The sequence below is a fragment of the Centropristis striata genome, chromosome 2, assembly GCF_030273125.1.
Source record: "Centropristis striata isolate RG_2023a ecotype Rhode Island chromosome 2, C.striata_1.0, whole genome shotgun sequence".
NCBI classification, from domain to species: Eukaryota; Metazoa; Chordata; class Actinopteri; order Perciformes; family Serranidae; genus Centropristis; species Centropristis striata.
In genome coordinates, this window is record NC_081518.1 from 16,448,857 (window position 1) to 16,554,360 (window position 105,504).

General features: G+C 38.1%; 3 protein-coding genes across 10 annotated transcripts; all 3 read right to left on the reverse strand.

The window, feature by feature from the left end:
• Positions 1-5,167: 5,167 nt before the first annotated feature.
• On the reverse strand, positions 5,168-75,594 carry celf1 (cugbp, Elav-like family member 1). 6 transcript variants are annotated; one of them, XM_059351274.1, is made up of 16 exons: positions 75,420-75,594; positions 67,213-67,297; positions 66,999-67,118; positions 58,392-58,579; positions 56,810-56,892; positions 40,106-40,154; positions 36,202-36,333; positions 34,264-34,343; positions 33,136-33,297; positions 32,933-32,999; positions 31,711-31,833; positions 28,313-28,426; positions 26,389-26,574; positions 17,197-17,340; positions 12,432-12,604; positions 5,168-5,706 (listed from the first exon to the last, which is right to left on the reverse strand). In XM_059351274.1, the coding sequence occupies exons 3-15, from the start codon at positions 67,100-67,102 to the stop codon at positions 12,477-12,479; spliced, it is 1,560 nt and encodes a 519-aa protein (XP_059207257.1). In that variant the 5' UTR covers positions 67,103-67,118; positions 67,213-67,297; positions 75,420-75,594; the 3' UTR covers positions 5,168-5,706; positions 12,432-12,476. The 6 variants fall into 6 exon arrangements, with proteins under 6 accessions (XP_059207257.1, XP_059207249.1, XP_059207241.1 ...); XM_059351266.1 differs by having other exon boundaries at positions 28,313-28,429; XM_059351258.1 differs by having other exon boundaries at positions 36,202-36,336.
• Positions 75,595-77,467: 1,873 nt separating this feature from the next.
• On the reverse strand, positions 77,468-85,440 carry mtfmt (mitochondrial methionyl-tRNA formyltransferase). Its single transcript, XM_059352833.1, has 9 exons — positions 85,102-85,440; positions 82,724-82,921; positions 82,087-82,209; positions 81,274-81,376; positions 81,109-81,184; positions 80,264-80,355; positions 79,329-79,407; positions 78,270-78,343; positions 77,468-77,747 (listed from the first exon to the last, which is right to left on the reverse strand). Exons 1-9 carry the CDS (start codon positions 85,311-85,313, stop codon positions 77,565-77,567), a joined length of 1,140 nt encoding a protein of 379 aa, XP_059208816.1. The 5' UTR covers positions 85,314-85,440; the 3' UTR covers positions 77,468-77,564.
• Positions 85,441-86,741: 1,301 nt separating this feature from the next.
• On the reverse strand, positions 86,742-101,305 carry c2h16orf87 (chromosome 2 C16orf87 homolog). 3 transcript variants are annotated; one of them, XM_059353822.1, is made up of 5 exons: positions 100,972-101,305; positions 94,000-94,084; positions 93,159-93,258; positions 90,278-90,457; positions 86,742-88,846 (listed from the first exon to the last, which is right to left on the reverse strand). In XM_059353822.1, exons 2-5 carry the CDS (start codon positions 94,003-94,005, stop codon positions 88,728-88,730), a joined length of 405 nt encoding a protein of 134 aa, XP_059209805.1. In that variant the 5' UTR covers positions 94,006-94,084; positions 100,972-101,305; the 3' UTR covers positions 86,742-88,727. The 3 variants fall into 3 exon arrangements, with proteins under 3 accessions (XP_059209805.1, XP_059209796.1, XP_059209788.1); XM_059353813.1 differs by having other exon boundaries at positions 94,000-94,087; XM_059353805.1 differs by lacking the exon at positions 94,000-94,084 and having other exon boundaries at positions 100,972-101,299.
• Positions 101,306-105,504: the final 4,199 nt, after the last annotated feature.

Below are 105,504 nucleotides of genomic sequence, written 5' to 3' on the forward strand. Positions count from 1 at the left end.
GCTTCATCGCCCTTTTCTTTCACTCTAAGATGATTTTCTGTTGCATCTCTTGAATAAAGAATAAATAAATAAAGAAGAGTCCTGACTTGAGCCCAGCCTGACACTTACAGGATAGTGATCACTACCAACTGTAAAATGCCTTACCACATTCCATGTATTTATACCTGCTATGGCACTAGATACAAAGGTCAGGTCAAGTACTGTTTCGGCATTTTGCCTTCTATTATATCATGTTCCTTACCCAGTATTAATACAGACTTAATTGTGATAATCTATAAATCATCTATACACATGTACATTCCACAACTGTGCATCTGTGCTATAATTTCCCCATAGTGAAACATTTGAATTTCTCTAGCTTCTAGCTTCCTTAACATCCTGTGGTATATCTTGTTTTGATTTCCCACATGGCTTATGGCTTCATGATCTGTGCTCACATGCATATTTTGGTGACTCATTCAAATCTGTATGAATGTTGAAACTCCTCCCTCTCTACCACATTCACTCTCTCTTCTAACTGCAGAATTCCCCTTTTTAATAATAAAGTATGTAAAGTATGTATACCTATCAATTGTTTTTGCATACAAATAAAAGCCATATCTGTACATAAGCACGATTCATGCATGAGGCCCATGTGGGAAACAGCAGTAGTTCTACAGATAAGTAATAAGGTGCATTCCACCTGCAACATCAGTACCTTGGGTATGCCTTGGGCCTTCAAAATAATTGCAGACAAGTATCAGATGTTAAAAACATAAAAACTGTTATGTTGCATTTACTCTGCCTTCAGGACAACATACTATAATGCATATGCATAGTGTATGATTCTAACTGTACATAATCAGTTCACTATAGTCATTTGGAACACTGTAAAATATTCTTTAATTGTTATTTCACAAATATTCACAAAAGTATTGGTGGTTCTCCAGTATAACTATGTTAATATTCAAAAACATAGTTACACATAATATGATTGTGTGAAGCTACAGCACGTCTGTAATAGTATTTTTCTATATGTGTGCACATCTATGTGTGTGCTGAGTTGTTTTTTCTTCACTTAACATTTATAATAATGGTTATTAATTATTCAGACAAACCAGAAAAAGCCTGGCTGGTTTGGTAAGTCCCCAGATCTCTGTTGTTCTCCTACTTCCAGGCGGCAGGTAAAGTCAACAACCAGCCTGACAGCTTCTACTGATACTGATGTAGTGTTACCACTGTGTGGTTATGCAATTGTAACAGCTGAATGCATGTTTTTTAAATTAAATGTTTTTTAAAAATGCCCCTCATCACTGAAACAGACAGATGATGGATTTGCTAGTTTTTTTTACTAACAATGCAATAAAAAAACATGTTAAAATGTTTCTCTAATCGTTTGCTGATGTATTCTCTTTGTTCTGCATCTTGTCTTGTCCATCCATCCATGTCCGCTTATCTGGGGCCGGGTCGCGGGGGCAGCAGGATAAGCAGGGCATTCCAGACTTCCCTCTCCCCAGCCACAACGTCCAGCTCCTCCTGGACCCCGAGGCGTTCCCAGACCAGACGAGAGAGATATAATCCCTCCACCATGTTCTGGGTCTTCCCCGGGGCCTCCTACCAGTTAGACGTGCCCAGAACACCTCTAACGGGAGGCGCCCGGGAGGATCCTTACCAGATGCCCAAACCACCTCAGCTGTCTCCTTCCGACATGAAGGAGCACCGGCTCTACTCGGAGCTCCCTCTGGATGTCTGAGCTCCTCACCCTATCTCTAAGGCTGAGCCCAGCCACCCTACGGAAGAAGCTCATTTCAGCCGCTTGTATCCGCGATCTCGGTCTTTCGGTCACAACCCAAAGCTGTGTGACTGCGTCCGTACCAAGATGTTAGCAGAAGCAGTTAAGAGTTTGACAGTTTGCATCAGATCAAAAATGTTTAGCAATTAACTAACTAGAAACCTGCATCTGTCTCAGATTACTGCATATTAAAATAAATAGCTGTATCTCTTAAAGGGTAATAGTAACTTGACTCTGACAATCTGACAATTGGCAACTACTAAGTAGCAAGGTTATTATAGTTAATGAAAACTAACGAAATAACCAAAACTAGAATTGAAAAAAACATTTTCGTTAACTGAAATAAAAATAAAAACCGGAGTTTAAAAAAAACAAAAAAACAATAACTAACTGAAACTGTATTGTATGGTTACACAACTAACTAACACTACATACATACTCTTCTTTAGACACTTTATTTTTATTGTATTTCATTGTATTTTTATATTTTATTGCTTGAAGTATGCCTAGGTTGTTCTTTTTATTTAATTGTGCTGTTATTGTCTCTGTGTGTAATGCTGCTGCTACGCTGTAATTTCCCAGCTTGGGATAAATAAAGTATATCTATCTATCTATCTATAACTAACTAAAATTACAGTGAAAATGTCCTTCGTTTTCGTCTTTGTCAACTTTTTTCATATGTAAACCTTTTTGGTTGATATGAATCTGGTTTTATGACTTAATAAACTTATTGGGGCTGAGATGGATAAGACAAAGGAAATAAAGGAAACATTTACCTTTTTGAATCTGGCACCCAACAAAAAACAAATTACAAAAAAACTAAAACTAACACTAAAACTAATAAAAAAAACTAAACTAAAACTAAGCATTTTCCAAAAAATAAAAACTCATTAAAACGAACTGAATTTGAAAACAAAAAATCACAAAAAAATGAAAACTAAAACTAATGAAAAATCCAAAACTATTATAACCTTGCTAAGTAGTTCCGGTTAAAATGTCTGTTCACTGTACTGATGATCCTAATGCACCGGCTGACAGTAACTATAGCAACAGGGACTATTGTAAGTCTTTTCAGTGTTGTCTTCAGAGTGTTGTCCTTCTCTGCCTCGTCCTCTGAACACAGCAGGATGGAGCCGTGAACACACACAAGGTCCCTCTGAACTTACTGGTACACACTTTTGATTGTGAAAACTTAAAATTTTGATTGTAAAAATGTATTTTTTGGCAAGTGGCCATGTGGGTTATTGTCATATTCAGTATGTGATCATGACTCAGCACAAATCACAAAGTTTGTCCACCTTCTCAGACTAACTTACTCCAGTAAGTAAGTTTGGGTCTTCAGAAATCTAAATTATATTCAAGAATGAGTAACTGCCCTACAAAGTCTAACTGCAGTAACTACACAAAAGGTAAAACTGAGGAAAACTGCTTTCAAGTTTTTTAACGTTTTTTAACTGGCCAGCCAAATGGGTTATAGGTAGATAAGTGATATGACACTTATTTCTACATGTATTGATGATGTCATTTTTATGCTCAAAAATCATTTTACAATCATTTTACATACAATTTAATTTTTGACCTTCGACCCCAAAAACGTAGTTACTGCATCACTGTAAAAGGTTTTAATAGTAATGCAGAAACAGAGTACAGTAACTATAATGTTGCTGTCTTCTTTCAGCTTTTATATTTTATTTTCAGTGAATAAACATTTTCAAATTGATTTTATTATAAGTGTGTTTAAAAGTGTTTAACAACTCTATTCAAAGATGTGCAAATTTTAGACTTAATATTATAAAGAAATGTTATATTTTAGTCTTAATATAACTTTATCTCACTTTTTTACTTCATCACTGTCTAGATAATAATTTCCCTTTCAAATAAACTTATAATCTATATTATTTTTATGTTTTAATTAGTATATATATCCAAAACAGACCATGGTAATTTTTCGATTTTGTGGTTTTTATATAATTATTTCTTTGAAATAAAGCAAAATTGAAATCTACAAATGTGTCACAAGATAAAACAGACATCAAGGAGTTAATTTTTAGTTAGAACTCAATTTTGACCAACAATGTAGTTACTGCAGTTAGACTTTGTAGGTCAGAGTAGACCACTTGTGTTTGACGCTGGTCTGTGAGCACTATATTGTTCCACATAAAACTAATTTGATGTGTAAACCAGTTGGACTAACTTTGAGCTTGAGTCAGTTGTTCAGTAAAACCTTCTGCACATGATGCCACCTGCCACGCCTGCAACATCTGCTTCTACAACTAACCTGAGCAGCAAAGCACTTTCAATAAATGGGGAAAATTCTGATTGTGCAAAATTTGGCACAAGTTTATTTATAATCAAAATTAACACAAACTAGATCACATTTTGCCAAGAATTTCAGTGCAGATATATAAAAACATTCATACTAAATACACTGTGACAAAAGTCTGTCCTCTGTGAATTGTGTCCGATTCTCCACACACAAAAAGAGCAGAACAGCATCATGTGCTTGAGGTGGCCAGTTGATAGGCTTAAAGTAAAAACTGGTTTTTACACTTACAATAAATGTTACCACCTCATGACATCACTATTGCACTGCAAAAAAGTTGTGTCTAAAAACAAGATAAAAACACTAAATCTGGGGGGAAATGATCTTGCTGCATGGACAGATAATTTACCTTGACAAGATTTCTTAACCCTTAACCCAAATTTCAACCCTAGAGAATTTTGGAGGATATTACTACAGCCAGAATGTGTAAAAAAAAAAAACACACGGACCCGGGGGAAGGGGGGTAATATTTTGAGATTTTTTTTTTACAAGATTAAAGTGGCAAATCTATGAGAAAAAAATGTTCAGATTTATGAGATTTAAAGTGGTGAATCTGCGAGAAAAATAATGCTTTCCCCCCACTTTTTTCTCGTAAATCTGTGACTTTTTTCTTGTAGATTTGCCACTTTAATCTAGAAATGTTTGCAACTTTTTTTCTCGAAATATTACCTCCCCCCCGCTGAAGTTACCAAATATGGTTCTTTGCCTGATAAAGGGTTAAATTAAGATTGTTAAATCTAGAAATAAGCATGTTGAACACTTAAAATAAGACATTTACTCTTAAAACAAGATAAACTATCTAACACTTCTAAATCTGAAGTTTTTTTTATCTTGGTGAAAAAAAAATTGTCAGGTCACTGCTCGGGCCAGTTCATCGCTGCTGGCAGCTTTAATTTATCATGTTTTAAGAGTTAATTTCTTATTTTAAGCATTCCAACATGCTTATTTCTAGATTTAATAATATTAATATAAGAAATCTTGTCAAGTGAAATTATCTGTCCATGCAGCAAGATCATTTCCCTCAGATTCAGTGTTTTTATCTTGTTTTTAGACACACCTTTTTTGCAGTGTGGACATTATGAGGGAAGTCCAGAGGATGGACCTTTTGCTAGCCTAGCATTAAATTACTAATATCTAACAACACGTAATCACTAACTCGGTTGTGTTTCTAATAGAGTACACACACTAGCACTCACACACAAAACCACCTAGAGACAGATTAGCTGCGATCACACAAAAAGAAACAGAACAAAAGAGGATGCAGGCACTTGGAGGACTGCTCCTCAACACAGGAGAAACAAAAACTAATGTTAGACATGTCTGATTTTGCAAAAAAATCTAGTGGTTATGTCATTCAGTTCTAAAAAAATAGATTTGTTTTGCTTGTAATTATTTTTAATGTATCTTTCAAACATGTTCAGGGGTAGTCCATCTAGTGTCCCTGTTGGAAGCACAGAGGACATATGGGAAACAACAAAACAAAATCTCCTGGTAATCAAAGCCAAACTCAAGGTCAATGGTGAAAGTGGAAGCATCAGAGAAGTGCAGAAGACAACGACTGGACGATGAACTGTGACGCCACATCAACATGCTAGGGCAAACAGGAAGAGATCTAGAAAAAACAAAACAAAAAGAAAAACACAACAGGGAGACAAACATAGGTTAAACCACAATGGAACACAGACAGGAGAAAGAAAAGTAATCAAGAATGATCATCTGTGTGGTGTTGATTACACTGTCCCACAAAGTCTAATTGCAGTATCTACGCAAAGGGTTAAACTGAGAAAAACTGCTTTTAAGTTTTGAACGTTTTTTAACTGGCCAGCCAAATGGGTTATAGGTGGGTAAGTGATATGACACTTATTTATACATGTTCTTCATGATGATTTATTTGACCTTTGACCCCAAAAAATGTAGTTACTGCACTCTGGTTTTGCTGTAAAAGGTTCTAATAGTAATGCAAAAACAGAGTGCAGTAACTACAATGTTGTTGTCTTCTTTCAGCGTTTATATTTTGTTTTTAGTGAATAAACATTTTCAAATGGGATTTGAAAAATATTTCTGCATTTTATGTAATGTTATGTAAAGTAATGTTATATTTTGGTCTTGATATAATTTTATCTTACTTTTTTACTTAATCACTATCTATATCAGTGATTCCCAACAGGGGGGGCCCGACCCCCCCAGGGGGGCGCCAAAGATCCACAGGGGGTCGCGAAGCCCTCTTGATTTTAAGGGATGTAATAAATCTAATGTGTTAAATAAAGATGACATACATGACTACATTAAACGTTTATTCATTTATTTAAATAGAAAAATCACTATAGAAAAGTTTAAAAATAAAGGCTATATTGCGAGAATAAGGACATGTGTAACATCCCTCCTGCAGTATACACAGGTAACCTCACCTAGCGGTAACCTCACCTAGCGGTAACCTCGCCTAGCGGTAACCTCACCTAGCGGTAACCTCACCTAGCGGTAACTTCGCCTAGCGGTAACTTCGCCTAGCGGTAACCTCGCCTAGCGGTAACCTCGCCTAGCGGTAACTTCACCTAGCGGTAACTTCACCTAGCGGTAACCTCACCTAGCGGTAACTTCACCTAGCGGTAACTTCACCTAGCGGTAACCTCACCTAGCGGTAACCTCACCTAGTGGTAACCTCACCTAACAACAGAAACACAGAGCTAATGGAAAAATGGCGAACGTCAGGGAGACGAAAATGTTGAATATCTCAAAAACAAAAAGAGAGGGTACCATGAAAGTCACATTGAGTTCAGCTTCATAGAAGCAATGGACAATGGGGGGGTCGCCAAAGTTTACAATGGTAAAAATGTGGGTCCCTCAAGAAAAAGGTTGGGAACCACTGATCAAGATACTTATTTCCCTACAAAAAAACGTCTTGTTTTCACTATTTAACACAATGAAGGAAGAAAAGGCCACACTAAGTGATCTGCTTTGGTTTTATGTTTAAATTTGTATATATATACTTACTGCTGTCTGCTTTGGTTTTGAGTTGGATTTTGTAGTGACTGCAATTTTTATATCATTATTTCTCTGAAAAAGTAAAGCTGAAGTTTAAAGTAAAATTGAAATCTTTGTCACAAGATAAAACCGACATCGAGGAGTTCATTTTTAGTTATAACTCAGGCTTTGTAGGGCAGTACAGTCTAAACACTTAACAGCCAGTGTTACACTAGGGTCACCATGCCAACCCCAGCACTGTATGTGCCTCTTGCTTTATATCTGGCCCATGTTAACAGCATAGAGCAGCCACACAGCTCGCCTAACAGCTCGACTGAGGTGCGGCGAGGCTGCGCGACAGCTGCAGCCAATGTAGAAATTAGCTTATTTTTCTCCTAGCTGTCACATACAGGGAGAGGGAGGCAGTGTGGCCCGGGCATCAGGGACAGAGTGAGGACAAGCCACATGCTACTAAGAACTTAGGTGAATGACGACAACAGCAACACACACTAAATAAGATGCCAGCACAGAATCAGCGACAACATGCAGATCACAGCAGGCCTCCAGAGTCCTGAACCAGCAGCTGGAGTCCAGCAGACATCTAACAGCTTCTCACATATGGAAGCTGGAGTTTGCTACTGGAATTATTTCTTCCTGTTTGTTCTATTCAATTATTATACAGTGTTAACTGACATTTAAAAATACAATTGAACACATAAAAAAGTAAAATGCTTCACCCAATATGCTGCTTCAGACAGTAATGATATTAATAAATAGTACTAGTAGTTTTATTTGATTATGTATTAACCCTTTGATGCAAAACATATAAACACCTTCTAATGCACAACATGGGTCAAAAATGACCTGCATTAATCTCCCATGTTCTTTCATGCTGCTGTGTGTTTGAATATCTTTTTTTTAAATTTTTATAACAGATCATTATATCCATTTTTCCTTTCATACTTTATGAAGATAAATAGTTTTTGTATTATTTCATCAAGTTTACACACATGGGTCAAAAATGACCTTGTGCACTAGAAGCATAGTGATACAAAAAGTGATTCACTAAATTAACAAATAGAGTATATGTGTAACTATGTTTGTCTTATTTTTAAGGTTTAACTTTAAAAGAGTTGTTAGAACCACCAGATTACATTGGAAAATCACATATTTCAACATTTGAGACTTATTAGAGCCACCAAATAATAATTTCCATTGAAAAAAACACCACTATTTAACAAAATAGGATAGTTAATATTTGTGTCAGGTTTTAAATTTGTGATTGGTGAATTGGTGACAACATATAAATACCTTCTAATGCACAATATGGGTAAAAAATGACCTTGTGCACTAGAAGTGTAGTGATAAAAAAGGGTTTTTATTCAAAAAGTAAATTTAAAAAAAGGATGTATGATGATCAAAAACAAGTTATTTGAGGAAAACCTGCAATACCGAATGATGAAACTAATTTATTGCAAAGATATAGAACATAAAAACATAGTCATTTTAGAGCCATGTTGTGCATCAAAGGGTTAACTGGCATTTAAATATACAATTAAACACATGAAAAAGTAAAATGCTTCACCCAACATGCTGCTTCAGACAGTAATGATATTACTAAGTAGTACTCATAGTTTTGTTTTATCTGATTTATATACATTATGTATTAAGCATCACAGCTTACCAATGTGCAAATATTGCTATTGTTTTTTATCTATTAATGTCATTTTTTTACCATGCCAGGCATTTTTTCTACTTATTTCTGTAAGATATGAAAATCTATTAGCAGACTCTCAAAGCAGAGTTGTCCCATCACCGTGATCATCATGACAGATTTTTAAGTTACATTACTGTTGTAGGTTCGTACAACAGAAATGCAACTTTGACAACGATTAATGCTTTAACTCTTTATGTACACTTTGATGGATTAAACCAGTTTAGAAAGTTCCTTTAGTTTGCATTTGTTTTTAATGTTATAAAGAAATGAATGGAAGCCAATGGCCTCCTAGAACATGGTAGTAAGGAAGGAAAGGGATGGGGCTGAAACTACAGCATTCACTGGAAAATGGTCAGTAAAAGTGTAACATTTTGATGATTTGAAATTAAGACATGTTACTTTTGTATTTCCATTTACAAATTGAGGTTTTTGCCTGCTCCATCTGACAATTCATATGCCGTCTGTTGTATGTCTGACATCTTCAATTTTACCCACAAATGAAAGGACAAGTCTGGTGGTATCGTCTGTACTGAATCTGACCAATGTACAGAGGCAAAACAACAATAACCTCAAGAAGCTTAGATGGAGGAAAAGACACAGTCAAATGACGCCATATTCTTGGGGTACAGCTGCACCTGCCAACAGGCTCAACAGGTGGCGCACAACCATGCAACACATTGGTTCTGTCAGGCCGAGCACAGCTGATGAGCACCTGGAAGAAACCATGCGTGTCTGCTGTAGCCCTCCAACAACACAGCTGCAGTTAAATGGCACATATGTTGTACCCCAAGTAGAGGTAGACCGATATATCGGCCGGCTGATATATATCGGCCAATATTTGCGTTTTTTACTGGTATCTGCCGCAGCCCATTTCACTGAGCCAACAGCAGGCAAGGCTCGGTGCAACATCTGCCATTCTCTGGTGAGCTGCTGCTGATACCAGAAAAAAGAAAAACACATCAAATATGTGAATCATCTGAGGCGCCACCACCTCCAGGCCAAAACAACATACACATTGTTTGCTATCCAACTGTTAATATGTTTTGTTTGTTTTGTTAATAAATGTTTCTGGGGCAGCTGTGGCTCAGTTGGTAGAGCGGGTTGCCCACCGATCAGAGGGTTGGTGGTTCGATCCCTGACCATGGCAGCCTACATGTCGAAGTATCCTTGAGCAAGATACTGAACCCAAAATTGCTCCCGATGCTGCGTTCATCGGTGTGAGAATGAATTCCCAATGGTGGCAGGTGGCACTGTTTAGGGTAGCCTCTGCCACCAGTATAAATGTGAGTGAACGGGTGAATGAGCGCAGTCTGTAGTGTAAATCGCTTTGAGTGGTCACAAAGTGGCTAGAAAAGCGCTATATAAGTGCAGGTCCATTCTTTTTTTTGTCTAAATTGAGACTTGTGGGGCATCCCGGTAGCTCACACTGGTAGAGCGCGTACTGAGTCATTAAGGCTGAGTCCTTGCTGCGGCGGACCCGGGTTCAAATCCGGCCTGAGGTCCCTTTGCCGCATGTCTTCCCCTCTGTCTCCCCCTTTCTATCTGTTACTTTGAATAAAGCATGAAAAATGCCACAAAAATAATCGTAAAAAAATAAATTGAGACTTGTGTAACATTTGTTATCATCGTGTCATTTTTATCATGTAAATAGAGGGAAAAAAGCCAATATCGGCTTCAAGAATCATATGACATCACTGACCCAGTGTCTTTTGCTCCTTCAACTGCCAACCCTGAAAGACCTGATCCCACTGCTAAATGCTTTGGTCCCAAGACACTTCTAGTGCTATATAGAACTGACTAAATGGACAGTGTTACACAAAACACAATCACACATGCTTTTACTGTGACTCTGGACTGTGATTTAATCTTTGGACTTACTTTTAATACTAGTTGTAGTATAAGAAATACGCCCAGGACTTCACCTGGCATTAATTTGTAGACAACACATAAGATGACTACTAATTCACATAGACAGACATAACCAGCCGACATGTTGAAATTGACTTTTAGAATAAACTATGCTCCCTGTGTTTTTGGAAAATGAGTGATTTATTCAGATGAAGGCATGTATGACAGAGAGAGGCTTCTATAAAGTCTGTCGTAACACAGATAGATCCTATACACACAGTACATGCCACACTGACACGTAGTTCACATCACCAAAAGGAAACAATGCAAAACAAGCAAGGAGAGGACACACACCAGGAGAGCAAATGGAGTTGTTGGACTTTACATTTGTCTTTCAAAATAATTTAAATTCAGACAAATAATTTAGGCAATAAATAATTCCCCAACACACAGGGGAAGTATAAAACCTTTATAAAAAATAGAAAAGGCATCATAGTTTAAATATACATCTCAACAATTGTCTTGTTTTCTAGTTCTATTAAAACAAAACAAACAAAAAAACAGGATTTCTTCCAAGCAACTAACAGTTTTGCCTTGAGCAGTCTGACATTTAAATTAATTCTCCAATCACAGAAGATATCCAGTGAGAGACACAGTGGTGTAGCCCTCTGTAGATGAGCTAGCTGCTAGCTAGCAGGACAGCAGCTGAGGGATGTTGATGAACTTTAATAAAACACTTGGATTGAAGGCAGAAAAAAAGCTAAAATCCTAAAATGTATTTATACAAAGCATTATATCTGCATCAGAAAGACTCTTGGATATTAAGATGAGTGGAACAAGCCTATTCAGTTTGGTTTTTATTGCCAAACTTCCCAGTTGCTAGTTACAGCTGAGAGTTAGGCATTACCACTTCAGCCTGACCTCTGTTACGTTGCTCAGGGTTCACAGGAGAAGCACCACCAAAACATGCCGTGTTTAGTCCTCTGGAACAGTCTATACTGGAATAAATTAGTGTCACTAAGCTCCAGATTAAGAAAAATACAGTTAATACAATGATCACACTGCTTGACAGAAGTATAATGTCAATATCATAAAGGAATCAATTTCTGCTAATGATTGTATGCAGCACAACCCATACAAAAATGTGTAGCCATCTACCTGAGGCCACTGGATTGTAGGCCATGCAACAGCTGCAACACATACACACATCACACACATCACACTTATCACACACCTCACGCAGGTTTCAGTGGAGCTCCTCCTTATGAACAACGCAAGCTTCTGTACCTTACCTTGCCTTGCGACTAATTCCGATGTAATCACATGCAAGCACCCCATTTGGTTTATGAAAATGCAAAAGAAAACCTAGAAGTGATTTCTGTTTCCTAATCAAAATGTCCAGCTGCTGCCTGAGTTCATGAGCTTTAGGCTGAGTGTAGCTGGTGAAGGGGAAGGGGAACAAAACATAAAAACAGATGTATTTGGCACCTATCTGACTTGGCTGTCAATGTGCAACACATCCTAACAATCAACTCATATCTGTATTATGTACCACAGCAAACTGATAACATTTCAACTTAAATGAAAATACACCTGTTTCTCTTATTTGTTAAAAGGAAATCAAAGTGCATAAACCACAACATTACACAGGAAGAATCCAGTCTAGCCTGAACACTCTTGCATGTCGCTTCATATGACTGGTTGCTTGGACATGTTATCATGACCAGGAGAGGCAGCGCAGCAGACATCACCCTGTAATGCATAGACATGTTTCTGAGTGGACCAGTGTCGGTTATTCATACTTAACTTACCATAACACCACCCTGCCTAACTAAGTCTGCAGTGCCTCAGCACCTTCAATAAGGCTTGCTGTCATTCTTTGAACGCTTCAGCTGCACCTTCAGCCTCTTCATACCGATCTGGAAACCATTCATGGATTGGATGGCTGCCTGTGATGACACAGGGTTGTCATAGCTCACAAAGCCTGAAGGAGAAATACAAACATTTAGAAAGGCAATGTAAAATGTTCAATGTATAGTAAGTGATAGGGGACAAAATCTGCAGTCACACCCTGTTCGGTGCCGATGGAACCAGAAGTTCTGAACAACTAAAATCTAAGTATCAGCTTCCTTGAATAGCAGCCATTTAGAAAAGAAGGGCTGGACATTTTTAAGCTGTTAAGAATAAGAATAATAATTTCTCCAAGAATGTTTTTTTCATCTGTGAAAATGCAAGAAAGACAGGTGAAATTCTTTATTTTATAATAATTAAAGAGGGAACAAAGACACTCCCCCTCAAGCTAAAAAGTAAAAATAACAATCAGATGAGCTATTCTGTCCTTTTAAACATAAAAGGGTAAAATGCTATTTAATTTGTAACTACGGCAACCACAGATGAAGTCATGGGTAGGATGTAGCGCGTGGGAGGATAACGTTATTCCCACTGCTTTTTTTCCCACCCATCCGGTGGCCCGACCGACCAGAGGGAGCAACCAAGATCACTGCATGTTTTTGTGAGAGGTCCCTGTAAGGGGAACCTCGGGGACAAGGGGAGAACATGCAAACTCCACACAGAAAGGCCCTTTTTGCTGACCCTAACCAGCCCCACGGTGTTGGAGACATGGAGGTGGGGACACGCCTCCAATGCCCACAGCGTCGCTGGCGGGAATCGAACACAGGACCTTCTTGCTGTGAGGCGAAGAAGGTCAGGAACAACAGAAAAACGAAAAAAAGACCCTCTCAGCCTAACATGTGGTTCCATGGCTATCTTTGATCCAGTGTTTGTAGTTCTACTTACTATACAAGTTCTGTGTCAATGGGGGAGAGGTGATGGGAGCAGATGAGGACACTGGAGGGGCAATTCCCACAGGACTTTAAGGATGCCATAATAGTGCCCTTGTACAAGCAGAAAGGAGACTACGCCCAATGTGACAATTACAGAGGAATATCCCTGTTGTCAATCACTGGGAAGATATGGTCTTGCATAATAATAAAAAAAATGGGTTGTTGAGCAGCATCACCAAATACTCTGAATGTCAGTGCAGTTTTAGACCAGGCAGAGGCACTGTGGACATATGCAGGGCTTGAAGCAGAAAAAAATCCTGTGCCTGAATTTTTTTTATGCATGGGGGGGACTCAAACTGTGGTAGGGGCAGGGGCGAAAAAATAAAAAGGGCCCATTCTGCACGACATGGGGCCCCACAAGCACGCAAAAAGCTCTGATGCATCATGTATGATGAAATATTAGCATTAAGTCAAAATGAGATCCAAATCAAAGTAATTAAAGATATGGTACTGAACCAAATCATCTAGGGGGGTCAGGGGGCATGCCCCCCCGTTAGAAAATTTGTACATTTTTAAGTAAAATGCATCTATTTTGTGCACTTTGAGAGCTAAATGAGAGCAAACATCTCACATAACATTTTTCACAGTTCGGTGATACCGTATTATAGAATCCTGAGAGGGCACATCATCATAATTTATTGTATAAAGGGGCACCGTAGAGGGCAAGTTTTTTCATGTGTAAAGGGAAGCCAATAAGGCACTTTTCTCTCATTTTCACCACTCTAGAGGGCACCAAACAGGAAAAAGGGCACTAGAAGGGCACTCATTAAGACATGTTATTGAATTTTCTTGCGCTAGAGGGATCATCATCATAATTTATTGTATGAAGGGGCACCCTAGAGGGCACCAAATCATTTTTTGCATGTGTAAAGGGCAGCCAATAAGGCACTTCCTCTTGTGTTCACCACTCTAGAGGCACTTTAGCGTGCTTTTTCAACCATGGAGGCATGGTCCCTCAATCAGTCCACACGCATTTACCCCCGATGGCATAACATATTCTTTCTATAAGGATAGATGGTCAGATCACAGATCTTCCACGTTGGAGAAGCAAAGTAAGCTGTTTGTTGTTGTTGTTTACCTTATACACCGTTTATCACGGAATCTCGCGGTCTCCCGTATGGTCAGGATTATCGCGTGTTCTCGTTATCTCGCGTGTACACGGCTGGCTCGCTACGCTGCCGTTACGCGCCCGGTGGGAACTGACGCCGGGCAGAGGACGGAGCAAACCCGCGGCGGAGCCATTCCGCGCCCTGTGGAAATGTGGGAGAGCGCACGCACGGACCGTATAGCCGTGTTTCGACTACCACCGGGAAAGTCTCATGCCACACCCTCTCAAATGTCCGCTCACTCTGCGTGTCTCCACAACAAGTTAGCCCCCAGAGCGATTTAGAGACTCTGGAGGTGACGTATGGTTTTCGCCGTCGTTAACTGTGCACAGCAAATGATCATAAACAAAACAGCATGGATAATTATTATGCACACAGTCTCCGCTGATCATAAACATGGTGATCGTGAATTAACGGTACGTGCTAACTGCGCACAGAGTGTCTGGTGCTTGTTGTAAACAAACAGATCGCTGTTTCTCCTGCAGCAGCACATACACACTGTACTGCTACAGAGCTAACTGCCGCTAACGGCGGCTCTTCTTCACAAACCGGCCTCCGGCTCGTTAGCGGGCCGTTAAAAAGAGTAAGAAGGAGTCGCTGGATTTGTCTCCAGTCACTTTCTTGAGAAATAGTACTGACGTGGGTCTAAAGCACGCTCGCCGATGAGCCGCCTTCTTCTTCTCCAGCAGGCTATACGCTGTCCACCGTAATGCTGCCCTCCCCGGTCATACCCAGATCTAACTATAAATCCTGAGCCGGATTTCCGGCACCGTGCCGGAGGTCTTCAAGCCCTGCATATGTCTTCCATACGACGGCTACACGATAATGCAGAGAATGGAACACGGACTTGTACACGGTTTATATCGGTCTAACAAAACCCTCGACTGTCAGTAGAAATAGCCTTTGGAATATACTATCCAAGGGTGGCTGTCCAGTGACGATAGAAGGGAATGATGGCCCAAGTGTGTGGCAATTCTGCAATGTCTGAACCATTTCCGATGTCTAACGGCACAAAACAGGGTTGTGTCATGGGCCCACTGTTGTTTTCTGTAGTCTTTTCAATGATGCTTCACAATGCATTCCATGACAGCACCCAGGGCATCCTGATCCACGTTTGGATCGAAGCCTGTTCAAACTCCAACATCTTAAAGTTTTAACACAGGTCTCTGAACTTTGTGTACATGAACTTTTGTTCGCTGACATTTGCGCGCTTGTAGCATTACGCCCAGAGCATTAAGGACAGGTTTGCAACCACAGCCAAGTGCTTGACTTAACTATTAGTCGCAAGAAGACAGAAGTCATGCTGCAGCCAAGGCCTGCCTCAATCAGGAAATTCTAAATTAAAAAGACAGTTTGCAGAATCAAACCGTTAAATTATAGCCATTTGGATTAACCACTGTGGCTATCAAAAGGTCATCACTTAAAGTGGTCAACAAGTTCTACCTAGGAAACCAGGTGGCTCACTGTCACAGAATAATATGATTGATGATGAAGTTTCAGCTAGAATGGAAAGGGTGAGTGCTGTCTTTGGTAGGCTAACAGAACAACTGTGGGTTGTATGCGGCATTACACTCTCAACAAAGAACCATGTTTATCGTACTGTAGTGCTTACCTCCCTGCTCTATGACAATGAGTCCTGGACTCCATAAGGGCTGTTTCCACTACCGGGCAATACCCAGAATGAGGCGGGTCTCACTCGCCTAAACGCCCCGAATTTGAATACGAGAAGTCCGGAGCCGGCTTTTGTCGGGACTTTTTTAGTCCCTGTAGAAGAGCAGGGTCTTTTTTCTCCCCTGAAAACAGCCTGGTTACTGATTGGATAGAGCGCTAAGCGGAATGTGACGTAGTACTCTACACGACAACAACACACACCATTTGTAAAAACCAGCGAAGCAGTGTTCCCAACTTAGCGACTTTGTTGCTAAATTTAGCGACTTTTCAGACTCCCTTAGTAACTATTTTTCAAGAAAGCCACTGGAGACAAATCCAGCGTCTCCTCTTCTTAACGAGCTGCAGTTAACTACAGTTAGCTCTGTAGCAGTACAGTGTGTACGTGCTGCTGCTGCAGGAGGTGTTCACTTAGCGATCTCTGTTTGTTTACAACAAGCACTGGACACGCTTTGCACAGTTAGCGATGCCGGTTAATTCACAATGAGCGTGTACCATAGAAGCACCCGTCCTCGTGAGCGGGCGGCTCGGGTTCGAATCCGACTCGGAGCCCATTACCGCATGTCTTCCCCTCTGTCTCCCCCCTTCACTCTATCTCTCACTATCAATAAAGCCTTGAAAATGGCCAAAAAATATCTTTAAAAAAAATAGAAACCAAAACTAGGCTTAAAATTGTGACATTTCTGTCAAAATTGCTTGAGTCCACGCAATAAAAACATTGCCAATAAAACATGTTTGGAATAACTAGATCTTGATCTAGATATTCTGCGCTCCTCAGTGCAACTGAGAAGCCATGACTGAATGATAGAAAGAGCAAAGAACAGCCCAAAACTACTTGGGGTTAACATATATAATTACAGACATAAGCAATAATTTCAATACAATGCTGCAAGATTACTGAGGACTGATTGAAATAATTGATTTAACGTCTTATACACAGTTTTTTTGCATGAACTTACCAAAACACTTGCTGAGGTTTGTCTGTTTGTCAATGAAGACTTTAGCAGAAATGACATTTCCAAAGGGCATGAACATCTGGAGCAGGTCCTGGTCTCCAAATTCCTGGGGCAGGTGGTAAATGAACAAGTTGGCACCTTCTGGACCTGCCAATCAAATAGTCTGTTTTACCAAACATACAAACATTAAAGACAGTGTTGTTGTTGATCCTTTTTTTAACAAATGACCCAATAAATCTATTTAATTATAATTCTAAAACTAATTAATAGTCATTAATTTGTCCCATCTCCCAGGGCTAATGAGGTAGGAAAAAATGAATGTGGAAATCCATGTCAATATTAATAAACTGAGGAAATTATTAGGGTACCAACATGAAAGTGCCAGCGGCCCAATGGTTCAATGTAACAAAAGTGATCTGCTTACGTGTCAAAATGCTAAATGAATAGTCAGGTTTTAATAGCATTTCTGTGGCAAGGGCCCACAAAACTGTCACCATTCATTCAGATGGTGGCATGTAGGGGGTGGCACACCATGGTGCATAGCAATACTGTGCAGAACACAGCAGGCTATGGTTATTCTGCACACTTCTTCAGGTGCCACCTGCCACCGGCTATTTTGTATATCATTAACGCTCCACAACTGGGTAAGTGGAAATCAGTTTTTGACTCAGGTCTAGGATCAGCACCAGCTTGATCTAACTGCATGGGCAGTTCTTGTTCTCAATCTCCCATCAGAGCTTGCCTAGGGTTGACCATATTTCCACGCCACAGATGCCTGATTCTCTTGGCACAGCTGCATGTTGTTGCTTCATTCACTATCACGATGTGAAAAAAATGTACAATATATTATTGAATATTATATTTGTTTTACATAAAACCCTTACCCAGCACTTAAAATGAGTAAATGGACTGGAAGACACTACATCTGATATTTTCTGTAGTGATCCCAATTAGAGGTAGACAGATACATCGGCCGGCCAATATATTGGGCCGATATTTGCGTTTTTTTCTTGTATCTGCATCGGCCGATACGTGCGTGCGTTCGCCGATCAATTAGTCCATTTTACTGAGCCAACACCAGGCAAGGCTCGGTGCAACATCTGCCATTCTCTGGTGAGCTGTTGCTGATACCGGAAAAAAGAAAAACACTTTAAATATGTGGATCATCTGAGGCGCCACCACCTCCAGGCCTAGAACGACATACACATTGTTTGCTATCACTCTGTTAATATGTTTTGTTTGTTTTGTTAATAATTGTATTTTTTTTTTGTTCGGCCAATCAGCACCCGCGTTTTCTTTTGTAACATTTGTTGCCACCCAGTTGCCACTCGCCACGAAACGAAAGAAAGAAGTTAGACTGACTTGACCATGGATGAGGCTGGAACGGAATGGAAGTGCTGATTGTCCGAAGAGGCGTGTGTAGCCCCAATACACCTATTAAACAAAGCTAATTAAATCATTTAAATAAAGGTATTACTCTGTTATAATAAAGGTCTTCTGCAGTTGAGGTAGTTATGCAAAATACACCTTTTTATGGCTTTGAGCAGGTTTGACAAGCAAGTCCCTGGGTACAGAAGGTTTATCTGCGGGCGCTCTTAGCCTAGTCTGGATCCCAGTTTACCAACTTCACCTCTGCTTATCTAACATTGCTGACTGTGACTACTCCCTGCCTGCTGTTGTTGTCTGTATCTAGTAATTTTCGCCAGGAAGAAGCTGAACAGTCTGACTAAGTGTTGTAACAGTCTCTTAAAAGCAGCATCTCAATTTGTGTGGGACTTAATATGAGAAGTACCTGTAAAAAGCTGTAAACTTTTGAATTGCTAACAGTGTTGCTTTTTCCCTTTACAGGGCAGACTGGGTGCTGTCAGGGACTCACTACTGCCTCCCAAGGCACACCTGGTATTACAAAGAAAGGACAGGCTGGGGCTAGCTGGTTAACATGCTAAATTCAGTAGATATCTCTGCACCACACTAGATGTATTGCGAGAGTGTATATATAAAATAAACACTCTCTGTTGATAATGTTAGTTCATTTAGAATGCTTTAAATTCAACCTGGTCCACCATTCTAACTATGAAAATGTAATCCTTTACTACAGGTAGTAAATAGCAACACGATACATTTCTCTGGTTCACAGTCAAACTTTATTACAGTATTAAAAGATGGCAATATGAGTTATACAGTATTCTCTACAGTGTTATTATGAAAGGATAATAAACATGTAACCTGCATCTTTGACAAATATTTCACAGCATAAATATGGCAATAATTTAAAAAAAAGATGAAAACAAAAAACAACTAGTGATTTTCTGTAATTCTACAGTTATTCTAATATTATTGGTTGATTTTGGATATAGAGCAGGTGTGGTTTGAGCAGGTAGGATCAGACTTGGAGCGGGCGGCATTAGCTTATTAGTAACTATTAGTGGCACCTGTTTAGCCTGAACAGACACCAGAGGCAAGACATTTTGGAGACAAAAAACTGAGAAAGTAGTTGTCACACACCAGTTTGAAATGTATTTGCATGATTTTAACTTCACATCCACATAGAAGAAAAGGCTGGCCCACTGAGCAAATGGAAGTGCACCCAAGATGATCTGAGAGAGCTGGTCAATGGAAGCCAGAACATTGAGTCACTGGGCACACACACACACACACACACACACTAGATAGGAAAGGTTAGACTCAAGTTTAGGCCAATTATTTAATTATAATGCAACTATAATGCAACAATAAGAAAAGGTGCTAGGTTGCGGGCTTGCTCGCCTTAGCTCTTAGGATTTACCATGATTTCTGGGGGTTATCCAAGGTCCTATGTTCCCCATTTTTCCCAAAAAGGGTCCTATGTTCCCTTGTAGCAATACATACTGGGGAGAAAAGATTGATAGACTCTCAGCATGGCCAGCAAGCCTACCGTTGCATGCACAGCAGCTACTTTCTGCTTACTTTGCAGTTCATTGTTTGACTTTTTAAATAGGGTCAGGGTTAGGGTTAGGACTATTTGCCATGAAATTTGGTCGTAATGGTGGAAAAAGTAACAGACCGGGGAACATAGGACCCTTTTTGGGAAAAGTGGGGAAAAAGGGTCCTATGTTCCCCAGTCTCATACAAAGAGGGGAACATAGGACCCGGGGAACATAGACACGCTCCCGATTCCAGTTAGCAAAGCAGCATGACACTTCCCCTGTGGAACATGGACACAGTACTGTCCAGATATTTTATTTAGGTAGCAGCTTTCTAACTACATAAGCAAGTTACTTTGTAGGATCAGTTACTGCAGAGAGGGTGTCAAAGTGCTGTTGTGTAGGACACTGAACCAAGTGCTTCTGATGCACAAGTTAGCATAGCAGCCTCTGTTATCAGTGTATAAGTATGGGATTGTTGGCATGTGTTGCAAAGTGCTTTTGTAGACTAGAGAAGCACTCCATAATTTAGTCCATTTCCCAGTTAAGTGTCAGTGGCCTGCGGTGGTGTAAGACGGTTACAACAGGCCACAGTGCATGCTATAATGATGGTTCCTGGATGCCTGCATGCTCGTAGCTACATATGAAGCACATGCATGCCTGCACACGCACACACCATCACACATGGGCTGGTGTCAGTTTATTAAAAAAGCTTTGTTACCTTCTCCCTGTTCTTTTTTGTATTGTCTTTTCTTACTGCTATTTTTATGTTTAAAAGACATGACTACTTTCTTGGCTCAACTTGTTGGTCTTTACAGATTTTGGGCCAAAAGTAGCTACTGTATACCATATCTAAGTGTGTATCATGATCAAAGAGATATACCCAGCAATCATCATTGCATATCTGTATAAATCACCAGGACGATGCAGCGATTAGGTCAGGGTTGTAGAGCTGTGTATCTTAAACTGTCCATTTCTGTGACATAATGTTGTGAACTTTAAAAAAATGCACAAACCAACGTTGAAATAATAGGAAGACTAGCACTGTGCCGCAGTGCCTGATTTGATGCAGCCTGTAAGAGCGAACAGACAAGGTTGATCGTTACAAAGTGTGTTTATTTTAACTTCACTTAAACTGATATAGGTTATTAGGCTCCAGGCCTAGTACAAAGCTCAAGGCTCTGGGATTTAACACCTAACAGTGCATATATATCCTTAAATTACTAACAGGTGATTCCACCCTCATCCTTAACCCCCAGAGCTCCATTCTGGCCCCCTGCTGTACTTCCTGCACACCCACAACTGTGTAGCCACTTTTGACTCCAACGCCATTATCAGATTTACGCCAGTACCCCCTGAGCAATGACAATCTCATCTGATCTTGGAAGCAAAGCAAGGTCGGCCCAGTCTGTACTTGGATGGGAGATGACATGTGAATACCAGGTTATTAAACTGACGGTAAGAGTGTACATATGCAAAGACATTGTCAAACTTGGTAGTTTTCTCTGGACCCCTGCCAAATCCGACCAGTGCTGGCATGTTTAACCGCATGTCATTATTTCAGCTCTGGCTGTCAAGGTGGTGTCCCAATAATGTCCCAACAATGTGGCTTTGTAGATAACTGAAGGACTTTCTGGGGAAAACCTGGTCTGATTAGAAGACTCTGATGGCATTCCTCCGACTTTGGATAGGGCCACTCTTATATCTAGAAATCTGACCAAGTCAAAACTTCTGATGGCTACTTCCAGCAGGATAATGTGCTCTGTCACAAAGCTCAAATCATCTCAAACTGGTTTCTTGCACATTACAATGACTTCACTGTACTCCAATGGCCTCCACAGTCACCACATCTTTATCCAATAGACCTTTGGGATGTAGTGGCATCATAAAATCTGCAGCACCTGCGTGATGCTATCATGTCAATATGGACCAAAATCTCTAACGATTGTTTCCAGCACCTTGTTGGATCTATGCCACGCAGAATTATGGCAGTTCTGAAGAAAAAAGAGGGCACTAGCAAGGTGTACCTAATGTGGTGGTTGGTCAATGTATATAGAAGTTTTACACTTAGTTAGCACTTTTTTCCACAAAAGGCTACATAAATAGGTTGAGTGTTGCTCAGTTGATGAGCGGAGGTTGATGGTTCGATCCCTGACCATGGCAGCCTACAGTAGTAGTATCCTTGAGCAAGATACTGAACCCCAGATTGCTCCCGATGCTGTGTTCATCGGTGTGACAATGAATTCCCAATGGTGGCAGGTGGCACCGTTTAGGGTAGCCTCTGCCACCAGTATGAATGTGTGTGTGAAAGGGTGAATGAGTGCAGTTTGTAGTGTAAAGCGCTTTGAGTGGTCGCAAAGCGACTAGAAAATCGCAATATAAGTGCATGTCCATTTACCATTTACCATCCAAATAAAATTGAATTTAGTTTGATTTGAAGGTTTGCTGATGACATTGCTACGGTGGGCCTGATCACAGATTATAATGAAAAGGTACCTACCTAAGTAGAAGTAGGAGACCTGTTCTGATAGTGTCAGGACAACAACCTAATCCTGAATGACAGCAAGACAAAGAAGCTGACAGTGGCCTTTGGAAAGAAGCAGCGAAAGAACTATGCCCCTCCTAGTATCAGTGGGTCCACGGTGATAAAAGCACAAAAGAGACTGTTTTAACTTAGACAGCAGAAATTCTGGGAATTTCCCTATGTTCCCGGGGACGTATGTTCTATTTTAAGAAAAACGGTCCTATGTTCCCCGTTTTTCCCAAAAGGGTCCTATGTTCCCCTGTAGCAATACATACCAGGGAGCATATGACCCTTTTTCTGAAAAAGGGTCATATACTCTCCACTGTTGCGGGGTTAGGGTTGGCGTTAGGGTTAGGGTTGGCGTTGGGGTTAGGGTTGGCATTAGGATTAGCTCGAGACCTGCAGGTTTGCCACCCCTGACCTAATCTTTCCTCGTTTAGGTCTATTTGCATATGTGCGTCAAACAGCCCATAGGCTTACAAACGCCTATTTGCCATGGAATTTGGCAGTAATGGTGGAAAAAGTAACAGACCGGGGAACATAGGACCCTTTTCGGGAAAAGCGGGGAAAAAGGGTCCTATGTTCCCCAGTCTCATACAAAGAGGGGAACATAGGACCCGGGGAACATAGACACGCTCCCTTTCCTAAAATGCTGTGCATTTCTATTACCAAAAAGAATTGCAAGGGCAGTGTTGGGACAATGTATAAACACGACAGAATGGATTAAATTCAGAATTCAGAGTGTATATCTATAAAGACTAGTGGGCAGGCCAGTTTCAATCGGTTTTCGATGGATAATTTTTTCACAAAGGATTAATTATCACATTCTGTTTTATTTATGTTTTAGGCAACATTTTTGGAATTCGGGTTGTACAACTGCCTTTTCTCCCTGTTGAAGGAGAAAGAAAGAAGGTATGAGATACACCAGGCTAGCATTGAGAGGCTTATTAAGAACTTCTACCCTCAGGCAATTAGGATCCTAAATGAGGGCAATGCCTAAGACTGTTTTTTATTTTTTTATTTTTGCTTTACATTTATGGGGTTTATTCAGAAAATGATATGTATTTAGATGTACGGGATGCATGGGATTATTCATCAAAAAAACACTCATTCTTGATTATGAAGCAGGCAATTTGCTCGAACAGCTGGATTTCTAAGGCAAGTTTACATTTCTCAAGCTCAAGCTTCTCCTGTTCAATCTATAACTTCTCCATTTCCATTTTCACTCTCATAATTTCTTCCTCCAGCAGCACAGATTGGAGGTCCTGATCTCTTGCCCTTTGAACAGGTATGTTGCTGCTGTTTGCAGTGCAGTTGCTGTGTTTTCATGAGTAGTCCACAGCGATGAAGGCAGGTAGGGATCCTCTGCAAGAGATGCAGCTTTGTTAAAATAAAACTTGATTCATAAATGTGTGTACTCTTTACACAGGTTTATTACAATGACTATTTATCACTATTTCAAGAGGCCATGTTACCTTTATGACTGGTGTTTGTTGACTTGCATTAGATGTGGAAGAAAAACCTTTTCCAGCTTCAACTTGCTTTCTTTCCGTTAGGTCTACATAGCTGGCACTAGGTCCTAGCCCGTTGAAAGCTAGGGAGGCGTCTCCAACACATCCATGATGATAGTGCTGTGGAGTGAGATTGTGGGGGTCCCTTACCCATTAGGGAGTTCTTGAGCAGGCTAGAGGGGGAGGGATGCCTTCAACAGATAGGCGCTATTCAGGCGTGATTCTGATGGCAGATATTATTGGGAAAAATAATGTTTCTTTGGAACATTATAGCGTGTGAACATACATAAACCTGGAAATTAGCATTATATATACACTGTAAAAAAAACTGTTATTTTTACGGTTAAAAAACCAGCAGCTGTGGTTGCCAGAACTTTAGAGTAATAAATACGGTAGAACTTTTTTTAATATTACGGTAAAAAGATATTGGCACTGTTGATTTTACATTTAAGATTGCCATTTTATTCCATTTTTTACTGTATAAATAAAAGTTTTTCCATCAAAAGAAACGCTGTTTTTCCATATAATTGACAAGAAAATACTTTATAAATGCCACATAAATTAAAGATTTTACCATTAAATATTAGAACGTAGTTTTGGCTGATACATACATTTAGAGTGTTTCATTGTTACTGAAACTGAATAAACTCATTTATCATTTTACAGTCTTTTATTGTCATGGTTGAGCAGTTTTTCACCATAAAATCTACAGACATTTTTTACAGTGTATATGTTAAAAGTTTCTTGCGTGTGTTTTTTTCCCTTTTTGCTGTGGTGGCAAATATTTTGTCATGGAGAAACACTGCTGGCTCATAGGGAAACTCTTTTTTCACTGACCAATGTAACTCGCAATTTCCCTATCTCATCTTGGCATCAGGTCCGATCACAGTATTTTTTTCAGCTACTGGGTCACATTGTCTCTGTCACACAGGGGTTTTTGCCCACCAAGCTTGAATGCACATGTAAGTAGTCCAGTCGCTGCCGCTCGACTCTCCTCTTGTGTGTGTGTGTGTGTGTGTAAGAGCAGGTGCTGCCACAGGCAATAAAGGACAGCAAAACATATAATGAGACTATTCATGTTATTTCCTTAATTCATCTGCCTGAGGACCTAAGGCTCGCTGAATCAGTGAATTCTTTTCAGTCACTTCTCAAAACACATTTTTATAGACTTGCATTCATGTGATGTTGGTCTTTGTAACTTGTGTGGTATGTATGTGTATATATATATATATATATATATATATTTATGTGTGTGTATGTATATGTATGTATGTGTATATTTATATATATATATATATATATATGTATATATGTATGTATGTGTGTATATGTATAAATGTGTGTATGTATGTGTGTATATATATATATATGTGTGTGTGTGTGTGTGTATATTTATATATATATTTTTTTTTTCATTATTGGTTTCTTATTTTTGAGTTTTATCCATGCTTGTTCTGTCAAAGCACTTTGTGAATGCTGTTTATAAAGGTGCTATATAAATAAAGGTATTATTATTATTTATTTTTTTTTTTGCTTAGGTCACACAATTGATTATGTGTGCATGGTCTGTCTTACTGAATTTCCACAATCATATTTTGCCCACCACACGACCCCTGGGGTTCTATAGAGTATCATATGACATAAATTAAAATGAGTATGAGTATGACAGTAGAGCATACAGGAGGGCTAGCATTAGCACTTAAAAAGACAAGCCTCCTGTGAGGGACTTGAGCTGGTTTTAAAGTGGGGTTGACATCATGTCAGAGTGAAGGTTGTGACGTCTTACCGGTGCTGCGACTGTCCCTGGCTGATGCAGCAGATTTAAAACAAGAGGTGATGTCAACACACAAGCACACACACATCTCTACCAACCTGCCCACAACAATCTGAAGTCAAGTTAGGATTCAAGCATTAAGTACGCTTGCACCCAGTTGTCACTGTTAACTTGCTTTCTTTTCTGCAAAGTCTATGGCAACCTATTGAAAAGGTCAGTTTATATTTAAAAAAAGGCAAGTAAGGAAAAGTGTTTTACCCTACAACTGACATTTTAGCTTGCAGCTCTGGATGTTTTAGTTTTTAGTTTTGTCAATTTCACTCCAGAACTGAACCGAACTCAAACATTTTGAAGCATGCTCATGCAGTGGTAATACAGTAAACAGCCCCCAGCCCCCTCTGTTTTCTTTACAGCCCTCTCCTTTTACTGTACTGTTTGTCCCTTTCTTATCCCTTTTTTATGACCTCAGCCCACAGAACCCACCTTCCTTCTGGCTGCCTGCGGCTGAGACACTCTGCTGGGACAGTAGGCTCTGGTTGTAGAGGCTGGGCAGGGCGGCAGCAGCATACTGCTGGATGCCTGAGTAGGCTTGGCTCAGTGCTTCCATGGTGTTCCCTGAACCATTAGACAGGCCTCCGGAGCCAAGGCTGCCATTCAGTGCTGCCATACCTACATCACAGTTACAAAATCCAATCATTCCAACTGGCGCTGAGCTCAACGCAATAATAATCTAAAAATACTGTCACTAAAAAGAGTCATTGTCAGTGTCACGGTTTATTTAAACTATTAATAAAGTTTATTAATAATAATTAAAGCACTTTATTGAATACTCAGAGATGTTTTACATGACCAGTAATGTGAAAAAACTGAACTGCTGAACAAAATACTGCAGACCTCTCATGTTAGACAGAAAATACAAAGTCACAGGGATTTGTTTCCAATACATCAAGTGCTCTCTCTGAGTATTCATTAATAAACAGTTTCTGATACTTAGTATCAGAGACTTGGAGGTCAAATTGAATTCAGTTGATGCAGTGATATTCACCTTATATCAGAGTACTGGCCAACTTAACTTCTCTTACAACTCTCCTGCTATAAGTACACAATTTTAAACACCTGGATGACATTTGAGTGAGGCTTAATTTTTGCCTTCATACTGGTAGACTGTATGATTTCTCACTATTCTGCCCTACAAAGTCTCACCGCAGTAACTACACAAAAGGTAAAACTGAGAAAAACTGTTTTAAAGTTTTTTTAACTGGCCAGCCAAATTGGTTATATGTAGATAAGTGACATGACACTTATTTCTACATGTATTGATGATGTAATTTTTATGCAAAAAAATTATGATAATTTATTTGACCTTTGACCCCAAAAACGTAGCTACTGCACTCTGGTTTTGCTGTAAAAGCTTCTAATAGTAATGCAAAAACAGAGAACAGTAACTACAATATTGTTGTCTTCTTTCAGCTTTTATATTTTGTAAATAATATAATAAACATTTTCAAATTGATTTTGTTATCAGTGTATTTAAAAGTGTTTAACAATTCTATTCAAAGATCCACATATTTTAGACTTAATATTATAAAGTAATGTTATATTTTAGTCTTAATATCATTTTATCTCACTTTTTTACTTCATCACTATCTAGACCATGGGTCTCAAACTTGCGGGCCAATTGCGGCCTTCGTGACGTTTAATGTGAGTTTTATATGAATGGCACTTTACCGTGTTGTGTGTGGAAGGTTCCTTTAATTACTTGTTTTGGTAATTTTGTGTCTTTTTTAAATAATTTTTTGTCTTTTTTGGTCATTTTGTGTCTTCTTTAAGTAATTTTGTGTATTTTTTTTGGTCATGTTGTGTCTTTTTTCTGTCATTTTCTGTCTTTTTTGGTCATTTTGATACTGCCTCCAGCGGCCCCCAGGTAATTTGAGTTTGAGACCCCTGATCTAGATAATAATTTCCCTTTAAAAATAAACTTATAATTTCTATTATCATATGTTTAAATTAGTATATATATATATATATATATATATATATATATATATATATATATATATATAGACAGTGGTAAGTGCAATTACAGCTTTGGTTTTGAGTTGGATTTTGTGGTTTTTATATAACTATTTCTCTAAAATAATTTAAACTTTGTCACAAGATAAAACAGGCATCAAGGAGTTCATTTTTAGTTATAACTCAATTTTGACCAAAAATGTAGTCACTGCAGTTAGGCTTTGTAGGTCAGTATTGTATTGGCAGCATAAAACTAAGTGGTAATTACAGGCAGCTAACATCAACACACTTTCACATTACATTGTCTGCTCTGTAAATAAAAAAAGAGAAAGACTTACATCAAGCTCAATCTAATCAGTGTAAATGGGGATGGGGTTCAGCTTAATGTTAGTACCTGCCAGGGAGCCCATGTTGAGGCTGGCTCCAGCACCAGCAGCCAGAGACTGCAGGGCTCCCAAAGAAGCCATGGGGTTCACTGATGAGTTGCTGCTGGAAGTCGGGGAGGAGCCTGCTTGGAGAACATTTACTGTTAATATTGTAATAAATACAAAAGCAATCTGACAGTAGTAGTGGTTGGAAAATTAATGTTTGATAAGAAATTGTTGTTGATTATTGGCAGATATATATATATATTAGGGTTGTCACAATACTAAAATTTTCAACCCGATACCGATACTCAGGAAAATATTCGATACTCGATACCATTTTCGATACCGCAAGGATAAAAACAAAGAGCCCAAAATTTAACAGAAAAATTTGTATTAACAAGAAAAATGCAACATATAAAAATTAACAGAACCACAGGTTAAATATTTATAATAAAAAAACAGTTGTGCAAAAAGAAACTGCAACTATGATAACAAGCTTCAGGTTTGAGGTAGTGCAAAAAATAAATAAATACAATAAACAATAACAATTAGAACAATATTTTGAGGTTGTATGGTTTAGCTGCTTAATAAGTTGTTGGATCGATACTTTTAAAAATGAGTATTGTATTCGGATACTACGTTTTAGTATCGATACTTTTTTTAGTATTGATACTTTTGACAACCCTAATATATACATATCAATATACAGTCATGGAAAAAAATATTACACCACCCTAGTTTTCTTCAATTTCTTGTTTATGTTAATGCCTGGTACAACTAAACATTTGTTTGGACAAATATAATGATAACAACAACAATAGCTGATAAGAGTTTAATTTAAGAGCTGATATCTAGACATTTTCCATGGTTTTCTGCATAATAATTTTGGTTATTATCAAGAAAACCATGGAAATGTCTAGATATCAGCTCTTAAATTAAACTCTTATCAGCTGATATCTATCCATGTTTTTCTTGATGATGATTTTGGTTAGGTTGGCTAGGTTTTTGTGGACTCACATGGATGTCATCATACCATTAATGTCTACTTAACTGCAAACCCAATTCAAAATCCAACCATTTGCTTAATCATATTTGACATACACTCACTGGCACCTTTATTAGGTACACCTGTTCAACTGCTGGTTAACGCAAATCTAATCTAATAAGCCAATCACATGGCAGCAACTCAATGCATTTAGGCATGGAGACATGGTGAAAAAGAGCTGCTGAAGTTCAAAGTCAGCATCAGAACGGGGATGAAAGGTGATTTGAGTGACTTTAAACGTGGCATGGTTGTTGGTCTGAGTATTTTACAAACTGCTGATCTAACAACCATCTCTAGGGTTTACAGAGGATGATCCCAAAAAGAGAAAATATCCAGTGAGCGGCAGCTCTCTGGGCCAAAATGATAATTGAAAACTGTAAAAAGACAATATATGTAATTCACTAAAATCATAACCTTTATTGTAAATATATAATCATTCTGATTCTGTCATATTTTGCGCTTCATTCAGTGGGAGAGTCTGGACTGCAGCCAGTCAGTCTGCACCAAGGTTATTAAAGTTAACGAAAACTAACGAAATAACGAAAACTAGAATTGAAAAAACAATATTGTAAACTGAAATAAAAATCAAAACAAGATATTTTATAAAAACTATAACTAACTGAAACTGTATTTTGTGGTTACAAAACTGACTAAAACTAAGTAAAATTATAGTGAAAATGTCCTTCGTTTTCGTCTTTGTCAACTTTTTTCATCCGTAAACCTTTTTGGTTGATATGAAACCTATTTCATCTATCTGGTTTTATGACTTAATAAACTTATTGGGGCTGAGATGGATAAGACAAAGGAAATAAAGGCAACATTTATTGTGACCTTATTGAATCTGGCACCCAACAAATAGCCCATTACAAAAAACTAAAACTAACACTAAAACTAATAAAAACTAAACTAAAACTAAGAATTTTCAAAAAATAAAAGCTAATTAAAACTATCAAACTCACTCTACAACTAAAACTAATGAAAAATCCAAAACTATTATAACCTTGGTCTGCACTCTTTTCTTCAAAGCCATGCAGTTGAAACAAATGCAGATGTGGCTTGGCATTTTCTTGCTGAAAAAGACAGGGATGTCACTTGAAAAGATGCTGTTTCAGATGGCAGCATAAGTTGCCCCAATACCTGTACCTCCTTTTGCATGAATCGTGCCTCTCACCTGCTGTATACCATGCCACAAAAAAAAAAATCCTACTCCATCAAAGATGCTGACCTGTGAACTTTATGCTGGTAACAATCTGGACAGTCCTTTTACTCGTCAGCACACAAGGTCCATAATTTCCATAAACAGGTCAGAAATGTGGAACCCTCAGACCACAGCACACTTTTCAGTCATACTGTACCATATGTAGATGCAGCAACAAACCATGTTTTCAGCGGTTTTCCAAAGTGTTCCTAAGCCCATACAGTAATGTCATTTATATCATCATGTGGGCTGTCAATGGGTTTTTAATGCAGAGCTACTTGAGAGGTTGAAGAACACGGACCTCGCCCCAAACTTGTTTGTGAACAACTGAGCCTTTCAAGGATGCTACTTTCAAACCTAATCAAAATACGATCACCTGTTACAATTTGACTTGTTTACACTGCAAAAAAAGGTGTGTCTAAAAACAAGATAAAAACATTAAATCTGAGGGAAAAATTAATTAATTAAATTATTCCAAAATTAATAAAGGAAAACATAAAAAATAGTATGTATGATGATCAAAAACAAACTAATTGAGGAAAACCTGGAATACTGAATGACGAAAATAATTTATTGCAAAGACATAGAACATAAAAACTCTGTCGGGTCACTTTAGACCCATGTTGTGCATCAAAGAATTAATTAAGATTGTTAAATCTAGAAATAAGCATGTTGTACGCTTAAAATAAGATAAATAAATTATTACTTACTTCTAAATCTAAGAGTTAATTTCTTATTTTAAGTGTACAACATGCTTATTTCTAGATTTAATAATCTTAATTTAAGTAATCTTGTCAAGTGAAATTATCTGTCCATGCAGCAAGATCATTTCCCTCAGATTTAATGTTTTTATCTTGTTTTTAGACACACCTTTTTTTGCAGTGTACCTGTGGAATGTGGAATTAGTCATTTGTTGCCCCTGTCCAAACTTTTTTTTTAATTTGTTGCTGGTATCAAATTCAGAATAAGCACATATTTACAAAAATCTATGAAGTTGATAAGGTCAAACATGAAATATATTGTCTTCATACAGTTTTCAAATGAACATATGTCAAATAGGATTATCACATTATCACATTGTGTTATTTAGGTTTTACACAGCATCGCAGCATTTTTGTAATGGGGGTTTTATCCCGCTTACTTGACTATTAAACAGTACTGTAGTTGTATATTTCTTTTACCTGAGCTTGTTAGAGCACTTAGTGGACTACTAGATGTTGTCATTGCGCTGGAGCCTGTGGGCGTGGCCTGTGTGGCAGTTGCTGCTGCTGCTAAAGCAGCCAGGTTCTGCATGGCATTAAGACCTAGCAGACACACACATAGTTAAGTTCAATACTCAATGTGCCTCTTGCTTTGATGACTATAGTATGTGTAAAACAGTATATATGGACATGTTCTCTTGTGGAGTTTGCTGGCTATGTGGGTTTATGGCTGGGCATTGAAAACATCCAGAGGAACGACGAACCTCTTACAAACCAAGAAACAACAACTGAGATTATTATTCAACCAACAACACATATCCACATACCAAGCTTATTATAGTTAACGAAAAAACTGACAATAACGAAAATTAGAATGGAAAAAACACTTTCGTTAACTGAAATAAAAACGAGAGTTTAAAAAAAAAGCGATTACTAACTGAAACTGTATTTTGTGGTTACAAGCAGCAGAGACACAAAATAATACAACTCAGAAGCTTTACTAAGAAAGTAAGGTTTACTGATTTTCTATGTGTTTTCCTACTCTCACCCAGTTGCCAACATAGCATGTCACAAACAAGGTTATTATAGTTAATGAAAACTAGAATTGAAAAAAACATTTTCGTTAACTGAAATAAAAATAAAAATGAGAGTTTTTAAAAAAACGATAACTAACTGAAACTGTATTGTGTGGTTACACATCTAACTAAAACTAACTAAAATTATAGTGAAAATGTCCTTCGTTTTAGTCGTTGTCAACTTTTTTCATACGTAAACCTTTTTGGTTGATATGAAATCTATTTCATCTCTCTGGTTTTATGACTTAATAAACTTATTGGGGCTGAGATGGATCAGACAAAGGAAAAAAAGGCAACTTTTATTTACTTTTTTGAATCCCGCACCCTACAAAAAAACTAAAACTAACACTAAACATAATAAAAACTAAACTAAAACTAAGCATTTCCAAAAAATAAAAACTAATTAAAACTAGCAAACTCACTCTAAAAACTAATTAAAACTAGCAAACACACTCTAAAAACTCATTAAAACTAACTGAATTTGAAAAAAAAAAATCACAACGAAATTAAAACTAAAACTAATGAAAAATCCAAAAGTATTATAACCTCGCCACATACTCATGTCTTACATGACTGCATGATAATTCATTGTGGACTGTGGGTTAAGGCATGTGTTTGGGCGTTACCTGAAACATGGTGCAGGTTAAGTGCATTCCCCGTAGAGGCTGTTTGCTGCAGCAACTGTAAGTAGAGCTAAAGAAGAGATGAGACACACCAATGCTAAGGTTGAAGTGACAGGGAAGTTTAACCGTGGGAAATTGCTTTATCACCAGGCTTATCATTACATTTTGCATGAACACATTAAGAGGCCCTATAAACACACACTCACTGCTAGGTACTGTGGCCCCAGGCTGTTGAGACCAGTGAGATTTCCCCACATGGAAGCAGCACTGAGTTGCTGCATCTGCTGCTGCAGCTGTTGGGCCATGCGCTTTTGCTCCTTGTCCTTCTGAGTGTCTGCAAACTTCACCACGATGGGTGATGAACAGCCCTAAACACAGACAAAGGAAATGCTTTGTACTCTGACAGTTTGATGTACTGATATAAATACTGAAATACCAAGAAGTGTAATGAGAAATCAGAAATACTGATACATCATTAACTTGGAAATTAAGAGCAGGTCAAATAATTGAGACTTTTTTAAAAAGCTCTGTTGCTTTAAATATTTTTTCTGTGCAATTTATAACACAGCCCTACAAAATCTAACTGCAGTCTAACTGAGAAAAACTGCTTTAAAGTTTTTTAACGTGTTTTAACTGGCCAGCCAAATGGGTTACATGTAGGTAAGTGATACAACACTTATTTCTACATGTATTGATGATGTCATTTATATGCTAAAAGTCATGGTAATTTATTTGACCTTTGACCCCAAAAATGTAGTTACTGCATTGCTGTAAAAGGTTCTAATAGTGATGATAAACAGTGCAGTAACTACAATAATGTTGTCTTCTTTAAGCTTTTATATTTTGTTTTCAGTGAATAAACATTTTCAAATGTACTTTGTTATCAGTGTATTTAAAAGTGTTTAACAACTCTATTCAAAGATTTGCATATTTTAGACTTAATATTATCAAGAAATGTTATATTTTAGTTTTAATATCATTTATCTCACCTTTTTACTTCATCACTATCTAAATAAAAAATTGCCTTTCAAATAAACTTATAATTTCTATTATTTTTATGTTTAAACTAGTAAATATATCCAAAGCAGACTATGGTAAGAACAATTACTGCTTGGTTTTGAGTTGGATTTTATGGTTTTTATATAAATATTTATCTGAAATAAAGGAAAATTGAAATCTAAAACTTTGTCACAAGATAAAACAGACATCAAGGAGTTAATTTGTAGTTATAACTCAATTTTGACCAAAAATGTAGTTACTGCAGTTAGACTTTGTAGGGCAGAACTATAATGCACCAACTTTGAAATCAATTTTAGTGTGAAGTTGAATTTCACCTCCATGGTCTGGGATTGGTGCATGGACTTGATGGCTGACTGGGCCATTTGTCTCGCTGTGAATGTCACAAATGCACAACCTGAAAGAGAGAAAAGCAATGCATCATGACTTCACTTCAACTCTTTCCATTGTGTATCTGCTTGCAACTCATGACACACATGAATGCGGACAATGGGCACAATCATACAGAGAGAAAGGAATGTGGATTTGTTTGTTTTTTTGTCACTGTTATGTCTATTCATACCACCCCTAGTGGGTCACTTTAATATAAATTAATAAATCATTTGTCATATTTGCTGAAACGGTTACTATATTGTGACAGCAGAACATGAGATAGATAATCTCAGAAAAAAATAATTTTCCTCTGTCTCCTCCTTGTGCTCCTAATGGCATTTGCAAGAATCCATCGCACCTGAACGAAAACAACCAATCAGAGAGGCGGTGTCTTGCAACTGTCAATCATGCCAATGACTGCAATTTCCTTCTATTTGTCAGAAACATATTTTTAATGCACTTTTCGGCTGTAAAATGAGAAAGGTTGTGACTAGGCTGCCATTTTGAAAACAACTTTCTTAGAAGAAGGGAGGGAAGAGCTGCAGCAGGTCTCCCTCAACTTCAGTGGGTTTTTTTCTGCCTACTTCGGCTTTAGATAGCAGCTTTTTTCAGTGAATTGTGTTAGAATAATCTGTGATTCTGTCTCTGTGGATGGGGGTCACTGTCTGATTGACGTAGGTCACTATCTATGAGTGTGTAATTCACTAACTGTGTGTGTAACCTCTCACTGTGCATTTATAGATTAATCATGCAAGATGTTTTGATTCAACAATCATGTGCAAACATTTTTTTTAAACTATGATTACTCTAAATACATCCAACATTAGTACATTTTTCATCCATCTGCTTAACTTTCTCTGTCCTACTTAGAGTAAGATTCTATTATCACAAAAAGATTTATTTTATGTTTTATTTTTTATATGGACGTTGCAAAATCTGTCTCCAATAATATCTCTGCAAGTCATATCAAGGCAGGAGTTTGTGTTTTGAAAGTTTTGTTAACAGGTCAGGTCACGGACAGTCTTCTCTGCTTGGTGACATGACGTGTCCACAATAATGATTAAACTGACAAATCAGCGGAAGGAGCCGACTTCTGGAAGAGATCTACCTACATTCCTAGTAAAACTTTGTTAGGATATAAAAAAGGGTTCAAGGGAAAGTGGCTTGTTCCAGACCTCATGAACTGATCTGCCTTTTTGTGTAATCAGGGACCTGTGGATTGAACCCAGAGACTCTGTAACTGCACATTTCTTGATTTATTGTAATAAAATGAAGTTAAACTGAGAACTGGGACGTCTCCTGCTCATCATTCCCCATCAAACGACCGGCGCAGAGAAATAGGTGAGGATTTAGTGTTGGAGTCAGATAATTTCATTTTAAAGGTTTCCTCAATGCATTTCTTAACACTTGACAGAATGCCACTGATGGTGATCTTTCACTTACTGGATCTATATTTTGAACCCAAAGGAAACAAAAACAAACCATAAAATCTGATTTTGAAAATAACGTATTACTTTCAAAACACAATCATGCTCAGTGAAGAATTTTAAATGTTGCAAATATAACATATTAAAGGGAAAAGTGAGAAAAACATCTAGTTGTATATTTTATACTAAATATATTTGACCTCATTGACAGTTTTACTTTTTTTTTTGCTTGGTTTTTACGTTTAAGTCATGAAGAATTAATACACCGGCACTTTCCAGAGAGTTAACATAGACATGCTGACACCAGAGTCACTTTATTTAGGTACCTTTGTCTCCAAATGCACTTGTATTTACATGATTTTAATAATTTTTCTTTATCTATGTATCAGTGTTGCTGTTCTTGTTCTGTTTGTATGTTTCCGCGAGTGTCTGTGTAAAGAAGAGAATCTGCCTTACCACGGCTCAGTCCGTCAGGGCCTCGAAGTATCCGGCACTCTTCTATCTGTCCATATGGTGAGAACATCAGTCGGATGTCATTCTCATTACACTTCTTGGAGATCATTCCAATAAACAGCTTCCTGTCCTCCACTGCTGTATGCAACAGAACAAAATATCAAACACACCTGTTCTGTGTCAAGGTAAACGGTGCAATGTAACATTCAACATGTGTTTTTATTAGGGCCGGGACTAGATTAAAAAAATGAATCTAATTAATAAGAGGCTTTGTAATTAATTAATCACATATAAATATTTGACCTGAGAACAGTGAGAAGTAATTTTTTTCACATGGATCTTTAGTATACCATTGAATAATGACTGAATACATAAGCTTAAGCAACAAAAATATTGTTTATTTTTGTTCAAGTCCAACAGACCAGTGCAGTTTTTGCCATTAAGTGTAGCAATAGCATATTTAGAAATATAGTACATTTCAGAAATTCAGGTTTTTTAAGTAAAACACAATCCACGCTAGCTATCACACTAGCCGCTAGCTGCTATATGTTTTGCATTGAGGTGATACGCGTTAAAGTCCCTGCCCTAATTTTTTATCACTCTATTGCACTTTATCTCATCAAAGTGACATAAATGAAGTCCAGAACAATATCTTCTGAGCTCTGTGCAGCTTAAAGAATACATTCAACATTTTTCAGGTCTGTAAAGAACAATATTCAGGTGCCCATGTAAACATTGAAACAGGTTTTGCTTGATGAAGTTTTTCCTCCTGTACTGCCCATTAACAGATGCCTGTAACTGATGCAGGACAAAAGCAACACTTCTCCTTTGCAAACTGCAGTTGGTAGGATTTACGCAGGGCTTTGGACTAGGACAGGGGTCGGCAACCTGAGGCTCCGGAGCCACATGTGGCTCTTCAGGTCATCTGCAGTGGCTCCCTGTTGCTTCGACAAGAAAAATGATAAGGAATTTGTCTACAATCAACCCTTTATCGGGTGAAGAACTATATTTGGTAACTTCAGTGGATATCAAAATGGATTTCTTCCAGCTAATTAGCAAAGATCAGGCTACGTAACAGACAGTGACACCATGACCTTTGACCAATGAGTATGATAATAATATAATAATATTAACTTTATTGACCTTGACCTCTAATGTAAAAATACAAATTTTTGAAAAAAATCTGCAAGAAACAGTCGTACAAACTTCAGTGACTTGTACGAGGAGAACTTCACTATGAAGGCATATTAGGGACAAGTATGAATAAAAAAATTAGTACTATTTAGAGAAAAAAGTTGCAAATTTATTAGATTAAAGTGGCAATTCTACAAGAAAAAAAGTCGCAGATTTAAGAGATTTAAAGTAGCAAATCTGTACGAAAAAGTAGCAGATTTACGAGAAAAAGTGGAAAAAAGCTACTTTTTTTCTTGCAGATTCACCACTTTAAATCTCATAAATCTGCGAATTTTTTCTTGTAGATTTGCCACTTTAATCTCGTAAACTTTTTTCTCAAAATATGACACCTCTCCACCGTTCCGGATGTTTTCTTACACATTCCACATTCTGAAAGTATGTAATATCCTCCAATATTCTCTAGAGTTGAAATTTGGAATTTGCAAGTATTTCAATCAGTGCCCTATTAAGGGTTAAACCCATTTAAGGTGGGAAAGCATTACCGCATTTCTACCATTAAAACCGGGGGCGTTGTTGCATTATTCTACCATTAAGGCCGGGAAAGCGGGAAAGTCGTTTTGTAGTATTTGTAGTTTTTTCCACCTATTTTCGGCCAATGAAATGCATCAGAATACATGTGGGAGTGTCGCAATGCAACAAAATTATTATTTTTTTAACTTTATTGAAGGTTTGGACAAATAAACTCAACTTCTCATGAAAGACACAGGTATAAGCTCTCAAATACTTTTTGAATTTCATTTCTATCTGCTACAGAGGCTGAAAAATCTATTATTTAGTAGGAAGCGTTGACACTTCTGTTGAATTTCCAGAAAAACTTCAGGTTTTAGGGTTATTTTAAAATCACCCAGAGGTTTTACAGGCATTTTTTCCAGGAGTGTTAGGCCCAAATGGGTTAAGACCACAGAGCTCGTTAAGAAGAGTAAGAACGAGTCTCCAAAAGTCTCCAGTAACACCAGGAAAAGTCGCTAGATTTGATGCTAGTCAATTCGTTGAAAAATAGTCGCTAGGGGGGTCTGAAAAGTCGCTAAATCTAGCGATAAGTTGGCAACACTGCCGCTCACTGCCCTAAGGAGCTACGATGTTACATTGACGTTACGTTGACATTACGTTGACGTTACGTTGATGTTACGTTGACGTTACGTTGACGTTATGTTGACGTTACGTTGACGTTATGTTGACGTTATGTTGATGTTACGTTGATGTTACATTGACGTTACGTTGACGTTACGTTGATGTCACGTTGACGTTATGTTGATGTTGTGTTGACGTTACGTTGGCGTTGCATTGGCGTTGAGTTGGCATTACGTTGGCGTTACGCTGATGTTATGTTGCCGTTACATTGATGTTAGGTTGGCGTTGGCGCTACGTTGGTGTTTGTTGATGTTATGTTGGCGTTATGTTGATGTTACGTTGGCGTTACGTTTATGTTACGTTGGTGTTATGTTGCCGTTACGTTGATGACCCTAACCCTAACCCTAACCCATTAGTGGGGAATTGATATTGTTGATCATGAGAAATTTCAGCAGCGACGCACGTAATGAATGTAGGGGAAGCATAGCCTGGGTATACCCATACTGCCTTGTGCGCTTGAATTTCATTTCGAACCTGCAGGCAGTCTGGCAACGATGGCCGTTTCTTCGCCCTGTTTTAGGGATCCAATCACAGAATGGGGAGGGACGGCAAGACGATGACGCGTACTACTCGACAGATGGAAGCTTGTAGTTTTGTAGTTTTCTTACGGATCCAACATGGTTGCAGCAGACATGAAACTCCCTTTAGCTGTAGACGGCATTTTAAATTTTAGAGCGCAAGTTGATTTTAAAAGAAGTACAACGTTTGACTTGAAACTCCTGTTTCACCACCAAAAAGGATGTTTTAGCCTTGCTTCCGACAGGATTTGCCGGGGGACAGCGGAGCCGCCCAGAGACCCGCAGCTGCTTGTTTATTGCCCATAAAATCAGTGGATGTGTGTGGCTGAATGACATGAGAGGGAATAAGGCGTAAAAATAAAGAATCTTGCAGAAAGCGAGAACTGGAGAAGCAAAGCAGCAAGCAACACTCTCTTGCTCACACACACAGACACACACACACACACACACACACACACACACACACACCAACACTGCCGGTAGACAGTGAGCAGCCAGAGTCAGAACATGCTGCAGAAAAACGTGAGCTGAGATGAGCTAGTCTGGCTATGTAAACATTAATTTCTGTCGCTCTACATACGTCATCTGGTATAACTGATACAATTGGCTAAGAGCTACCTACAGACGCTTTTGATAGACATTCTTAGCGCCCAATAAATGGCTCTGGAGGATCGTAAACCACGCCTCCTCTACGGAGAAATGAATGGTTGGTTTCCAGACTAATTTCATTTGTGATTAGTCTGGCGATAGCCAGGCTAGGGGAAGCACTGAATATGAATTAATATTTTAATTTATTGTGTATACCTACTTAGTAACAGCTGTTCCCTAAATCTATAGCCATTAAGTCACAGGTTGACATCAGAACAGCTCGCAAAATTAGTATTTTTAACAGTGCTGTAGTTATGTCATTTTGTCATTTAACAGTTTCACCAGTCCGATGCCATTGATAAATTAGGCATTAATAAAAAGTGACAAGCTTTTCTAGGGTTATCATTATCATTAGAACAGACTTTGTTAGTATCTAAGGAGAGAGAAGAAGGGTGAAAATGCTAGAAAATCCTTACCATTGTTTTTCTCACTGTCAGCTGGCTTCATTTGGATTGGGTGGTGCATCTGAATAAAACAACAAATAATATATTAATACTCATGATAATGAAATATGCACATCTGTGTTGTGTGATGTATTCCAGTAAGGTTTGCAGAGATTCCATGTCCATGTCAATAATTTCTGGGAACTAGCATGATTGTTGGTGTACAGCAGGCAGTCATAGTATGAAGGTCACTTGTGATACTGTTATACACTAGAAAGCCTAACTGCAGTAACTACATTTTGGTCAAAATTAAAACTCAAAAATGAACTCCTTGAACCCGTTTTATCTTGTGACAAAGTTTTAGATTTCAACTGCTCTGGATATATACTAATTTAAACATGAAAACAATAGAAATTATAAGTTTATTTGAAATGGAAATTATTATCTAGATAGTAATTAAGTAAAAAGTGAGATAAAATTATATTAAGACTAAACTATAACATTTCTTTATAACATTAAGTCTAAAATTCACACATCTTTGAATGGAGTTGTTAAAACACTTTTAAATAAACTTATAACAAAATCAATTTGAAAATGTTTCTTCACTGAAAACAAAATATAAAAGCTGAAAGAAGACAACAACATTGTAGTTACTGTACTCTGTTTATCATTACTATAAGAACCTTTTACAGCAATGCAGTAACTACGTTTTTGGGGTCAAAGGACACCATCTTAGCATCAGCAAAAGGCCTTTAAAAGGTCCACAGTCTGAATTTGCACATATTTTTCTTGCTGTTTGTTCTTGTTTTCGCAGAACAGGCTGCTTTGTGATTGCTTTTCTACTCTCTACACAAAGACTGGAAGTGTGTATTTTTTGTTTTTTTTTTGTCCATCATGTGTCCGCTTCATGATTTTTTAGCATAAAAATGACTGACCTACCTATAACATTTGGCTGGCCAGTTAAAACACGTTAAAAAAACTTTAAAGCAGTTTTTCTCAGTTTAACCTTTTGCTAGTTACTGCAGTTAGACTTTGTAGGGCTGTATCCAATCCAATCCACTTTATTTGTATAGCACATTTAAACAACAAAAACATCTCCAAAGTGCTGTACATAGAATCAACAATAAAACAAACATTTCCATATAACAATCAGCAATAAATAATAAGTGTATAAATCTAAAATGATGCTATAAATAAAACAATACAATCAAACAGATAAACATAGTAAAATAAATAAAAGACACAGAGGACCACAAAACTCACGCAAAGTTAAAAAGCCAAGGAATAAAAATGGTAAGGATGTCTTAAACCAATTTCAAATACAGGCATTGGGGCCAATCAAGGCATTTTAAGTGATTGCATTGGCTAGTGGCTAGCTATTTAGCCTAGGCTGATCCTTAGTTTTAGTCAGCTGTCACACAGGTGTTTTTACTTTCAAAGCTGTCGTGCACAGCAACACGAGTGCAGGCATCATCAAATTTCCGAATCTCTTCTTTCTGTCTCTCTTCTAATCCCTGAGCTCCGTTTGTGTAAGGCCAGGGACTGAGCCCAGCCTGCGGGGAAAGACCACACACCATAAATAACAGCGAAATGCAGTATGGGAGCTTAGTGTGACAGTCTCTTGCATTCTGCTTTCATCTATTGTGTATGGTAATTCACCACGGGCAGGGCCAGGACCCTGCTCAGAGGAGAGACAGACAGCTGCACCCATGGCCTTTCTAAGAGAAAAGCTGAGCGAGCTAAAAGCATAATAAAAGAAAAATATTTTAAAAAATAACATTCATTTATTAGTAATCTGTGACTGCACCAAAGCAACAAACACTGGAAGAGAAATTTCCTTTAACAACTGTATAATAATAGCAAAAAAAATTCTGCATTTCCTGCAGACAATGCAAGTGAAAGCTGAAATAAATCAAATAGCTTTCTATTATGTAGAAAAGTTAGTTATTCATCTTGAATTAGGGTCGGGCAATATATCGATATAAAAGATATATTGATACATTTTAAATGTGATATGGAATTATACCATATCGCATATATCAATATAGTTCAATTTCTTTTCTTTCTTTATATATAAATGCAGCCCTTACTAGGGTTTGTCATATTTAGTTATTTTGTAATGTTCGTTATTCTTTTCTCATAAATATATTTATTCCAGATAAAGATTGGCCTATTTTATTTCATAGGCTATTTTTATTTAAGATATATTTTTATTTTAATGTGCACTTTATGGAGCTTTGATTTAAAAAAAAAAAAAAAAAGGTTCTCCTGTTATACAGTATTTATTTTCACTTAAATAAATGGTTTCAATAAAACTACTTGTGACATGTCATATTTGACTTTGACTGAACATTTGCTCTCACTTTGCGACAAAAATATCGGAATATATATATCGTATATCGATATTCAGCCTAAATATATCGGCTATCCAGCCCTATCTTGAATATTTAAATGTTGTAATAAATCGAATATACTGTTAAAAACCTGAACACTAAAATGTATGTTGCAGGTGGAAGCTGCAATGTATTACCTAAGGTAGAAAAAATTGAATACAAGCGTGGATGTCCATAAAGAGCAAAATGTTTTGATAGTTGAATAGTTTTTGTAGCTTAAAATGTGAAGAATTAATCAATCCAAAAAATGATGTGACCTATTTAAAGCTTAAATGAGGTATAAAGGTATGCAGAAGTAGTTACATTTCTAATTGAAGTAAATTAAAGAAATGTTTGAAGATACCGTAATCCCAGTCCCTTTTAATATTGGAAAATATGGAAAAGCTTTAAATTTGATTCATTTACCATCTCATCTCATCCACGAGGAGTACCACTGCTTCTATTACCTCGTTGGTGATTTTAGAAGCAAGCTAAACATGAGATGAAGAGAACTGTGTAAGGGCTGAAAGAAGAAATCCTGTCTTTAAATATTACTGGGGGAGTGAAAATAGTAGTGAAAATAGTAGAAAAAAAGCAATATTGTTGCAGCACAATACTTAAAGAGCTAAACAGTTTTAAATTATTCAATGTATGTATGTGTAAAGGTTTAGAATAGAATCTGTGTCCAAGTCAGCTGTGACAGGGCAATGACTGAATGCTCCTGCAAAAACAGTATTTTGAACATTCATTGGAATCTGTTATTGAGGCAGTTAGAAATAGCTTTCTAAGCAGCAGAGACACAAAACAATACAACTCAGAAGCGTTACTAAGAAATTAAGGTTTACTGATTTTCTAGATTTTTTCCTACTCTCACCCAGTTCCCAATATAGACATGTCACAACCAAGATTATTATAGTTAACCAAAACTAGAAACTGAATATAAATAAAAATAAAAACGAGAGTTTTTGAAAAAACGATAACTAACTGAAACTGTATTGTGTGGTTACAAAACTAAAACTAACTAAAATTATAGAGAAAATGTCCTTCGTTTTCATCTTTGTCAACTTTTTTCATACGTAAACCTTTTTGGTTGATATGAAATCTATTTCCTCTATCTGGTTTTATGACTTAATAAACTTATTGTGACTGAGATGGATCAGACAAAGGAAATAAAGGAAACATTTATTGTGACCTTATTGAATCTGGCACCCAACAAATACCCCATTACAAAAAACTAAAACTAATAAAAACTAAACTAAAACTAAGCATTTTCCAAAAAATAAAAACATATTAATACTAGCAAACACACTCTAAAAACTCATTAAAAATAACTGAATTTGAAAATAAAAAATCACAACAAAATTAAAACTAAAACTAATGAAAAATCCAAAACTATTATAACCTTGGTGCTAACTGATGGGACCTCTGTTCAGTAGCAATGGCCAGAGGTATGCAATTGGTTATTGTATTGTTTCTTTGTCAGTTTTTTGTTAGAACAAGTTTCTGTAAAATCTGAATAATCGCCAATGACCACTTCAGGGTTCATACACTTTTTTAGTGGTCAAATTCAAACACTTTTCAAGGACTGTCAAGGTCCATTTTCAAGCTTTTCCAGGACCTATCAATGGTTACTAAAAGGGGTAATTTCACTTAACCATACCACCAGCAATGGTATTACACTTTTAACAACTAAACTGGTATGGGAATCTAGGGGCTAGGGGTAAAAGTAAGCTCACAAAAATCATCAATCGGCAGCTGGTGGAACTAAACGTGACCCAAACTAGGAGGAAAGACCCACAAATAGGCCTACTTCAGGAGCCCTCACATCCACTATGGATTAGAAAAACTCCCTTTAGTAAGAAGATACAGGGTAGAGCAACAAGAAACATCTCAGAAACAAGAAGATGCAGGCGAGACACAGGCGGAGTGGTCTTCATTTCAGATAGGCTATAGGCTATTAAGTTTATATCTTCTCTTTTCATTTAAAATGCGGTTATCTCTAGTCAGATTGCAAGAGGAATACAGTAAGAATTCCAAGCATTTACAAGCACTTCCAATCCATTCCAAAATCCAATTCACAATTCACCAATTCACAATCCAAAATCCAAGCACTTTTCAAACCTTTAAATTCAACATTAAAATTCAAGAATTTTAAAGGATTTCAAGCACCCGTACAAACCCTGCAACTTGAAATACCTGGATACAGCACGTGCATAAGCAAGCAACACAATACCAAAAAAGGCATGTGTGACCTAGGTGGTGAAAGCAACCTGATAATAGGATCTGACACCCAACATTCGTCTCCTATGTAATCTTCTCGTCAAGACTTCAAGTGACAGTGACCTCTGGCATCATCTAGAATATATAGAACTATATATTTAACTTAACTTACATCCATAACTCTCGTTCTATTTCATTCTTCCTCAATAAAAAACCAGGACCCATATCAACAAGGTGATGAGAAATCTGAGATAAACAGCTGCTGCCACAGGATAGCTTGGGCAACCACATGAACTCTTAGGGCGTTTTCACACCTGAAAGTCTGAACCAAGGTCCGTGTTCTGTTACATTGTCTACATTTGGTCCTGTTGGTTTTGGTTTCACACTGCAAAACTATTAACGGACTTTACAAGACAATTCTATTGGACACGTTATCTCCCTGTGTACTTCTGCAGCTCATTTTGTTTTGGTTACGCTGCGTTGTTAGGCCGGCCGGCATCTGACCTCAGTGTTACTTCCTTAACGTGTTTACACTAAATGAATCCAGCGAGCCACCTTTTACCTGTGGTAATACTTTTGCTGCTCTTTTGCTACCAGCAGCACCAGCTTAATGAGCAATATGTGAGAGTGCTTGGTATTCGCAAGATGAGCCTCCTCATCATGCCAAAACTGTATCGCCGTCGACAGGAGAGGAGGAGAAAACGGCTCGCAATCCTGACAGTTATGGCAAAAAACTTCCTGTCATTGATACAAAGGACCGAGACCACCTCTTTTGGTCGGACCAAACTTTGGTCCTTTGGTGCGGACCGTGGTCCACGGCACCTTTCACACCTGGAATTTGAGTTTGGATCAAACTGAAAAGTCCTAAAGTCCATTCCAAACGAGATAGGTGTGAAAGCGCCCTTAGAAGCCAGCAACGGTACCGGAGGAAGCCCAAGCAGCTGCAACACAGATGCCACTCAATGCAGCCCAAGAAGTGGAGATGCTCCTGGTTGTATGACATTTCACTGGTAAACCTGGAGGCCCCTGGCCTATGCCTGAGACATGACAATATTAGCCCAGTTCAAGAATCTGTGTTTGGACAAGGCACAAGCCTTACTGTGCCTTCCATAACAGACAGAAAACAGTGCATCAGTCTCAGTGAACCCATTCAACACATCTATGTCCTGTCTCACAGTCAGCACATGACAGAGTACTTTGGCATTAGCAATAAGTTCTTCTGCCCCTTGCTGCAGGGCAAAACTGCCAAAAACTCACTTAATAACAAAAACTGGAATTGAAAAAACATTTTTCGTTAACTGAAATAAAAATAAAAACGAGAGTTTAAAAAAAACCGATAACTAACTGAAACGGTATTTTGGGGTAACAAAACTAAAACTAACTAAAATTATAGTGAAAATGTCCTTCGTTTTCGTCTTTGTCAACTTTTTTCATATGTAAACCTTTTTGGTTGATATGAAATCGATTTAATCTATCTGGTTTTATGACTTAATAAACTTATTGGGGCTGAGATGGATCAGACAAAGGACATAAAGGAAACATTTATTGTGACACCCGACAAACACCCCATGACAAAAAACTAAAACTAACACTCAAACTAATAAAAACTAAACTAAAACTAAGCATTTTCCAAAAAATAAAAACGAATTAAAACTAGCAAACACACTCTAAAAACTCATGAACACTAACTGAATTTGAAAACAAAAATTGTCAACAAAATTAAAACTAAAACTCCAAAAAATCCAAAATTATTATAACCTTGTGTCCACTCGCCCAGAGTGGGGTTTTGCAGGAAAGCATGCCGCAGCCCTGTTCTGTAGTGTCAAATGCATTGCCCTAAGACTTGTTAAATGAGGAAAGGCCCACTGAAGGAGCCTCTGGGCCTCTTGTCACAGAGGAACCAAAGCCACCCTCAGCAGTGCTCCCAGTCCTGGCCAACCTAGCCATCCTCAGTGCTGCCTCACATGTTGGATGCCAAGGCTTGGTGGACATCTGTCATGGACAGCCTCCAGGCTGTGAGTGATCTCAAAGGAGTCACAAACAGAGACAATAGTCGCAAAGTAGCAGTAGAGTGAGGAACGCTCAGTCACAAATCATTAATAACCCTTTGATGCACAACATGAGTTTAAAGTGACCCGATATGTATGAGTTTTTATGTTCTATATCTTTGTAATACATTTTTTTCATCATTCAGTGTTCCAGGTTTTCCTCAGTTAGTTTGTTTTTGATCATCATACATCTTAATTTTATGTTTTCCTTTATTCATTTTTTAATAAAATCTCATTTTGTGTCACTACTCTTCTAATGCACAACATGGGTGAAAAATGACCCATAAAGCTAGCCATATAGCTAGCTAAGTAATGTGCTAAGTAGGGGTGTAACGAAATCTCGTGCCACAAGATCTCGCAAGGTTAAACTCGACGATATTTCTCGTCGCTTTAAAAATCAGTCTTGCGAGATTTGGGAGTTATCCAAACTTCTATTTGTTACCTGTGGGGAGAGTAAAATGAAAAGAAGAAGAGAAGGAGGGCAAGCAGCCAGAATGACGTCGCAGGGGCCGGCAGCTCGTTAAGAAGAGTAAGAACGAATCGAAACATTCCTCCTGCAGCAGTCTCTCCCAGCTGCAGTCACAAAGCCGGCTAACAGTTAGCTCTGTAGCAGTACAGTGTGTATGTGCTGCTGCTGTTGCAGGAGGTGTTCACTTAGCGATCTCTGTTTGTTTACAACAAGCACCCGACAATGTTCACAGTTAGCAATGCTGGTTAATTCAAGATCGCTATGTTTATGATAATTAGCCATGCTGCTTTGTTTATGATCAGCTGATGATGTTGTGCAGTTAGCGATGACGGCCACAGTTGCGACTCCCGTGTTTCATCCCTCCTGTTTGTGATCACGGATCACGGTCGAAACTGTCGCTAAGCGATTAGCATACTTCACCTCTGGAGTCTCATTAACCCCTCTGGGGGATTTTATTTTTTTATTTATCTTATTTTAACCTTTATGAATTTTTGTTTTAGTTTCTTGTCTTCTTGTGGAAGAAGAAGTTTATTAAAAGCTCATGCTTACATCATGCATATAAAGAGTTCTCGTGAACCCAATATCGTGTCTCGTCTCGTCTCGTGAGCTGAGAGTATCGTCACACCCCTAGTGCTAAGCTAACTACTTAGCTAACTTCTTGGTTAAGTAGTTAGCTAAGTAGCTTGCTAAGCTACTACTAGCAAGCTACTTAGCCAAGTAGTTAGCTATGTAATAATACAAAAACTTCCTTTCTTCATAAAGTATGAGAGGCAAAATTGAAATAATGATGTGTTTTTCATCAAAAACAAGATATTTACAGAATACTTGGAATATTCAATCATAAAATAAGTTGATATCAAAAGATAGAGCACAGAAACACTCAGCAAGCATTAATAACATGGGAAATGAATGCGGGTCATTTTTGACCCATGTTGTGCATCAAAGGGTTAAATGGTGCTGACACCAAGGCTAATAACGTAGCAGTTTAGCGAGAGACACTCGGCTACAAATCCAAACTCTGCTAGAGTCACCAGCAATTCACACATATCACACCAGAAGGGATTATGAACTTGTAATTAATGGTAACACCATGAAGTCAGTAGCCAATGAGCAAAAAAACATCACTCTCCTTTGCTCACTTCTAAACATTCTATTAGAAACAAAACTGCACAAAGTTAAGTATATTCTGATATGCAATGTTGTTATTTATGTAATATATCATTATAAAGCTCTCTTCGTGCTCTTCATGATCAAACTATACATAGCCATTTCAGATCAATATAACGTTTGACATAAGGCCATTTGCAGGAGAATTCAGAATTTGCCCTATTGCAGCATGAGAAATAGATCCTTCATACCGGCACTGCCAACCGCCAGGGTCATGGACTAAATGTAGAGACAGGGCTCCCAAAAACAGCGTAAGAGCAAAACATCTAGTAAACTGTATAAAATAGCTGTGTAAAAGTTAAAGAGAGCCGTTAACACATAATAGTATGTAAGGAAAGAGGTCCCAAAAAATTGTGTGTGTGTGTGTGTGTGTGTGTGTGTGTGTGTCTGAAACAATGTTTGTATAAATTGATTGATTGATTTTATATCCCCGGTAGGGCTGGGCGATATATCCCGATATATTTAGGCTGAATATCGATATAAGATATACATCCCGATATTTTTGTCGCAAAGTGAGAACAAATGTTCAGTCAAAGCCAAATCTGACATGTCACAAGTAGTTTTATTGAAACCGTTTATTTAAGTGCACATAAATACTGTATAACAACAGGAGTACCTGTTTGGTTTTTTTTCTCAAATAAATATATTTATATAAGAAAAGAATGATGAACATTACAAAAGAACTAAATATGACAAACCCTAGTAAGGGCAGCATTTATATTTAAAGAAAGAAAGAAAAAAAAAGAACTATATCGATATATGTGATATATCGCCCAGCCTTAATCCCTGCCCACTGTAGCGAGTGAGGGGAATCTGCATGTAATTAAACAGGCACACAAACAGACTGGGAGTGTTGATCAATCAATGTGGATGTGGTTAATAATTAGAACAGATGGTGGGATTTCTGTCTATTCAGAAAAAGCTATCCTAAATGTGACAAAAAACAGACTTGACGCATAAAAGTTATGGTAAAATTCCTGTGATTTAAACAGCTGTCTATGGAGAAAATGCTTCACTAAACTAAAATAGTGCCAAGTGAAGGTGGTTTCTAATATGCACAAGGGCTACTCTTTTGTGGTGGAATTGGTGACCTTTTTGCAGTGGCGAACCGTGAGCACTATAGCTGGTCCTTCAGTAGTCCGACCGGCTCCTGTTTTTGCATTTTTCATGTTTTAAAACTAATAAACACAAAGTCTTGCCATCCCCGCTTGTTGCAACTTTAGAAAATATAATCATGTGGGTAAAAAGACTTACAAACATGGACCAAAACGGCTCCATAATACGCACAAAATTCCAAAAGAAATAAAAAAAATAACTAAACAGCATGAAGTGTTCATAATTGCTGTTTTACGCATGCCTCTGTGCGTCTGTTGAAGTTGTAGCTGTTGAAGATTATTAAGGCCAACACCAGTTATCTTGCAGCACAGCCTGGCCATTTGTTCCAGTTAGTTTAAATTTTTATTTATTAAGACTTTTTTTAAGATGAGAGATGTCCAGTCCAAAAAATAACAATAAAATAAAGTACAAAAGAATAAAAGCTTAATAAAAGAATAAAGCATTTCCATCAAAGTCTACATTAAAACTCTGCAGCTTCCTTAAAAAGAACAGACGCTGATTCACCTTTTTACATATGCTGTCAATGTTTGCATCAAATTCAACTTATCATCCAGGACAGGCCAGATATTTATACTGCTGCACTGCTGCCACTGGCTCCCCTTTAATCACACAGTGCAGGAGAGCAGGACTTCCTCCCAAAATCAATGAATATCTCTTTGGTCTTGGCCACATTTATCTGGAGGAAAAACTGTTCACACCAATTAACAAATTCATCAAGTACTGGGCCTTGATACAACAACAGAGTAGGGCTGGGCGATATGGATCAAAAGTCATATCCCAATATATTTAGGCTGATTATCGATATACAATATATATCCCGATATTTTTATCACAAAGTGAAAGCAAATGTTCAGTCAAAGTCAAATATGACATGTCACGAGTATTCTTGAAACCATTTACTTAAGTGAACATAAATACTGTATATTAACTGGAGTACCTTTTTAAAAAAATCAAAGGTCCATAAAGTGCACATTTGAATGAGATTACCTTAAATAAAAATAGCCAAGAAATAAAATAAGCCAATCTATTTCTGAAATAAATATATTTATATGAGAAAAGTATAACGAACATTACAAGAAACCTAATTATGACAAACCCTAGTAAGGGCAGCAATTATATATAAAGAAAGAAAAAAATTAACTATATCGATATATGAGATATGGTCTAATTCCATATCACATTTAAAAATATATCGATATATCTTTTATATCAATATATCGCCCAACCCTATAACAGAGTCATCTGCACACTTAAGGAACAGACGTACCGAATGATTGCTCTGACAGTCATTAGTATAAAGGACAAATAAGAGAGGGAAAAAGACACAGCCCTGAGGGGATCCAGTAGAAGAAGAACAGCTACTGGACAGAGTCCTGTTGAGTCGGACCCTCTGAGACCTATTTGTTAAAAAGTCAATGAGCCAACACACTGTGCTAAAACCAATAAAATTCAGTAAAAGCCTGTGCGCGAGAATATGTTGCTTGATACAAGTAAAACAGGTGAAAAGTCAATAAAAATTAGACGTGCATGATTCTTATTTCCCTACAAAGGGCTCAGTACAGTTAATAAGAGTAACAGTAGCATCCCCCACTCCCCTCTTTGCCTTCTAGGCAAACTGTAAGGAGTCTAACATGAACCTGACTCAAATTTGCGTACACGAGCTGAGAGCAGACGTGAGATCTGATCGTACCGTCCGCTCACGTCCAAATTGATAAATGCCGAGGCTTGCGTAGAAATCGTTTTACGCCCACTTTATGCTCACTTTCTGAAGTACGCACGTTTGATAAATGAGGGCCAATGTCTGGTCAATTTAGGTCTTGCAGCTTGAAGGCCCACTTCAAAAATTAGACAGCTCATTGTTCACCTCTTATATGTCCAAGTCCTTTTTTTGAGAATTAGGGATTGTGGACAGTGGATGTTTAAGGGGAGATAGCAGGTCAACAATAAATGCCACATAGCAGAGGTGAACATCACCTGAAAGCTGTGAACCTGAAGCTACAGCTCAGCACTGTGTGTCAAGTTCTGTTCAAAAATATCTAATAAACATAACTTATTCTTTTTTTGAAACCTATTAAGGTGTATAAGGGTTCATAACATTAATATGCACCCCTTTGAAATCAATTTCCATGTTCAACTATGTCCCATAAGTTGTTGCAGCAATTTTGGGGTTGATACCATTTGTTACACACGTTTGGTGCTGAAATATGCAATTTTATTCATATCAAGAATGGATAAAAATGGGCAAAAAAACCTCCAGACCTTGGCTTCAAAAACTTTCGGGAGATTTCTGTATTTTCAGCCAGCGATTGGATGACAACTTCTGTTCTTCAAACTGCTGAGAACCCTCTTATTGTCAATATACCTAGGACAGCTGCACATCCTCTGAATGCTCTATGTCTCTAGTTGGTGGTTGTAAAGTTTCATGAGGCTGTGATTATCCTAGAGGTCACAGCAGCTCATTTTATACACTGAGGTCTGAATGAACTGAATGAACTGGCTGCTACTGATGAATAACATCATCCCACATGAAGAAAAATAGACTCATTAAATCCACAAGAGTCTCAGCTTTCCACTGATACCCAGTTTATGTCATTCAGCCTGTTTAAGCACCCCAGTATGCACAAATACAGTAGGCAGAAATAAAGTTTTTGCCTTAAACTGCATGTTATCAGCATAAAGTAGGCATGTGTGTAAATAGAAGACTTGTGGGAACCTCGAGAGCTGAAAAACAGTTAATATTAGCAGAATTAAATCTGGAAGAAAATATGTTTAACTCCTCAGCAGCTCAGCCTCAGACATTTTCCAAAGGGACCAGTGACGTTGATAGGTTTTCAATGTAGTGAGTCCCTGGGACCTACAGGTGGTGATCTGAGTGGGTCACTGAGAAATTCAATGTGTCCCTACTAACATTTCTATTTCTTGAGAAATTGTAGTGTTTAACTCGTTTGATCTTGTCAAGTATGGTTACAATTAACTAAAATATTCATGTATGTTCAAAATCTAAATTCCAAATCTGAAAAGTTTATTAGAAAACAACGTCATATCCGCATGACATACAAAATTCGAATAAAATAGCATTTTTGTAGCAACATGAACTCATTTACTCAAGTGCTGTACTGAAGTACAATTCTGAGGTACAACATGTGTGAACAAAGCATAGAACTATGGAAACATCAGTTTATTTACTACTATGAAGTTTGTTTTCTCAATTGTTAAAATGAAATGTGGGTAACACTTTAGATTAGGGAACACATATTCAGCATTAATTAGTTGCTTATTAGCATGCAAATAAATAACATATTGGTTCCTAATTGGCATGGCCTTATTATACAACCAGTAAGTCATTAACTAACAGTTTTCCCTCATTAACCTCAGAATTATTGCTTATTAGTAGTAAGTAAGGAAGTTGTGTGTGGTAGACTAACTGTTAGTCTACCAGTGACCCACTTTGTAGAGTAATGATTGACATTACAATCATCCAAAAGGAGCCACCAGTCACGTCAAAGGTCTGGAGAAGGTGGCTATTTACCGTTTCCATGGTTTCGTTCACCGCTATGTAGAGACTTATAAAGTCCATACAAAGTAAAGCATATTAAGATCATAACTCATATACAACAACTCCCTTACTGACTACTAATAAGCAATAATTCTGAGGTTATTGAGGGAAAACTCTTTGTAAATGTCTTACTGGTTGTATAATAAGGCTATGCAGAATAAGGCATTAATAACTACTTAATAATGACTAATTAAGAGCCAATATGTTACTTATTTGCATGCTGATAAGCAACTAATTTATGTTGAATATGTGTTCCCTAATCTAAAGTGTTGCTAAATGTGTGTTGACTGGCTAGTTGTTGTCGTGGTGGCTACTCGCGTGTCGGGCACACAGGATCTCATACACTGACTAAATGCCCAGGGGCTGAATACAGCCACTGCCTGGTCTGCTGACAGCAACCTTTCTTTTGCTGGTTATTGTGATATGTAACACAAGTTTGTTGTTCACAATATAGGGGTGGGCAATATGGCCCTAAAAGATTATCACGATAGTATAGAGTATTTTTGCAATAACATAAAAATCTAAACTAAAACTAGCAAACTCACTCTAAAAACGAATTAAAACTAACTGAATTTGAAAACAAAATTCACAACAAAATTAAAACTAAAACTAATGAAAAATCCAAAACTATTATAACCTTGCAATGGAATTCACTGTTCCAATGAGGGTCCTCACAAAGATACAAGTACAAAAATGCGTGTGTGTGTGTGTGTGTGTGAGTAAAAAGAAGTTGGCACCATGTAGGACTTTTGTCTTAACATAGTTTTTGTTTCTAATCACTCAGCTAACGTGCCTTAAACACTGAATAAAACTGCTCTCTCAAAAAGATGCTCTCAGGTAGAGAAATGAGGCCCCTCTTTCTCTCCCACCGTCCCTCTCTTCCTTATTGTCTTTCTCCCACCTTCCCACCCCAGGATGCTTTCGTTTTAAGTGCTTGTGCATGCCATTTCTAATCTGCAGAGCTCGAAGAGCACCATGTTGTTTGTTTTTCTGCTCAAAATACTTCCACACAAAATTTCAAGTTTTATCGTTTCACCTTGCAACCCATTATGATCGTTACATAAGAGACGTATCTTAAAACCTAAACAAGCCATGATTATAATAATATTAAAAGCACATAACTCTGAGTGGTTTCCAACAACGACGTCTACATAAGACCATAGTAATTAAATTAATTTACATGAAGAATAAAAATAATGTAAAAAGATTCTTGTTGGAAAATGGTCAATATAGAGTGTGAAGTTTTGTGGATAACTTAAGAAAATAAATGTAGATTGAGTAATATATGTATGCAATGTATTATGCAACAGAAAAAACATAGCTCAATTAATCATAAAAAAGTCTTAAGCTCCATTTCTGGGACTCAAAACCACAACAGAATACGCAAGCCCAGGTTAGTTCCAGCCTCTTAAGTCCCTCAGTCGAGGAAGTCTATGGTTGTAAATCACAAACAATCCCCCAGGGGGCAGTAGGAGTCCACATATTCAATTGCACATCAAAATTGCCACCATTTGGCAAATGTGACATACTGAATGGGAGCTCTTTCTAGATGGACAATTTTTTCTTTTGGGTGGGATAAAAAAATCAACAACGTGCTTGATGGGTATTGACAAGGTTTCAGAGAGCATTTCCTTTTTCACTCTAGAGTTAAAAAAAAAAAAAAAAGAGAGAAAAAAGGGAAAAAGTTGGAATATTTTGCAAATGTGTGAAAAACAAAAAGAACATGACCTCTACCAGGAAATGTGTTGATGTTTTTTTATTTTTTTTTAAATTACTGTTATTGTACTGTACTGTAATTTCTTTTTTTGCTTTTATGAAACTAAGTAGCAGCCAAATTCAGCCAGGATCAATGAAATATTCAGCTTTAATCCACTTTTTGGCTTTTACTTGCTAAATCGTGGAGATTCAACCTTAAAGCATCTTCTTCCATTTCCACAAATATGTGTCAGAGTGCTGATGCCAAAGTCACGTCCATGTTGTGAACTGGTTTTGAAATTGCAGCGCTGAATTTAAGCAGGACGTCAAATTACACGTTGACGCAACACATGCACACTTAAGGCTGTTCCTTTAGTGTGTTACACCAGTGATAGAAGGACTCTGGCCTCTGGAGGACCCGACTCTGAAGGAAGGATCCTACCAAGGAAGGATCCTTGACTTTGGGATACAGCCTGAGTGTGTAAGTGTGTGAATGCGCGTGCATGTCTAAGAGAAGGACGGAGAGGTAGGTCAGGGTTTAGACCAGGGGTCTCAAACTCAAATTACCTAGGGGCCACTGGAGGCAGTATCAAAAAGACCAAAAAAAGACAAAATGACAGAAAAAAAGAGACAAAATGACAGAAAAAAAAACCTAAATTATTTAAAAAAGACAAAATGACCAAAAAAGGACACAGAATTACCAAAAAAAGACACAAAATTATTTTTTTTTAAATTACACAAAATGACCCAAAAAAGACACAGAATTACCAAAAAAGACACAAAATTACTAAACAAAAGACACAAAATGACCAAAATAGACACAAAATGACCGAAAAAGACACAAAATGATAGCCACACACAACACAGTAAAGTGCCATTCATATAAAAATCACATTAAACTTTCATATCAAGGTGGGGGCCACAAAATATCGTCACGAGGGCCACAAGTTTGAGACCCATGGTTTACTGGGGATTTCCACCGGACGCGTTACTGCAGCAGCACGTCTCCACAGCGTTTTTGCTGCGTCTTGTCAATTCACACCGGACGCGTTACTGCAGCAGCACGTCAGTTTAGCGAGCCGGCCGTATACACGCGAGATAACGAGATCACGCGATAATCCTGACCATACGGGAGACCGCAAGCTCCCGTGATAAACTTTAAACTCTATTTATACAGTCTATGGATAAACTGTGTGTATAAAGTAAACAACAACAACAAAAACCAACTTACTTTGCTTCTCTGAGGTGAAAGATATGTTGATCTGACCATCTATCCTTATAAAAACAATATATTATGTCATAAATGATTGTATGATGTTCCACTTCAACAATTAGTCTCTTGTCTTCCGTGTCGCCGATCCTCTGAGACCCTTTGATTGATTGATTGCCGATCTGGTGCCCCGGTCGTAACATAACGTTGATGTGAAGTAGTTTTAGGCTGCATGAACTGCGTATTGTGTTTTATTTTGAAAGGGGCGGAAGTGTTTTACGCTGAATCTGAGTCGGACTTCCTGTCTGGTGCGATCTGCTCTGTTGAGATTCACGCGAGTTGGCAGCGTCTCGCGGAGAAATAGAAGTCCTACCTAATGCTCGCGTAGAGACGCTGACGCGACGCTGCAGTAACGTTACGCTACGCGCCCGGTGGAAATGCTCTCATTGATTAGAGTGTTACCTATTTGCAACGTCATACGCGACGCTGACGTTACGCTGCAGTAACGCGCCCGGTGGAAATCAGGCTTTAGACTGACAAAAAACGAAAAAGTTGGAATATTTTGCAAATGCGTGAAAAACAAAAAGGTTGTTGATGCTACATGCAGGCTTACATACTCTTGCATTGTTGACAGTTTGACAGTTGACAGTCAGCAAACTTTTACAAACTTGATAATAACAATAAAAACAATAATATATCTATACAACCAAAAACAATTAGTTTCAACAGCGTTAGTGCTTAGACTGTGAACACAGGACCAGCCTGCTGAATCAGCTCACACACTTCATGGTACAGCCGTTAATGGCCAAATACAGAGAAAAGTCCAAATCTTCCATTTGAACCAACGTGCAATAAAAGGGTAAATTAAGGATGCTATCACTTACCCCTGGCAGAATCTTCATGTTGTGCAGAGCATTCTGTGCTTCCAAGGCTGATTTGCGAGTATAGTATGTTATAAAACAGCAGCCTGCCAGGGAAAACAAAACAGCTGTATCACACATCAGCTCAGTAACAACATGGTGTCTGAAGCTCACACATCAGCTCAGTATGTGTGTGGAAGAGGAGTTAAAAAGCTATGTTTATTGGAAGTCTTTGGCACAGCAATAATGTCATATTTGCCAAATCCACATTTTTGAATAAATAGAAATAATTAAAAAAAACGAAACCCAGTGGAATTTACATGTTAGTTTACCTCACATTCAAATTAAATAGTTTTGCGTGTGCACATTAGAGATGTTCCGATACCGATTCCGATACTTGTGCTGTGGGTATCGGCCGATACTGAGTACTGATCCAATACCAGTATGTTATAAAAAAAATATCATCCCTCACCTGCATGACTGTGATATGATTATCATTGTGGTAAGGCCTGGCTCAGGTTAAACCCTTTGTAAAACATGAATAAATACAGCAGATTCAAGCCATTGATTTTTACATTTATTTTTAAATTAAACAGCAGTAGTGCAACAGCAAATTAAATAAATAAATCTAGATGAATCTATATTTAAATTAAAGTGATGCCACTATAGAACAGGGTTCATACACTTTTGAGTGGTTAAATTCAAACACTTTTCAAGGACTTTCAATTTCCATTTTCAAGCTTTTCCAGAACCTTATACAACAGTTGTAAGTTGCATCTTTTAGATGAGTACTTATATACTAAAAGGGGTAATTTCACTTAACCATACTGACAGCGATGGTATTACGCTTTTAACAACCAAAAGTACAGTTTGCTAATCTCAATATTCAATTCATTATTTTTTTCATTGAGCATGGGATTATCTATAGTCAGATTGCAAGAGAAATACAGGAAGAATTTCAAGCATTTACAAGCACTTTATCCAAAATCCAAGCACTTTGAAAACACCTTGAAAATACAACATTTAAATTCAAGCATTTTCAAGGATTTTTAGCACCCGTACGAACCCTGATAGTAGCTTAACGGAGCGAACCAGTAAATATGTTACTAATTTAATCAATTATGTGGTATCAGATCGGTGCCTGGACTCCAGTACTCGCCGATACCGGTGCCAGCACTTTTAGCAGTATCGGAGCAATTTCTGATACTGGTATCAGAATCGGAACAACTCTTGTGCACATGTTAAAAAAGAAAATTATTTTTTAAAAATTACACAAAATGACCCAAAAAAGACACAGAACTACCAAAAAAGACACAAAATTACAACAACAAAAAAAAGACACACAATGACCAAAAAAGACACAAAATTATTTTTAAAAAATGACACAAAATGACCCAAAAAAGACACAGAATTACCAAAAAAGACACAAAATGACCTAAAAATGACACCGAATTGCCAAAAAAGACACAAAATGACCCAAAAAAAGACACAAAATTACCTAAAAAAAGGACACAGAATTACCAAAAAACACACAAAATGACTGAAAAAAAGACACAAAATGATTTTAAAAAGACACAAAATTGTTATTATTGTGCAGCAGGCTGACCTTTACTTTGTGGTGGATTCTGGCTGCGGTCTCTCAGAACATTTATCTCATAGACTGCTCCATAAGGCTCAAACAGCTCACGGAGCTGCTCCTCAGACCAGGACCGTGGAATCTGTCCCACGAACATCTTAATGGCGTCAACATCTGGTTGGTCTGGGTGGTCCAAAGACCCATTCATCTTCTTCCCACTACAAACAAGAAAACAAACCAAACACGGGTCAATGACATGATGCCAAATATTTCTGTCTGACTGTTTTTTTTTTTCATTTAAAAGAGATTTAAATGCTGAAAATGTCCCATACATGTCCTATCCTACATTGTTCCTTTTTTCAATTATTAAAAGTGTCAAAATCTTATGTGATCTTATGAATCGTATGAGTGTTTTGATAACCTCATTGAAATCACATCTATTCATATTTGTGTTTTATAGTAAAATTGTAAAGAATTCGTATTATATTTCCATCATAGTTTTAAAAACTTTATCCGATTATATTTTTGTGAAATTTAATCTTGTGCAACCATGAAGAAACAACCTCTTTGGGACTTATATGTTGGAGTCCATTCAAAGACAGGAAGTTACATCATATTATAGACCCATGGAAGCAGCAGGTTTGTTACTCAATCTCTAATGTGGAAAAAAATACTTTTTAGTAACATAGTATGTAGTTTGTTGAAAGCTAGCTTGTTTTGTAGCTTGTTTTGGGGAACATGACTGCTCCATGTAAGATGCAGGAATAACGCTAGGAGAATAATTAAGGATCCCAACCAGCCACATAATGGCCTTTTCTCCCTGTTGTGGTGTGGAAGTAGTACCTGAATGCCCTGGACCACAACTGAGAGGCTCTAGTTAGTAAGTCACTAAGTCTATTAACTACATCTAAGGAGGTAACTGACATTATAGAACAAAATGTGAGAACATGATTTTCAAAACTTTGGAAGAAATAAAAAAAAAAAAAACTAACTGTCAAATTTGTACAAAAAAAGATCATCATCGCTATACTTTGCAACAAAAATAAACATGATTATTATATAAAGAGTCACTTATTAGAACACATTTTTACTAATTATCAGGTCTTTGGGTTTTTATTGCTTAGACTTTGTGTATCCTTCTTTCCTTAATGTATAAATCTGTACTCTAGTTTCTTTTCTGAGCTGTAACTTTCTAGCCATTTCTGTGGGAACACAGTTGAGATTTATTGGGATTTTTGTGTCCAATTTCTCAAAAGCCAAAGAGCTAAAATGAATAATGCAAACTGTGATTTGTTTTATACTTTTGCACTGAAGTTGTGACTCTTGCAAATCTTCTCAACACTAAAACTTCTTTTCTTTTTTTAACATTTATTCAGCAATGGTCTGGTAACATCAATGTATACCTAAAGGTTAATTGAGGAAAATGGTTCAATCCAATAAAGGTAAAGTCTGATCATGCAGTAAACACATCCAAAAATACAAAGAATCCATACTGGTTTTTAAGAAAGCCATAGTGAACAGAAAATTGAAGTTGCTTCCAATCTTTTGGCCTGGAGTGAGTGTGTGTGTGTGTATATATATATATATATATACACACACACACACACACACAAACACATAATATATGTATGATATTCACACACCTATACACACAGACACACAGAGATGCACACATAAATAGAAATAGCTCACATTAAGAGATGTGACGCTATTTAAAGCCTAAAACTGAGCTTTACCAGGGAACAAATTAGTATTATGATGAAAAGAACTGGCAAAATGAAATGGCTCCACAACTATGACCTTAAACGATCGATATCAGAATAAGCAGATACACTGTGTCATTACTTCAGGGACGACACTTGGTGCTTTTAGAAAATGTACTGAAAAGACTGTTTTGGAAAAGTTACTTATGACGAAAGTGGGAAAGGCATTTATCGTTAATTTAATTTTTATTGAGCACGGAACTCTGTTTCACTCGTCTCTTGCAAGATAATATGCCAGGAATCACATATAGGTTCCATAACAACAGGCACAGGTTACCATCTGAATTGGAATCAGTCAGAAACATTAGAAACATTCACTTTTTAAAAAGGGCATATAAAAGGTGACACGTCTTAGTACACTGGAGTGCTATGGGATGAAAATTGTGACCCTGACACATTACAACACAGCTGCTCATTATTGATACTAAACACTAAATACAGACCTTCAAACACAACAATTAGTTTAACGGATGTTGACACAGGAAAACAAGAGGAAATACATAATACTTATAAAGCTGGCCAGAATTAGTTACTTACACAGGACTCGAATTCAAGGAGCAATGGTCCACCATCATCTCCGGGAGAAAATCCAACTTAAAAGAAGCCATGATGGAAAAATCTTACTTTCTTCTTCTTTGAACACAACACGACAATAAAGCTAAATTGACACAGTAATCAGAAGGTGTTGGTAAACTCCAGATTGTACACTTGTTTGTAATTCCCTGGCGAAGAGTATAATATCAGGCAGCCAACTGTGCACAAAAGAAAAAGAAAAATAGTGTGCCGCAACAAAATAATGCACATGGAAAACGCATCCACTGGAACACAAATATAGCAAACAAATTCTGGCTGAGGAACCGCCGTTGTTTGAGATGGAAAAAAAGCGCAAATGACAAACACAAAGTGACAGGCCTTCAGGTTGGCTTTCTAGGTTCTGGGACTGGGACTAACCACTACATGGAAATCATGAAGGGCTGCTGGGATCACTGGGGCCACAGAAAGTAATGGCCATTTGGGCTCCCACAATCAAAGTGCTGATGATCCACGGCCTTTGTGAACATTTCTCCTAGGCAAGCAGATCTGGCTGCAGCGTCAGATAAACATGGTGTCAGATTGATGGTGATAAGGCCCAGTGGGCAGAGGGAATGAGAGAGGGAGTGAATAGTACTCCACAGCCAGTAGCTAATCCCTGGACTAGCCACACCAGGGGCTAACAATTTGGTTCCGGCCTGAGGGGGGCTGTGTTTACTCTGTTGTCCTACAGGCTGCACTGGTTTGTGTTTGATTTATGTGTGCAAACAGAAGGTAGCCAATGTGAAACAACGTTTTCAGTTTAAACCCTATAGTGCACACACAAACTGCAACAAGTCATGTTTTCTGATTTCTGATTTTCCATACTTTTTTTTCAGTAGCTGGCCTTCAGAGTTTACTCAAAGGCTCTGGAAGGGGTTTGCAAAAAATTGGCAAATCTCTTGAACACATTTGGTGGACATGTGTAGATATGATGTCTTAGTGAACATGACAAATTTGGTCCCATTTGGCCAATAGGTGATGTCGTAGCAGCATCATCTAGCTATAAAAAGATCTGTCTGTCAGTTTGTCCTTCGCATATCTCAAAAGCCGACCATTGAAATGACTTCTCACTCTGCCGGTGTATTGCAGAGGAGCCAAGAAAGTGCAGTGTTAAGAGTGAAGTCTATCAGAGCAGGATTTGAGAATGTCACCGGCAGCACTTCTGGGGAGCATGCAATCGGCCCCCTCCAAATGGGTACGCCCCTGACACTGCTGCATGCAGCAATACCAAAAGCTAAACAAACAGCCCGTTTCAAATGGCCACCCACTCACAATGGCCACACCTCTCCAGGGATGTATGAACATAACACTGGAATACAGAATGTGCCAACCTGCCATCAGGTAGTTTTTGGTTTGACCAAAACATAACTCCTCATCGCTGCACATTTCTTTTGCAGACTGGTGCTTATTATTTTGCAATGTCAGCACTGAAATCACTTCAGCAAAGCATATTTCTAATACCACACGTCGGTGAAATATCAAAAACTGCTTTCAAGAGGTGTCGTATCAAATCTCTTCGAAGAAAGTTTTCTGAAGCAGCTAAATTTAACCCTAACCCTTTATCGGGCGAAGAACCGTATTTGATAACTTCAGTGGATATCAAAATGGGGTCCCCATGTCTCTCTGTTTGGTTGTAGAACCACATGGATTTCTTCCAGCTAATCAGCAAAGATCAGGCTACATCACAGACAGTGACACCATGACATCTGACCAATCAGTATGATAATAATATAATAATATTAACTTTATTGACCTTGACATCCAAGGTAAAAATGAAAACTTTAGAAAGAAAATCTGCAAGAAACAGTTGTACAAACAGAGTTATTCTTTAAAGTCTTGTACGAGGAAAACTTGACTATGACGTATTAGGGCCAAGTATGTATAAAAATTTACTAGATTAAAGTGGGAAATCTACAAGAAAAAAAGTTGCATATTTAAGAGATTTAAAGTGGCAAAAGAGTCACAGATCTATGAGAAAAAAGTGGGGAAAAAAGCAACTTTTTTCTCGCAGATTCACCACTTTAAATCTCATAAAACTGTGCATTTTTTTCTCGTAGATTTGCCACTTTAACCTCGTAAACTTTTTTCTCAAAATATTACCCTCCCTCCCCGGGTCTGTATGTTTTTTTTTTACACATTCTACAGTCCACATTCTGGCAGTATGTAATATCCTCCAATATTCTCTAGGGTTGAAATTTGGAATTTGCAAGTATTTCAATGAGTGTCCTATTAAGGGTTAACCTAACAATTAATGTACGGACCTCCTGGGCTCATCACAGTTATATTAAAATTGCATTGGAACTGGAAGATGGCTAGCAAAACCTTGAAATCTTGTCTTGTGTTTGAATCATATGCTGGTGATAGTGTTGCAAAGTTTGTAAAACTGGCAGTAGTGAAATGGCAGTTGGGGGCCATATGACAACACTCCTGTGATAAAAGACAAAAATAAGAAATACTGACGCATGCATATAGAGAAAGCATGCTCACCCTCCACATAATCAACACATCATTTGGACTTTAACCAGTTGGTTTTGGTTCAGATTGTGCTCATTGCTTCTGGTTCTTGATTTTGGTTTAACCTTTTGATGCACAACATATGGACAACCCTTCTAATGCACAACATGGGTCAAAAATCGATTGAATAGTCCAAGTATTCTTTGAATATTGATATTGATTGAATTCTTTTTTTTAATTATAATCGATCATTATATCCATTTTTCCTTTAATTTCCTTTTTCCTTTATGTATTATTACATACATTTTTCACACATGGGTCAAAAATGACTCCTTCATCCAAATTTGATTTAAAATTAAACGACCGAATACTATATTAATAGTAATTTGTTTCAAATAGTTACTTTAGCAGTAAGAGAGGCCAAACACTCATATATTTAATATATTTAACATGTTTGTGTTTCATTTTGTCACACAGCCGATACGTGCGTACGTTCACCGATCAATGAGCCCATTTCACTGAGCCAACAGCAGGCAAGGCTCGGTCAAATATGTGGATCATCTGAGGCACCACCACCTCCAGGCCTAGAACAACATACACATTGTTTGCTATCCAACTGTTTATATGTTTGGTTTGTTTTGTGAATAAATGTTTTTTTTTTTGTTTAAATTGAGACTTGTAGCATTTGATATCATTGTGTCATTTTTATCATGTAAATGGAGGGAGAAAAGGCAATATCGGCTTCAAGAATCGGCCCCAAAAAATCGGCAGCACATATCGGGGATCGGCTAACACTGATGTCAAAATAATCGGTATCGGCATCAGCCTTAAAAAACCTGTATCAGTCGACCACTGGTTATGTTACAGCCTTATTCCAAAATTGATTGAATTCATGTTTCCTTAAAATACACACAATACCCCATAATGACATTTTTGATCCATGTTGTGCATTAGAAGTGTAGTGATACAAAAAGGGTTTTTATTCAAAAAGTAAGAAATGAAAACATAAAAATTAGGATGTATGATGATGAAAAACAAGTTGATTGAGGAAAACCTGGAATACTGAATGATGAAATTAATTTATTGCAAATATATAGAAAATAAAAACTCATGTTGACCCATGTTGTTCATCAAAGGCATAAAGGGCATGTCAAAACAGGCCACAAGCATATTTAAAAAAAAAAAAAAGACTATCAAAACAACAACAATACAGACCTCATATAATTGTATATTCATATTCACAATTCACATCATGCAGTTTGTGGACCCTGTAGGTTAATTTCATTCAGTTCTATTTGCTGATTGTTATTCAATAATATGAGTCAATAATAATCTGTTCTTTTTTTCATTCCATGTACTATAAGTGTGAAACAGGGTGAAACATAAGTCAGCAATACAATCAGCTAGTTACCCAATGGGGCCAGGGCTTGAAAAAGGGAGGAAAAAAAAGGAAGAATTTAATTTTAAAAAAAAAATTCAGACAATGCTTTTGAGGCAATGTTACTAAAGCCCCTTTTTAGACTGCCTTTCAGCAAAAGTCCCACTATATTGCTGTAACAAGCTGTACTGGCTTTTCGCTTTAGGACATTCATACTGATTCTGCAACGCACAAATATTGTTGTCAATTCACTTTGCTGTCTGCCATCACGGACCAAAGTGGGAAGAGACGGTAGTGGTGTGTATCAGAACAGCAGCAGTGCTGCACAGTAGCACAGTACAGGTACATGTGCAGCAGTGTTCAAAATAACAGCAGTCCAATGTGACTAACCAGATTAATCCAGGTTTTTATCCAATCCACTTTATTTATATAGCACAATTTAACAAACACAAGGTTTCCAAAGTGCTGCACAAACAATAAATATATAACACAATACAAAGAGATGTAGTAAACAATAGAACAGTAAAATGCAATAAGATAAATTAAATTAAAAATAGGATTAAAATAAATTAAATAAAATGTAAAATGTACTGCCCGCACAAAATAAAATATGCATGTATACAAATAAAAACAAAAAATCACAGCTGAAAGGTGCCACAAGTTGGTTGACTCAATGCCACACAGATGTGAAGCAGTTATAAAAAACTGTGGTCATGCAACTAAATATTAGTTTAGTGATTCACAGGATTCATAAATCCTAGAAACGAAAACGTTTGTACAAAATAGTTTTGTGTTTGTAAAGTCAACTGCAGACACTGCTATTTTTTTTGAACACACCCCTTTCAACTAATTGCCCAATTGCACAGCCTTAAGAGCGTGCATATCATTAATGCTGGGTCTTGTTGGTTTTCTGAGAATCTGCTGCAACTACTGGTACCTTGTTTGCCATGTAGCAATAAAACTAGGGCCGGGACTCAATTAAAAAAAAAATCTAATTAATTAGAGGCTTTGTAATTAATTAATCGAAATTAATCGCATTTTAATCGCATATAAATATTTGACCTGAGAACAGTGAGAAGTCATTTTTTTCACATGGATTTTTAGTATACCATTGGATAATGACTGAATACATAAGCTTAAGCAACAAAAATATTGTTTATTTTTGTTCAAGTCCAACAGACCAGTAGCCTGGGTATACCCATACTGCCTTGCGCGCTCTATTTCATTTCGAACCTCCAGGCAGTCTGGCAACCAGAGAAGTTTCTTAGCCCTGTTTTAGGGATCCAATCCCAGAACCGGGAGGGATGGCAAGACGATGACGCGTACTACTCGGCAGACGCAAAACTCCCTTTAGCTGTAGACGGTGTTTAAATAGTTTAGAGCCAAAGTTTATTTTAAAAGAACAATGTTTGACTATACACTCTTTACACTTTACACTTTAGCCTTGCTTCCGACAGGATTTGGCCAAAGCCTAATCTACCAACTGGCCCCGCTACCGCTCACTGCTGTAACACCGGTGATCTGGCTACGAGCCGGGGGACAGCGGAGCCGCCCAGAGACCCGCAGCAGCTTGTCTATTGCCCATAAAATCAGTGGATGTGTGGCTGAATGACATGAGGGGGAATTAGGCTTAAAAATAAATAATCTTGCAATCACAGCAGCAAGCAACACTCTCTCGCTCACACACAGACACACACACACCAACACTGCCGGTAGACTGTGAGCAGCCAGAGTCAGAACATGCTGCAGAAAAACATTGCAGAAAAAGAATTGAGCATTTTAGTCTCAAAGTAGAGATGCTAGAGGGCTAGCCTGGCTATGTAAACCAAACATTCATTTCTGTCGCTCGATATACGTCATCTGGTATAACTGATACGATTGGCTAAGAGCTACCTACGGACGCTTTTGATAGACATTCTTAGCGCCCAATAAACGGCTCTGGAGGATCACAAACCACACCTCCTCTACGGAGAAATGAATGGCTGGTTTCCAGACTAATCTCATTTGTGATTAGTCTGGCATTTTATTTACGCTTTAGACAGCATCCCAACATTTTTCTTATTTTATTTTTTTAATTATTGATTGTTAAAGTGGGATACTGTAGTGATCGCCTTCTGAGTACTATCAGAAGCGACAGTTACTTTTGTTACTTTTCTTTTCTTTTCATTACCACGGTAACGTAAGGTCGTAGTTGAGGCTGACTGTATTTTTTCCCGGGCTGGACAGAACTCCTCCGTAACCATCTTTACGTTGTTTTTCTTTTTTTACCTTCAAGTCTGGCATATAAATGGTGTTTGAGCTTCCCCTGCATAAAAAAAATGTGCAGTGTGACGGTAAAGACATTTTCTGTTCTTATTACAACTTTAACGACCCGTGGAGACCCCCCGGATCTCTACAATACACGGCTGCATGGTGTGGGCAGCGGTGTTAGCAGTGTTAGATTTTCTCGACTCTTGTGCTGCTTCTTACCCCTCTAGTGCCAAGTTGGGAACCTCTGAGGTAGAGAGGGAGAGCATGGGCTGTCCAGTCTGCTCAGGAGACTCATACAGGGTTTCAGGGTCCAAGCTATCCATCCAGGGCCTTGGACCACTAGTGACATACAAAAACACAGACACACAATTAAAACTGAATACACAAGAGGAATACACACAACAAATACTGTACTTACACATCTAACACTCACATGAATCAGTACCCCAAGCTAAAGTTGAACACAGATGGGTGGTAATGTGCCCTTCAAAAACAGGAACTAACGGTGACATCCAAGACTGAAACAAAAAAACAAAAAGATCAGGGGCATATCAGGACAGTTCTAATGATGGGTTCTCTCTCTGCCAAGCAAAACCATGATGACATACGATTTTACTAGCAAGGGCAACCATTGCCAACCCATGATACTCTCCACTAGGGCTGGGCGATATGGACCAAAAGTCATATCCCGATAATAATATTGATATACAATATATATCACAATATTTTAATCACAATGTGAGAGCAAATTTTCAGTCAAAGTCAAATATGACATGTCATAAGTAGTTTTATTGAAACCGTTTATTTAAGTGAACATAAGTACCGTTAAGCAACAGGAGTACCTTTTTTTAATCAAACTCCATAAAGTGCACATTTAAATAAAATAAATATCCTAAATAACAATAGCCTATGAAGTAAAACAGGCCAATATGTGTTCAATAAAGACATGAAATATTATAATTGTTTGTGTGGTGTTAGGTTAAGCACGTTGTGTTTGTCTATACTTGCGACAAAATTCGTATTCTGTAGAAAAAAGTAATAGCACACCGATCCCGATCAAACCACACGTTTTGATATATAATTTGTACTAGTACCGGGACGAAATTGTGTCCGGAAGAGAAAGAAGAAAAAATCCACAGTATAACAATAGTGCTCGGTGTGATTGCCCCGTGGCCCTAATAACGAACATTACAAAATAACTAAATATGACAAACCCTAGTAAGGGCAGAATTTGTAAAGAAAGAAAAAAATTGAACTATATCAATATATATGATATGGTCTAATTCCATATCACATTTTAAAATATATCAATATATCTTTTATATGGATATATCGCCCAGCCCTACTCTCCACCCCATCAGCTGTGTCTTGTGCTGCTTAACACTTTTGTGTCTGTGTTGGAGATTACAGAGAAAGGTCTGTTTCAAGTCTGTGTGTGTTCAATTTGTCAGTGGCTTTATCTCTGTGGTTTGGAGATCAGTTTTAGGCCATTCAATTAAATCAATTTGTGGAAAAAGGCAGAATTAGACTAGAAAGTGAGTCCTTTCAAACACCTTCTAGTGTTTAGGCAGCCTTCCACTGCAGGTTTGGGCCGTGCCAAAGTAATAATCAATGTTATGGAGTGTATATCCTTGCTGATATGCAAACACTCACATATACTGTATTTCTTTAGGCCTTAACACACCGGGGGCATGACAAATGAATGATGCAGAAATGAAAAATACTTGCTGGTGAATATTTCACACAAAAACTATTTGAAGCAGCGATGCAATTTTGTAGCAAAGTTTAGTCAGTAAAAGGTTTGAATATATTTGTGCAGGCAGAGGACCAAGTAACTACCAGCATCCTGTTAAGCCAGAGCAGTACCTGGCAATCTGGTAAGTTCCTTCTGGTAAACTAAACGCATTGTAAATGTCTATGAGTTTTATTGTAAAAGGTAAGAATGACAGGAGTGGATCGGGTTTGCACCAGTCTTCTGTCAGGGTTAAAAGTAAGTAAGTAAGTAAATTGTATTTATGAAGCGCTTTTCACAGGAAAAGAAAAACCACAAAGTGCTTTACAAGGATATAAAACAACATACAGGCAAACACAGAAAAACTCAATACATCAAGCAAACATAATTAAAGCCTGGCTGTAGGGGTGGGCGATATGGCCCTAAAAGATTATCACAATATTTCAGGGTATTTTTACGATAACGATATTCTTGACGATATAACAAAATACTGAAAAAAAATAGAAAATAATATTTTTTTAGTCTGTATAAATAAATAAAACTAAAAATAATACTCTTGAGTAATAGCAAATAATAAAAAAATAACCATCTAGGGGGTCTGGGGGCCCCACCAGGAGAAAATGCTGTACATTTTTAAGTAAAATGCATCAATCTCGTCCACTTTGGGAGCTAAATGTGAGCAAACACCGCACATAACATTTTTCACAATCAATAGGGCTTTCCACTAGGACATGGATGCGGGGTGCGGGCCGTATGCAGCCCCCAGGCCTGCAGTTGCCCATCCCTGGTCTAGGTCATTAATGGAAACCCTTACGCCACTATGCCAACAAGTAGAAATGAAGCCAATATGATGATATGCATTTTTTTTACCCATAAAAAAATATACCGGTATAATTGTGAACGATACGATATGGCACACCCCTACCTGGACGTCTAGTTGACCAGGTACATGTAGTCAACTAAAGGCCTGTCTAAACAGATATAGCTTAAGTTGACATTTAAAAGAATCCACAGATACCACAGACCATAAGGGAGCAGGCAGAGCGTTCAATAGTTTGGGAGCTATTGATTCAAAGGCTCCATCACCATGAGTCTTAAGGCGGCATGTGGGACAGACAGTAGATTTAAGGTGTTTGATGGGAGGGAGTGAGCAGAGGGATATGGGTGAAGTAGTTCAGTTACATATGCTGGGGCCAGATCGTGCAGTGCTCTGTAGGTAAGAGTGAGAATCTTAAACTGGATCCTGTATGCAACGGGGAGCCAGTGAAGAGATCTGAGTATGGGGGTGATGCGAGATCATCCGTTTGTCCTAGTGAGGAGCCTTGCTGCAGCATTTTGACTTGACTGTAGATGTTTTAAAGCAGACATACTGAGTGAGGAGAAAAGTGAGTTACAGTAGTCGATACGGGATGAGATAAAGGCATGTATAAGCTTCTCAAGTTCAGTATTTGAAACTACTGATCTCAGTTTGCTGATATTTCTCATGTGGAAAAAGCAGGAACTGCTTTTCAAGTGGGGGTGGACAGCAGAGGAAAGGAACAAAAGTTTACCATCTTGTTGCCTTTATACGCAGTGCGACACCCCCCCCCCCCCAAAAGAGAAAAAAAAAAAAATATTAGGTCACACAATATTCACATACTGTGTAAAAGTTATCATGATAAAAACTAAACGAGGGCATTTAAGTTGTGCCTGTGCTGTATAAACAAGTGCAAACTGCATACCAGGAATTATCAACAGCTCAAAGTATGATTTACATACAATATGCCAGTATTTTTTCATTCATTCATTACCATTAACCGCTTATCCGCAATCGGGTTGCGGGGGCTGGAGCCAATCCCAGCTGTCATTGGGAGGCGGGGTACACCCTGGACAGGACGCCAGACTATCGCAGGGCTAGCACATAGAGACAGACAATCACACTCTCATTCACACCTACTGGCAATTTAGAGTCACCAATTAAACCTAAGTGCATGTTTTTGGACTGTGGGAGGAAGCCGGAGAACCCGGTGAGAACCCACGCTGACACGGGGAGAACATGCAAACTCCACACAGAAGAGCCGCAGGCGGGAGGCGAACCGGCGACCCTCTAGCTGTGAGGCGAGACCGCTAACCACTACACCACCGTGTAGCCCTATGCCAGTATTTGTTTACCTATATTCTGTCAGAATAATGCACAGTAAGCCACTGTGAATTTTTTTTACTGTAAATATATACTTAAATACTACTTATAAATTAGCTAGCATAACTGCTACAACCATGTCACAATCAGTGCCTAGTCTGAACTAGACTTAACAGGATGGTATGGACACCATTTCCTGTGTCCAAGGAGTTTCTATCTTATTTATAGAATGTGTATGAATCCCGCAACATAACCAATGAGTGAATGTGGGATATGGTTGAATGGAAAGAAATATAAGATAAGATTTAGCAAAAGCGTCATTTACAGATAAATCCTGAAATGTCTTTATGTCTCGTCTTTTACAGAGAGATATTATATTATACAAAGGGACCAGGAAAGCAGGCCATCTATGTCCTGAAAAGGATAGAGGAGAGAGGGGGCGTTCCCGGAGGCACACCTAGTAGAAATCCTCATAAGTGGCCGGCCCGTCGAATCCGACTCAGAGCCCTTTCCCGCATGTCTTCCCCTCTGTCTCCGTCTTCACCCTGTCTCTTAGCCTGGGTATACCCATACTGCCTTGCTCGCTCGATTTCATTTCGAACCTGCAGACAGTCTGGTATCTATGGCCGTTTCTTAGCCCTGTTTTAGGGATCCAATCACAGAACGGGGAGGGACGGCAAGACGATGACGCATACTATTGGACAGAGGGAAGCTTGTAGTTTTGTAGTTTTCTTACAGATCCAACATGGCTGCAGCAGACACCAAGCTCTCTTTGGATTTAACTGTAGACAGTGTTCTAGATAGTTTAGAGCCAAAGTTTATTTTAAAAGAAGAACAACGTTTGGCTTTACACTCCTTTATCACCACCAAAAAGGATGTTTTAGCCTTGCTTCTGACAGGATTTGGCAAAAGCCTAATCTACCAACTAGCCCCGCTACCGCTCGCTGCTGTAACGCCGGTGATCTGGCTACGAGGCGGGGGACAGCTGAGCCGCCCAGAGACCCGCAGCAGCTCGTCTATTGGCCATAAAATCAGTGGATGTGTGGCTGAATGACATGAGGGGGAAATAATGTGTAAAAATAAATAATCTTGCAGAAAGCGAGAACTGGAGAAGCAAAGCAGCAAGCAACACTCTCTCTCTCTCTCTCTCACACACACACACTCACACACACACACACACACCAACACTGCCGGTAGACTGTGAGCAGCCAGAGTCAGAACATGCTGCAGAAAAACGTTGCAGAAGCAGAATTGAGCATTTTAGTCTCAAAGTAGAGATGGGCTAGTCTGGCTATGTAAACATCAATATCTGTCGCTCTACATACGTCATCTGGTATAACTGATACGATTGGCTAAGAGCTACCTACAGACGCTTATGATAGACATTCTTAGCGCCCAATAAACGGCTCAGGAGGATCGTAAACCACGCCTCCTCTACGGAGAAATGAATAGCTGCTATCCAGACTAATCTCATTTGTGATATGTGTCTCTATCAATAAAGCCCAAAAATGGCCAAAATATCTTTTAAAAAAAGGATAGAAGAGAGGCCCTGAAGAGATGCAGAGAAGAGCTTGAATTGGCACCAAATCTTCAAAGTTGAGAGAACTATGTGATAACTGGTGAAGTAAGAAGAACTGTTGAGGTAAGATTGTACCTCTGGTGTGAACATCCGAGCTAATGTTCATGAAAGAATTGACACCACTTCAAATGATAGAGAACAGTACAGCCAGGGTCCTCACTAAAACAAAAAGGAGAGATCACATCACCCCAATGTTAAAGTCCTTGCACTCCAATTGGCAGCTCCCAATTAGCTGCCAATTGATTTTAAAGCACTTCTGCTTGTTTTTAAGTCTTTGAAGGGGGTGGGGCCAAACTACTTACATGACATGTTTAAACAGTATTCCCAAACAAGGTCCCTTAGATCAGCCATTCTCAACCTTAGGGTACCGACCCCAATTGGGGTCGCGAGATGATTTCTGGGCGTCGCCAAATCATTGTGGAAAAAATATAAATGCACAAAATTAATATTAAATTTCATAATTTCAGACAGGGGGATGTTTTAGTTGTTGTCTGTTTCATTCTTTGTCCAAAAAGTAAATAAACAAACAAAAAGAAAAAAACTGGCGTGTTTTTGCTTTACCGCAGCTGCTAGCAGCTAGCGATAACTGATGCTGGAAAAATGGAGCGATGGCTGCAAAGAAAAGCTCCAGACTGGGTCAGCAGCAGCAGCAGCAGCAGCAGCAGCAGGGGTCAAAGGTCTACCACCAGAAAGCCTAACGGGACCACCAGCCCAGAAATGGAGGGCAGTGGGGCCGACACTGGCTAGGCTCCGTAAATATCAGCCCCACTTCTTGAAGTATGGCTTTTCATGCATGACAAAAAACACCACAGAATATCCACAGTTTGTCATTTGCTCTGAAGTGCTAGTAAACAAAAGCTTGAAACCAGTAAAACTGAAGAGACAAGAGGGGGTGGGGGGTGGGGGGGTTGCGGACAACATGCATGTTAAATTGGGGGTCACGACTCAAAAAGAACTACTGCCTTAGATCACAACATAAACAACTACTAGTGAAACCGACCCTCAGAACATAGCAGGGTGAAGCAGCTTTTAGCCACTATGGCGCCCAGTTTTCTGGAACCAGCTTCCAGACCATCAGAAACACCCCAACTATCTCCATTTTCAAAACCAAAGTTAAGACCAAACTCTTTGCTACGAGTATGAAATGTGCTATTCAAATAAATATGACTTGACTTGACATATCTCTGTGCTCCACAGGACTTGAGTGGCCGACCTGTCCAGGGCTTTTAGCCAACAGAGTGGCCGTGAACTTTATCTATGATCTTTCATTAAAAATGCCAATATAGTCAAGTACATAACACAGTTATTGTTATAAGTTTGGATTCAGGAGTTTGATTGATTTTATTAAGGGAATTTGACAGATGACGTCTAAATTATTCAAATAAAAACAAAAATATTTTAGCACCACAACAAAGCCACTTGGGAATGACTGCTGATTTATAGGCTGTAGTAATAAGCTGTGGTTAAATAACTTTTTACGTATTGATTTTTCTCACTACTGAAACAGAAAAATATGTGAACAGGAACAACTCAACTATGAATATGCAGCTATCAGTAATCTTTATTTATTCTAATTTTGTCAGACAATGTTATAACTTGTGACCATAATGTAATGATTTGGCCATTTCAGCTGTGGATACTCATCACCAGATGTTGGCTGTGATGCAGTTTTATTGTTAGCAAACTGAAAAGAGAGTTGTTTTCTGTTGTTCACTCGTCTCTACTTAAACCACTAGTAGTGCAGCACTTTGTTGGCTTTCCATGGACCTAGTTTTACTGTTAAGTCATTACTACTGTTGTGATATTTGTTAGAATAATCTGTTTTTCTGTCTCTTATTCCGTCTCTGTTGTCTGTCTCTGTGGATGGGGATCACTATATGATTGACGTAGGTCACTATCTATGCGTGCGTAATTCACTAACTGTGTATGTAACCTCTTTCTGTGCATTTATAGATTAATCATGCAAGATGCTTTGATACAATGATCATGTGCCAATATTGTTTTAAAACTATGATTACTCTAAATACATCTAAACTAAATACATTTATTCCATCTGCTTAAACTGTCTCTGCCCTACTTAGAGTAAGATTCTATAATCACAAATATATATATTTTATGTTTTATTGTTTATTGCAAAATCTGTGTCTCCAATAATATCTCTGCAGGTCATATCAAGGCAGGAGTTTGTGTTTTGAAAGTTTTGTTCCAGGTCAGGTCATGGACATGATGTGCTGAGCAGAAGGATAACGGTCTTCTCTGCTTGGTGACATGACGTGTCCACAATATTGATTAAACTGACAAATCAGCGGATCAAAAGGAGGACTTCTGGAGAGATCTACCTACATTCATAGTAAACTTTTGTTAGGCTATAAAAGTGGGTTTAGGGAAATTAGACTGGGTTCAGCCTCATGCACAGACCAGCCTAATGTCATGTCAGGGACCTGTGGATTGAACCCCGAGACTCAGTAAACTGCACATTTCTTGATGTATTGTAATAAAATGAAGTTAAACTGAGAACTTGGACGTTTCCTGCTCATCATTCCCCATTAAACGATCGGCGCAGAGAAATAGGTGAGGATTTTGTGTTGGAGTCAGATAATTGAATTTGAGGTTTCCTCAATGCATTTCTCAACACCATCTCGTCAAAATAAAACAGACTTAAAAGCATTCTGGTTGTCAGTTGGTTCAAATAGCTATTTTAATGTTAATGCTGAATTTAGGGAATATTGCACTTGGTTACAATGACATAAATGCATATCCTCACATGTTTTACACTCTGGCAGTAAGAAGCTTTGTGAATCAGGTTGTTAACATCATTTAGACCATTTTGACAAGGTGCCTTCATGGAGTAGTGACAGTAGCTGTGGGAGGAGTTACAGTGGTCACTTCCGCGTTCGATGACATTTCTCTCTGTCAGATAAATATAGCTTTAACTACAAACCTCTAAAAACACAAGCTAGCGAAGCGTCGGACAGCTGCAACACATATCACAGCAACTCTATCATGATGTCATTTCATAAACACCTTATTGTCAACGTGTAACTGTCATATTAAACAGCTGCTCAACACATAGATAGTACACCAAGCCTTGACATCCACTAACAACTGCTGCAAGCTAAACAACAGACCAACATTACCGTTAGATATGATATGGTAGCGTTAGCTAACGTTAGCTACAACAGCGTTGATAAGTTCAAATGGCCAACTTACCCGTGTTTTACGTCACTGTAAATTTGACTGGTGCTAAAAGCAATATGTCGTTTAGGGAGTTTGCTTACAACAAAACGTTAATCATGCTGTACTGTGGAGGGGGGGCTCACTAGCGTCACCATAAAGGTGAATAACTTGTAGTCTATCACTTCACACAATTCAGCCAGCAGTCACTGTAAAATGGCAGTCTGTCGGTTGATGCTAGATCCCATCCACCGGAGGTATCAGACCCGCCCTCCTTTGCTCTACTCCGTCTCTGATTGGCTAACCAACATATTCTGCCCAATCACTCTTCATGCCACCTTGCCTGGGTTGGATCTAGCATCTTCTCACTCTCTCATGCTGAACCGTTACCACTCGTCAGCTGGTAGAGGTGGGGGCATTTTTTTTTTTAAACCGTATACTTAACCCTTGTGTACTCCTCCCGTCGACTGTACACCTGTGGTCCTCAGGGGTCAAAAAGGACCCCATGACTCAAGACTGGTTTTAGGACAAAAAAGATTGTTTTACTTTTTTTTGCTAACATCTAAAAATGAACAATGCTTTCAAAACAAACTAAGTTCCTTTCCCATATAAATAGTTAGTGCCCCCAAAATGCATTGTCCCTTTGGCATTGTGTAAGCACTGCAAGTCAAAATGTTTTTTCCAGTCCTTCATTGAAAATGGTTACTCTACTAGTTTTTCTGTGTAGCTAACAGAATACAACTGTATATAAAGCTGGGAAAAGAAATGGACGTAGTCACCGTGACGTCACCCGTTGGTTTTTCTAACTATTTTGACTATTATTTTACTAAATTAACTATTCTGCTATAGAGGCGTTTCACAACTGATTTGTTACTTGCATTAATTTTTTTACCAGTAATGTTTAATAAACAAAGCTACAGCTTCCTGACCAAAACCTGGCTAGGTGCCCCCATATTCCTTACATTCAGCCACACCCAGAAACACTATGTCAATGGTAAATGGACCTGCACTTATATAGCACTTTTCTAGTTGCTTTGCAACTACGCTCATTCACCCTTTCACACACACATTCATACTGGTGGCAGAGGCTACCCTAAACGGTGCCACCTGCCACCATTGGGAATTCATTTATTCACCGATGAACACAGGACCGGGAGAAATTTGGGGTTCAAAATCTTGCTCAAGGATACTTCGACATGTAGGCTGCCATGGTCAGGGATCGAACCACCAACCCTCTGATCAATGTGCAACCCACTCTACCAACTGAGCCACAGCTGCCCCAGCATAAGCATATATTGAGGATAATCATCTGGATAAAAACTACTACTAACTAGTACTATTAGGCACAGGAGTAGCTGATTGTGTTGTGGTTTTGTGTGCAACTTGTATGACCCAACCTCACCCGGAATGCAGGATTGGGTTTGCCAGGTCTGCCCAACAGCCTCCCACACCACCTGATGCACCTCCCCACCACCTCTGCTGTTCTCTTCACCTGTGTGAAGTGTGTGTTCGAGACCTATGGCTGCAGATCTGATGAGTGCTCTGGTATACATCAATGCTTGGCACAATGGTGCTTTTGGGTAAATTCTAAAGTCGGTATGCTAAGATGCTCACAATTACAATGTGAACATACTGATGTTAAGCAGGCAAATGTATATTAATAATATTCACTGTCTTAGTTTAACGGTGTCGTGGCATTTTGTAGATTGCACTAAGTTAATAGGTGAGCTGGCCAAACAAAAAGCAAACAATACTCAGTTCTCCAGTTTTTATTAACACACCCGTACTCCAATACACCGCTCAGTCCCAGATGGTTATTTAACAAAGCAGCAAAGTCCCGTACACTGCTCCACTTGTGGTTGTTGCACAGCATTGGCTCTCCAGCAAGAGGCAATGTGGCCCTAGCTTTTCTCCCTATACATCACATCAGGACAGACCTCACTTCCCACAAGGCCTTGCGTCTTGAATATCAAGTAGGTTGCCACCTACTTCATGCCCCACCATGACAGGAAACACCAAATTTCCTTCACTATGGTCAACAGTACATTCATTTATTGCAAATAAATGTACAGAATAGTAAAATAATATTGTATTAGTATATTACAAATAGTCATCCAGCTTTATATGTAGATGTCTTAAAACAGACAAACACATTAACAATAGTCAATTAATTTGGTGACATCAGTGCTTAGATAACAACGTCAAGTTGTCTCTCTTCACGTCTGGTTTAGTGCTGACAAACAGTCCGTGGGTGGTCTGATGGGGAGAGTTCTTCTTGACTGTCTGGTGCAGGTAGCCATTGTAGAAGTCAGCTGCTGTCAGCCATCTTTGCATACACACCGCCTTGAATGCAACCCAGCCATCCTGGATGGAAAATGTTTAAGCCACAAAAATGTCAGAAGAAAAAAGTAGAGAAGGGAAAGGAAAATATTATAGTGTTAGAATCAAGTCATTATTTAAAACACTTTATCAGACATTATTCAATTTTTCTTGTTTCTTCTTTGATCCTGTTTAATTTCCTGTTGATACTGTTTATTGGTCATACAAACTAGGTAACAATTTATATTAGGGAACACATATTCAAAATTAATTAGTTGCTTATTAGCATGCAAATAAGTAACATGAAGGTATGTTCACCTTGTCAAAAAGGCTTAACTTTCATATTATCAAATTATATCCCCAATTTTAAATTAAATATTCAAAATTGGGGATACGTGCACATCTGAGTTCTCCTGTTTCAGACACGTACATATGTGAAAACAAAAAATCAAAAGAATAGATTGAATTCCAGGCATCATATGATGATGATCATGGAGTAAAGAGGGACAGAGCTGCACGTTTAAATCATTTTCAGTATTGAACAAAATAAGTGTGAGTTTCACAGACCTTACAGCGGACAGCCAGAGTTTTGGAGTGTTTCTGAAAGCTCACTGTGCCAGGGGCCGGCTCCATCCTTTCATCTGCAAACATGTGGGGAAGATATATATATATGTTTATTTGAAAGGGAAATTATCATATAGATAGTGACGAAGTAAAAAAGTGAGATAAAATTATATTAAGACGAAAATATAATATTTCTTTATAATATTAAGTCTAAAATACGCAAATCTTTGAATAGAGTTGTTAAACACTTTCAAATACATTTATAGATAGATTAGATAGATAAGTTTAGGGAGCAGCGCACCTACCGGTTATCATTTAAAGCTATTGACAATATTACTAGATGATTATTTGTTGAAATACATATGTTCATTTTCACCATGTATTTACATAATTTCAAGGTTCCCAATCGGTCAGACATATATTGATATTAGTCATATACAGTGCACGTATTCTGCAAAATGAATAACATGCATTCATTTAATTGAACTTTATTAGCTTCACTTGTATTATTTGTTACATTTACAACTACAAAGATCTTTGCAATTTTTCTCAGAATAGTGATATTCTCAATAGCTTTACATGATTCCATGACCTAGAAAAAGTATATTTTGACATCAAGATTGGCCTTCTAAGTGGCTTGGAAGATATATTGGATCTCATAGACTTTATATGGCTGCCATCTCTGATCTGCAATCTTGATAAAGTGGCTCTCATCAAAAATTTAAACTTATGCTGATAGAGAGCATGTGGAAAAAAATTGGTGCTTTTGTCTAGCGGGTCCCCTTTATTTAGCTCAGCCACCTGACTATTTGATTAGGAGACACATCTGAACACGTAGACATGGACAGCTGGACCTGGTGTTATATAGATATTAAATATCACAGTTTCTATCTGAGCAGCCAAGATAGCGAATTTAAGATTTTCAGAACAAGGATTGGGGATTGTTTCACTTTTTGAAAGTAGAATGACTATTACATAAAAAAAAAAGAAAAAAGATATTCCATGTGTATATGAACTATAAATAAATTCATGGTTCAATGCATCTGATTTTGCTGAACTTACCTAATATTGAAATATGACACCTTCCTACAAAATCAAGAAGTTTTATTGTCCTGCCCATCCATGTAGTCCTCAGATGTTTCTGATAGAAGATAAAAGGATCATTACATATTCAACAGTAGTGTCCATGGCCTAAAGCAGGGGTCGGCAACCTTTACTAACTAAAGAGCCATTGTTGGCCAAAAAAAGAGAAAAATATCAAATTCACATTCGGTGTACCTTATTTTGAGCCTTACCATGAAGATGAAACAGCCTACTGAGAATGCACTATTTAAATGTATGAATAGGGGATGGACTGTATGAATGTAATAATGAATGTAATACTTGTGAATTTAATAACTTATTTGAATACTTTCTGATGATTTTTAATGATGTCTACCGATGTTTCATTGTTTTTACATTATCATTGTTAAGGAAGACTAGCTCGTCCCACTTTGGCGGCAGCTAATGGGGATCCTTTTAACAATTAACAATAAAAAATAATTATTAGTATGATTTTGTCAGAATGCAGCCAGGGTCCAAGTGCAAATGAGAGGCTGGACAGCAAAAATATCTCAGGAGATTTGGAATTGAAGGAAAAACTCAAAACTAGGCTTGATGTTGGAAAAATTCAGAGGTTAAGATGCCGAGACTCAGACATTATTACTCTATGGTCACATTTTAGTTGACTAAAATGTAAAACTAACATAAAATGTAATGCCATATATAAGCAACACATTTTTATAATTCAGGAATACAAATTGCTTTGGGCCTACACCAACATCAATGAAAATTAAAATGTAAAGAGAATAGAAAAGAAATTTCATTCGGTATAATTTTTTTTGTCACAGCCACAGGGAGCCACTGCAGACGGCCTGAAGAGCCTCATGTGGCCCCAGAGCCTCAGGTTGCCGACCCCTGACCTAAACTGAACAACATTACACATTAGTCCTCATTACCTTGGCTCCGATGGCACGATACATACGATCAATCTGATCACAGGTCTGCTCCTCCCACACCACCCAGCTCATGGAGGTAGAGATTTTGGGGGCTTTTGGAGAAAATAAATGTGTTAGTTTAAAGAAATCTTCTTGCTTCAAATTTGAGCACAATCAATCAATCAAACAGGCTTTATTTGTATAGCACTTTTCATACAAGAGAGATGCAACACAAAGTGCTTTACATAAAAAAGGAAAAAATAGTTATAATAAAAAGATAACGAAACATAGAAACAAGCAAACACCCTCCGCCCATCCCCAACCCTCCACCCCACCCACCTTCATCCCACCATCCTTTTAAAAACAAAGCACAAACTGAGGAACTGAGGAAGCGCCATCTCAACATGGAGCAGTGAGGAAACACTGGAGGCAGCTTAGAAATAAATTAGATAAAGAATAAAGTAAGATAACATAAAATAAAATAAAATAAGATAAAAAGATATATAATATAATATATAATAATAATAATAATAATAAAAAATAAAAAAGTAAAAGTCAATAATAACAATATATATATATATATACACACATATATACATATACACATATATGCTAAATAAAAAAGATAAAACAATAAATAAAAAAAGGAATAGTAGCAAATAAATAAATAAAAGAGAAGATGTGATAACACTAAGACGCATGAGCAGAAAAATCTCTAAAAATGGTTCAGGTAAAAGCCAAATTAAAAAGATAAGTCTTCAGATTGCTCTCAAAATATGAACAGTCTCTGATGCCCTCAGGTCTTCAGGGAGGCTGTTCCACAAACATGGACCACAACTGTGACTATGTAGTAGAGACCTACGTACCAAATGTTGCACCCGTCTGTCCTTGCTCCCTTTTATGTGCCATTCTCTCAGACAGTGTCTTGAACGTATCTTTCAACTACAAACAAGAAAACAAATACAGAAACAATGTTACCATTCTGTTCCTAAGAGCTTAAGGATAACCATCATCATGTTCCAACAATTCACCAGATGTGCTCCCTTCGTTGCCAGGACAGCTCCAAGCTCCTCAGCAGTACAGCTATCAGGGACCTGATGAAGCTCCTGGTGGAGAATGGGGCCCACATCAAACCTAGGATGTGAAAAATGTCCTAATTTGTTTACATTTGTAGTAGGGTTGTCACGATACTAACATTTTCAACTCGATACCGATACTCAGGAAAATATTTGATACTCTATACCATTTTCGATACCACCAGGATAAAAACAAAGACCCCAAAATTTAACAGAAGTATTTTTAAGAACAAGAAAAATGCAACATGTAAAAATTAACAGAACCACAGGTTAAATATTTATGATAAAAAACAGTTGTGCAAAAAGAAACTGCAACTATAATAAGCTTAAGGTGCAAAAAATAAATAATAATAAATACAATAAACAATAACAATTAGAACAATATTTTGAGGTTGTATGCAGTGCACAATATTAGGAAAGCTTGATAAGTCGACTTTTCTCTGCTTCATTCTGGGACTTCAAGAGAGAAAATAACACTTTTCAGTCACCAACATTTATGTAAACTTATTAACTCATGCTAATGCTTATGTATACTGACACTGTGTCAATTAACGTAATATGGACATACTACGTGCCTGAATTATTTATTTATTTATTTACGGTGTTTATAATCATTAACGTGTTAACGTTCGATACTTTTGAAAATGAGTATCGTATCTGGATACAACGCTATAGTATCGATACTTTTTTGAGTACTGATACTTTTGACAACCCTAATTTGTAGTAAGGAAAACAACAGGAAGAAGACTGAAAGCTGTCCCTGTGTACCTGTGAGGGCGGATCTGGATGATGGAGACCCCCGTCACAGTGTCACCATGAAGGATAGTGTGGTAGATGGGGGCGGGACCTCGCCACCTCGGCAGCAGGCTGGGGTGAACATTCAGAATCCCACTGCAAAGAAAGTGTGAGTACACAGGAACATAAGCATTGTTTTAAATGCAGTTCATAATTTACACTTTCTGTAGAATATGTCTAGATTGTATTTAAACAAAAGGGAATTTATTTTTTGGTCATTTTGTTTCTTCTTATGTAATTTAGTTTTTTTCTGTCATTTTGTGTCTTTTTTGGGTCATTTTGTGTTTAAAAAAAAAAAGTGTCTTTTTTGGTAATTATATGTATTTCTTTGTCATTTTGTGTCTTTTGAAAGTAATTTTGTGTCTTTTTTGGTCATTTTGTGCCTTTTTTAAGCAATTTTGTGTCTTTTTTAAGCAATTTTGTGTCTTTTTTAAGTAATTTATTTTTTCTCTGTAATTCTGTTTCTTTTTTTAGTAATTTTGTGTCTTTTTTTGGTTATTTTGTTCCTGCCTCCAGCGGCCCCAAGGTAATTTGAGTTTGAGACCCTTGCATTAGCACATTCACTATCATCACTTAGAGACAACATCACAAATAGAGGAAAAATGCTCACTGTGGAAACTTCTTGATGAGTTGCTCAGGTAGTAAACAGCCAAAAGAGACCACGGCCCCAACATCAAACTGTCCATCCGCGATGTGAGGGGGCCAGCTGTGGATGGGAAGCTGGTTCTGTTGAGCAAACCTCTTCACTGGCACGTCAGCAGAGACAGTGACCACTTCAAGGGATTCCACTACGCCTTCATTCAAGCTCCTACAAACACAACATGGACATTAGTTACCATTTATTCACAGTTGATGAAGCCCATACTGCCCTACAAAGTCTAACTGCAGTAACTAGCAAAAGGTAAAACTGAGAAAAACTGCTTTAAAGTTTTTAATATTTCTACCAAAAATGTAGTTACTGCAGTTAGACTTTGTAGGGCAGAATATACTGTACAACAGTCATTTCATCAGGTGCAAGACAAAGCTGCCCAACAGATTCCATTGCCACCATTATTTATTCCACCTTTATTGAAGACTCCAGGACAAAGATTAGGGTTTGGAAATCATAATGTCAACAGAGAGAGAGAGAGAGAGACAGACAGAGACAGAGACAGAGAGAGAGAGAGAGAGAGAGAGAGAGAGAGAGAGAGAGAGAGAGAGAGTAAGCAGTTAGAGTAATGTCACATTTGCCCTGAGTCGACAGAGTCTCCTGATAATAAACTACTATTTTTTTTTTATTTAACCTTTATTTAAGCAGGAAATATCCCATTGAGATTAAGAACCTCTTTTTCCATGGAGCCCTGGCCAAGAGGCAGCAAACACAAAATACAGTTACATATTTACATAAGACACAGACCTGAAACGCGTTATGAGAAACAAGTGCATGTTGTAGAATTGGCCTCAAAAATTCTCAGTTTGGATTTAAAAGTGCTCAAAGAAATGAAGTCAGTTAGTTTCCAGTCTTTCTGGAGCATATTCCAGCATAAGGTGCAGAGTAAACAAATGCCCTTTTACCCAACTCTGTACAAGCAGAAGGGATAGAAAGCAACAACTGATCTTGTGAACGAAGAGAATAAGATCCAGCATTTCTCACAGTAATTAAGGTGCAAATGTAAGAAGGCAGCAGTCCCAATATTGCCTTATAAATGAAAGTGTACCAATGACTAGCCCTTGGAGTGGCCAGAGCAGGCCATCCTACCTAGGAAGGACTCTGGCCTCTGGAGGACCTGACTCTGAAGGAAGGATCCTACCAAGGAAGGATCCTTGACTTTGGAATACAGCCTGAGTGTGTAAGTGTGTGAATGCGCGAGCATGTCTCAGAGAAACAAGTGCAACAAGGCTAATTGTACAGAAATATTGCAAATAGGAGAGTAAATATTTAGTTGTGATTTCTTCTATTATAATTACCCCAAATCTGTATACATAGTTCTTACCTGACATGTTATCCTCTTTAGTCTGCTTGTGGAATGTTTTTCATTAAGCTCCTGTAATTCACGTCATTTTGTGTGTCCTTCTACTGTATATATTGGGCCCTCGCACTTACCTCTCCCCTTTTGTCACTATTAATGGGAGAGGTAAGCTGCATTTTTCCTTGTGTATGTTCATTTATCTTAAATCGACAGTTATGTTTAAATGTTCTATAATACACTTTTGTACATTTGCGTAGGAGCTGAAGTTGAGGGTAGAACTGACTGGGGATTGTTTTAGTTTATTGCATCTGTCAGGTATGTTTTGTTCATTTGAGATGTTAGCCTTTTTGTCACTGTTAATGGGAGAGGAGCTGAAGTTGAGGGCAGGTCTGACTGGAGATTGTTTTTGTTTATTGTATCTGTCAGGCTGTCAGAATAAACAGAGATCGCCTCCAACAGGATATCTGGTCTGAGTGTCAAATCACACAACACAGAGTAGCCTCCACCGGTTACACAAGGAAAGGGTTCAGCTGATGTATCAGTAGACAGATGGTCTATAACAGGGATGGGCAACTGGAGGCCCGGGGGCCGCATACGGCTCGCATCCTCACTTGAAGTGGCCCTCAGTACAACTACATGCATTTGAGCATGAAATCTTAAAAGTGCAGTGTAAAAATGCACAAAATGACTTCTTATTCTTATAATTAATGTTGGTCTGCTGTTATGATAAAAAATAAATCACAGTAAGTGGTTATTTTTTTATTTGCTTCAAACCTTTTGTATTCCTATACTGTTATACATGCATTTGAGCATGAAATATGTTAAGTTACTGCACTGTAAACATATTTAAAATTGCAGTTTCATCATATCTGGTTAAGTGCATGGTCCTATATGTGGCCCTGTGGTAGTGTCCATGAAAAATTGAGGCCCCCTCCAGCATTTAAGTTGCCCTCCCTGGTGTAAAATGATGCAGTGTGTAATGCAATGACATGTGTGTATGAGACTGGAAGGAGTATAGTCGGGTTCCTAGGACTCTCACCTGCTGGATGTGAGGACTTTTAGAGACTCTACAGCGAATAGATCAGAGCCAAAGAACAGGATCCTCCAGGGGGGTCCAGATGAAGACAGATGTCTGCTGTTAGCGGGCTGCTGTCCTCCACCAGCCGTCCTCCACACAGTCCTGGAGGAGCAGAGCAGGAGGTGTCTGAGGAGTCTCAGAGGAGCTCCTGCTGTCTGTCTGGTCGTCCACATTATAACAGCAGCTACCGTTACACTTTAAAACGCCCGGAGGCTCAGTAATGAACCTGGAGAGCTTTCTGTAAGTCACATAATTTGGCTTTAAATGTGTGGACATAGGACGCCGCCATGTTTGTGATAACACTTCCGGCCTGTCTTCTTCTTCGGTGGTGGTTACTGACGCTTGGCAAACCAGCCTCCTGCCACCATGTGGACTGTTGGCGAAGCTGTCCTTACAAAGGACACATTTATTACAATACTACGGTGGCCCTGAAGTGCAAATCACAACGGCAAATCAGAAAACACAACGACAAATCAGAAATTTCATTAGTGTTAGTTTAAATTTAGTTGACAATTTTTGTTTTCAAAGTCAGTTAGTTTTAATGAGTTTTGAGTTTGCTAGTTTTAATTAGTTTTTATGTTTTGGAAAATGCTTAGTTTTAGTTTAGTTTTTATTAGTTTTAGTGTTAGTTTTTTGTAATGGGGTATTTGTTGGGTGCCAGATTCAATAAGATCACAATAAATGTTTCCTTTATTTCCTTTGTCTGATCCATCTCAGCCCCAATAATTTTATTAAGTCATAAAACCAGAGAGATGAAATAGGTTTCATATCAACCATAAAGATTTACATATGTATAAAGTTGACAAAGACGAAAACTAAGGACATTTTCACTATAATTTTAGTTAGTTTTGTAGCCACAAAATAAAGTTTAAGTTATCGTTTTTTTTAAAACTTATTTCAGTTGACAAAAATGTTTTTTCAGTTCTAGTTTTCGTTAATTATAATAACCTTGAGTGGCATATTCTATACATTCGAACGTTTAAACCGTAGTGAAAGGTGAGCGTTACTGTTATGTCAACATGACTATCAAACACAACTTCTATTTATGTGAGGGATTGAATATAGTTGCCAATTATTTGGGATCTTGAAGGCTTACTAAGGACACCTGATACAACATGTGCTGATTTGTGCTCATTGTGTCCCCAAACAAACATTGCCTTGTCAGTAATGTTAGGATCAAAAAGAATCATACAATTATAGACCTTTGTAGACTTATTATCAAGTAACAAGTGAGGATTCTGTAAATTTCAAGACTATGCTACATTTATTGCAAGGACAAGACACATTTTTATAGCCAGATTAGAATAAAATATGTTAAAGATATCCTATAGGGATTGCAAATGAAAGAATATGGATAAAATACTGAATTAAATTTTGAGAATTCTCTTGTAACTAACAGGACAATAACCATATTGGTTATTGGAACAAAATTAACACAAACAATACTGTCAGGGCGGAGGTCTTCTTCTGCTCGGTCATTGTGTAGCTCACAGTGATGAATTGATGGATGATCACAGTACACAATAAGACATTATGTTATGGGCCATCAAAGAGAATATCAACTGATCAACAGCAAATGCTGACTGAATAAAAATTTCACAGATTGATAAAGTGTTTTATTTTAAAAGAAAACATTCACTACATCAACACTAAATAATAATAATAATCTAATATATGACAGTCTTGAGTTGATGGCAGTTTTTTGCCATTTAGTTTCCTCCACATTCAAAGCGAGGTGTAATTCATCTTAAATAAGCCAAATTGACGGAGCCTATAAAAGCAGCTGATGAACACATGGCCTATGCTCTACACAGCAGTAACTGATGGCATTATGTTATTAATCCTGAAATGAAGGGCATTGTCTTTCCTGGTATTGTCGCCCGTCTTACAGGGACAGATGAGAGGTGAAAGCTTAAAATCTACAAGGATGCTCAACATTACTTATAGATCACTTGAAAATGGCAGGAAAAATCATTATTGAATCTTTAGTATATATGAAAGCATGCTTTTTACCAAAATGTCTTGGTCCCTTTCAGTAATGTGAAGCTTCTGTCAGTTGAGTCATGTTCACTTGACAACACAGGTCATTTACTTTAGAGGAATGCTGAATAATACATTTAATTCGTCCATTCCCCTCCTTAATTAAAGTCAGTTAAACGTATACCCTTTTTTCGACCAGAGCCGGTTCCTGGCCGGTTCAGAGCCGGTGCTCGTGTGGTTGGTTCAAGTTGTGAACCAGCTCTGAACCTGTTGGCTCTAAAGCCACATCATGACTAGATGACCCACATGTCTCGACTACACATCTGTGCTGCTCATCTTGATCAATGGACGCTGAATACATTCTTATTAACACTGAATGTGAGATGTTAATGTTGGAGTTTGTTGTAAGCTAACGCTAGCCGGCTAATGCAGCACACTAGTGATCGCCGGCTAACGTTAGAGCGCTAGCTCGCCCGTTTCAATCACATTGCAGTTAACCCTTAATAGGGCACCCAATTTTAATACTTTCAAATTTCAACCCTGGAGAATATTGGAGGATATTACATACAGCTAGAATGTGTAAAAAAAACAAAACTAAAAAAAAAAAAACATACGGACCCGGGGGAGGGGGGTAATATTTTGAGAAAAAAGTTTATGAGATTTAAGTGGCAAATCTAGGAGAAAAAAAAAGTGCAGATTTATGAGATTTAAAGTGGTGAATCTGCGAGAAAAAAGTAGTTTTTTCCCCAATTTTTTCTTGTAAATCTGTGACTTTTTCGCGCAGATTTGCCACTTTAAATCTCTTAAAATCGACACATTTTTTTCTTGTGGATTTGGCACTTTAATCTAGTAATCTAGTAATTTTAATAGTAATTTGCTTTAATCTCCCCCATACTTCGCCCTAATATGCCGTCATAGTTCAGTTCTCCTGGTACAAGTCCATGTGGTTCTACGACCAAACAGACATGGGGACCCCATTTTGACATCCACTGAAGGTATCAAATGTAGTTCTTCGCCTGATAAAGAGTTAAACAAATCAAATAAATGAATGATCAGCCCCTGATGTAAGTGGTTAGCGGTTCAAGACCAGTTTTCCCGGCCAGAAGCCGGATTTTTGGCGTAAAAAACCCCAACATAGAACCGTTCGCAACTGGGCACCGGCCGGGCACCGGCTGTGGTCGAAAAGCCCTATTAGAGGCCTTCCAAGCACAGTATAATGAAGTGGGTTGGGAATATTTATACACTCAAATGTTTCTATCTACAAAACAGTTGGGAAATATGATCAATGCCTCTTTCCCTGCTTCTATCAACTACATTGCATGTCATCACAACACACAAACCACACTTGTGTTTATTCTAGAAACATATAGCATGTCTGCTGTGGATGTGTAACTCAAGGTGCTGAAGAGATGGGACTTGTTTCGAGGACAACACCCTAAAGATCAGTGAGAAGCATCAGCAGTCCGTGAAGTGCAGCCCATCTCCAAGTGATGAACAGCTCCATCAGCTCCAGTCACTTCTTCCCTCTTTGGTCATTCACTTGCTATTCCATAGTTGTTCTTTGATAGGCTCTCTGTGCTGTGACTCTCAGTTCATTAGAACTCCCTCTATAAGATCAGTCTTTGACCCAGGATCTTGCGGTTGATCTCAGCCAAGGCCACAGAAAACACGAAGGCCTTCTCATCCGACAGACTGGCATAAATATCCACTTCCTTCTCTTGTTTCTCTGTGAACACAAGAAAATAAAATCAATTCAGCTAAGCAATACAGTATTCAACTAAAGTCATGCCAACTAATGGTAACTAGAATTGGACAGAATTTACGCACTTCCTTTAGTGCAATCAGTATGACACAAAGTTACAGTGGGTGGAGGCTAAATTAATCTACTTTGTATGCAGAGTTCTAAGTTAACTTTTTTGATCACCAGGCAACATGGCAAGTAGATTTTTAAAGTAAATAGCCAATCAGATTTTCCACTAGCCACATTTTTTAAGTGTCTTTTGTGTCAACCCAGCAATCCTTACAGTACATGTTATTCATTTCTTTTCAGGCTGTCAATCTATTTAAATTTTTAATCTCGATCATCAATCGCATGATTTTCGATAGTTAACTCACGATTAATCGCAAATTAAGGACATCTTTTATCTGTTCTAAATTAACCTAAATAGGATATTTTTCAAGTTTTTCATACTCTTAACAACATGGGAGTGGACACATGTGCTCCTTTATGGAAATGCATGTTGGGAAAAAGAGAAAGATTGTGGCATTTTTGTTGGTGAGGAGAAGGGGGAGGGCTGAAGAGTCATGATTGGTTTGGTGATGATTGACGATTGATGATTGATCATGTTTGGTTTTAGTATTTTGCATTTGTATATCGTGTTAACCCTCTGAAATCTTTGGCTATGTCTGTTAAAAAAAATCAATTAAAAAATGAATACCATGCCATGTTGGTATCAGTTTTTCCAGCGTTACCTCACCTATATGTCCTGATAATTAATTTTTATCTTTGACTTACTTGAACAAAATTTTTAACCCAAAAGAAACTAAGGAAACATAAAATCTGATCTTGAAAATTATGTTTCAAAACACAGAATTTTAAATATTGCAAATATGAACACAGGTTGCATATATAACATATAAAAAGGTAAAATGAGGATAATCTCTAGTTCTATATTTTATACTAAATATATTTGACATTATCTCCAGTTTAACTTAGCTTCATTTTTATGTCTTTACGTCATGAAGAAGTAATGTGCCGGTGCTTCCATGTACTCCAGAGGGTTAAGGATCTTTGAAAGTGCTATATAAACTATTATTTTTATTATTTAACATATTAAGTTTCAGATAGGAGCTAGTCATCTCAGCTCATTTGTTGTCATGGAATGTAGTCTTAATGTCAAGTAGCAACTTGTGTGGAAACATCTACATGCACTACTCCAAATACTTCAAATGTAGCATGTTTTGCTTTAATTTTGCAAAAATTACTAAATATGCGGGAGAATGACATTTAAGTCAATATGACCAAGACAGGTGAAATGAATAAAATCTGAGAGAATTGTTGTGCTCTATTGTGTAAAGAATAACTTCTGTGTTTTACCTGTTCCATTAAATAAGGATATACGTCACAACAGATCTGTAATTAAAAACACTTGATTACCTTTGTCCTCGTCCTGTTTTTTCAGCCCCACTGTTTTTGGTCTGCCCCGTCCCCTCCGGATGGGATCTGATTGGCTACTGCCCCGGGGTCTTCTCCTGTTCTCCATGTCACTGGTTAAAGAAGAGTCTATCCTCTCTCTGCGGATACGCTCTGTCCTCCTCCGCTTAAAGTCCAGCTTGTCTGAAGCAAAAAACACGGATAATAAAAACAAAACACATCACCATAACTTGTGTTAGACTGGTTCCAGACCCATGCCTCTGATTGGTTCATTTCAAAAATGCTTTTTATTCATTTTAAACCAAAAGCGGTAGGTCATGTTTTTGGCATACATCAGAAAAAAAAACCCCATACATGGACAGGAACCTGTGTCATTAACTTTATAAGCTATGCCACTTTAAGCTAATGTTAGATGTCATGTTGCATATTCCATAAATGCGCATGCCAGAAAATAACATGCAACACTAGTACCATTACATATTGGATCACCCTTGATCTCTCCTTTAGTTGACCATTATTCATTAAATACAAAATTGACAGCTAAAACAAACCTACAGCCAACTTTAGTGTTACATAAGACCATAGAAAACCTCCCACCATGGCTTACATTTTATGTGGCTTGGAAGCACACAGTGTCCAATGGTGACAACTTGTTTAGGCAGTCTTTTCAGAAGGCTGGCTGGGGATTTGGCCCTCTTTTAACCTCAATTTGTATTTTAGGTTTTCAAGTGCACATCATAAAGAAGGCAACCTCCTGGCATGTTTTCCTATTAGCCTAAAGGAGAGTTGATGTCTGCATACTAGGGTAAAGTCGATGATATTTCTCGTCGCGTTAAAAATCAGTCTCGCGAGATTTGTGAGTTATCAAAATATCTATTTGTGACCTGTTGGGGCAGGAAAATGAAAAGAAGAAGAGGAGGAGGAGGAGAAAGAGGAGAAGCAGCAAGCAGCCAGAATGACGTCGCAGAGGCTTGTTAAGAAGAGTAAGAACGAATCAAAGCGGCATAGTCCTCCTGCAGCAGTCTCTCCCAGCTGCAGAGCCGGAGTCTGCAAATTGCTAATAGGCTAACAGTTAGCTCTGTAGTACAGTACAGTGTGTATGTGCTGCTGCTGCAGGAGGTGTTCACCTAGCAATCTCTGTTTGTTTACAACAAGCACCGGACAATGTTCACAGTTAGCGATGCCGGTTAATTAAAGGTCGCTATGTTTATGATAATTAGCCATGCTGCTTTGTTTTGATCAGCTGCTGATGTTGAGCAGTTAGCAACTGCCACAGTTGCGTCTCCCGTGTTTATTTCGTCGTGTATGTGATCACAGTCGAAACTGTTGCTAAGCGATTACCATACGTCACCTCCGGAGTCTCATTAATCCCTCTGGGGGATTTTATTTTTTATTTATCTTATTTTAACTTTTAAAAGCCCATGCCTACATGTGCAACTCGGTTAAATAAAAGTCTGTTGGTCCATCATATATTTTGTCATTGTTTTTTTTCAAATCTCGTCTTGTTCTCGTGAACCCAATATCATGTCTTGTCTCGTCTCGTGAGCTGAGAGTATCATCACACCCCTACTGCACACTGGAATAGAGCTCACAATATTTTATTGACTAAGGCAACATTTCATCAGTGTTATCAAGAATTACTTCGATAAACTACAACATTCTCTCATCGGTCTAGAATTTGTTCTCAATTCAGACAAAACCAAATACATGATATTCTAAAGAGCCAGACATATTGCAGAAGATGGTCTACATATCACCACTTTAACAGGTGACAGCATTGAAAGGGTTTCACAATACAAATATCTGGGCGTCTGGTTAGATCAAAAACTCACATTCAAATTTCATATTGACATACTTAAAAGTAAATTTTTTTAAAAAATGGGATACTTATACAGAAACAAAACGAACTTCCCTCTGTTCTGTAGTAAACGGATCATTCAGGCTGTCTTTTTTATCAAGTGTCTGTCTTAGCATTAAATTCAGGCTTTTGGAGGTGTAATCTAACAGTCTTCTGATATTCAGTTCAGTCATTATTTGCACCGAATGCTTCAATTAGAAAACTTAAGGGTGTAATAGAATTATTATCACTTTGCTCAACCCATAACTGGAAGAATTAACCCTTTATTGGGTGAAGAACTATATTTGGTAACTTCAGTGGATATAAAATTGGGTCCCCTGTGAGGTCATTGAACCACATGGATTTCTTCCAGCTAATCAGCAAAGATCAGGCTACGTCACAGACGGTGACACCATGACATTTGACCAATGAGTATGATAATAATATAATATTAAATTTATTGACCTTGACCTCCAATGTAAAAATAAAAAAATTAGAAAAAAATCTGCAAGAAACAGTCGTACAAACTTCAGTGACTTTTACGAGGAGAACTTGACTATGAAGGCATATTAGGGACAAGTATGAATAAAAATAATAGTAATATTTTGAGAAAAAAGTTGCAAATTTACTAGATTAAAGTGGCAAATCTACAAGAAAACAGGTCGCAGATTTAAGAGATTTAAAGTAGTAAATCTGCGCGAAAAAAGTCACATTTTTGAGAAAAAAAGTGGGAAAAAAGCAACTTTTTTCTCGCAGATTCACCACTTTAAATCTCATAAATGTGCACATTTTTTCTTGTAGATTTGCCACTTTAATCTCGTAAACTTTTTTCTCAAAATATCACCCCCCTCCCCCGGGTCCGTATGTTTTTTTAGGTTTTTTTTTACACATTCTGACAGTATGTAATGAGTAGTATCCTCCAATATTCTCTAGGGTTGAAATTTGGAATTTGCAAGTATTTCAATGAGTGCCCTATTAAGGATTAAGCAAACATTTAACACAGAGTTGAACTACATGGTCATGAAAAATGAATTAGCTGAACCTTACCTGCTATAGCTGGAGAAGAGCGCTCATTTAATTTGGCATTTAGTAGTTTTCTGCTAATAAACACAAAACCACATGGGCAGGACTTGCACGCAACTGGAATCTAGGAAGAAACAAACAGGAAAGACACAGAAGATTTCATTACAGTTAAGGCTTTACCCTTTTTATACATTCTTCAGGATATCTGTGTATAAATATGTAAGTAAGTTTGGACCATAAACTCATTAGGAACCTGTATACTGAGGTAATAAATCAATTGCCAAGTAGGGTATGGAGGCACAGGTTATCAAACATGAGGCCCTTTCATTGCCATAAAGATCTGTGCCGGCTTCTTGTCAAAGGGTGTTGTATCTTGATTTCATTGATAGTTATTAATTTAATTGCTCATTAATGAGTAATTCATGTGTAATAGATTTAGTTAAAAAGGGATAGAATATTTACAAGGAGTCATTCATTTCATTTCTGTTTACGCAAGTTAAAATACTGTGTACAGTGACTCATACAGACCACAAGGTGGCAGTAGCGTTCTACTCTAGAGAAAAAGGTTAAGAAGTGTTGTTTTTGGAGAAGAAGTCAGAAAAAAAACGATGTTTTCAGTAGTGTTATGCCGTTCATTTTTTCCTCTGTAATACTGCACGTTTGTTCAGTAAAAGTTTGAATGAAGAAAAGGAGTCTCCGGTTGTTTTTACAGAAACTACAATTAAGTCCCCATAAAGGGTGTTTTAAGTGATCCAGCAAAGGCGTGGTATTCATGGCCATTAGAGCTCGACCGATATATCAGCCGGCCGATATATCGGGCCAATATTTGTGGTTTTTACTTGTATCGGCATCGGTCGATACTTGCATGCATTCGCCGATCAATGAGCCCATTTCACTGAGCCAACAGCAGGCAAGGCTCGGTGCAACATCTGCCATTCTCTGGTGAGCTGCTGCTGATACCAGAAAAAAGAAAAACACATCAAATATGTGGATCATCTGAGGCGCCACCACCTCCAGGCCTAGAACAACATACACATTGTTTGCTATCAACTGTTAATGTTTTGTTTGTTTTGTTAATAAATGTTTCTTTTTTTGTTTAAATTGAGACTTGTGTAACATTTGTTATCATTGTGTCATTTTTATCATGTAAATGGAGGGAGAAAAGGCAATATCGGCTTCAAGAATCGGACCAAAAAATTGGCAGCACATATCGGAGATCAGTTAAGACTGATCAAAATAATCGGCATCGGCCTTAATAAACCTGTATCGGTCGACAACTAATGCCCATTCATGGTGCAGTCCGGCATGAGAAGATAATGACGTGTGACAGAGCAGCAGCAGTGCAGCACAGTTAGCTCTGTAGCAGTGTGTGTGTGTGTTCACTTAGTGACTGTGGAATCAGTGGAAGCGTGTTTCTGATGATGCGTCACATATTTTAAGCCCTGCCGGGATTCATAGTGATTCTGCTTCCAACAGTCCCACTTCTGGCGCTTGCATAGTGCAGGCGAGACGCTACAGAGGTGGAAATATGGCGGATTGAAACAGCACTATGATCTAACGAGTTACAATATAACCACTTTATAAACCCACAGGGTAACATATTGTGCTTTCAGCTTTAAAAGTAGGATATTCATTTCTTAATTGATAATATTACTCCAGTCACAAAGAATCTTGGAGTCTGGTTTGATGATAAGTTATGTTTTGAACACACCAAAAAGCTTGTGCAATCCTGTTTTTATCACCTTCGAAATATTTCTAAAATACGATCTATGCTAACTTTTAAATACACAGAGACCATTTTACATGCTCTTATCTCATCATGCTTGGATTACTGCGACAGCCTTTTTACCTGCCTGAACCAAAAATCCATTCATAGACTCCAGATCGTCCAGAACTCAGCTGCCAGACTTTTAACCAGAACCAAGAAACATGATCACATCACTCCTGTTTTAGCGTCCTTACACTGGCTCCCAGTATGTTTTAGAATTGATTTTAAGATTTTACTGATGACTTTTAAGGCCCTTCATGGCCTCACTCCCTGCTACATCTCTGACCTCTTAACACCCTACACACCAGTCCGTACTTTGAGATCCTCGGGCAGAGGTCTCCTGACTGTTACTGGGGCCCGACTGAAACCTAAGGGGGACAGAGACAGAGTCAGGGCCCGAGGCCCTTCTTAAAACATACTTTTATCGGAGAGCCTTTCCTGATTTTACCTGAACTTTACCTTCCCTTGAACGGTCTTTTAATTGCACAGAACTATGTCATTCTCCAACATTATTTTTATCTGTTGTTTCATGTCTGTTTTTAACTTGTCTTGGTAAAGCACTTTGTAACATGCGATTTGAAAAGTGCTCAATAAATAAAAATTATTATATTTAATGTACAAAGCCCACTACTGAACGGGAATATGATGAAAATAATATGAAATAAGTCTGCATATGTTGCCATGGAAAATCGGAATTGTTTCGCGCAATACATGTTTTCATGTCAAATCTGCTGATGCCTTACAGATTGCTTTTTATTGATGGTAAATTAAGTCAGGTGAGTTTAACAGGGATTCAGAAAGTGTGCATAACAATACGGTGAATAACAAGGCTGTCGAGAATAGTGACCATCGCAGACTTGTACACTCACTCACACCGTTAAATATCAGTGTTTCCCAAACCACAAGATGACGTCCTCCACTCTCTTGTTTTGTCCACAAACCAAGGAGATATTCAGTTTATTGTCATAAAGGAACAAAGAAACCAGAAATATTCACATTGAAGAAGCAGAAATCAGAGAATTTGGACTTATTGGGCCTCATTCATGAAACGTTAGTAGATTTGTGCGTAGATTTGCACATAAAAGCCTACGCTACTAAAAACCTACTCCGGATTCATGAACGCCGCGGGAAACTCAGATCTGATCGTAAACACGTGTGTATGATCATGAATGCCAATCCATCGTAAGGTGGCAGCGCGCTCCCGATAATCAGCAATTAGCATGAACCCCGCCCATGAATTGCTAATGACCACCATATAAGGAGGTGTGTAGAGGCATCCTGTCAACCTGTCAGTCATGGCACAAAGAAAAAAAGAACGAGAAAGAAAAAAGAATTTTTCCGAAGCGGAGATTGAAGTTATTTTGGGAGAAGTGGAGTCCAAAAAAACATTTTTATTTTCATCTGTAGTTTTCATCTTAGTAGTGGTGTGACAGGGACAGGCAAAGCGAAAGCGTGGAGGGAGGTGACGGACGCAGTAAATGTGGTTTATGTAGTGCAAAGAACTACGTCCGAGGTTAAACGTAAATGGTTTGACATTAAACTTGACGCAAAGAAACGCATTAGCGCACACAAAAAAAGTACATCTGCCACAGGAGGAGGACGCTCAGAGTCCAAATACCCCGTTGGTGCGCTCTACAACGGCCCGAGTAGCCGCGTGCGCCTCATTGTATGCTCCTGTGGTGTCTGCGGGCTGGCCAGTGGGGTCATAAGCCACGGCGTCAGTGGGTAACCCCTATCCCCTATGGATATAGAAAGGTAAGTCCATATTTAACACACACATGTGATTATGCAGGCTATATTCTTACCAATGAGCCAGCCGTCTCTCACAGCTCCATCCTCCAAACGCGTGCCAACTGCGCAATTACGCAGGATGAATGCGTCATGCGTCCCACCGGGCCACCGTGCCACAACGTTTAACAACACACACTTTGCGTCACAGATCAGTTGCACATTCACGGAATGAAAGTTTTTCCGGTTAATGTAAGCAAATGCATCACCGGATGGAGCCTTGATGCGTACGTGTGTGCAGTCTATGGCACCGATAACACCTGGCATGTTTGCAACTGCACTGAACCCCTGCATTACTTCTGTCTGCCGTTGTGCGCCGTATGGAAATTGGATATACTCTGGCATTAATTTAATGATACCTCTGAGAACTGCAGGCAGGATGCGTCAATTTACATAGATAATTCACAATTATGAGTTTAATCTGAATCTTAATCCCGCCAATTGCCAACTAATTTAACTAAATATGTTATATTTTTAATCGTTTGCCATGTTTATATCACATGTTTCAAAGGCATCTGCGTATTGTGTACATAACAGAACGCATTATGAATTAAAATTGTAATTTCCAACAGTGACGAGCATTATTTATATGCGTTCTTAAATTTACACAAGCACTACGTGTGGTCAGCAGCATGTGTAGATTTTGTTAGCAGCTACGAAAAGATCGGAGCTACTAAAATATTGATGAATGCGGAGATGCGCGTAAATTTCCGTCTGCGAACGGTTTACACACAAATTCGTTCTGCTCACGTTTCATGAATGAGGCCCATTGTCTTTAAAAAATTGCTCAAACCAATTATACAATTATCAAAATAGTTGATGCTTAATCTAATAATCGATTAATCGAATAATTGTTGCAGCTCTAGTTATAATTATATTATTTCAGTATTATAGGTTGTGAACTCCAGTGACTGGTCTGAGGCATGAAAATGAGTCCTACTCCGGCCCTGGCTCCAGAGCTCTGTGTGGAGACGGGAGAAACTTCCAGGAGGAGAACCATCAATGCAACAGTGCACAGATCTGGGCTCTGTGACAGAGAGGCCAGGGGGAAGCCTCCCTTCAATGAAAGACACAAGAAAGCCCACTTTGCACCTTAAGGACACTCAGACTTTGAGAAACAAGACTTTCTGGTGTGGTGAAACGAAGCTTGAACTGTTGGTCCTCCATTCTAAGCCTAATGTCTGGAGGGAATCAGGCACTTCTCATAACCTGCCCAACACCATCCTAATAGGAGTTGGCACTTTTTGGGTGTTTTTCAGCATCTGGGACTGGGAGACTGGTCAGGGTTGAGGGAAAGCTGAACAGAAATATCCTAAATGAAAACCTGGTTCAGAGTGCTCAGGACCTCAGACTGGGCTGAAGGTTCACCTTCCAACACGACATGAACCTAAGAACACACCAAGGCAGCGCAGACAGTCCTGAGAGAGTCCTGATTAAAACCCAATTGAACACTTCTGGAGAGACCTGAAAAGTATGGTGGCCCTGCAAATCACAAATCACAACGGCAAATCAGAAAAAACAACAACTAATCAGAAACAACGACAACAAATCAGAAAACACAACGACAAATCAGAAACAACGACACTAACCAAACTGGAAAAGGTAGGTACCCTCTGGCGACATGAATCTTGGCTGATTGGACTAGTGGTCCGTAGTCCTTTGAACAGACAGACTGTTTTCTGTTTTGTTGTTGTGTTTCTTGATTTGCCGTTGTGTTTTTTGATTTGTTTTTGTGTTTTCTGTTTTTTCGTATTTTCTGTTTTGCCGTTGCGTTTTCTGATTTGCTGTTGTGTTTTCTGTTTTGTTGTTGTGTTTTCTGATTTGCCGTTGTGTTTCCTGTTTTGTTGTTGTGTTTTCTGTTTTGTTGTTGTGTTTTCTGTTTTGTTGTTGTGTTTTCTGATTTGCCGTTGCGTTTTCTGATTTGCCGTTGCGTTTTCTGATTTGCCGTTGCGTTTTCTGATTTGCCGTTGCGTTTTCTGATTTGCCGTTGTGTTTTCTGTTTTTTTAATTTTTTTATTTGCTGTTGTGTTTTTTGATTTGTTGTTGTGTTTTCTGTTTTGTTATTGTGTTTTCTGATTCGCCGTTGTGACTTGCACTTCAGGGCCACCGTAGAAAAGGGTCCCCATCCAGTCTGACAGGGTTTGAAGGGATCTTCAGAGAAGAATGGCAGAAAATCCCCAAACCCAGGTGTGCAGAGCTTGTCACGTCCTACCCAAGAAGACTTGATGCTGTCATTTCTGCCAAAGGTGCTTCAACTAGGTACTAAGCAAAGGCTCTGAATACTTATGTCAATGTGACATGACAAAGTGTACAAAAGGCGAAGAATGCCTGCAGTTTGAATACTTTCTGAAACACGGAATATGTTGTAAAATCATTAAACGGTCAGGATCACTCTTCAATCCGGGAGGCCAACATGTTTTTACTTTTAAAATAGTTTCCTAGCTTAACCCTCTGGGCCCACTGTGGACATTTTCAGCCATTTCAGTCATTTTTCACTTTGTTTTGCCAATAATTTTGGCTGTGAAACTGCAAATGACATGATTTTTGGAAGAAGGATTTGTTTCTTGATGTATTTTGAAATTCAAATTTCAATTTTTCTAATGGGTCAATAATACACTGTGTACAAATGCACTCCGATTTCAGACCAAAATGTCCACTTCCAAAAAAAAAAAAAAAACGCTATAAAAACTTTACAGATTAATACTACTTTTTTCTGCACAAACCTCTTAAACAACTTCTGCCCTGCTCAAAACTACCAACAATTCAAAGATTTTAACCCTTTAAATGCCAGTTTGATTGCACGTTGTCACTGTTTTTCAAAGAAAAAACCCACAAAAAAGTACAGTACAGTAAGGTCTAGACACATGAAACGGCAAACACACACACACCTAATAAAACACAGCAAATCTTGTTTTCATAAGAAATATTAGCATAATGTAGTCAAACTGGCATTTTAAGGGTTACATTCCTGATGATTATTTAATATTTGATCGTTTTGATTAGGACTGAAGTTGATCAAAAGATTTAACCCCAAAAAGTTTAAAATAGATATATATCAGTAATAGTTTTATAGTGTTTTTGGAAGTGGACATGTCTGCCATAAAAGGGTAGTACATTTTAAATCTGACACTACACAAAAAAATATAAATGCATCAAAATCAATTTTGTTCTTAATATTTGACATATCCAAGGCTGTGATAAAAACCATATGGAATTATATGGAAAATAACTCAATTTTTAGTTTTTTTTCTTTGAAAAACAGTGGCATCATGGAATCTAACTGGCGTTTAAAGGGTTAAAATACTGAAACTAATTGAATATTTGATCGTTTTTATCAGGACTGAAGTTGATTTAAAGATTTAACCCAAAAAAGTTGAATATATATATATATATATATATATATATATATATATATATATATATATATATATATATATATCCGTAATATTTTTATAGCGTTATTTAGAAGTGGACATGTCTGCAATCAAGTGGCCAAAAAGGCCACATTTACATTTTAAATCTGACACTAAACAAAAACTAAAAATGCATCAAAATCAATTTTTTTCTTAATCTTTGGCATATCCAAGGCTGTGATGAAAACAAATGCCCCAGCCAAAAAATATTTATTATATGGAAAATAACTTTTAATTTAATTTTTGTTTTTGTTATTCATAAAAAACATCAGTGACATCGTGCAATCAAACTGGCATTTAAAGGGTTAAAATCCTCAAAATATTTGAATGTTTGGGAGTTTTGAGCAGGGCGGAAGTTGTTTCAGAGGTTTATGCAGGAAAAAAAAGTATAAAAAAAATATTAATCTGTAAAGTTTTTATAGCATTTTTTTGGAAGTGGACATTTTCAACCCGAAGGGTCTGAAAGGGTAATAAATTAAAGTGGGCCCAGAGGGTTCAGCGTCTCCACCGTGTCGTGTGTTACATTTAATATCAGGGGAAGCCAACTAATGTTACAAAAATAAAACAAAACATTAAATCTACTAAAATATATTTTAGGATTAGCTACATGTGTTAAATACAACACTGTCACAAATCGGTGTAAATTGTCGTAATTGGATGGGCACAATAGAAAAGCTGAAGCTGCTGGTTTAATGAACTAGTTTACCTTTAGTGGGTTACTGAGGTTACACATGGTCGGTGCTGACACTCACACCATGTTGATGCCATTTTAACAGCGTCTGTCTGAAGCCATGACTGTTTAACAACATCACCAACGGTACATAACGTCTGCTAGCAGTAAAAACAACTGGAAATAACATTTCCTCACCTGTTGGTCGCATTCAGGACACGATTTAGTTGCCATTTTGACTTTCTTTGTTTTAATTGCCGACATAGTCTGTTCTCTTCTCCAGCTGTACGTTGACTATAACTTCTCTCTCACATACATGGACAACTGGTTAAACCGAGCAACGTTACATTAACACACGGATGCCGAAACACGCATCAATATGCTTATATGATAACCAAACTACTTTATCACAAATATCACGGTATACTCATAAAGCTAAACTACCAGCATCCTTGAGAAAAACATGGTTGTTGTTGTACTACTTCTTCTTCTTCTCGTCTCCTCCTCTTCTTTTACTTCTTCTTCTTCTTCTTCTTCTTCTTTAATTACAGCGGTTGACATGAAGCTAATTTGGAGCTTGACCGCCACCTGCTGCTCCGGAGTGTGGATCACACAGTAGATTTAAGTTTAAATCAGGGGTCTCAAACTCAAATTACCTGGGGGCCGCTGGAGGCAGTATCAAAATGACCAAAAAAAGACACAAATTACTAAATAAAGACCCAAAATGACCAAAAAAAGATACAAAATGACCAAAAAAGACACAAAATGACTGAAAAAAACACTAAATTACTTTTTTTTTTTAAGACACAAAATGACCAAAAAATACACAAAATAACCAAAAAAGACACAAAATGACAGAAAAAACTAAATTACTTAAAAGAGAAACAAAATGACCAACAAAAGACACAAAATTACTACAAAAGACAGAAAAATATATTTTTTAAAACTCACAATTTAAAAAAAAAAGACAGAATTATTTAGCTTGGCTTTAGTAGCTAAGCAACCAGGTGGCCAGGTGGGGTCGACCAATCAGAGCAGAGCAATCAACTGAAATTATTTGCCGACTGAATGTTCGTCTGGAATTGAAGTGGAATTTGTGGCCTGGAGCTCAGTTTTCAAATTTATTTTTTGACAATTTCTTCTCTCCCCCTACACTCTGCGCGATGACATCATCACTCTTGACTCTGAACATTCCACGCAATACACACACATGGCAAAATCGCCCTCCCCATTAGTTTGGAAAAATGGAAATGTTTTCGTTGTGCGAAAACTATACGTGCAATCGCTCTGAAATTTCACAGGACTAGAGTTAAATTCAGTTTTCGCACAACGTGCACAAACGTGCACAAACGTGCACGCCGATCACTAATAAAACACATTCCACACGATTCCCGATTAGGGCGCAACTTCACACGAGGCACTCACCTTCACTGCTAGCAGTGAGGGTGAGTGCCTCGCTGCTAAGCCGTGGCACTAAATAGTCCTGGTGAATAGTAGTTAGTGTGCTTTTGCAAGCAAGCACACAAAATAATAATAATAATAAACATGAGCAATAATAAGAGATGCTTCGCTGCTAAGCCGGTCATTAATAAAAATAAGCCCGGTGAATAGTAGTTAGTGTGCTTTTGCAAGCAAGCACATAAAATAAGAAATAGACCCGGTGAATAGTAGCTAGTGTGCTTTTGCAAGCAAGCACACAAAATAAAAATAAGCCCGGTGAATAGTAGTTAGTGTGCTTTTGCAAGCAAGCACACAAAATAATAATAATAAACATGAGCAATAAGCACGAGGCACTCACCTTCACTGCTAGCAGTGATGGTGAGTGCCTCGCTGCTAAGCCTTGGCACTAATAAATATGAGCAATAATAAGAGGCACTCACCTTCACTGCTAGCAGTGGAGGTGAGTGCCTCGCTGCTAAGCCGTGGCAAAAAGACACAAAATGACTAAAAGGAGACACAAAATGACCAAAAAAAGGAAACAAAATGACCAAAAAGACACAAATTGATCACAAAATGATCAAAAAAAGACACAAAATTACCAAAAAAGACACAAAATGACCAAAGACACAAAATTACCAAAAAATACACACAATTACCAAAAAAAGACACAAATTGACCAAAAAAAGACACAAAATTACCCAAAAAAAGAAACAAAATGACCAACAAGACACAAAATGACTAAAAAAAAGACACAAAATGATCAAAAAGAGACACAAAATGACCAGAAAAGACACAAAATTACCAAAAAGACTAAAACACATGAACACTTTAACACAGTGGAGACAGTGGCTGACTTCCAAAATGATTTGGCGACCCCCAGAAATCATCTCACGACCCCAATTGGGGTTGGGACCCCAAGGTGGAGAATAGCTGCGCAAGAGGACATCAGGCCCTCATACAACCCTCATGGAGTCTGTTTCTGACAGTTTGGTCAGAAACATGCACACTAGTAGCCTACTGGAGGACGTTTTGTGAGGCTCTGGCAGTGCTCCTCCAGTTCCTCCCAACACAAAGGAGCAGATATTGGTCCTGCTGCTGGGTTAATGCCCTTCTATCACCATGTCCAGTTCTCCTTGTGTAATGGCCGGCCTCCTGGTATCTCCTTCATGCCCCTGAGACTGTGCTGTGAAACACAGCAAACCTTCTTGCAACCATACTTATGGATGTGCCATCCTGGAAGAGCTGGACTACCTGTGGAAAATGATTGGGCTGCAGGTACCGCCTCATGCTACCAGTAGAGACAAGGACACCAGCAGAACACAAAACTAGAGAAGGATCAGGCTAACATGATGCCGGCCTGAACAGAGCTAAAGAGCTGTTACATTGTAGTTTGTTGAAAACTAAGTCAAATAATAAGATTTAGTGAAGCAGAACTACATAACCTGGACTGTGGCCACTGTGGTCCTAAGAGGTAACTGGGGAGTAAAGGAATCTATGTAAATGTGAATTTAGTAGAACAAGCAACAAAATACTGTAAAATGTAGTTTAACTAGTAATTTGATTACATGTGGTTCACTACTCCCCAACACTAGTAACATACAGTTCATTAGAAAGCATGATCTTCAGTCTGCTGCGGCTAGTCTTTTCCTCTTGTGAAAAATCTCCTTTTCACAAGAGGAAGTTCCACATCTGCAAATGTTTGAATGTGTGAGTGGAATATTGTCAGGTAGAAGTAATGAATCCATGTTGATGTTTAATGTTGAATATATTTCAGATTCTCAGGCTACGTTTACATGATGACGGTCTGAACAGAAGACGCAAAAGTGGCGTTGCGTCTTCACTTTTTATTCCATGTTTAGACGAGCGTTTTCAGGAGGAAATCTGCTGCATACGTTGGCGCAAAAGTGTGTGAATGTGATTGGGTATGCATGCCGGGCGGCATCACTTAAAGCGATAAGAGCATCTTTGGGCATGTGGAAGTTTTCACGCCACGTATTTTCATCAGCTACTCCTTCCACAAAGTTCTCCACCATCCACTAGATCTCCCAGGTCTCGTCCAAAGCCGCCTGGCTCACCTCCCACCAATTGGTGCATCCTAAATGTGATAGAGGTAATTACAGATCCTTCTCTGTTCACTAATACTATCTGTACATATCCTGTACATTTGGTGGAAAGACTCCTGTAAATTTATTAGAGCTGCCAGAGCAGCTTGAAGGTCCGACTCATGGAAATAATCCCACGTTTGCTTATTTTCCTGTACTGGAGCATGTATGTGACGTAAACGCGTACGTGACGTGAGCAGATCTGAGCAGAGTTTTGTGTCTTGGCAGTGTAGACGGACACGCTACGGCGGAGTGGATTACAGTTTTACACTCTGGAGGGTGGCTTCAGATTTTTGCGTTTTTAAACCCCAAAAACGCCGTCTAAACGAAAGGCACTTCTGATCAAATATTTTGTCGTTTTTGCCTGCAAGCGTCCTCGTGTAAACGGGGCCTCAGTCAGGAAGGATTAGGAGAGAGAAATTGTTTGTGGCCACTACAGGCAAAACCATTGGGTGGTCTTGCTTTTGCCCCTCCATTGCAGCTATTGTCACTTTCATTTGCACCAAAGCAAGTGAAATTCCTTCACAATCCCTTGTTATTCCTAAATGGACAGATCAACAGACACACAAACTTTCGCTTATGCTCTTATTTATGAACTTATAAAGCTGATTTAAGTTACATTGATGCCATGTAACAAGTTTGGTGCAGGTTGGTGGATAAAAATGCCAGAGAAAGTTTTTCTTAACCCATTTAATCCCAAATTTTTCCCAGACATGAAAATATACAAAGCATGTGTCATTGGTACTCCTTGGAAATAATCAACCATTTGTTTAAAAGATTTTCATGGAATAATAGGTGAAAAAGTGTGTTTTATGTTCAGTCACAATAGTGACTGGTGGGACAAGATGTTGTAGCTAACATTTACCCATCAGGCTGTCTCATTCTTCAGAGTTACCAGAGTTATCCCTCGAGGATAAATAAAGTAATTTTGATTTTTTAAATTTGATTTATAGACTACATTAACATATTTCTCCTATGCAGTCATAAAAATATTATATTTCCCTTTCCAGTTATTAACAAATGTAGAGTTTTGTTACTGGTAGTCTCCAACATTGCCATTAGAATAACATTCTAGTGTGACTTTGGCCTACATTATCAAATATACAACTATATCAATATGAATACTGAGAGGACAATACATAGAGCAAACAAAAAGAAAAGCAGTTATCGGTCTAACTCAACATTGTTA

Excerpts from the sequence above, each read along its gene's own strand:
- celf1 (XM_059351250.1), bottom strand. The coding sequence starts at position 67,102 with ATGGATAGCTTGGACCCTGAAACCCTGTATGAGTCTCCTGAGCAGACT. Across the intron at positions 33,298-34,263 it reads ACCAATCCCAGACCATGGAG|GGCTGTTCATCACCCATCGT; the intron begins GTGAAATTCAAC and ends GTCTGTGTTTAG. Across the intron at positions 12,605-17,196 it reads AAACCTCAGCAAGTGTTTTG|GCTTTGTGAGCTATGACAAC; the intron begins GTAAGTTCATGC and ends TTTCTCCTTCAG.
- mtfmt (XM_059352833.1), bottom strand. The coding sequence starts at position 85,313 with ATGTGGACGACCAGACAGACAGCAGGAGCTCCTCTGAGACTCCTCAGA. Across the intron at positions 82,210-82,723 it reads CTCATCAAGAAGTTTCCACA|TGGGATTCTGAATGTTCACC; the intron begins GTGAGCATTTTT and ends CTTTCTTTGCAG. Across the intron at positions 77,748-78,269 it reads CTCTGGCTGTCCGCTGTAAG|GATGGCTGGGTTGCATTCAA; the intron begins GTCTGTGAAACT and ends TTTTCCATCCAG.
- c2h16orf87 (XM_059353805.1), bottom strand. The coding sequence starts at position 101,037 with ATGTCGGCAATTAAAACAAAGAAAGTCAAAATGGCAACTAAATCGTGT. Across the intron at positions 93,259-100,971 it reads GTCCTGAATGCGACCAACAG|ATTCCAGTTGCGTGCAAGTC; the intron begins GTGAGGAAATGT and ends GTTTCTTCCTAG. Across the intron at positions 90,458-93,158 it reads CTCTTCTCCAGCTATAGCAG|ACAAGCTGGACTTTAAGCGG; the intron begins GTAAGGTTCAGC and ends TTTTTGCTTCAG.